The 144,179-nt window shown below is 42.5% G+C and overlaps 2 protein-coding genes across 10 annotated transcripts; both read right to left on the bottom strand.

The window, feature by feature from the left end:
• Positions 1-23,622: 23,622 nt before the first annotated feature.
• SDC1 (syndecan 1) lies at positions 23,623-49,842 on the bottom strand. The gene is made up of 5 exons (XM_072858506.1): positions 49,552-49,842; positions 28,358-28,439; positions 26,796-27,289; positions 26,446-26,575; positions 23,623-25,893 (listed from the first exon to the last, which is right to left on the bottom strand). Exons 1-5 carry the CDS (start codon positions 49,609-49,611, stop codon positions 25,727-25,729), a joined length of 933 nt encoding a protein of 310 aa, XP_072714607.1. The 5' UTR covers positions 49,612-49,842; the 3' UTR covers positions 23,623-25,726.
• Positions 49,843-61,929: 12,087 nt separating this feature from the next.
• Positions 61,930-139,427, bottom strand: PUM2 (pumilio RNA binding family member 2). Of its 9 annotated transcripts, none has more exons than XM_072858499.1 (21): positions 133,186-133,510; positions 110,060-110,128; positions 104,085-104,190; positions 103,593-103,780; positions 102,774-102,946; positions 99,177-99,447; positions 98,793-98,886; positions 97,007-97,129; positions 95,677-95,816; positions 93,865-94,003; positions 86,459-86,602; positions 85,115-85,396; positions 80,020-80,256; positions 73,156-73,423; positions 72,464-72,593; positions 70,400-70,534; positions 70,005-70,142; positions 68,205-68,330; positions 67,115-67,236; positions 65,634-65,826; positions 61,930-64,863 (listed from the first exon to the last, which is right to left on the bottom strand). In XM_072858499.1, the coding sequence occupies exons 2-21, from the start codon at positions 110,108-110,110 to the stop codon at positions 64,732-64,734; spliced, it is 3,192 nt and encodes a 1,063-aa protein (XP_072714600.1). In that variant the 5' UTR covers positions 110,111-110,128; positions 133,186-133,510; the 3' UTR covers positions 61,930-64,731. The 9 variants fall into 9 exon arrangements, with proteins under 9 accessions (XP_072714600.1, XP_072714604.1, XP_072714598.1 ...); XM_072858497.1 differs by lacking the exon at positions 133,186-133,510 and adding an exon at positions 139,281-139,427 and having other exon boundaries at positions 61,931-64,863; positions 97,007-97,132; XM_072858496.1 differs by having other exon boundaries at positions 61,931-64,863; positions 97,007-97,132; positions 133,186-133,509.
• Between the last annotated feature and the right edge of the window lie 4,752 nt (positions 139,428-144,179).

Here is a 144,179-nt window from a genome sequence, read left to right as displayed (position 1 = left end):
CACTGCGCTGCCCTACCGCTCCCCCTTCCAGCAGTGGGACAGGCGCGTTCGGACCAGGAAATCACCAGGACAGCCCCCTGGCCCGCAGGAAGAGTCTGCAGACCCTCTGGACACATGCCCACGAGGGACACGGGCTCCAGTGCACTCTGGGCCAGCAGCGTTCCTGGGAGCGGCACAAGAGATGCCTCAGGAGGATGAGGTGACACCCCCATACGAAAGGGAGCGTGGGGAAACATCCTGCAGCAGCAGCTCCAGCATGGAGACCCTGCCGGGCACCGACGGGAAGGAGCAGGGCCCTGGGACTCAAGGGGATGTGCACAGCTCTTCTCCTTCTGACCAGGAAGAGCGGGCACTGCCAGAGAGCGAGGGAGCTCCCCGGGAGCAATCAGGGCAGGGGTCTGAGAGCCCCAGCACCTCCTACGGGGACATGGGGCCTCCAGAGCTGCTATTGGAGCAGAGTGTCCCCGTGGGAGTAGCAGACCACTCCCTGGAAGGCCAGAGCAGCTCCAGTGAGGACCTGGGGACACCTGAGCTGCCATCAGCCTTGGCAGCTCCTCCAAGAAGCAGCTCCCCACAGACACAAGCCCCCTCCCATGAGGAGAGACCCTCAGCTCTGCCACTGTCTCCAGACTCTGCGGGGACCGCCCTTCACATCCCTTATCTGGAAGAGTTCATCACAGCCCTCACTGACTGCTCCAGGGCCAGACAAGCCAACCAAGACCTGCAGAACCAGCTGCTGGCTCTGTGGCTGGAGCACGCCACAGACAACGCGGGGCGACCAAAGACAGAGCTGGCAGCGGAGCTCCCCGGTGCCTTGCAGAGCCGCGGCCATAGAGGAGCTGAGAAGGGCAAGGGGAGCGCCCAGCACAGAGCTGGCTCCAGGACGCTCTGCCCCAAGGACAGCAAAGACCCACGCCACAGCCTGCCTGGCAGCGAGGGCTCCCAGGCTTGGGCTCCATCTGATGCTGCAGCCCCATGCGCAGGATGGGAAGAGACAGTGGGAGAAAGGTGTCCGCCCGAGGAGAGGGCCAAGAGGCAGCAGGACCAGAAGAGGGCTGCTGCTGCCCAGCAATCACAGCGGGTCCATGTCTGTGGGTCCACCATACGGATCCCTGTGTTTCGGCATGGGTGGCTTCTGCCGCAGTGTGCTCCCACCACGCTCGTGCCCCCATGAGAGCAGCCAGACACAGGAGTCCTGGGGCAGAGACACCACCTCCGCCAGGCAGCAGCTGCTGTGTGCTCACCCTCATCCTTGTTTGCTGTTAGAGTGCCTGCGCCAAGCTCCTAGGCACAGGCAAGGCCCAATTTGACAGCAGCAGAAAGGAGAGGACAGGAGAGGAGAGGAGAGGAGCCCCAAGGGAAGAGGACAAAGGGGATGGCAAGCAGAGCCCCAGTGCCCACCAGGCACCAGGCTGAGGCCACCACGCTCTCTGGGTGCCTGAGCATGCTCTTCCCCTTTCAGGTGGCCGGGGCAGAGGGCCCAGCGGGGCATGGACCCCGTGAGCAGCACATCTCTGACAGGCCTTACGAGGCAACAGGAGCTCTCCCAATAAATGTGTTTCTCTTGAAGTGAACTCATGGGAGTCTCTTCTTTCCTGGTGTATTGGGTTGACGTGGCAAGGTTTTGGTAGCTGGGGGGCTGCAGGAGCTGGCCCCCATCTTGGGCAAAGCCAGTTGCAGCCAACTCCAAACTGGACCCACCCCTGCCCAAAGCTGAGCCCATCGGCGACAGTGGTGGTGCCTCTGTGATAAGAAGGGGCAAGAAATGCTGCACAGCAGCTGTGAGAGTGAGGAGTGAGAATAATGTGAGAGAAACAGTCCTGCAGACACCAAGGTCAATGAAGAAGCAGAGGGAGGAGGTGCTCCAGGTGCCAGAGCAGAGATTCCCCTGCAGCCCTTGGAGATCATGGTGGAGCAGGTTGTCCCCCTGCAGCCCATGGAGGACCATGCCTGAGCAGATATCCACACCAGCCCGTGGAGGACCCCACGCTGCAGCAGGTGGGTATGCCCTGAAGGAAGCTGCAGCCAGTGGAGAGACCATGCTGGAGCAGGCTCCTGGCAGGAACCGTGGCCCATGGAGCAGTCTGCTCCTGACGGACTGTACCCCGGTGGAGCAGGTCTTGAAGAACTGCAGCCCATGGGAAGGACCCATGTTAGAGCAGCTCATGAAGGACTGCACCCCGTGGGAGGGACCCCACGGTGGAGCACGGGGAGAGTGTGAGGAAGAAGGAGCGGCAAAGATGAAGTGTTATGGACAGACCACAACCCCATTCCCCATCCCCCGTGCTGCCTGGGGGAAAGACATGGAAGAGGCAGGAGTGCAGCTGAGCCTGGGAAGAAGGGGAAGTGGGGGGAAGGTGGTTTGAGTTTTGTTTTTATTTCTCACTATCCCACTCTCTTATTAATGGGCAAAAAATTAAATTAATCTTCCCCAAGTCAAGTCTGTTTTGCCCTTGACAGCAGTTGCTGAGCGATCTCAGCGGCTTTATTTCGACGCAGGTACTTTTTAATTTAACTCCTCCCCCTATCCTGTAGAGGAGGGGGAGTGAGAGAGCAGCTTGGTGGGCACCCGGCAGCCAGCCAAGGTGAACCCACCACGCCTGGGCAGGAGCAGTGGCTCCTGCTCACTTCTTGTCTCTCCTTGTATGGGCAAGTTGGGCAGCAGCTCTGTTGGCAGTTTCTGTGGAGAGGAGCATGATGGCCTTCCAGGTTCCTTACGAGGGGGACGTGGGACTGGTCTTCTGCTTCAGGCTTCCAGAGACAGCACGGGCTGCCCAACTTCCCAGAGGTCCCCTGCACATCACAGCTGCGTTTCTGGGCTGGGAGCGGTGCAGGTCTGCAGAGGAGGAAGAGGAGGTGAGCAGGATCTCCAAGCAGGCAGAAGACAGCAGTGAGGGCTGGCAGAGCCAGGAGGGCAGGAAGGCAGGGCCTGGCACCCAGGGCCTGTCCCAAAGCCACAGCAAGGGATCAGGGCAAGCATGGGACTGGTGGGGGCAGCCACAGCCACAGCCACTGGACACCACCCTGGGGATGGGGACAGGCTGAGGCCGGGTGAGACTCAAGAGGGCCAGCAGGCAGTTCATGGGGTCTCGGAGGGGTAACACAGGCCAGGACCTGGGATTTGGCCCTTCCTAGTGAGAGGGCAGAGGCTTTGTACGGCCCTGCACAGGGCCAGGTCTCGGGACGGGGTGGGTTGGCCATGCTCCCACTGTGCTGAGCTTGGTCCAGCTGTGCTGAGCTTGGTCCAGCGGTGCTGGCCGTTGTCCAATGCTCGGGGACTGTCGCCTCCCTCAGTTCAGCTCAGCTTGGGGAGAGCCACCTCCCCCCATTGTCCCTGCATCACAAACGTTGCCATAGCTGAGTGCCGGTGACACCAAAGATGGTGACGGGGTGGCAGCCCGTGTCAGGCCTGCATCACAAACACGGGCGGGATTTGTACACGGGGCTGAGCGAGGCCGGGCGGCACTTTGCCCTGTGACCTGACGGGTGAAGAGAGAGGCCCTTGAGCTGGCAAGGAGGAGGAGCAAGAGGACTGCGAGCTGTGTGCAGCTGCTCCTCCTCAAGCTCTCCTTGTCTCTCTCTGGCACGATCCAGGCATGTCTGTCATGGCCTGGGAGATGAGCTGGTTCCTCAGCGTAGCGGCCTTCATCGCCTCCTCTGCTTTCCTGTGGCTGCTGCTGATGGTGGTTGTCTACCACCTCGCCATGATCATGGCCGAGCCCCAGGTAGGAGTCAGTGCTGGTGCTGAGCCGAGCCCTGGCCGGCAGGGTGGGGGTCAGCAGGGGCCCAGGAGCAGCCCCAGGGCAGGCTGGAGGGGCCCTGCCTGGCAAGGGAGGCCGTTTCCCAGCTGGGCCGTGGCCAGCCTGGGCCAGGAGGCTCGGGGCAGGCGTAGGTCTGGCCCTGGTGGGCTCGGGTCTTTTGCTGGTGTCTTCGAGGCTGCTGGGGACGTTCATCTCTCACCCGCTGCTTTCCTTGCCCGTGTAGGAAGGGAGACGGAAGAAGCGCCGGCACAGAGGCAACAAGTGGCATGCCAGAGGTAAGCAGGCCCTGGGCAAGGGCAGGTGCCCTGCAAAGCCACCCGCTGGCCCCACGTGCCCATCGCCCCATCAGGGGATGCACTGTCCGCTCACCCTGTCTCCTCTATCTGCAGCCTTTGTCCTCCTGGAGTCTTCACAGCCCTCGAGGACACAGTAAGTGGAGCCATCCCCCCTGAAACACGACAGCCCCCTCTCGTATCCCCCCACCGAGCGAGGTCCCACTAACGCTGCCCTCTGTCCCTCTGCAGCTGCCCATTACACCCGGAGATGGATGGCATGTATGAAATAGTCCATCAGTTCAACAGGACCTTCGAGAACCTAACAAGATACCTGGACACGTAAGGCCACTGCAGAGGGAATGGGGACAGGGACGGGATGCATGGCTGGGGGCAACCGCTTGGGGAGGGCATGGGGAAATCCATGGGCCTAAAGGGAATGTGAGGGGCGATGCCTTTCTGGAGGCATGAGCTCTGTGGCACAGTGCTGACAGCGCCCCCCTCTTTTTCCTGGGGCAGAGGGAGCTGCTGTGGGCAGCAGGCAGGGAGGGGCCCTCGGGCACACACTGGGTGGGACCCCATGGCAATGACACAGCCTGCCGCCTCCTCTGGGGCAGGAGGGAGAGCCCCAAGGCGCTCGGGAGTGCTGGGCTCAGGCTTTCACTCCCCCTCCTCACACAGGCTCAACTGGGAGGCGACTGAGGACAGCGACAGCTCCTGGACTTCCATCACGCCCAGTGACGTCGGATCCTCTTCAAGTGTCTCTCTGTCCCCTTCGAGAGAAGACCCCGACGCTTGCATCACGGCGAGCGAAGCCAGCTCCTCCACAGAGGTGTTTCTGTCCCCTTTGAGTGATGACTCCTGGACTTCCATCACGGCGAGCCACATTAGCTGCTCTTTACAGGCGTCTCTCCCCACTCTTGTGGATGGAGGAGACCTGGATCAGGCCTCCAGCATCCAGCCTGGCCAGGGGCATCTCAATCTCGACCTGGAGGAGCAGCCTGACCAGGCAACGCACGCACCCTGCGCGGAGGAAATGGCCAGCTACCTTGAGGCCGGCAGCGTGCAGCAGCACCAGCAAGATCTCGAGATCCAGCTGGGTGCTCCCAGTCCACCTCCCGAGGTGCCCGACGTCCCCTCCAGGGAAACAGAGATGCCTGTCACACACCACAAAGGCCAGGACACCTTGGAGGGCCTCATCCCAGCAGCGAAACTGGAGCGGGAACTGGGCCAGCCAGCTGATGTGGACGAGACTCCCCAGGATGTCCCAGCCTCAGCTCCTCCATCACCTCGGCGACCAGAAGAGCGTGATGTGATGGTGGTTCCCATTGTGCAGGACCTGCCCTTCCTGGCTGAGGCTGTGAAAAGGCAGCTGGAGTGTCACATTGTACAAATGAAAGTACAACGGCGCTATGGGCTGCCAACCAAGGTCCTGGAATATGAGAAGAGCTTTGAAGACCTCGTCCTGGGGCACAAAGCCTCCCAGCCTCCCCCTCCGCAGAGGCACACTGGACTGCCCTACCGCTCCCCCTTCCAGCAGTGGGACAGGCGCGTTCGGACCAGGAAATCACCAGGACAGCCCCCTGGCCCGCAGGAAGAGTCTGCAGACCCTCTGGACACATGCCCACGAGGGACACGGGCTCCAGTGCACTTTGGGCCAGCAGCGTTCCTGGGAGCGGCACAAGAGATGCCTCAGGAGGATGAGGAGACACCCCCATACGAAAGGGAACGTGGGGAAACAGCCTGCAGCAGCGGCGCCAGCGTGGAGACCCTGCCGGGCACCGACGGGAAGGAGCAGGGCCCTGGGACTCAAGGGGATGTGCACAGCTCTTCTCCTTCTGACCAGGAAGAGTGGGCACCGCCAGAGAGCGAGGGAGCTCCCCGGGAGCAATCAGGGCAGGGGTCTGAGAGCCCCAGCACCTCCTACGGGGACATGGGGCCTCCAGAGTTGCTATTGGAGCAGAGTGTCCCCGTGGGAGAAGCAGACCACTCCCTGGAAGGCCAGAGCAGCTCCAGTGAGGACCTGGGGACACCTGAGCTGCCATCAGCCTTGGCAGCTCCTCCAAGAAGCAGCTCCCCACAGACACAAGCCCCCTCCCATGAGGAGAGACCCTCAGCTCTGCCACCGTCTCCAGACACTGCGGGGACCACCCTTCACATCCCTTGTCTGGAAGAGCTCCTCACAGAGGTGACTCTGTCCCCTTTGAGTGACGTCTCCTGGACTTCCAACATGGCGAGCCACGTTAGCTGCTCTTCACAGGCGTCTATTCCCACTCTTGTGGATGGAGAAGACATGGATCAGGCCTCCAGCATCCAGCCTGGCCTGGGGCATCCCCATCTCGACCTGGAGGAGCAGCCTGGGCCGGCAATGCACCCCCCCTGCGGGGAGGAAGCGGCCAGCTACCTTGAGGCCGGCAGCGTGCAGCAGCACCAGCAAGATCTCGAGATCCAGCTGGGTGCTCCCAGTCCACCTCCCGAGGTGCCCGACGTCCACTCCAGGGAAACGGAGATGCCTGTCACACACCACAAAGGCCAGGACACCTTGGAGGGCCTCATCCCAGCAGCGAAACTGGAGCGGGAACTGGGCCTGCCAGCCGATGTGGATGAGACTCCCCAGGATGTCCCAGCCTCAGCTCCTCCATCAACTCGGCGACCAGAAGAGCGTGATGTGATGGTGGTTCCCATTGTGCAGGACCTGCCCTTCCTGGCTGAGGCTGTGAAAAGGCAGCTGGAGTGTCACATTGTAAAAATGAAGGTACAACGGCGCTATGGGCTGCCAACCAAGGTCCTGGAATATGAGAAGAGCTTTGAAGACCTCGTCCTGGGGCACAAAGCCTCCCAGCCTCCCCCTCCGCAGAGGCACACTGGACTGCCCTACCGCTCCCCCTTCCAGCAGTGGGACAGGCGCGTTCGGACCAGGAAATCACCAGGACAGCCCCCTGGCCCGCAGGAAGAGTCTGCAGACCCTCTGGACACATGCCCACGAGGGACACGGGCTCCAGTGCACTCTGGGCCAGCAGCGTTCCTGGGAGTGGCACAAGAGATGCCTCAGGAGGATGAGGAGACACCCCCATACGAAAGGGAACGTGGGGAAACAGCCTGCAGCAGCAGCGCCAGCGTGGAGACCCTGCCGGGCACCGACGGGAAGGAGCAGGGCCCTGGGACTCAAGGGGATGTGCACAGCTCTTCTCCTTCTGACCAGGAAGAGCGGGCACCGCCAGAGAGCGAGGGAGCTCCCGGGAGCAATCAGGGCAGGGGTCTGAGAGCCCCAGCACCTCCTACGGGGACATGGGGCCTCCAGAGCTGCTATTGGAGCAGAGTGTCCCCGTGGGAGAAGCAGACCACTCCCTGGAAGGCCGGAGCAGCTCCAGTGAGGACCTGGGGACACCTGAGCTGCCATCAGCCTTGGCAGCTCCTCCAAGAAGCAGCTCCCCACAGACACAAGCCCCCTCCCATGAGGAGAGACCCTCAGCTCTGCCACCGTCTCCAGACACTGCGGGGACCGCCCTTCACATCCCTTGTCTGGAAGAGCTCCTCACAGAGGTGACTCTGTCCCCTTTGAGTGACGTCTCCTGGACTTCCAACACGGCGAGCCACGTTAGCTGCTCTTCACAAGCATTTATTCCCACTCTTGTGGATGGAGAAGACATGGATCAGACCTGGAGCATCCAGCCTGGCCAGGGGCATCCCCATCTCGACCTGGAGGAGCAGCCTGGCCAGGCAACGCACCCCCCCTGCGGGGAGGAAGCGGCCAGCTACCTTGAGGCCGGCAGCGTGCAGCAGCACCAGCAAGATCTCGAGATCCAGCTGGGTGCTCCCAGTCCACCTCCCGAGGTGCCCGACGTCCCCTCCAGGGAAACGGAGATGCCTGTCACACACCACAAAGGCCAGGACACCTTGGAGGGCCTCATCCCAGCAGCGAAACTGGAGCGGGAACTGGGCCTGCAAACCGATGTGGACGAGACGCCACAGGATGTCCCAGCCTCAGCTCCTCCATCAACTCGGCGACCAGAAGAGCGTGATGTGATGGTGGTTCCCATTGTGCAGGACCTGCCCTTCCTGGCTGAGGCTGTGAAAAGGCAGCTGGAGCGTCACATTGTAAAAATGAAGATACAACGGCGCTATGGGCTGCCAACCAAGGTCCTGGAATATGAGAAGAGCTTTGAAGACCTCGTCCTGGGGCACAAAGCCTCCCAGCCTCCCCCTCCACAGAGGCACACTGCGCTGCCTTACCGCTCCCCCTTCCAGCAGTGGGACAGGCGCGTTCGGACCAGGAAATCACCAGGACAGCCCCCTGGCCCGCAGGAAGAGTCTGCAGACCCTCTGGACACATGCCCACGAGGGACACGGGCTCCAGTGCACTCTGGGCCAGCAGCGTTCCTGGGAGTGGCACAAGAGATGCCTCAGGAGGATGAGGTGACACCCCCATACGAAAGGGAGCGTGGGGAAACATCCTGCAGCAGCAGCTCCAGCATGGAGACCCTGATGGGCACCGACGGGAAGGAGCAGGGCCCTGGGACTCAAGGGGATGTGCACAGCTCTTCTCCTTCTGACCAGGAAGAGCGGGCACTGCCAGAGAGCGAGGGAGCTCCCCGGGAGCAATCAGGGCAGGGGTCTGAGAGCCCCAGCACCTCCTACGGGGACATGGGGCCTCCAGAGTTGCTATTGGAGCAGAGTGTCCCCGTGGGAGAAGCAGACCACTCCCTGGAAGGCCGGAGCAGCTCCAGTGAGGACCTGGGGACACCTGAGCTGCCATCAGCCTTGGCAGCTCCTCCAAGAAGCAGCTCCCCACAGACACAAGCCCCCTCCCATGAGGAGAGACCCTCAGCTCTGCCACTGTCTCCAGACTCTGCGGGGACCGCCCTTCACATCCCTTATCTGGAAGAGTTCATCACAGCCCTCACTGACTGCTCCAGGGCCAGACAAGCCAACCAAGACCTGCAGAACCAGCTGCTGGCTCTGTGGCTGGAGCACGCCACAGACAACGCGGGGCGACCAAAGACAGAGCTGGCAGCGGAGCTCCCCGGTGCCTTGCAGAGCCGCGGCCATAGAGGAGCTGAGAAGGGCAAGGGGAGCGCCCAGCACAGAGCTGGCTCCAGGACGCTCTGCCCCAAGGACAGCAAAGACCCACGCCACAGCCTGCCTGGCAGCGAGGGCTCCCAGGCTTGGGCTCCATCTGATGCTGCAGCCCCATGCGCAGGATGGGAAGGGACAGTGGGAGAAAGGTGTCCGCCCGAGGAGAGGGCCAAGAGGCAGCAGGACCAGAAGAGGGCTGCTGCTGCCCAGCAATCACAGCGGGTCCATGTCTGTGGGTCCACCATACGGATCCCTGTGTTTCGGCATGGGTGGCTTCTGCCGCAGTGTGCTCCCACCACGCTCGTGCCCCCATGAGAGCAGCCAGACACAGGAGTCCTGGGGCAGAGACACCACCTCCGCCAGGCAGCAGCTGCTGTGTGCTCACCCTCATCCTTGTTTGCTGTTAGAGTGCCTGCGCCAAGCTCCTAGGCACAGGCAAGGCCCAATTTGACAGCAGCAGAAAGGAGAGGACAGGAGAGGAGAGGAGAGGAGCCCCAAGGGAAGAGGACAAAGGGGATGGCAAGCAGAGCCCCAGTGCCCACCAGGCACCAGGCTGAGGCCACCACGCTCTCTGGGTGCCTGAGCATGCTCTTCCCCTTTCAGGTGGCCGGGGCAGAGGGCCCAGCGGGGCATGGACCCCGTGAGCAGCACATCTCTGACAGGCCTTACGAGGCAACAGGAGCTCTCCCAATAAATGTGTTTCTCTTGAAGTGAACTCATGGGAGTCTCTTCTTTCCTGGTGTATTGGGTTGACGTGGCAAGGTTTTGGTAGCTGGGGGGCTGCAGGAGCTGGCCCCCATCTTGGGCAAAGCCAGTTGCAGCCAACTCCAAACTGGACCCACCCCTGCCCAAAGCTGAGCCCATCGGCGACAGTGGTGGTGCCTCTGTGATAAGAAGGGGCAAGAAATGCTGCACAGCAGCTGTGAGAGTGAGGAGTGAGAATAATGTGAGAGAAACAGTCCTGCAGACACCAAGGTCAATGAAGAAGCAGAGGGAGGAGGTGCTCCAGGTGCCGGAGCAGAGATTCCCCTGCAGCCCTTGGAGATCATGGTGGAGCAGGTTGTCCCCTGCAGCCCATGGAGGACCATACCCGAGCAGATATCCACACCAGCCCGTGGAGGACCCCACGCTGCAGCAGGTGGGTATGCCCTGAAGGAAGCTGCAGCCAGTGGAGAGACCATGCTGGAGCAGGCTCCTGGCAGGAACCGTGGCCCGTGGAGCAGTCTGCTCCTGACGGACTGTACCCCGGTGGAGCAGGTCTTGAAGAACTGCAGCCCATGGGAAGGACCCATGTTAGAGCAGCTCATGAAGGACTGCACCCCGTGGGAGGGACCCCACGGTGGAGCACGGGGAGAGTGTGAGGAAGAAGGAGCGGCAAAGATGAAGTGTTATGGACAGACCACAACCCCCATTCCCCATCCCCCCGTGCTGCCTGGGGGGAAAGACATGGAAGAGGCAGGAGTGCAGCTGAGCCTGGGAAGAAGGGGGAGTGGGGGGAAGGTGGTTTGAGTTTTGTTTTTATTTCTCACTATCCCACTCTCTTATTAATGGGCAAAAAATTAAATTAATCTTCCCCAAGTCAAGTCTGTTTTGCCCTTGACAGCAGTTGCTGAGTGATCTCAGCAGCTTTATTTCAACCCAGGTACTTTTTAATTTAACTCCTCCCTCTGACCTTTAGAGGAGGGGGAGTGAGAGAGCAGCTTGGTGGGCACGCGGCAGCCAGCCAAGGTGAACCCACCACGCCTGGGCAGGAACAGTGGCTCCTGCTCACTTCTCATCCCTCCTTGTATGGGCAAGTCGGGCAGTTGGGATTCAGGAGTTGGGGGCTGGGAGTAGTGAGTTGGGAGTCGCAAGTCAGGAGTCGGGAGCTGGGAGACGCGAGTTGGGAGTCACGAGTCAGGAGCTGTGAGTCAGGATTTGCGAGTAGGGCGTCGCGAGTTGCGAGTCTGGGAGTCAGGAGTCGGGATATGCGAGTTCAGAGTTGGGAACTGCAAGGTGAGAGTTGGGAGTTTGGAGTTGGGAGCTGAATGTTGGGAGTTGGGAGTCAGGTTTCGGGAGCTGGGAACTGGGAGCTGGGAGTTGGGAGTTGAGAGTTGGGAGTCAGCAGTTGGGTTTCAGGAGTTGCAAGGTACGAGTTGGGAGTCACGAGCTGGGATTCGGGAGTTGGGAGTTGAGAGTCGGGAGCTGCAAGTTGGGAGTCGGGACTTGCGAGTTACAAGTTATGAATTACAGACACAAGTTATGAATTACAGAGTTGTGAGTCAGAAACCTCATGAATTAAGTGATGAATCGGTGAATTCACTTTAGATTAGCCTGTGTAAAGGGGATTGAGCCCTTTTTTGCCATCTTTGCCTGTTTTCTTTCCTAATGAGCTCATAAAATAAAGTTTTATTGACAGAGCACATTGTCCTGTAAAATTGAGAGATCCAAACAGACCATGACAGGACATGGGGACACCAGAGATGACATTGGATAATGGGTGCCGCAGGGATGACCTGTGCCAGTGAAACTCCAGCTTTTTCTTTTACTGGCTTGTTACAGTTATGAAGGGAGTTTTCTATTGTGAATGAGGAAAGCATTTAGATACATCTTAACTGCAAGGAACTTCATAGTCAGTCTGTATTTACTAATGAAATACAGCTCTGGTGCACTGTCACTGAACCTAGAAAGGAGCTAGAACAGTTGTCAGGCTTGCCCAAGTTAAAAGGAAAGATCTTTCAAAATTCAGCAAACAGATACAACTCAACTTCCTCCAAATCTCAATGTTTTTTCCACAAATCTTCAAGGACGTGTCCCCCAAGCAATCCACCGTCAAGGACTTGACCAACTAGTTGGCTATTCAAAGCAATACCTTGTTGCCAAGATTCCCAGTTGTTTGCACAATATGCTTGATCTTTTAACAGTCCAAGTGTTTTGTGCTAAGGGCTGAATACTCATCCTCAAATAAAATGTAGTAAGAATGATCTGTGAAGGATAGGACAAGCGGATGTGCAAAACAGTAGATTTGTGCAAAATAGTAGATTTGAGGACAGAAAACAGCATTTTTACTTAACTTAAGTAGCTTTTAACCTATATTTTTATACATGTGTATGATCTTTCTCCCAATCAGGTGAAGACTTACAAGTTGCTTCACAGAGTTGTATCAAATATGGTACAACTCTGAAGAATGATTATACAAAAATGGCACTCTCTTGCTTGACAGACATATGTCCAACACATATTCAGAGCTAGGGACATTTTTTTGGTTATTTAAAACTATTTAGTCTTACTGAACCAATACAGCAAATGCAGAATAGAGCCAATTCTGTTCCTTTTTTTGATACTGTCAGGCCCATTTGTAGCCCATGCAAAACCTGAGTACAGCTGCACAAATGTATCAATAAGGCATCTATGGGTTCCTCAATAATTGCACTACCTCTGAGCACCCAGCTAACCAAAGAGCCTGCACAGCTGGGGAAGACAGGCAATGCCAGAGCAGAATTCAGATCAGGTGACTGTGGGATCAATCCCTCATTCAGGGAGTCCAAGATCCTAAATTAGGGAGTAGCTTGATGAGATTAACAATAAGGAGAGTATTAGAAGAGATATATAAAATAACAAAGCAGTCAGGTTTGAAGTGCCAGTAAAAGTCTTACAAATGATGCTCAACCCTACCTGGATGCTGTATCACAGAATCACATAACGGTTGAGATTGAAAGGGACCTCTGGAGGTCATGCGGTCCAAGACCCCTGCTCAACCAGGGCCACCTAGAGTCAGTTGCCCAGGTCTATGACCAGGCAGCTTTTGAATATCTCCAAGGATGGAGACTCCACAACCTCCCTGGGCAAACTCTTCCAGTGCTCAGTCACCCTCACAGTGAAAAAGTGTTTCCTCATGTTCAGACAGAACCTCCCGTGTTTCAGTTTGTGCCCATTGCCTCTCGTCCTGTCACTGGCCACCACTGAAAAGAGCCTGGCTCCATCCTCTTTGCATCCTCTCTTCAGGTATTTGATAAGATTCACCCCCTGAGCCTTCTCTTCTCCAGGCTGAACAGTCCCAGCTCTCTCAGCCTCTCCTCGTATGTGAGATGCTCCAGTCCCTTCATCATCTTAGCAGCCCTTTGTTAGGCTCTCTCCAGTATGTCCATGTCTCTCTTGCACTGGGGAGTCCAGAACTGGACACAGCACTCCAGGTGTGGCCTCACCAGTGCTGAATAAAAGGGAAGAATCACCTCCCTCGACCTGCTGGCCATAAGGCAGCTCAGGATACCATTAGTCGTCTTTGTTGCAAGGGCACATTGCTGGCTCACGTTCAACTTGGTGTCCACCAGGACCCCCAGGTCCTTTTCTGCCAAGCTGCTTTCCATCTGGGTGGCCCCCAGCATATACTGGTGCATCTCCCGCAGATGCAGGAATTTGTACTTCTCCTTGTTGAACTTCATGAGGTTCCCGTCAACCCAAATATTTATCATCTTTGTTTCCCAATACCCATACAGGTAATTATATGTTTAAAATTAGGTTAAATTCCCCAAGATAAGTGTCCTTTGCTTGTGACAGTAGTCAGAGAGTAGTCAGATTGTTCTGCCTTTATTTCAACACATGAGTTTTCTCACTGCTGTTCTTTGTATTCTCTCCCCTGTCCCCACAGGTGCACCTCATTTCTGTGTGCACGGGGTTTTGCCCAACAATGTTTTGTAGCAGGGACGCTGCAGGGATGTCCTGTGTGGGAGGGGCTGAGGGGGCTGCCCTGTGCTGGTGAAAATGCAGCCTTTTCTTTTACTGCTTTGAATTAACACCTTCCAGTTCTCTTGAAAATGGCTTTGTTCCTGTGCTGTGAGCCATGGAACTGCACCCAAAGTGCCCTTCTCTGCCATGCAAGGGGGAGCAGAGCCCCTCGGGACTGCCCGCAGCCATTGCCCCAGGGAGCTGCCCTCGCAGCGCCTGTGGTGGTGCTGGGAACCCGGAGCCGCTGGGGTGCAACCAATGGCTGCAAAGAGCCTTGCTGTGGGAACCTGGGGGCTTCTACCACATGTCAGTGCTGCCCCGTGGGAGGGAGCGAGGCTTGGGCATCGGCTAAGAGAGGGGTGTGCGGAGCCATGCACCGATCCTGCAGTTTCTGCCAAGAAGCTGCCCCCTGGGAGGGACGAAGCGTGAAACCTGTGATATTGGACCACTCAAACGGCTGGAGGTGTTCTTGGACGTGCGTTTCGTGGCGGGAAGAGGTGGAGTTTGTAAGGAACAGATGCCCCACCTGCTGCAACCCTCTGCCTTTCGGTGCCTTGCAGGGGCGGGGGGTAAGGTTTGCCGGGAGCAGGGAGGCCTTGTCCCTGTGGCCACCCCTGTTCCCCACAAGATGGAGGTGGTGATGGTGCTGAGGGCAGAGCCTGTCCCGAACAACCGCTCCAGTGGCAGGTCTGCGATCTCTGTTCTGCAGGGGCGAGGGGCGGCCTGTGCCGGGCATTAACAACAAGGTTTTGGTGGGGGGGGGCTGCAGGGGAGGCCTCTGTGAGGAGAGGCCTCTGTGAGGGGAGGGTGGGGCTGTCCGCTGCCCGTCACGCCTGGTTCCGGCCTGTTCCAGAAAGCTCTGCAACGGACACAGAGCTCAGCCAATCAGGGGAGCTCGTGGTGGCTCTGAGCCAATGAGAACCCTAGAGAACAGCCCTGAGGCAGGGTGGTGAGCAGCAGGAGGGAGGAGCAGCAGGGGGTGCCTGGCGGCAGGATGGCGTGCAGCGCACTGCACTGCCTGGGAGGGTGGTGAGGGGGAAGCAGGGCTGAAAGGTGTCTGTAGAGAAGTGGAGGCTGTGCCTGGGGTGGGGGGCATTTTTCCTCAGCCTTTAAATGTTTGTCCTCTTTGTTTCCCAATACCTGAACCAGTTTTCTGCAAGCATACTTTTGCAGGCCCACCTTCATCCCTTGCTCACTTCTCAGCCCTCCTTGCATGGGAAAGGCAGGCACATATGTTGGCAGTCTCAGTGGAGAGGACCTAAGGGACTGTGGCTGTGGATGATCTGTGCTGGGTGGGAACACTGAGGATAGCAGCATAAAACCATCTCTGCTGTGTTCTGGGGCTTCCCCCATGCCTGGAATGGGGCTGGGTAGCAACACTAGTTCCAGGAGGGTGGCCTGGGTTGTCCCGAGCCTTTACCTGTCATGGCCTCCATGGTGGCAGCTGAGCACTGTCCACCCCAACAGCACCTAGTTGGATACCCCCCCCCCCGCAACTTGGGCCTAAAGTGGGACTGGCCCAGTACCTGCCCCTGTCCCAAGCCAAAGCTGTCCCAGAGCAGTGTCTCTGGGCAGAGCCAGGGTCAGGCCTGCCCTGGAGTGGGACCATGGCACTCCCTGCTTGAGCTAGGCCAGTGACCCCATGTCCATATAGTACAAGGACTTCTGAAAACATACAGTTGCTTTGTGGAATAAACAGGGAATATTTGGCTCCAAGAATGTCATTAATGCTATTTGTGGGGGAAAAAGGTTTAAACACTCATTCCTGAAACTTCAGTATTCTTTCTGGCTCCCTAGCTGTGATACAGTCTTTGCGTGCCTGAAGAAGCAGCAGCAAGGGGTGGGCATTAACCACAGCACAGCAGGCTGTGTAACTGGCCTTTGGAGGAGAAGAGGTAGCAGTGCCCTGTGAAGATTATACCGTGGTGTTTCCCATTGGTCTTACCTCATTTCACATGGATGATTGCAATGGAAAGGTGCTGGAGGACTGATGGGAACACAAGCAAACTTCGCAATTGTAAAATAACATGCAAAGTGTCCTAACTGGCCAGAGGAATTGTGTTGTGCAGGCTTTATTTTCCCATTTACAAAACTGGGGATCAGTGTAGGAACCCACTCCATGGGATAATTTCAGACCTCCTTTTTCTCTAAGGGGTTTTCTAGATAAATAGTAACGGCTCCTTGCTCAAGGCAAAGTTGCAGTTTTATGTTGCCCCATGCAAAGAAAACGTGAGGAGCCTGAGGCAACCTTCTATTACTCACTGCAGGTAGGGAAGGGGAAGGATGGTCTGAAATGTGTGCCGCTGGGGGTAACTCCAGGAAAACAAGCTGGAGCAGGTATTAGAAGCAGCAGTGCTTGGTAAGAAGGGAAATGAGCTTAATGCACAGACAACACACTTTCTCAGAGCAATTCAGCTTCTCACATTAGGGTAATATATAAGTTTCTATGCCAGTCTAAATTGCCTTTTCCAGGCAGAAGCCAGGGTGAGGACATGGCTTCACAAAGCAGAGTGGAACCACAGAAGCTGGCTGAGGATTCCCACCTTCAGTCCCCAAATACAGGGACATCACTTCCAGCAATACCAGAGAGCTGCACTGCCTTGTTCCCAATGTTCAGTTCTCCTTGATATACTCAACAAGCAGCTTGAGTCTAAAGGAGCCTTATTTATATGAAAGAGACTTTGTTGGTTGCTGACTTGCCATGTGACACAGGCCTGGAGCAAATCAGTAAATTCAGAAGCCAGACTCATATATAAAGAGAGAACTTTCTCTTGAGAAGGCAAGGGTGGGGCAGAGGACATGGTAATTACATGTTCTTCATGAGTGCTGCTTTTCTTCTGCCGAAAGCAGCTTTGGAGAAAGCATTCCTATTTGTGTATCTCTCATTTGCACTGCCTTTCCCCCCTACAAGAAATATTCACATTAAGAAGGTTTGTCACTCTTTCAAGGGAATCCAACAGCAGTTGGGGAATAACAGAATCCATGGTTGGTTGATGATGATCTGGGACCCTCTCCTGGAAGCCCTGAAGTGCGGACTGCAGCAGCAACAGTTGTCAGAGGCCAAAGCTCAATGCAGAGTGGCCCTACAGAGTCACATGTTCCTAGGGGAGATGCTGTCCTCTTTCTCCTTCCCTTCTAAGCTCTTCAGCTTTACTACCTCTGAGAAGATCTGGAGAGGAGGACTTGAAAATTGAGTGCAGGATCCATGCTTTGCTGAAGGCCTATGCAGAAAGAGGTGTAGGGACATGTAGAGAGAAGGGCAACAGTAATGGATGGTGGTTTTCTATTGAGTAAAAAGCAAGAGAACTTGCTACAGCCTTTAGCTGTCATCTTGGCAACGAGCAAGGGTGTCCTTGCTCCTCACAGGCCTGAAGTTGTTATAATCACAGAGCCCTAAGTCATCATTTGGCAATACCTGCTTTGCCTCAGGTAGCAATGAAATGGTGTGGCTAAACACTGTAACAGTGTGAGTGCCCCCCGCCAAGACCTGCTGCTTTAGAAACATCGTCTGACTCAGCTCTACCTGTAAGACCTCAGTAGACCATGGTCCATGGAAGTGGGGGACATAGAAGACTGCCAGAGGAAAAGCTATGATGCATCATGAGAGCAAAGTAAACAGGCCAGATGTATGTTGCACAATGTTGAAGAAAAATGGAACAGAAACCCACCTCCTCAGTAATAAGCAGCAGAGTCAAAGGCCCTCAGTGTTTGGATGTGATTTTCCCATAGACATGTTTTTACAGCTGTGGTTAATGTGTGACTAATCCTTACTGTGGAGTAACCACACAACCACTCCTTAGAGCTGTGCAAGCACACATAGCTGCACTTCAGCAGTAGGGGTTTTGTTTGAAAGTAGAAATGGTAACATCCGAAAAGAATACTTAAAACCAACACTTTTAACCAGGGCTGTAATAATTTATGCCGTGCCCAAGAAACTTGCAGCTAGGCTCCAGTTTACATATATAACAAAAAAGACAAACCACCTCCCAAGAACAATAAACAGTTCAAAGGCTTCTGTTTTCAGGCGGCTGCTATCAAACATTAACAGCAGTATTTGAGCAGAAAGAGCAGACTCAACCAACATTTTCAAGAGCATATGCAAACTGTCTTTTCCTCCAGTAGTACATTAATAGCAATAATAATAAAGCCACATTTTCAGTCTGCATAAAAGGCAGGTAATGTAGCTCCAAAAAAACCGTATTTTCCCCTGTGCCACCCTGAGAACACTAAAACTCCAAGAAGACCTTGACCCATTGCTCTGGGTCGTGAAGATTGAACACCCAACTGCTATTTTAAGTAATTCATAAAGTCAACTTCAGGCCTGGATGTACTGAATGAGAAAGGACTGATTCCTCCATCAGCAGGGCTGCATGCTGCATGTAGCTGTACGGACAGTCCTACTCACTTCATGTGACAGTCCCTGAAGGGCTGGCCAAACCCTGGTGTCCACTCAGACCTGGGCTGTGAAGGCTTCTGACCATAGAGGATGGATGATGAAGATGATTTCTGATTGCCAGCAAAGGTAGCTTTTCAGATATCCTGCAGGTATGGATGGATAAGTAATTAGATGGGCCACCTGCATACTCGATTGCGATACATGCAAACTTTCTCTTTTTATGCAATCTCTGCTTTATTTTGAGGGCTTCTAATTTGTGGGGGTTTTTTTTTAAAAGACAATAATGTTCTTTTATGGCCTTTTGAAATTATTTCAGCCTTAATTCCAGTTGGTTTGATTTTGTTCTGCACAGAGAATATCCCAAGTTTTAACACTTTCAAGCTTTCCTCAGCTAAGGCTTTGCATGAGGAAGCCTGGGTGTATCTGTTAGAATAATAAAAAAACTATGTGATTCCTTTAGGTCACACATTGGCTGGTCTCGTGCAGCGGGGAATGGCATCCAGCACATCGCCTAAGCAGGGCAGCAGCAGGTTTATGAACAGCATGTGCTCATGCTTAGGGAGCCGCAGCAGCCTGGAGCATCTACCAGAGGAGCAGCCCCTTGCTCTCAGCACCTACTAATTCCAAATCTGATGGGAGTCAGGAGCCACTGCCTTTCAGAAAAGAAATGTATCTTGTTCAGAAGCTGCATTTCTCAGCTACTGCTGAGTTTCTGCTGGCACTCAAACCCTCTCCTTTCAGAAAGAAATGCAACCTGTTTTACCACCCTAGGAAAACAGCTAGCCAGGCACCTAAGACATGAGTTCTCAGGCTTTGTTTAGAGGGAGAAATGCACTGGTGGCATCAGCAGAAGTTTCTTCCATGCTGCCCCAGTCCTTTCCTCAATGTCCCCCCCCCCGTACCTGCAGCAGCTGCTAGCTCTGTGTACAGAAGGAGGGATCTAGCTGGCTCCTGCCTATCACTTCCAGAGATAAGGCAGGTGTGACAGGTTTTGATGGTGGATTTTTGGAGGTTTGGGGGTTTTTTTCTGCATACTATTCGGAAATACATTGCATATGACAGGGGTACATGTACCACGGTTTGGGACCCCTGGACTGGTGGTGCATTTTAAGCATACAGCTCTCCCCCACACAGGTTTTTGGGGGTCAGGAATGCTTTGATGGTTGGCTCAGCCAAGTAGGGGTTCGTGCTGAGGAGCTTTCTGTACAACAAAGTCACATGGCTTTAGTTAGACTGGAACAGCTGTGTTCTGAGATCCACTATCTATGCAAATGCTAATCTTTCGTTTTAAATTGTGCCTATTTATTCTTCGCTTTATGCCATTTTGAAGTAGGATTTTCTACTTCTAAAAGCACTTCATATTTTCTGACTTTTAAATTTAGTGATTGCCCTTGCCTAGTTCCTGTTTTGATTCTAGTTAGCACATACTTGTGTGTGCATGTGCATGCATACACATAAGCACACATACATATATACATGTGTGTTTGCACACACAAAGCAGAGTATATTTGTCCCAATTATGTTTTGTTATCACCTCAAAGAATGGTCCAGAAGGCTGCCCATCTGTTTTTCCCATACTAAAGCACACTAGGGAAGCAGAGTAGTAAACTAGAGTAAATAAAATATGTGATAAATAAGAGCAGACCATTAGCACTAGGGTAAGATGAGACTGTCTATGTGTGGAATAACAGAGCAAACTAAAGGGCAATTCATAAACCCAGCAGTGTTGATACCTGAAGAAGCATATTGCTCCAGATGGCTACATATTGCATCATCCTCCTTCTGTCCCCACACTTTCCTCTTGCATTTGCTGCTTTTATGCTAGTGGGGCTGAATCTTGTTAGAATCCCAGCCTGGCTTATCTGCACTATGCTATAAGCAATGGTAAGCGTAGAAACATGATGGTTTAAAGTTTGAATTAGGAATGTTTCGGGCAGTGTTTGCAGAGAGGTGTAATTTGGAAAGTTTAATGATAGACAGTTTGAGGAAACAGGTTGAGGAAGAGCTATGTCACATTTTGTCCTAACAGAAGTGACACTGACTTGCCTAATTAGTCTAGTCTCTTAAAACAGGTGGCCTTCCAGAAACCTCCAGCTAGAAATGTGGCTCAGCTGATCTTGTCTGTATTAGACAAAGAACTTTATTCTCAGCTCACAGTGAAGTGGCCTGAAAAACTCCAGTCTTGATCTAGAGATTGCTAGGAAAAAAAACAGGATAAGAGAGGAAGGGGTTTTTAACTGGTCTCTGTATTCTTTGCATAAGATTATTGGCTGAAAGACATCCTACTGGCTCAGGAACATTTCATACCATACTCTTCCTGAACATCAAACTTTGTATTCAATCCATTTTGATCTTTTGCCCCCACCATTAATGGAAGGATTCTCAAGGTATTTAATTATTTCAATGTTTATACTTGCCACTTTCTTCTTTTTTTTTTCCTTGCTCCCATATTATTCTTTAGCCTAAATTGCTCATCTCCATCTTTTGTATTGTCCTGTACCACAACAGCCATGCAGACATCAACCGTAGGACCTGTCAGTCTGTGTTTTCCCAAGCTGAACAAACCAAACACCGTTAGTTTACTGTGGGAAGAGGCTCTCTACTCCCACATCATTTTAATGTTTTTCCTTTGTTCCTTCCCAGCATGAATTAATCCTAGAGCATGTAAGTGATAGTAAACGAAGGGCTCGCTACTTCTTTGTATAACGATACCCACAATGCCGAAAATTCCCTCTATTTGCTGGAAATGCCTTGGCTACTACATCCTGTATTTATTTATTTATTCCTTTCTTACAGCTGCATCACACAGATAATTATTCTAAAATCGACTACTTCACCTAACCCTTTCTTTCCCTCTCTTGTTCCCAGGTCAGAGCAGAAATTCTGTTGCTACCCCTTCCAACACCTGACCTTGTCCTATTGAAATTGATCCTAACTGTTACTTGTCAGACATTAAAATATTCTACTGTTGATATTCCACACTGTTGAGGCTACCCAAATTCCCAACAGCAAATGTAATTGCCTGTATTCCCTTCCATTTCAGCTTAATGACAATATTTAGAAAAATGTCCCCAAAATGAGGTCTTTTCTTCCTACTAACTCCCTGTCTTGCAGAGCCTGCTGCAGGCTCCTCCTTAGCCCATTCCTCACCACTTTACAATTCTTCCACTAATCCCCAGCTTCCTCCTTTTGATTATTCATTTTCTGTGTGGCACTGATAAATTGCTTTACTGAAGTTCAATTAGATTAGATTGCCTTTGACTGAGAAAACTGCTATCAAAAAGCAAGAGATCTGATTAGTCTGGCACAATCTACTTTTGGTGAATGTATTTTATATTTTATCCCATGTATCAGCATCCTATCTTTTAATTTGTCTATCCGTCAGATCCTTTTGTAAGATCCTGCATGCTGCTAAGGCCATACCTTTTCTCCCCTTTCCTTAGCGCAGACACTGCACTTCATTTTCTGCAGTAAAATTACTGTCCGCAAATTTGACAAGCTTATTAAAAGTGCTGTCTGTCAGGCTTCCAGTTCCATGAGCTAAACACCACCCCAGAATGCCAAGTAACTATTTGGTTTTGAGCCTCTAGCTCATCTCCTGCATATTTAAAGTTTTTTTGAGTTTTGCTGCTACCTCAAACGGAGGAAATTTCACCCTGTACCTTTATTCCACCCCTCATTTTCATCAATATACATACTAGTCCTGATGAAGACTCAGGTAAGGCATTTATGAAATGTCTGAAATAGCTTTTCTTCTCAGTACCCCCATAGAGTGGCCTTTTTTTTTTTCCCCCTGTTCTCTGTTTCAATTACAAGATTATACAACCTTTTAGATTTGCTTTAGCTTCCTTCATAGGGTCTAATGCAACCTGACAAAGTGAAAATTGTGAAGAGTCCTCGTCCTCCTCCTCTCATAGTTTGCCTTCCTTGACATTCAGTGCATTTACACTCTCAAGCTCATTTTTCCAGAACAAAGAAGGGGTCAGATTTTCTGCCAGCTACATTCTTTGCATCTCACTTGTGAACAAGAACAAATGTAATAATTGCTCCAGCATGGATGAAGAAGAGGAGTCAGGAAGCACAGTGAACAGAAATGTGACTCAGGAAAACCCAGGCTACCCTGTGCCAGAATAGAGGCAGACTATCCCTTCTATAGATTATTCTCTCTTAGTACAACAAAGTTTCTCTCAAGTGCACACTGAGGATCAGACATTGTTTCACTTGTAAGGGTTTTCACATAGAAATTTACCACTTTCCTCAACAGTTAATTTTTCCCCTCCCTGCCACCTTAACTTCTCACATTATCACTTACTAGAAAAGTGGAAACAAAAGTCTCGGGAACCCCCAAGGAAAAGAATTCATAGCAGGTAAGACACCAATCAGTGTCTGACCTGATCGGTGACTGTCTTACCTTATCAGTGACACACACAGTCAACTCTGATCTCACACGTCTTTTACGCAGTTTAAGGGACCGGCAAAGTTGGCATGCAGTTAGAAAGCACTTTCCAGCTTTGTTTAGCTATGGAAGCAAAGTCTTCTAAACTCAGTCCTTCAATCCTTTTGCCTGATCTCAAAATGTTCCGAATACCAAGATTCCTTCAAACATTTTCTGATGGGAAACACATAGCCCACACGGTTCCAGTGTAAGCAAGAGGAGATTATAAACTAAAAATACAGTGGCTAGTTTACAGAACAAAAAAAAGTAAGTTTCTTACAGCTCAAAGCCTTGTAAAAGACAATAATTGTATAAGCTGCAATAAGACCCACCCGGACAGGCATCAGATTTTGACTTCCTATTTTGTGAAGGACATTTTCCTCTACTTCTGTTTTGCCCCATCTCCTCCCACGCAAGCTGTAGCACCCCAGAGTAATTGACGCTGTACAGCAGAATACTTAAGACAGGCCTGCTCTATTCTCCCTCCTTGGAGGTACAATCTCCAATTTGTCTTGGGAAGCACATTTTAATAGAAAGACTTGGAGCTGCCCCTCCTGCAGCCCTCCCTGCTCTCAAACTCCTGGAGGCAGAAGACAGGTAGCAAGAGGGAGCCCTGTGGAAGATTTACAACTTTTTTCACCTTTTTGCGGATGGTGACATACTGCACAAGCAAGGAGAGCTCCCAAAATCAGAATGCAGGGCTCTGTCAAAGAGATTTCATTCAAGTCTCCACTACAGCCCATTCATATCCCACACCACTGCCTCAGGGTAGAGCAGCTCACCGCAACCTGGACATCCAGGGCAGGGTAAGAAGGCCACACTCACACCCTTCAAATTCTGAGCTGAACCTCCGTTTGTTTAACACCAAAATTCACATTTCATACTTGGAACCCAACTTCCTTAAAGACCTGGGCAGTCTTAAAAAACACATCTACTTTGTGAAGTATTACATACAGCCATGTTCACAGATCAGACACATTCTTGCCAAAATGCCATTTATTGCAGTATACCTTTACATGGCATACAGATAACCCAATGTTGCATCTTCTGTTAGAACTCCTTTTTCATTTGTACCACTTAAATAACACAGACTGTGGTGTTTGTTTCACAAACTGCCAGTTTAGACTACCAAAATATACAGTTTTTTTTTTCCTTTCCCCCTACCAAGGCTGTGAGGTACAACTGAAGTTTTACCACTTTATCTTCCTGTGCTTTACAAGAACCTTTTCATAGATAAACCTATCAAACAACATTTCTACATTCCTATACAAAGCAAAGAATTACAGCTGAAATTAACACCATCTGGTCATTGCATTAACCTATAAAAATTCGTTCAGAAAAAAAAAAAATATGTAATGGACTTTGCAGCTTTACTTAAAAACAGCCAGCTACACGTATGCACAAGTTTTCCTTGTGCATACAGAAGAGTTTGGAATCAAGAAGTGGTGGGTTTTTTTCTTGGGTTTGCAGAGAAGGCACCAATTTTAGCTGCATAGCAGCTCAGGAGTGTTTTATACTTCATTTAAATTACACAGGTTTTTAAGTTTTACTGTTAATGTGCAACATTTATACCAACTGTTGCAATATTCTCCAATCATTCCCTCTGGCTCAACAGTCCAAATATTTACATCAGTTGTAAACACTCCTCCACCCACCCCATACCTTCTGCACTGCGTGATGAGGAACTGAACTTGCAAGAAGCTAACCAAAGGCAGAGCAGAAGTAAGGCTCGTGCAGAACGCCACAGTTTTCTTCTCACTCGGTTTGAGATACTCTGCGGAACTCCAAACCCTCAATAAGGCCTCAGTGCCACGCATCTGACAGCACATTGACCACCAACAGCTTCAGGCATCCGGACTTTCCTCAGGAGGTGCTTTTCAGCCCTTACTAGTCTGACATCCCTGGAGTTGCTTCTCTCCAAAGTGCAGGAACAGCTTGTGAAGAGCCGTTCTGAAGTCATGAGAGTCAAGGACACCCACTATTGTATATATTTAAGGCCATCTACACTTAGCCTTCATCAGGCTTGTTTCAGATGCTATGCTTCTCTACTCCTTAGCTGCGAAGTCATGATATGCTGCTTTCTACCTTCCACCCCTGTGTGCCAAGGTATTCTGTGGCATAGACAGCAGACCACGTTCCGAGACAACCACCGTAAACAGTGCACAGAGAGGTAGGTGCTACAACACGCCATGAGTCACCTGGCAACTACACAGTAGCGCAGGATAAGAGTATCTGCAGCATGACAGCCCAGCCTAGATTCGGCACCTAAGAAGAGGGAACATCTGAGATGAGACTGCTTAGAAAAATCTATTTCTTACCTAATCCTAGAAGGAGCAAGAGGGTAGTGGGACAGTCCAACGCTATTGGTAAAATGAACTCTCCACTTAGTTTTGGGGTCTTTGGAGTTTGTTTTGTATTAGTGTATGTACCAACTGCTTAGGAGCTGGTTCTGAGTATGGGATGATGTTTTCCAAAATATAAGTTATTTTAAACCATGTGACAGTCATTTGCTTATTACCCTGGCCCTCACACCTTATTTCACTAGAAATCATGTTCAGCTTGATGTTTCATAGGCATTAAGTGCTCCAAATACAGCAGTTAGAAAGAGCTAGAGGATTGCAGTGTACCAAACGTCTGCCCAGCGCAGCCATTTGTTACGCTTAAAACACATCTATGAGTTAAATAGGAAAGATCCCTGCTATACAGAATTCGAGCACTGGTAATTGTTTATTCTTGCTAGCCCTTTCCCTAAATATCAAGAGGTTTATACATACAGTGCTCCCTTATCTTCTCCCCACTGCCTGCCCCAGCAGTCTTTAGATAAACCAAAGTGAGTTTAGGAACTTGCAGTCCCACTTCTGTTTAAAAAAAATAAAATAAAATAAGTTGTGCAAGAAAGCTGGGAATGTTCAATGAATCCAGATCTACTTTGTAGTTATAAAATTTCCAATGGCAAAGTGGTAACGGCAAATAACCCAATGATCATATGGCTTAATTTAATGCAAAGCACACTAGGAGGTCCACGTGCAGGGAGAGAAGGGTCCAAGAAAGATGAAATAAGAAGTGTCCTGAAGATCAGTGTTTATGCATAGAATTCCTCTTGTTTGTGTGGTTTTTGGTATCCTCCGTTAGACTGTTTTGGTTCATCCAGTGAATAGCTGCCTTCGTCTTTTTTCTTCATTCTGTACAGCATAAATGCAACTAGAAACACTGCAAACACCAAGCCTACTAGTCCTCCAGCAATAACACCTAGAAGGGGGAAAAAGCCACAAATTACTCTAGATGCTGCACCAGATAATGCAAGTATGATTGTAAGTTCCAGATTGTTCCTTACTGCATGGTCACTGACTTCATGACTTCCAGAAATTAATTTGTCCTTTTACCCCCTCCCAAACCAGTGATCCTGCCATTACCAAGAGCCTGCTCATCTACTGAGTAAACCTAGAGAAACTGATCTCCCACCGGGCCATGCTGCAAAGCACACAAGGCTATGTTGTTCAACTCTTGACCCAGGCAGCATTACAGCAGTTTTACTGTAATTTTTGAGAGGAGCGAAGGAATAGGTTTAAACATAAAATTCCAGATAACTAGCCGTAGCTACTTGGCTATTAGCAGACTAATATTTGCCCCTGTTAGCATTTTGACAACAGACTCATGAATCACCACCCTCATTTCAGAGGTCTAACATAAAAGGTTGGCTTTCATGCTCAGAGGTGTACTTGCAGAACTGCAGCTTCTGCTGCCTGGAACACTCCTACGAGAGCCTGCTTTTACCAACTAGAAATCCAGAATATCAGGTACCTCCAAGAACTTCTTTTCTGTCCATAATTCCCGAGGCTCCTGCTGCTTTGGCATTCCTCCCAGAGTCAGCCAGTACTTCTGAGTTCCGGGTGGGGACCAAATCCTCATCTTTAGTCAAAATGAAGTCTCCCTGTTGGGACATACAAGTCAGGTTATTCATGTTTCTCATCATGTCTGTTACTGGAGACTTTCCACAGCTTTGTTTTTTCTCATCTAAAACCCTCCACCAATATAACCTATTAAATCAATCATCTTTTCTGACAAATTACCACCCTTTCTTGCAAAACCAACTTACTACATACTACTAAAGCCATCTCCCCAGAAAAGGTGTCAAAGCTATTAGTCCTCACCGGGTCTCCAGAGCCATCTTCAAAAACCTCCTCACGTGTAGGAACAACATCCTTTGGAGCTGTCGTCATGGGGGTGGCAGTGATGTCTCCCTCATGAGGGATGGCAGAGTGGGGCTTAGGCATGTCTCTAGTGTCTGGCACATCAGAGCTAGGGATTTTAGGTTCGAGCTCATGGACCGTGCCTGAGGCTTCTGAAGGAGTTACATGAACCACTGAAGGAAAGTGAGTAGTGAGGCTTCTGACTGTTGTTGTAACCACATCAGTTGTTGGTTTCTCATCAGGTGAGCCCAGGATGGGTACTTCGTCCTTCACAGCTACAACTGGCTCCTCTGTCACTACATTACTAGTTGCAGAAGGAGATACTAATTCCTTTTCAGTTCGGCTCTCAATCCCGGGAAATGGCTGTTCGTTGAAATCCATTGGTGTTGCCAGTAATGAGGAATTAGTTGGTTCTCCTGGGATTCTCCAGGTGCGAGACTGGTCAGTCAGGGGACCTGCAAAACAAAAAAAAAATTATTATCCTTGGCCAGTTTAGAGACCTATTAACAGTATCTTCAGGATGCTGGTCGAAGGAGGATGCCTAACTTGCATAGCCAATTTTCATAACAACAGCAGTTCAGTTTGTAATTGCTTATAATTTTCATTGGAATAAGGAAGGGACAGAGCAATGCACTATTCAGCAATACTTTTAGTCATCTGCTTCTCCCCAAGGCACAAGTGCTAGTCTGTTTGCAGACAGGTCGTTTGCAGGGGGGACGTCTGCTTTCAGTTCACTGGTTGCTCAGGATGGTTATCCAACTCTTTTCCCAGAAATACCTTTTATGTGATTCAGAGCAGTCACCCATATACTCAACACCTTTAGTCGCTGGCACATTTGGCACTGATTTCAGGGTCTCATTCCTGCAGAATTTAATCTAAAATACAAGCATGTGGCTGGAAGGAAGTAGAAGGAAACCATGCTTTAGCTTTCAATAGCTTGCTCTTTCTTCAGTAGCATCTCCTCAACTTCAGCACCGAAACCAAAGGTCTCTATCATGCAGTTTAGTAATCATTCTGATAGACTTCTTCCCCACCCTAAAACCCTTTTATTCCACTTTTTAAAAATTATGGCCCATGGGAACTTGCACATCTGATGACGGATAAAATTTGCACTTGATGTATGTTGGCAGGTTGGGGTTTACACACCCTCAAATGGTATCTCCTACCAGCTCATAAGAGAGGAAAAAGGCCCTTCTTACAGTCTCTCTTCCCATGAGTAAAGAATCACACCAGTTTCATAACATTCTTCACGCAATATTTCATATTAGCAGTGACATGGAGTATACCTGCTTCTGCTCCCTTTCAAGTCTTCTACAACTCATTTTCTGCTAATTGTTAGTATCTGAAGCAATACAAGATGAATAGATTAGGCTCTTTCTCTGTTCCCAACTCTCATATTCTGGGGCAGGGGTGTGTGTGTGTGATTCCTCCCTTCCCCCCTTTTAGCTTGGATGCTCATCAAGATCTCGATTGCCACATTCTGGAAGGATCAAGCACTAACAATACAAGTGTGAATAACTCACCTGCACCTGAACCTGAGAACGCATCGTCATCATCACCAGATGAATCAAGATCTTCAGGAGGAAGGTTCAGATTTGTAGTTTGCTTTGAAGAGAAAGGGAAAAGGTGTGTTAGTGATGAGATTAAAGTTATCACGTTGCTTGCACAGAGTCCTCTAAGGGCTCCTGAAGGTTACACAAACTTCCTTTGTTCAGACTGCATTTTCTCTCTTTCTTCATTCTATCTCCCCTTCCCAAAAGAGTAGTTCTGGTTAGTCTATTTGGTGTTGGAAAGGTCAGTCTTGCTGTCTCCCTTCTCTGCGCTGCTTCCAGGCTGCACTTGCTTTGGAGAAGAAGAAAGCAAGGAATCTGTTCAGAGCTGCATCCTGGTAGCAGCTGATGCTCAGTCCTTACACAACATAACCATTCTGCTTCAGGTTCTGACTGCTCATGTCTTTGCTATCTACCACTACTTCAGCTGTGAATTACTGCATGACTTCTAAGGAGCAGAAAGGAAGAGGAGACAAAGTAGTTTGGCTTCTCTGCCTTTTTGAGCCCTTCCAGCGCTGTTCATATATCTGAAACTATAGCATCTAACTGGAAGCAGAATGAGATTCCCTTTTTATAAGTGTGGGCACTCAGGCCAAGTCCTGACACAAAAGCCAGCTTTCCATGTAGGAGAATACAGCCCTGAGCTTTCTCCATTTATGCTTCAAGGAGTACACTAACCAGCACAGAAGTTCAGTTGCTGAAACAAGAGGCCAGCCCCCTGTTCTACTGCACCTGTTTGTCATAACACACAGCATTCAAAGCTGTTCAGGATATCCAAAGAAAACAACACTAAATAAAGCAGAGTAATTACTTCATGCATCTTGTTGGCCTCTGCTGCATATACTTACTGTTCCTACCAGTACAACATGCTTGACTCTCAGCTCATGACTAGCCCCAGGTTTATTTCTGCAGGGCTACCATTAGCTAACTAGTCATTCTCCCTTCTCAGATTTCAAACCAAAGCCCTATAAGTCACTTCTTCTAATTTTCATCTTTCCCCATCCAACTACATTCCCCGTTTTCCAGAATTTTTACTTCTATGCCATTCTCAAGATGCTCTCGTCATCCCTTTCCAGCACTGTCCCATATGCAAGTTTAGGAGATAGTGTGTTGCATCATCCAAGTTGATCATGGTTTTATCGGGAACGTGAAATCTCATTTTTTACTGTAATAAGAACATACATTCTTTCCAGCTTTGCACCCAGGCCCACTGTATTTCTCTAGCTTGCATTAACACAGTATCCCTTAAAAATGGCTATAACTCATTTTCATCCTAGGAAAAAGTTAGCCAGCACTAGTATGATCTGTTAAACAAAGCAGTTGAGCTTTCTCATTGTCACTTTATTACCTACATGGCTGTATTTATTGGCCCTATCTCCTTTTCATTCTTTTAAGATATCAGGTTTATCCAGTTTTCTCTTCCTTAATACCTTATCCATTCCCCACATTTCCATAGAACAACTAGTTTCCATTAGATTTGACCTCTCTGAAGACAAAGAAGTATGCAAGCTGCCACCAACGTAATCAGGCCCAACATCTTACCCCTTCTAGGCAATCATTATAGTTAAATGATTATTTTTTTTTAAAAATAACAAAAAAGTAAGAACAAAAAACCTCATATAGACATTAAACTTCTAAGTACTTTTCTTCTCTACGGGAAAAAAAACCAAAATAAAACAAACCACTTTTCCTGAAGCTTCTGCAAGCATATTTCTAGAGTAATTTCTAAAATGCAACTGTCCTTCAATCTTTTGTTTAGCTGCATGTCATGAGGCAATCTGGATTTTTAGATTTGTCCCTGCTTGTTTGCGCTGTGCTTTTGCCCTCATCCATGGAAAGTCGGTCAGATAAGTACTTCCTGTATGTTCTTCTTCTTGTGTCAAAGGTCAGTGACTCACGCAAGCTGATCTCACTACACTTCAAGTATTAGAGAGTACGAACTGTTGGTGCAGAAAGAATATGGAAAGAACTGCCAGGCTTCCCAAACTCTGCTCCCCTGAACGTCCTTTCCACTATGTTCAGACGTGAAGTCAGACTTCAGAGACCGCACCATTTTGGTTGACGGGGGGGTTGGAGACCATTTTTCTCCCTACTTTCTTGCACTAGTAGTGGCAAGCACAATCCTTTGATCTCCCACTCAGCTTGGTTTTGAGTGCAAAAGGGGGGGCTGCATTCTCCTCCAGTGGGAAGACTACCTTGAAGCAGTTCAAAAGCAATCTCTCCATCTTTTTATTGAAGAAAGGGACTGCCAATACAGTTTAAGACATGTCACCATACACCTTTATCTAGGATCGAGACTAACTTCCCCCCAGATCTGAATCTTCAGGGGTAGCTCATATAGGATTCCCAAGAACACCTGGACAGATTTGATGGTCTGCAGACCTTAGCAACACTCCTGAAAGGATCACAGACTGTCAGGAAATGAAATAGCGCTCTTGATCTTGACTACTGACCCAGCACCCCTTCCCGTTGTGGCGTTAACGGATGAGGCTTGTTCAGTCATGCCACGCTTCCTTGTTATCCAGCCTGTTCAGCCAGCCTACCCTTACGTTTCCCCTCACACCTGAGCTTTTAGCCTCTTCCCAGGCTGCTGCATGTTCTGGTTCTCCATAGTCTCTGTCATGTACTTGTTTGAATCCTAGTTTGATTTCTGTATCTTAGAAGGGATAGCTAGGTTCTCCTCTGAGGAGGAAAGTCCAGTGTAGCCCAGTCTAAACCAATGGAGACCCATGCTGTTCCAGTGTAGAGTTGCCCAGCTGCTGCTCAGCAGCCACCCTGCAAACATGAAGGCAGACTCAGACTGGTTCCTGTTCCCTGAGGTTGGCTACTGTACTTCAAGAGAATAATAGAAAACATGATTCAGGATTAATAAAGTCTGCTTCCCGCAGCTTTATATGAGAACTTAGTTAAGTTGCACTAAATGTGTCCTACCAGTTGTCCCAAAGGGTCTTGTCCCAAGCTGCTCCTCTGACCAGGTAGTTTGAGGCCTGGGATCTGAGAGGGACTTTCTTTTCCCCAAATACTCAAGGGACAGTATAGGATTATACACATGTGGATACCAGTCAGAATATCCACAAAGTGATGTAACTTCATGACATCACCCAATTTCACGACACATGAGCATTAAGGAACATTTGCCTAATTTATGTAACTGTACAGTTATATAAAGACTACACTTCTCGCTCCACAGCTTTAGTAGGCATGAAAGGCAGTAACCTTTCCTTATGGCACCACAAAATACAAGTACTGCAGAAAGGTCATGCTTCTATAATGATCTGCTGCTGAAGGATTTCAGACACAGCAAGGTTAACATAAAACACCAACTCAGGACAGCATCGGAAGGGATTGAACTAACTTGGGTTTCCATCAGGAAGACGGACCGTGCTGTTCAGACAACAAACACCTCATGGTCAAGGCTTTTCCATGACCTTTTATTGCAGCCGAGTTACACCAATGAGAAAGGTTTTGATTAGTCAAGAGGATTAGGGGCGCAGAACACAGATTGAATCACCATGTTGTGCCATCATATGAAAGAGCTGAAAATAACTTCCAGCTTAAAGCAAGATTGCTCTACCAACAACTTTGCATTACTTTAGCTCAAAATTTTATTATCAGACTGGTAAATATAATCAGCTAATGTGGTCATGCTTTTAGAAATTACTTCCATCATCAACCAGTTCATTTGACAGTCCACTGAGACCATTTGTGGACCATTCACATTGTAATTGATGCCAGAGACGCTGGATGAACGCATTTAAGTTCAGGTAGTGGATCCTTTGAAGGATTTCTGATGGTATCTCATGTGTTCTAATCAAAAAAACTTTCAATTCTTATACTGCAGCTACAACATGTTGCTTTTTTACCATTTAACAAGCTCTTTTTTTTAGGTTTTTTTTTCAAGCAGCTCAGACAACTGATTAGAAATACTTGCGTAGCCCTTTTGATTTGGGGTCACTGAATTTGGTTGCATGTGAGGGGTAAAATTTTTAACAGCATTTTTGATATGCATTAACCAGTTCCTATTAACCAGTGGGAAACCCTCTTCCCCAAGTATCAAAGCAGACTGTTTAGGGGAAACCCTGGGGAGACTGTTAGCCTCTGCTCTTGCCGAGTGCTGTATTGTTGCAGAACAATAGTTACTCAGTTCTGCTGGGACAACCAGAAAGCTGCTTAGTGGCATCTTCAATTTAATCAAGAATGGGCCAAGCTTTCACAACTCATTAGCAATATTACTGGCTCCAGAAGTCTGACATACTCGACTTTTTTTTTCTTAAAAAAAAAAAGAAAAGCATCATTTCTAACTATTCTTCAGTCTTCATCTTGGTCGCAGTCTCAATACATGAATCTTTCTGTGCTCATCCCATCAGCTGCACAGAGTTCCCTCCTGCTAGAGCACAGATCTGAAGTACTCTTTCATGATGAAGGGGAGGTTTGTAGTTTATTAGTTGATCTCACCCCGCCCAAACTGGGAACCACATTTCTTTAATGGGGAGCCATGGTATATGTAAAAGGAAGCAGCTTTTTTCAAATTGCTCTTTGAGGTAAGCAAAACCCCTGGCTTTGCCACAAGCTGCTACAAGCCCTAAACTAGATTAAGGATGATTTGTATCCCACTCTTAATAATCCTAGTTAGTGATCAGCCTATTACAGCAGCGTCAAAAACACTTGAAATCCTCCATTATCTGAATAATGCTGTTAAATTTGCACATTTGTTTCTCCTAATAAATCCTTCTTATTCAGCTGAAAAGGAATGAGCTGTAATGAGCTCTCCCACCTCAAACCCCTCCCTAAGCATCCTGCAGGATTCTTCCAACTTTATGGGAAGCAAAACCAATGGTTTGCTCTTGTTTGAGAGAGACATATAAATACAAGAGAAGCATTTACTCTCTAGTTTGGCTACCAACTATGACACTGGAGCACCTAGAAAAAGACTTTCACAAGGATTTGAACAGCTCTAAAAGAAACTCAGACAGAAAGATTTGTCTTTCACCTTTTTCTCTATATTGAAGAGCAGAGCTAGTCCCGCTAACAGAAATGCTCTCTGAGGCAGAGCAGCCTGAAGAGCTTCTAACCTCAAAATATTGATATTAATGTGTGGGAAGACAAAATCACCTGCTGAAAGAAATTTTAGCTTTGTTAAACCTTGATATTCTGCAGTTAATAGCCCACGCATGATTAACTCCAATCCCAGATGTCCATGGTCTGCAGACAGCTTCAATGGTTAAGGGGGGGAAAAAAAAACCAAACAAACCACACCAACCACCAGCATCCTCACCTATCCCCCCTTCTTCTGCAGGCATACAGACTGCTAGCATTAAGTTGACCATGCACACCTTCAGTTTTAAGTCAGACATAAATTCTGGAGTTTCTGAAACAGAACTGATGCATTTATATTGCAAGTCAGTAGTGAAGCTTGTGTGCAAGTCTGCTACATCAGAAGTCAGTAGCAGTGTGGCACCATCTCCCGTGAGGAAATGCTGAGAGAGTTAGGGTTGTTCAGCCTGGAGAAGAGAAGGCTCCAGGGAGATCTGTTGCAGCCTTTCAATACTTAAAGGGGGCTTATAAGAAAGATGGGGAGAGACTTTTTAGGAGGGCCTGTTGGGATAGGACAAGGGATAATGGTTTTAAACTAAAAGAGGGTAGATTTAGACTAGATATAAGGAAGACATTTTTTACAATGAGGGTGGTGAAACACTGGAACGGGTTGCCCAGGGAGGTGGTAGATGCCCCATCCCTGGAAACATTCAAGGTCAGGTTGGACGGGGCTCTGAGCAACCTGCTCTAGTTGAAGATGTCCCTGCTTATTGCAGGGGGGTTGGACTAGATGACCTTTAAAGGTCCCTTCCAACCAAAACTATTCTACAATTCTATGATGTCAACCAAATGCTCTTCCAGTTGTTTCTCCTGTTACTCCACTGCTCAAGATAAGCACCAGTGCTGCCTGGTGACCCTGCAGGTTAATTAAGTAGTTATCTTCCTAGAAGAGCCAAAGATGCAGACTAACGGCACAGGCCAAAGAGCAGAAAGACAGCTACAAACCCTCCCATGAAAAGCCCATAGACTGGACAGCCTAGATTTAAGCAGTACTTTTATCCCTGACTAGTGTTCCAATCAAGGCTGTTCAAAGTATTACAACTATCTGCCCTCCCTATTTCAGATGGTGTTGTTTCTCTCCTCCCCCAATAAGCTTTTGCTGCATACCAACAGGCTTCAGCATCCCCACCCTTCCATCCATCAGTTTATGTCAAGTGGAGTAAGGCTGGTTAGTGGCTCACAGGGTGCTCCTTCCAAAGGGAAGCAGTCAGGCAGCTCTCAAGTGGAAACTAAAGGATGTTCTTCTGCTCAGCAAGGCAAGCACCATTTTAGCAGCAAGAAGTAAATATGGCAGTTAATCTGGCAGCTTCTCTATCAGATCATTATTAGTATAAAGAAATCTGGAAAATCTTGGTTAATTGAGTTCTTACTGGCCTCCTCTTCTATTTTTGGATGGTGAGTTGAGAAGAGGACTATCTTTGAGGGAGAGGTCCTAGCTGCAACAGCAGTTGCTTTTGTTTGAAGCATGAACTACCTGATCATCACACAGTAGCTACCTCCTGGCACTTGAGCTCTTGAGGTAGTGAAACACCTTCCAACACCTACTCAAAATAGGATGAGAGCTTTTAGGATCTATTCCACTATGGGCAGAACATACCAGACTGTAAACTCTGCCCACTGTCCACTAGGCTTTGATCCTCCTTTTCTGTCAAATTTTGTAGCCACAGCTCTAGAAGCATATTCTGATCCTTTGAACAAGATGTAGTGGCCAAGGAAGAGGAGCATCCAGCTACTCCATACGCACAGCAGCTACAGTCCCAATACTTCTAGAGGCTCACCTGGTAAGTACCACGCTATTAGCCCAATCAGCATTACATTTTCTCCTTACTGTGAATTAGCCCAATCAGCATTACATTTTCTCCTTACTGTGACAGGGCAACTTTTTTAATTAAGTAGGGCTGAAACACAGCAGTCAACATGCCAAGAGCAAAAATGAACCAGCCTGTCACCATCAGGTTGGGTTTCACATTCTGCAGCAGGGCCCTTTAAACTACCACCTCCCACGAGAGCATGTCACTTCACGCTTCCTGGACCATCCCCTGTATAGCTCTTCATACAGTCTCACGGTGAACCAGATCAAGGAACTGGTCTGGTAAAAAAAAAAAGAAAAGGAGAAAACATCATGCAAAGAATTTTCCAGCAGGACCAGTTTCCCAATCCTGCTCGGTGCATGAATGCACAAGTGTTTGTACTGGCACAGGGCAGAGCGTGGCAGCCAGGGCTGCTTAAGCAATTCAGAGAATCACAGCCTGGGTTCCCGGGATGCTGACACACATTCACCTACCCTGCAGCAGAGGGACAGTAAAATACCCTGCCACTGCCATGCATTATGGAAACACACATCGCAAATGCACCCTCAGACTGCAGGCAACATGCAAATCAGAGGCTGACTCAAAGGGCCACGCAGGTTTATACAAAAAGGAGCAAGAAGAGGGGTTGTAGGGAGAGTTCTCTTCTGCAGAGAGTTTGTTTGTTCACAATGGATAAGGTCTGTTCCTAAGTCTGACAACAGTGCTTTTAAGTCCTCCCTGATCTCCTAAACACAGTAGCAAAGGCTAGATAGATGCCTTATTCAGAAAAGCGGTAGTACTGCTTTTGTCTTGAGACACCTGAACTTTACAGGAGGTCCGGTGCGATTGCAATTCAGCACTGGACAAGGAGCATACTGCATGTCCTTCAGCAGAGAGGGCTGAGCAAAGCCAGGGGTAGGAGTCCAACGGGTTTATGGACACCACAGCTGGGGAAGCATGTGGCCCTGCAACATACATAGCATCAGTGACAACACGTTACTTGTGCACACTGCTAGGAGCGTACAGAGCGCCATGGCAGTTCTGATACAGAAGAGCTGAGCTGCCTCCCAGTTCTCTCTCAGCCAGCTCCACTAGAAGTCTGGTCAGTCCTTCAGCAATACAGAGAAGCGACTTAGAGTCTGTGCTCCTGCTTTTTCACCTGAAGGATATATCAAACAAGTAAGTTACCACATACTGCTTTCACTCATGCCAACCTGCTCCTTCCAGCGAAGCAATACAGCCCAGGCTAATGACTGGATCTCACTGAGAGGTCAACACATCCACAGACGTGGCACTCAACTCTGTATCAGTGGCAGGTGCAGGTTGTCACAATACGGCCAAAAATGGGGTACCTTTTGTCTCCCACGTTCAAGGCAGCCTGTGTTTGAAGATGCAGTCTAATGAGAAAGCTCTTTTCCCTGCAGCTAATCTCATGAGAAGCAGCCAGTTCAGTTTTATGCTATAACTGCTTTTCTTTAAAGAGCCTTCCCTGCAGCTCTTTAACATAGTTTATAGTTCAGGCATTCGTTTCTTCAGATAGCACAAGAAAGCCACAGTCAATGTATAACCTCAAAGAGCTGTGCAAAGTAGGTGCAGCTCAGTGAGGCCATACAGCTAACAGCTCCAGTTCATCCTGGGGAATTAATTTCAAGCTATTTCACCTGGCTTGAGAGATGAGCAGTGAGCTGTGTAAGCTGAGACCAGACAAACCTAATTTGTCTTAAAACCCTCTGACTTAAAGTCACCAGTAATTCTTACTTTCTAGTGTAGCAAAACCAGCAGAGAAGATTCAGTCTTACAGTAACAGCCAGTTCAGCTGCTTCTTTAGAAAAGCACAGACAGGGGATTGCTTAGTTTCAGCCAAAGCCAGTGGTGGGCTGCCTGTCCCAGGAACCCTGACAAAGTAAGGTTAAAAGAGGGTATGCAGCAGGTCAGAAAATCTTTATGAAATGGAAACCCATCCAGCAAAGGACTCTAGTAGCCCAAAACCCACTACCCATGCATACTAGAAACTGCAACACAGATAAACATGACCCTCCTGACGGAATAAGAAATTAAAAGTGACAGGATCTAAGGTCCCTGCTGCCTCTTCCTCCCCCTGCAGTAGCACAGTCACATGCCCCCTGGCTACCACGTATTCCGACATGGCTAGTTTACAACATGTAGGATGACCACGGCATACACGCAGCCCCTGCTGTGGAGTTCAGGCAGGTGAGGTTGAGCAACTCACCTCAGACAAGTCATCAGCAGTTATAGCCACTCAAATGGAGACTGGACTTTGTAGCGTTGCCCTCCAACACATATAAACACATTGACCTTATGTCTTCAACAGCAGTTCCAGCAAAACCAGTCCCTATCCTTAGCTAATTATTCCCATCCATGCATTGACCTCCATTGCCATGCACAGTCTCACTTGCATCTGGATGCAAATTCCTTTCTTTGCCCCATCTCTTGCCACCCACTCACCCTGTCTTATGGGATCAGCACTGAGGACTGTCACTGGAGTGAAACTCGCTGCAGAACCACCGAGACTTCCTGGCAAGTGCGATAGTGGGCTTCAGATTGCCTGATTGCTCCTTGACAGCATGCATGGGTTGGAGAAGCCAGTCTCCTCTCCCCATAAAGCTAAGAGACTACCCAGCTCCCAGTGAAGCAGACCAGTTAGCATTACAGCCCTGAGACTGATGAATGTAGTCCAAGACTGGGTTTGAGGGAAGAGCTGCAAAGCAGCTACTGTCTCCATTTGTCCCATTTGAGACTGTCTTCTTCCAGTAGGCCTGTTAGCTCAAACTGGTCAGCGTGCAGCTGTAGGCCACGTGCCAGGATGCTGAGAGGCTCAAGCCTCCATGCTCCCCCTGACAGAGCGCAAGCCTGCAGCACACCAACATCAGGACACAAGAGGCAGTTCAAGGACTTTGGTCCCACAGGAGCACAACTTGCTCTTTTCATCTTCAGCCATTCAGCTCAGAAAGTCCCAGCTCAGAAATCAGAGACGTGTCTATAGGAAAATGTGACGTGGTCTATGGCATCTCAAGTCTTCAAATTAGGCTGATGGCACACTATGAATCACAGATACCTTTCAGCAGCACCAGGAAAACATGTGTGTGCCTCTGGTCCTAGGGAAGCCTGTTTCCTGGAGACAAATGCCATACAGCTTGGCTGGTGGAACTACTACCTGTTTCAAATGAGCTCCACGCCAGCTTTTGTGTGATCAGCAACACTACAGCTGCACAAGTGCTCTGACCTGAGCTGGTCTGTTCCCAGAAGTCAGAAGCGACCTCATCACCATGCTACACAGTATTCTGGGGGGGAAGAAGCTGTTCTGCTTCACCTGAGGAAGGGAAGCCAACATGCAGCCAGGAATACTTCCTGCCTCCAGGAATTATTATCAGGCAAGAGTAAGTACAACAGCCTTCGGTATCCAGGCATATGGCTAGGAGAAAACCCAGGTTGTTATCTCAATCCTGGGAGTTTCCCTCTTCTCCTCCTTGAACTCTAGCAATTACCTAGTGCGAGATATGCCAAGGAGCCAGGAGACAAAGCTGTGAGATCTTCTTGAAGGACCACAGAAGCATTTTCACTCTATTAGTGATACATACATGTTTCTAATTAGAGCAAACTGCTTGCAGTGCTACGCTAGGTCAGTGAAATCCAAGTTTCAGATAAAAATCCCTAGTGTATCATGAAACTAAGGGTTTACTGGCAGTATTTCTGGTTCCTAGCAGCTAGGAAGTTATTTAAACCTCAGCAGAAAGATGAACTCACAACCCTGGAGTACTAAAGGTCCCGGCTAAAGCAGGTTAGTTGGTAAACTTAATGAGACTACTTAAACCTACAAATAGCTAGCCTTACAACAACAGAAAAGCTGACAAGGTATTCTCATTAGTTACATGAAGTTACAGTGGAACCACCCAGACTTAAGGTTTTATAGGAGGATATATCCTATAGCAACCAGATATATCCTATAGAAACTGCCTATGCACAAGACAACAAAAATTACTTTCTATTTGCTGACACTTCAGTGGCAGAAACACCTGCCAGCTGTAAGGCCTGCTGCTATCAAACTCTGCTTTGGCTTCCCAGCTGATCGGCTTGTAGTTTACCCTACAGGACATACATCAAGTCCTTCATGTCATGACAACCAGCCTGAGATTCAACAATCCAAGACAAGGCCTTCTTAATCACTTTTGTAAACTCCACATTTTCTCAAGAAGGAGGCACGATGAAGTCTCCAATGCTTATGAAATGGTTTTTTTGCTAACAATCTGTATTTTCCATACACACATCCCAGACATCTGTTACCTCTGAATGCTCTATTTCATTTTAAGTCTCATACCCACCTTCTTAGTTACAGCACCAACAACAACCCTTTTCAGGCACACCCCCCACTGAAGAGCTGATTGATCAGGGAACTGGAAGCATCCAGAAAGAGCTGCCTGGCTTGAACAGACACTGTCTCAGCCTCCATCTCACATGTGCACACCAGATGGCAGGACCGGTCACACCCCACAACCTGATCCCCTGGTGCTGTTATTTGTCAGTCTGCTACAGAAGACCTTGACTATTTGCAAGGGAGCTGCAGAAGCAAGTTAGACTTGGGCAGCAAAATGAGCCAACAGTTGGCATTCAGCAGCTCCCTTCTGATTTGGTCACACTCCCTATAGCTAAGCTCTAACCACTTCTAAGAAACTCTGCTCTTGCACAGCAGGACTCACACCAGTCAGCCGCTGGTGTGTTAAGAAGGAACTTGCGAGTCTCAATCAGCAGCCAGTTGCTGGGCTCACACAGACCATGCAAGCAGCTTTAGATTTTGTTTTTGATCCAATGCAGGGCAGTTCCTGCACCTCGGCAGGTCTTACACTAACACACACGGTCAAGTGTACTTTTTGCATTTGCTTCTATGCCTCACCATTTCCAGTTTCAAGTAAACCAGCATGGACGTGAAGAAATCAAGTTTCTCCCTACATCATGAGGCATGCTATCAGGCCTGTTTTATCCACAGGATCTTACAGTGTTGACTAAGCCTAGATTGTTTGTAATGCAGAAGTCATCCCTGCCAAACAGATGCAGTTACACCAGCATGACTAAGCCATGCACCAAAGGACTGAAACATCTCCACCTAATGCAGGAGCCACATCTGAGATCAGGAATACCCCGTTCCCCCTTCCCAAGAGTCTTCTCAAAGGGACATTTTCAGCATCACCCCTTCCTTCCACATAGTCTTAGCAGCTCCTGAGTGCAGGTGCCGAAGAAAAGCAGCATGTAAGTGTTTCAGGTAGTACTAGTCTCCTTGGAATAAACAGCAGTAGGCCGGATGGTCTTTGGGCACAGGCTGGACCGCATTTCACTGAATTACTCTAACGTAGAACACAGTTCAGACTGCATGAACTCCCTTTGAGAAATATGCATGCTCATAACCACTGGACCATACAGCAAGTGATCTACCCATATAAAATGGTGGGGAGATCAAGCTCTCTGTGCCTCTTTCTAGGACACTAATGGTCTCTGTGTTTAGGTTTACAAAAGTGTTGGTAATCCTGCATGTAAGACAAACTTCTGACAGCAGTTGCTTACTACTGCCCCGTTTACAGTTAAATTATGCAACACCTCAATGAGATTATGGAAGCTGGCTGGTGTACTTCCAAGCTGAGTCATGAGGGTGTTGAAGTATCATTTCAAAGCTGAAGCATCAAATGAAATCCTCTCATCAGAAACAGCCTTAAAAAAAATGCCTGCTGCAATTGTGCTCTAGTCACCTATAGTTCTGCTCATTTCAGAAATGAACATTAGGCATTTCTTGACCAAACACCTAATGGATTAAACTAATTGACTAGGACCTAGCGTCACTCAGTTGCACTGGTTAGTACCACATCTGTACAGCGGAGCCCTGAACAAGGGACTGTAACAAAGGCAGAATAAATCAGAGAGCTTCCCTTTGATCCAAGCTATTATCCAAGTCTCACTGTAACAGATACTAGCTTCAGCTACCTCATGCTTTCATTTTTGGGTATACAGCTTGTTCACCTGTCTTCCCCATGGCCTTGTTTCAGAGCAGTCACCAAATCAATTGAGGAGGTTAGAATTTAGGGGGAGATGCTACCATATTTGTGGAGTCTAGATGCTCTCCTGCCTCATATGGGCAACTGTAAGACTTAAGTTGTGATTTGGACATCCCTGTATTTTAAACATCTATACTGTGAAGAGACAAGAGACATCACTAATGCCACCTCTGATGGACTGTCAGGCATTAGGACATGTCAATAAAACACTACTAAAAACTGCAAGGCAAGGTGAAGTGATTTAGTACCAAGTTACTCCTAGCACAACATGTCCCTTAGTTCAGACAAGTTTCTGGCAAGGAGTACCATCGGAATAGCTAGATGCTACATAACAATAGACCAAACTTGTCAGACACTGTTCAAACATCACTAAGTTGAAGATATTTCATATACGAATAAAATTCTGGGTCTACTCACTGACCACCAACTCTAGTCATCACAATATATATCTAAAGAAAGTAGAGCATAAAATGCTGAAGGACCACCTTATGGGCCAATTCTAAAAGCACAGGCTGAATCACTGGCACGTACCAGCGCCATTACTACTACACTAAATGTTTTGCTGTTCCAGGTTTGTAGTATTCGCCTCACAAACCTCAGCTGATTGATTACACAGGATTTCTCATGCAACTGTACTTGCTCATCCTTCTGAAGCATCCAAAAAGGTTCAGTTTTCAAAGAGAGAGTTGTGATCTCCTATGACGAACTTTCACTTTCTTTTACTGGATACTGCAGTTTTCAAAATTTCATAATATTCTGGGCCTGCTGCCAGAGACCCACTGCCTACATCCACACTAGTAAATTAAACATCATCAGGGAACATCCCCAGGCACTGGAACACAATCTATACCATCAAATTATTAGAATGATCTCTGGCACAGTTTCGAGCCTTGCCAACTGGTATGCCCCCAAATAATGCATGGGAAGGTTCCCCAGCAGGCAATCGGGGCGGTGGGGGGGAGAGTGTGGTGTGTTAAAGGATAGGTCAGAAAATAAGATTTGCTATATGATTGGGACTCTAGCATTTAAGCTGGTCACAGGATAACTAGTGTCCAGCCTGTTTTACTTACTAGAAACAGTGTAAGGAGGTTTGGTGGATCTTTCTAACCCCTTTTGGCTGCATGCTGCGGAGGTGGGGACATACCAAGCATTTGGCACTTTTCAGCTACTACAGTAATAACGTCTAATTATTCATAAGTGCATCTTCCAGCTTCTGTAAGCAAGAAGGTCACCACCATTTCACAGCTCAGTGCAACTGCAGATGCAGACTGAGGAACTTTTTGCAAGTTAAATCTGCAAGTGCTTCAGAGCAGAGCCGATGCTGCTGGAGGATTAAGCCAGCAGCTTTCCTCTTCGAGGCCATGAGTCAGTTGATGTAAGCACACGATAGCAGAGCACTCCTTTGCCACTGCCCAGACATGCCAGAGTCAGCCTCTTTTGTTAGGTGCTTTGTTCACTGATGGGAAAGTAGTCATGATCTAGATGATTCCTCTGTTAGGACAGAAAGAGATTTAGAAGTCAAAGCTGTCTAGCTGCAGGCTATTAGGCAAGTTTCGAGGCAAGTCTCACTGCCACTTTTCCACTGCGCGTAGGTGCCACTTACACCCTGTTAGAGCCAGTGAGGGGGACAAATCTCATTTGGCATTAAATATGCTGGTGTGAGAGTCTCTATTACAGTTCTATAAGCACAGAGCACAGCAGGGGAGTGAAAAATATCACAACATAAGTGCTTGTGTTGGATATCAATTCAAGCAAGCTTTGTGGTTCCTCTAGCTTGAGCTTTTACTCCTCTTACCCCTCAACTTCTTGACCAAAGAAAGCCTGGGCTCTGTCCCTAAAGAAGATGCCTATTAGCTGGTCAATGGAATAACAGGTTCTCTCTTCTGCAGAGATGTTCTTACCCGAGACTGATGTTTTGGTAGATAGACAGGCTGCTCTGAGCTCCTGTAGTTGTGCAGAGCACGGGCATCAAACCTCCCAGACCACCATCCTGGGGTCAGGGCATACAGCCTCCAAATCCTGCTGTGAGCTGGTCAACAAATAGCACATAACATGGATAGGTATCTCTCTGTATAAATATATACATACCTATATTTCTCCACTCTACTGGTCTCAAAGCATACAATAAGCCAGCAATAGGGTCCTGTTTTGGGACAGGAAAGAGCCAGGTAGTCTCTTTCTACAGCGCTGTAGCTGCCAGTTCTGATCCCCAGGGATCATACAAAGGGTCCCTACCAACACAGCCACAGCAGCACCACTGCTACAACATGGAGCTTCACAAGAGCTCTCATCTGGAAATCATTACATTAATCACTGCTTGCTCTCCAGATGGTAGACTGGTTCCACTCTCCCCTGCCCACCTCTGGCTTCAATATACAGTCTGCTCATCTATTAATCCCTAGATGCAAGGCTGGACTGGAGCTCTGACCAGGATGTGTACTGCCACTAGCATTAGAAACTAATTAGAAGAGCTTTCCTGTGTACAGCGCAAGACAGTCATGGTCTGCAGTGCTGCCCAGAAAGCATTCGGCACGCTCCCCTTACAACTGGAATGGGGTTCAAGTTTCCTTCCATTTTAGAGGCAATAAGCTCCTCATCACGTGGCACAGGCAGACAAAGAGCAACCCCCATTCTCTAGCTATGGCTTCTGCACGCTCAGGTCATGGAGCCAGGGCACTCAGAGAAGTTGTCGCATGAACTGGCTGTACTTTGCAGAAGGCTGGTTGACAGGACTGCGTGCCTGGGACTGCCTACAGCCAAAAATCAAGACTGTCAGCCTTTGTTTCCATGACTGGCATACAAGACATTGTCATTACTGCACAGGCAGTGCAGAGAAGTTACAAGGTGGAGTATGACAAGAACACAGAGCCTCCATGAAAGGCAAGATACGCATGAGTATTATAAGCTGGTTGGCAGGCAGTTCCCTATCTTTTATCAGTGCCTTCAATTTAGCCAGGAGTCATTCTGCAATAGCAATCCTGAAGACCTTTCAGTTATTAGAAAAGCCCTGAACACTAAGAGGCAAAATGAGTGGACGTTAAAGAGAAACATACCGCAAAAACAAGGGCTACGGAAAAGATAGGTGTCTTGCTGCTGTACTCTCTGGCAGAACTAAGTGAAGCAGCAAGAGCTCTTCAACTGATCAACACCCGAAGGAGTTTCAAACTAGAATCCTAGCAGGGAAAGCCATGACTTACAACACCTCCATGACTCAGTTGTACTGCAGCTCCAGTGACTCAACAGGAAGTTCTATTACCAACTCCATCCAAATCCCACTAACACACTGGTTCCCATCCAGCAAAGCAAGCCTCACTGGTAAGACTGGTCTCAGCAGTGAGATACAAACATTACAGTCAAGCATGGCAAGGAGCCCAAGCTAACAGACTCCGTTGGACACATGCCGGTTCCACAAGACCCAGAACGTCAACTGCAGCCAAGCACTGCTTGAGAAACTGAGAGGTTGGGAAACCACCACATTAGCAGATGTTGCTCCACAAGAGTTGCTTGTAGAAGGTCCAAATGTTATCTCACCTTGAGGTAAGGCTTCACAGTGCAGTAACTTTTCCACTAGCATCTCCACAGGAGAAAGTGCACTATCCCAGGTTTCTAGCCAGGCCAGATAAAGCTCATTTCTGCGGTACACCAGGAGCTTAGCAGAGCAGTAGTTCAAATGAAGTACGCTAGTCAACTTTAACTTGGAGACCTGTTAACAAAATTGACACTCAGCACTCCTAAGGAGACACCACATGCTCTCTGCATTTTAGAGTATCTTCTGAGCTCAGAAGACAAGTGAACCTATAAGAAACACCAGAAGTCCTTGTACTGTTGGTCAAAACAGCTTCCACTTTGCAAGTTCACTGCTTGTATCAAAGTCTAGGGAGTAACAAAGGTTCCTCACTTCTAATCCACAAATAAACAGTGCCTTTAAATACTAAAATGCTCTGATACCTCCTCAACAGCTCACAATCCGCCCCCCCCCCCAATACATCCACTTATGTTTCTGCTCATATTCCTCACTTCAGAACGCTGATACAGGACCCAACTATACCCCCTAGTTTCTTCCACAGCCTTTAGCAGAGCAAGACTACGGTATTGTTTGGAGGCACCGATCCTGTTGCACTAGAACAGGAGAGAGCTGTCATTCTAGCTGAAAGCTGATGTTTCCCACTGCTTTGCTAGTTCTCTTGGCACAGAAACAGCAGCTGTCCAGTCTGTTCATGGAGAGAGTTACCATAAAAGTAAAAAGACTGTCACTTTGACTAAATTGCTCTTAGATAAAGACACTAAAGTAAAGGTGTCTATGCTCCCCTTATAGGCAAAATGAGATATAGTCAACAGAGCCCTGACAAAGCAACTCACCTTGAAGCAGACTTGCAGGGGCTGGTCAGATAATCGCTCTCTTTGGCCCCACTGATTACATCCCCATGACTCTAATGAGAGCTTAGGCACCTAGCACACACATAGACACCTACATTTAGGTGCCTTAACATCAAATGAACATTGTCCTGAGGGACTACTGCCATTTGAAGTACCCTATGTCTCAGCGAGTGCATCCATCTCCAGCTGTCCTGGAGTGCTGTATTAATAGCTCTGAGTTAATGAAGAGTAGGAGACATCCAAGACAAAAATACTAACGCTGCAATGCTGAAGCACTGCAATTTTATCATTGACAGCACCTCCTCAGAAAAGGGGTCCTCTATCTTCTCTCTTCCAAGAAGCTCCCTTCTCCCTGTAGCAGGCCCTACTAAAATCCCACCTCCCTAGATGCCAGATGACAAACAAGTGTGGAATGCCCCCCTCAGAGGCATTAGTATAGTTCTTGGACACAAGAGCCACTTCAAACAAGGTTAGGATGAAGTGCTACTATATAGGCCACCTGGAGACATCTAAGCACTAGCAATGCAAAACACATACTTAAAATGGACCAATTTTGCTGCTAAAACAGCAGCCTACATTTCAGGTTAGTGCACTAGCTTAATTTTAGAAGGCTTACAGGTTTCTTGCACTTGCTGTAACTTGTCTCGGGTTGTTAGAGAGGATTGATTGGTTTCCAGAAGTTTCAGAGTGCTCCCATTAAAAATGTTAGCTCTTCTAGCCACTTGAAACCAAGAGAAACCTGGAACAAAAGACTACAAACTTGCGCCAGAGCCCCCTTACACGATACAAACCACAGCTTATTTGTCTCTGCTCTAATCAGAGTTGACCAGATACAATAGAGTCACCATTTTACTGGGAGGTAGCCACCAGCAAATGAGTGTTCAGATGGAGAAGCGCTGTTTGTAGTGCTTGATAAATAATGTGACGCTGCTCTGCATGTACTATAGAAGAAAGTGTTTCCTCCTTATCCACTGCCTACATGTTTAATAAGCAAGCTGGACTACCTAATTTCTTCTAATTAGTTTACATTCAGATAGGAATGACATCACCCTTGGAAAAAGGTTTTGCCTGCTCTGCTAAGCTTGCGTTAACCGCCAGCATGCACCGACACCAGATGAAACAATCAAAACCCTGTTCTCCCTCATGATACGGGCTGGATTGTCCACTGCTGTCCTGCAGCAGGCTATGCATCTTGGCTCAGTTGGCTTCATGGCAGGGTTATACCATGTAAAAGTTTCCATTTGAGAGAATAACTAGGTTAATGGATTAAGATGCATCAGCCTTCTTATTTCAAGGAAATCAATGCCCCCATCATAACAAAGAGGGCAATTACTCTCATACAAGGTGTTTTGAGCAATAAAGTGTCACCTTGAAGAAGAAGAATAGGAACCTCCCCAACCATTCCTGCAGGTAAGAGTACTCAGAAAGAAAACTGCTATCGTTTGGCCACTTTCTTGTTCCTGCTTATTACTTCTACGACAATATGCATGGACGAGTCAAGTCATGCCACAATAGCCATAGGTCAAGTGATGTGCCAGCAGCAGTGGCATGCTTTCCAATAATCAGACTACCAAGAACCCAACACAACCATGCCAGTGCCCATAGCACTGATCTAGCATATGCAAAGGACTGTGTAAGGCGACTCTGCTTTCTGTGCCCAACACAAGAGGTTTTCTGCCACTTGATGCAAAAGCATAATTATTCCAGACGGGTGGGAAAGGCAGCTTAGTCCATGTCACTGACATTTCAACATGGGAAAAAGGCCATGTGATCACGAGAAGGGAACAGCCTCAGCGCTGAGTCACCACAGACAGCCCCAAGAACTTCTGTTCCTCCATGTGTTCACCCAGGAAACCCCTCGATCTGAAGCATCATCCAGGCCTGCGTGTCCCTTACGCAGAGGAAAACTGCAGACAAGCATTTACGTCATGTCCTTATCATTTCTAGTAAGGAATATTTATCATAGGGGAATTTTATCCCAATGCACTACAGAGGCTGCAAATTAACTGCAGTTTTACCACTTTAATCAGAAGAAAGCTTATTCAGAAGCTATGAGCAGAGCCTTCTTCCCATGAAACAGGGTTGATTACGCTGACATGCTTGTCATTTTTAGCCATCTCATAACTACTTGCTACCACGTGGGCTAGAAGGGTGCGTGTCCAGATCTACAGGTAGAGTTCACCGACAGAATGGTACAGCAAAATTGGAGGTATTCTGAGCAGCTCGGATCCTGCTGTGCACTTTGTTCTGCCACTCCTTATCCAACTGCTGCTGTAGTCCATCTCCAGACAAGTTTCAAATCATTTACTCCCTTTCAGAGAGAAAAAAAAACCCAGTTTTGACTTTGATGATCCTGCCTGCTCACACAAAGCCTCATGCTCCGCTTTTTCCTTCTAACTCATCCAAAGGAGAAGACTCCACGAGCGACGCGCACACAGCTCCGGCACACGCACACAGGAAGCGGGGAGCGAGCGTCCCTCACCACCGGAGAAAGGGATGGCGACTCGGGCTTTGTGCCCCTCCCGAGGCGGCCGCAGGGACTCCTATCCCACACTCGCGAACCCCACGCAGAGGCTGGGGGACGACGCAGAGCCCAGGCCGCCAGCAAAGCACTTTCGCAAGGCTGCGGTGCCAGATTTCTGCGGAGAGGCCCTCCGCAGGCGGAGCAGCGGCAGGGAGCGGCGGGAGAGCCATCCTCTATCCGTGGATGACATCTGGCGGCGGCCGCTGCGCGGAAGCGGAGCTTCCCGAGGCCGACAGGCTGCCCGCGGCCCTCGGGAGCCGCTCGGCGCCTCCCCGGGAGAGCTGCTCCCGAAACGCCCGAGTTCGGCGAAGGTGCAAGCCTCGCTATCGCAGTGTTACTACGCCAGGAGGGGTGCATGAAATCAACGAGCGCAGAGCTGAGGAAGGCGCTGAGGGGGGAGAAAGCGGATGGCCCCGCAGCCCGGCCCAGGCGGCTCCGGGGGGCTGGAGGCAGCGGCGGGGCGCCGGGGTGGCCGCACGCCGCCGCCCGGGAAGGGAAACGGGCTGGTTTCCCGGGGCTGGTTTCCCGGGGCTGGTGCCGAGCACGGGCGTCGGGGGAGCGGGAGGATTCGTGCGCCGAGGGGACCACCAGGATTTTTGTGTTAGTGGGCAGAAATACAAGGCATCCGGGCGTACCCTCTGCTGGCCAAAGGCTCTCCGGGCACAAAGGCGGTCGGGGAGCAGCCGACCCCGAGCTCCCTTCGGAGCCGGGTCGTGCCAGGGGCACGGCAGGAGCACCCCTGTTTCAGAAGTCACCCGTGAGCGCGGAGCGGGGGGGTGGGAGGGCTCCCCGGCCACAGCCGAGCCACAAAGGGCCACATGCCAGCGCTCGCCCTCATTCACCGCTCGCCCCCTCGGGGCGCACCACGCCGGAGGGAGGACGCGGGCATCTCCCCCCCCCCCCCCCGCCCCGGCCTTTCCCGGGCGCTCTGAGGGGCTCCCGCGCCCCGGCGGGGGGTGACCGGGCAGCGCCGCCCGCCCCGCAGCGCACCGGGGCGGAGCCGCCGGCAGGTCGGGAGCAGCAGCAGCGGGTCTGGTTTGAATTAAGGCTGCCGGGGCAGCCCGGGCTGGAGCCCGCCGCCAGCACAAAAGGCCACCGAAGCCCCCCTGGCAGGGCAGGGCAGGGCAGGGCAGCACTCCACTCCCCCGCGGTAACCTGTCGGAAGGCGGGAGCCAGGCGGCTCACGGGGCGCGGCGGCCCCCAGCCCAGCCCAGCCCAGCCCGCCCTACCCCGCCGCCCCGCTCCCGCTCCCGGCCCCGCGCGGCCGCCCGGGCCCCGCCGCCCCACGTGCGCCGCGCCCCGCTCGGCTCGCAGCGGGCTCACCGGGACAGCAGCCTGGAAGCAAAGGGCCACCAGCCACACGGCCACCACGTTTATCATCATTCCTCCTCGCCGGGCCTCGGGAGCGCACAGCCTGCCCCTTCTCCCGCCGTCCCCTCCGCCGCTCTTGCCCCGCTCCTTTTGGTGTTCTTTTAAGCAGCTGCGGGTTTTCTCCCTCTTCTATTGTCTTTTTTTTTCCTTTCCTTTTTCTTTTTCTCTTCCCCCCCTTCGCAAGCCGCCGAACCAGCCTCCCAGCAGCGCTCTGCGGCGGCGAGGAGTTGAACTCTGTCTTTTAATGAACCCACTGCAACAACCTTCACCTTACGGCCACCCCCCGGCCGGCTCCGCCTCCGCTCCCCTCCCCTCGGCTCGGCTCGGCTCCCCGCGCCGGCCCCGGCCCGGCCCGGCCCGGCCGGCACGCCCTGCCGCCCGCCCCCGCTTCCTGCCGCCGCTCTACCTGCGCCGCCCGGGCCCGGCCCCCCCTCCCCGGCCGGCGGCAGCCGCCGCTTCCCTCCCATTGCATTCCCAGATTTCCTCTGCGGCAGCGGCATTCCTCCCGCCGAGCTTCCTTCCTTCTCGCTAAAAATAAGAATTGATAATAATAATAATGTTAAAAGCCCTCCCTTCCCTTTCCAGTGTGGGAAAATCACGGGGGTGCTCTGCCTTCTCCCCTTCCCCCGGCGCCGCTCCCCGGGAGCGCTCCCGCCGGGCCGGGCCGGGCCGGCACCGCTCCCCGGGCGGCCCCGCTCCCGGGACGGCTCCCGCCCACCGCCAGCGGGGGTTTCTCCCCGAAAAAAGAAAGGTTTGGGGCGGGGTGCCCTCCCTCCTGCCCGCGGATCCCCGGGGCTGGCCCCGCACCCTCTGCCCGTGCCTTCATTGTATCCGATGTTCTGCTGCTCGGGACAGGTTTTCGGGCAGCGTAAAATGCTGCGAGAGTTTTGCAGCAAAAAAAGTGCTGCTTCAAAAGAAGCGCCCTCCTGCAAATGACCCCTTCTTCTTGAGTTAAGAGCAACTTCAGCACTCCTCAGCGCTGCTGCGGGTTGGTCTTTGCACGTCTCACCATAGACCGCAAAAATGGGGCAGGCAACCATCCTGCAAAAAATACACCACGAGCTGAATTGTATTATCCTGCTTACAGGGTCAGGGCTGGAGTTCCTGTTCACTTCCAGTCAATTCAGTTGTCTTGTTTTTTTTCCTCGTGTGTGTGTGCCAGCACATGTTGAAGTGTTGGCTATAAACAATGCAACCAAATGTGTGTGCAAACATTATTAAAAAAAAAAAAAGGCAGTTTTTAAGAATTAATACTGCTGCTGAGAGCTGCAGGAGCGCACATTGACTGCGTGGCCGATGGGCACCCTGTGCCCATGGAGCAGCTGGATGGATGAGGGATGTGGCCAAGCCTGCAGGCATGGGGCCGTGCTGCCCCAGGCCCGCTCATGGGGGGAGTACCCAAAAAAGGCCCGTAACTGGTGCTTCCTGGTCGCTCAGGAGGCTGTCGGTGGGTGTTGGCCCATCTTGCCAGACCCAGGATTCCTTCCCGCAGCTGTGGCCCAGAGGCTTAATAGACCTAATTGGATATTCAGTGTGGCTAAAACTGTTGTGATTTTATCACGTGTCTTTAATTAGCTTGCTTTCTTTCCCTCTCTCTTAAATTACTCATACAGCCTTCCTAGGAATGAATCCTACCACACCACCTTTCCCTCAGATGAGCCATGGCCACCATGTTCTTCTCTCCACGGTGGGGCTGATGGGGAGAAGGTGGCACCCATTGGGGCCCCACAGCCAAGACAGCCACTGGTGTGTGAGGTGGCCAGGCGGAATGGTGAGGCGGGGAGGCGAAAGGATGCAAAATAAAAGTAATGGGGGCACGTGGGTGTCTGGTGGGTGGGTGTGCCAGAGCAGCAGCTCCCGGGTGGGAGAGCCAGCTGCTGCTGAGGGATGGGGGGAGAGTGACCTTTCCGAGCCACGTCTTGAACCTGATGCAACCAGGACATTGGAGATGAGACTTTTGGGATGGGGCTTGGGACAGAGATGCTTGGTGCTGGGGCCTGCAGAGTGTGAGGCTGAAAATGTCACCTGGGCTTGGTGGGTAGCTTCTGACATCCAGCTGTGATGGCATCACTGGGAATTGGGAAATGCACGCCGGGCATGGTCACTCGTCTTGGCTGATTTCCATGTAGCAGGGGCCGGTTTGGCCAGGGCTGCGCCTGATGCTGGACCCTTGCAGCCACAGAGGAGGGAGGAAGCACTTCCACATGGGCTGCTCCTGGGAGCAGTGGCGAGGCACTGGTGGGGTCGTGCGACGTATGGGTTTCATGCAAGTGTGGGTGTGTGTGTGTTCGGGGAGATGGTAGATCGAATAGTGCTGTGGTACTTCTCTCTGGATTTGCTAAAAAATATTTAGAGCTTGATCGGGATGTTCTGGTCAGGATCTGTGAATGGGGTAAGGGAAGAACAATACTGCATTTGGAAGCCAAGTGTTTTCAGTGACATTCCCGTGCCCTCTGCTTGATCATTGAAGCATGCTAAGTATTGTGGTTTCAGTCAAAAGAGCTCCATGCTGAAAAGCCAGATGAGACTTGTATGGAAAGGAGTTTTTTGGCAGCCCTGAGCTCACGGGATGATAGGAGTTGGTTGCCTCTGCCCAGTACAGTGGAGCTGTGGGGATTTCCCAGAACTGGATCAAGGGCTTCCAGCAGTGTAGCCCAATTGAACTCAGCCTCCCGGGGGATAAGGGGCTGGTTTGAACTGTGTCCTGCCATGGGAAGAGGGGAAACACAGCCGGGGGAGGAATCCCGCCCGCTGCTTCCGCCACCACCAGAGGCAAGGGGGGAGAGGGATGGCAACTGTTGCTTTTGGGCAACCGCCACCATTCTTCACTGCGTTCTGCAGCAGAAGCCATCGTTCCTTATCCCCTAATGAACGTGAGCAGCACGCAGCAGCAGGAGCTGCCTGCCTGGCTTTCCAGGTGTCAGGCCTGCCCACAGCAGTGTGTGAGGATGAGGCCACTTCACCATGTGTCCTCACCTCACGTTTGCCCACCAGCAGTGGTGGAGCCTGCAGAGCAGATGCTGCCTCTTCTCCTGAAGCCTGGTGCCGTGTGTCCTTAGATGATTTATTAATGGACTGTGACCAGATGGGGTAGGGTTAGAAAAAGCTGATTCAGTTTCAAGTTCTTTAACAAGGGCTGGATCGTATCTGTGGCATCAAGCTGGATAGGTTGACACATCACATCTCAGTGGCTTCACCTGTTGACCAACTTGGTTGAGGATGTTACAGTCTGACACCTTGGGATGGAGAAGGGGAGTATATTCCCTAATACACAGTGGAAGGTTAGAGTATATGCAGATACTGAGATTGCTTTAAGTGTTCAGGCAGTTGCCTGCCCACTGGGGTCGTGGAGTCGACAGCTCACTGCTAACGGGTGCTGTCTCCGGTGGGCTTCAGATAGTTGGCTTCCCTGCTGATGATTGCCTGTTTCTCAGTTGTTGCTTTTGTGCCAGAGAGAAAAAACTTTTTTTTCTATTTGGTAGCTCAGTTAGCTAAAGGGGGATTATAAGAATGGGAAACCCACAGCTCCTCATGAGTTCCACTTCTTTCAGCTGTAACGTGTAGATGAGGCTTTGAGTGAAAGCGCTGAATCTGTGTGGTGATCGCTGAACAGGACAGAGAGAAAAGAAGGTGCCTTCAGACGCATGGGCCAGTTACAGGATGCTAAACACATTCCATTAAATGCATTCAGATTGAGTCTGCCCCAGAAACTGGTTGAAGTGAGGTATGACATGCACCCAAAACAAGTGATGGTGCCTGGTAAGGGCTTGAAGTACTTGACGTTCCCTTCGGCGTCAGGGTTTTTCCAGCACATGGTGCCTCAGAACAGTGAGCTGGCAATGAGAGGTCTTGAACAGTGGCCTAAAACCTGGGGATGGAAGAGGAAGGATTGTTTGTCCTGAGAGGGCCGGGAGGAGGCTGAGGCAGTGTGGCTGGTGGTCTGTTTGGAGACTGCAGAGACCAGGAAGGTTTGCAAAGTTTCATTCCCTGCTGGCCTGGAGCTTCTCTGCTCCTTCCCCTTTAAAATCCCTCTGGCCAGTGTTTCTATTACCCATGGCTCACACCACATCCTTCTCTTTCTAACTCCATGCAGTAACAAAAGAACAATCCACCCATTCCTTAAATCAATACCGAGTGTAAGAACAAGTCTGCAGAGGAAGCAGCCTGGACCTTCAACCTTGCGTTACCAAAACATGTCTGCCAGTGTGCAACATTTGGCATCCAGTCGCTGTGCTGGCTCATCTTCTGGGAGCCCAGACACTGTGGTCCCCAATTCCCAAGATGGTCACTCTTTGTTCAGGCTGGTGGCACCCAATACACTTAACTCTCTTCCCGCCTCCTCCCATGCCTTGGTGAATCCTGTGCAGTTTGTTTTGGATGTCCTTTTCCACTGATGTAGAAATAATTGATTCTGACCCTTTCAAATGCTGACTGTGATTTATATCAGGATCACCTGAACCCACCCAGTATGCTTGCACAGTGATATCTGATTTTGCTTGTTCTGTCCGGCCGCCTTTGCAGTGAGTCAGACATCTCTGAGCAACTCCATCTGCCTCCTGGCTTTCACTCCCAGGAAGTGAGAGGCCAAAGGAGGCTCCCCCCTGGCCCACCCCAAGGCGTGGAGTGTGAAGTTAGCCTGAGGGGATGTCTGCTCTGATCTCCTTTCTTCTCCCCCATGTAATGCTCTGATGGAAGGGATGACCTTGCTTATTTGGACAAGAATAAGCCTTCTTGCAAAAACTCTGAGGGTTTTTTTTAGCTTAAACAATGCAATGTTTAATGGTCCAAGTGTCAGTGTAGCTGCAGTGTTGGCTTTATAGATACTAACTGAATCAACTTGGCTGCCTCTCCCAAGAATTTGGTGGCTTTTTTTCTCCTCCATCCCCTTTCCCTATGTCCTGCTAATGAGAACTTCTGGGTGGACACTGAAAAATATATATAAATGTGTCTGTGCCACTAACCAAATATTTCTCGACCTAATTTAGCAGAGATTCCTTTGGCAAAAGCCTAGCTGGCAGTGGCATGCCACTTTTATGATAGTTTTCATAAACAGCTGTAATAAAACCAGCTGCATTTCTTTGATGCTGCATGTGAGGGCCTTGTAGGATCCTGCACGCTCATTACAGAGAGCCTCAGAACTGGATTTCGGGGGTGCGTGCATCAAAATCTACGGAGGGGTTTCCCATTAGCCTCCGTGGGGTTTGGCTGAAGTTTACATGGATGTTGCCCACAAGAAAAGACTGACTCGCTCTCTCTTAATGAGGTCTTTTGCTGTAATACTGGCTGGTGCTTTCACTGTTCAACAATTTTGGCCCACCAGTCTCAGGGCTGGTGGACTAGGCAGGTATTTCTCAAAGCACTCACCTGAATAACCACCTTTTTTGTTGTTTTTTTCCTTGCCCAGAGACAGACTCTCTTGCATTTCTGTGATTCACTTACCCATGTGATTAACTCAGGACAACTCACTTGCAGTGACTAGCACTGGTTTGCAGTGCGTGATCCCTCAACCTCTGTGACCCTAAATAATTTGAGCACAGAATGGGGTTTTCCCTGATGTGAAAATGAGTGCGGAGAGAAGGGTATCACGATTCCCAGGAGCATACAGACGGGTGGCTGCTGCTGCTGGGAGCTTTGGAGAAGAGGCAAGAGGCACAGGGAGGACAGAGCCCACCTATTTCCATGGCATCCTCTGCTTGGTACCTGCTGACTTTCTCTCTGGCAGCCAGCCTGGCTCTTCCAGGGGGGTTTCCATTGATCCTGTGGTCCCATGAGGGACAGGAGCTTTCTTCAGACCAAGACTCGCAGGTTGGATGCCTGAGCTGCAAACCTTCTGACCATGGATGAGAAGTTGCACCCTTCATAGCTGCCTGCCATCCTGCAAAATAGGGGCTGCGATACTTAGTGCCTTTTTAGTGCCTCAGTGACTGCTGTGAGAATAAAAAGATGTATAGTTTTAATCCTACACCTGGCTCTGGCAGTGCCACAGAGACCCATTATTTGCCTGGGAGAGGTGGGGACTCCAGGTCAAATGAGGTATAATCTCTTATCAAAGGACTCCTGTATTTTCTCTCTGTATTCCTTTACTGTCCTTGTTTGTGACAGAGGCTCCTGGATGCTCGAATAACTCGCATAAAGCTTTATTAAAAGTTCTCCTTGTGGGATGTAGTGCCTATTTCTCTCTGACCGTACCAAATATACAATGTCGTCTTGAAGTTAGCTATCAGTTTCTGTATAAACCAGTGCTGTACTGCTAGATAAAAAGTTCCAAATGAAGGAGAAAAGTAAAGAGTTTTAACCAAAACCTAGAAGTATTTCGTCCACATGAAACATGTTAAGTGTATGCTTCAACACTGTCACTTTTAAACAGCCAAGTGACTTGGGTTAGGTGTTTCTGCTACATGGAGAATTTGAGTAAGCACGTATAGCTCCAGGAATTCTGCCAAAGCAGGTTTAATACTCCTACGTATGCAAAAAGCTGTGGTCTTGGAAGAAGCAGATGCTGTAGCAGAGCAGTCATGAGAGCAGGGTTAGGCTGCATCAGAGGTTTTAGTTCAATTTTAGTAACTGTTAGAAAAGACAACATTTGCAGGATTGGGAAAAATGCTGTTGGGTTTTGGTTTTTTTTTCCATCAAGCTGATGCGATCTGGACCCCAGGATTGCTGGGAGTCTCGGAGGAATGCTGCTCTTGGGCTAACTTCAGGTTTTATCATTTACTCTTGCTATCAGTCGTGACTATGCCGTGAATTTGATATGATATAACGTACAGGTTTTCTTCCTGATTAACCAAAAGGATGCATCTTGCTGTAATTATCATCCTTCATTTAGCATTTTGAGGCCACTTACCCATTTCCGCAGATACTGGCTGTCTCAGGGCTGTGTGCAGTCACTCCACTGCCGTATCCCTCCAGGCGGTACAAGTGTCTCTCAGCCCTTGCTGCCATAGTGTTGATTCACCCATTGATTCCCCACCCATCCTGTCTCATCCTTTGTCCTGGACCTTCTCACGCATTCATTAGGAGAACCTTTGCCCAGCTTCTGTTGTCACCCCACCTGGGAGTGGGGTTGGTGTAACCCCTACCCCAGGTATGCTTGTGCTCCTGTGCCAGAGGGATGGAGCTGGTGCAAGGCTGGAGCGGAGACCAAGGTGTGCTAGAACTGTCTGCCCACCAGCACGTATTACTGGTGACTAACCACCATCATGGGAACACCTGCCCAGGTGGGAGGCAGGGTGCATGGCCAGAGGGAGGAGAGCAGGGGGGCACGGGAGGGGACGTACATGGGTGAGGAACTGGAAGAAAGGAGGGGAGCGAGGGCTGTAACCCCACTGGGCTGTGGGGTGGGTTTCTGCAGTGCTGACCTCCATGTCTATGGGGGAGAGAGGACCTACATGTCTATGGGGGAGAGCAAGCTGGGGTTCTACCTTGGGTTTAAGCTTTGTTTGGCATGTGTGCATGCCTGCCCCACTCTGAGCAGCACTAATTCTGGCATGGTGAACACAGATATTTTAGTTGCTTATTTTTTTCCTCTTTTTTGTTTCCTTTTTGAAGATAGATTTCTTTTTAGGTGATTGTGAAGTTAGCTATACTTCACAGGGAGGCCTGGAATGGAGGTTTTGCTGTGCATAATGGTGTCTTTTTATTATTACTATCTTTTAGAGATACCACCGGATTCCCAAGGTGCTCCTTCTCCCTTTCCCCTCCCCTCCTCCCAGTATTTATAATCAAAAAAGTCATTATGGTTGTATATTACCTGGTGGTCACAGTAGCTTTGAGTGTGTGTGTGGGGATGTGCATGCTTTGTTTCTCCATCTCTCATCCCATCCTATTCTGCAATATAAAGCTGTTCTCATGCCCACCCCCAACAAACCCTTTGGGCCTATTCCTGCCTTCTATTCCCTCCCTCCCCCTTTTAACCACTGATCTATAAAAAGTTGCTTATCGGTTTCTGGTACCTTCAAGGTGAAGAGACCCATTGTCTATATGGAGGTATCCAGTGCCATCTTAGATGTCCTTCTGGAGTGGAACCTAGAGGCTAGGCTGAGGCAAGGGTCTCTCAAATGGCACCAGATACCTAGGCAGGCAACAGGATCTGTTCCCAGTGTATGTGTCTGCATGGAAGTGTCTACACCTAAACAGAGGTGGTTTTAAACTGGGATGGTGCCTCCCCCATAGCCCTGCTGATGGAGTATAGCTGTGTGACCCTTGTGGGAGTATCCTTTCTCGAAGTGGATGCAGGAGCCTTGCAGCACTTCACAGAAGTGTAGAGTGGGTGACCTTCAATGCCCTGATGAGATCTCTGGGCTTTTGGTTCCCAACGTGTGGAGGGGATGGCACATGGGGTAGGGCTGGATGTGAGCCCCTTTCCCAGCAGGATACGAGCTCGTATGACTCCCAAACTGGGATGAATAATCAAACCCTTGGTTCTCATGAGACACATGACATTTCAAGGAAATAGGAGACATCATGTGAATTTTGGAGTACTTAAGATAGTCAGTTTTCAAACAAAAAGGCTTTTTAAGAGCCAAATGACACAGTTGAATGAGATCAGTGTATAGCCTGGAGCTCTGACAGGGGTGAACTCTGCTCCATTCAAACCATCCCTCCATGCAGGGGGTTGGAATTGACTCTGTGGCTTGCATTGAGTTTATCCATCCTCAGCTCTTCAGCCCAGCTTCAGCCCGCTGTAATCCTTGCTTAACAAGAGATCGCTCCGATTGTTTTACCAGCCTCGGGAAGCCAGTTCATGTACGAAGATGCGGAGCACAGAACATCACTGAGCCAGACCCACCAGACCTGAGCCCAATGGAGAAGCAACTGGGCTGACTCCTTCCCCAAGATCCTAGCTTGTACGAGCAGATGGTCTCCTGAAGCCTCTCCTCCTGGATCGATCCTGTGGGGGGGACAGAATTGCAAATACTTTCTGATGCTGTATTTCAGCTCTCTTAGAGAAAGGGAGATGAGGATTATATAGGGGAGGAGAGAGAGGTCTTCATTCCCACGAGGGAACTTCTAACTTCTGGTTCTCCTGAGGCAGACAAGGAATAGGGTGCCTACATTTGCACTCATGGGAGAAGAGAATATAGCTGTGAATATGCTTTCTGTCATCATCTCCCTCTCTGGCCAGGCCAGCTGGTGCTTTCTGCCACCACCTTCCTGTGTGTTGCCCTTGCCGTAACACTTCATGCAGTTCCCATTGGCCCTCAGTAAGCAGCTGTGTATCTTCGGGGATCTTACTTTATTTTGGGACCTACTTTAAGTGACACGTGAAACAGCTCTGCTTCCAAAACACTGTGAAAAGCCCTTTGACAGGAGCAGACTGTGGTCTTGTAGCCTGAGAGGGCACAGCAAACCTGACCTGCAAGGAGAGGGGCCTCAGCAGGCTTGGCCAGTTCCTCACCAGTCCCCACCAGTGACATTCCCCTGCAGTGGTCGAGTACCACGGCAGCTCCGCACTGCTGTGGATACGATCTGTAGCCGGCAACCAAAGAGAGCATTTGTGAAACCGTAGCATGTGAACCTGCCTTGTGATCAGCAGCCGAGCAGGCTGCGTTCCCTAAACAGCCTCCACCACCTGAGCACTGTTGTGCCGGGGAAGGGTTGTCTCCCTCCCTGCTCCCCCTTAGGCTTGGCTGGGAAAAGATCCGGCAGCTGAGCTGGGGAAGGGCTGCGGTGCTGTGTGGCTGGCAGGAAATCTGAACCCTCCAGGCAGGTCTTAAGCTCAAACAAAGCTCATTACGGCTGCTCAGCTCAGCTTAGTAAGAGGTTTCTCCCTGTCCTGTGGTCCAGTACATGAGCTGTGTCACCTGCAACCTGCCCCTTGTTTGCAGGTCTAGATACTTTAGGGCTGGGTAGGTCCTGTGCAAGCAGAGGAGGAAGAGGCAGAAGGCCTCTTGTGCCCAGAGTACTAACGCTGGTGAAAAGGTGAACATTTTATTCCTGTTTGTTCTTACTAATGAAACTAAGACTGTCCTTAGAATAGGTCTTCCTACATTTCAGCTGCTATATAAAAAGCCTCTGGAGCGTTTCCAATTTGTTAATGATGGGGGAATGCTGCTCCCAAGATATATTTTGCATGAAGTGAGTCTGAGAGAATCGAGCTGGAGACAAGGATCTGGAGAGCAGAACCTACCCACTCCCACCTGCGTGCTTTAGGAGTCATGCTCCATCTTGTGCTGTTTGTGATGCAACGAATGGTTCAAGCTGTGCTAAAAGCCCAGCCCAAATTCAGGAGCAGAAAGTGAACGCGCCCAGCTCCTTGTGGTTAGGACATACTCCTGTGAAGTGAGGGAGGTGGGCTCAAAACCCTGAGGCTGATAAAGGAAACTAATTCAAGCATCTCATTTGCTGGGCAAGTTCCCTAACCACAGAGCTAGCGTGCAAAAAGAGCAGGCCCTGTCCAAAGGGCTGATGGAGGAAACATTCCTGCACCACCTCGCTGAGGAACGCCAGCAGTTTGGTTAAATCCTTACGCTTGGTCTTCCCTACTGGCGCTCTGCCCCTGATGCAGGGTAGTAGCTTCGTGATAGCCTCTGTGTTCTGAATCTTAATATGTTAACCTTGAGTTTTGATTCACTCTCTTGGATAAAAGCAGTTGCCTCCTTTCCTTAACATGGGCACTGCACTGGCAGGGAAAAGCCCATGTACTGTATTGGCTCTGGAGCGCTGCCACCACTTGGTGGACATCCTTCCATCCCTTCTGCTGGGAGGAGGTGACCTATGACTGGTCTTTCCATGATAACAGTGCTGGTTTCTAACCCCTTCTGATGATGGAACGGGGGAGGCCTGGGCTGTTCTGCCACACAGGAGTGCTGACACCCCAGGCTCATCTGCAGCATCACTCAAATTGTCTCTTCCTGGGTGGTGGGATCTACATTGCTAAGTTCTCCCAAACTTCTCTAGCCCCATTCTGCACACCAGCCCTTGGGGAACCAAGCAGAGCCCTGAGAGGGCTATACTACCCCTGACAGGAACCAAGTTTCCCCATCCCCAAGCCAAGAGGTGCTTGAATCGGCAGTCTTTGGGCACAGACAGCTCCTCTGAGTGTTTCTGACATTGTTTCCAATCACACACAATACTTCAAATTGAAACTCTTCAGGCAGAGTAAAGCATTGCCTATAGCACACACTCATTGAAACATCAGTGTTGCCCATAGACTAATGTACCCTGCTGTGGGCTGGGGACCAGGGCTGGGACAGCTGAGATCAGATCAGCATGTGGTTTTTCCCTTTCCTTCCTTAAGCAGCAACACAGAACTACATCATCACTGAACAAAGCTACAAAATGATCTGCCGCTCTCAGGATACACGATGACCAGCCACCACTCTCCGTATAAAATTCAGCACTAGAGCACTGCGGCTGACCGGACTGCAACCGTTCAGTAGCAAACTGCTTTTCCATAGAGTTAGCGGTGGGTTTATCTCCCCCTGCAACCTGCAATTTTAATGACCAGTCACTAGATTGTAAAACTGCTTTTGCAACTGTTCTCTCTGCTTTATGTCCCTGAATGGCATGGTGGGAGTTGTCGTCACCTCAGTTTACCCATTTTGCTAGTTACTAGAATGTTGAACATCAAGCATTCTCATGGAATAAAACTGATTGACAGATCAGCCCAATTACCATGCTATTACGCAGTGAGTCATGAGCATCTCTTCAAATGCCTTAGAGCAGAGGGAAGAAGAGTGACTACATCGGTTTCTGAATCTCCATCAGCACTCTAAAACATCTAGACATTACGTCCCCAGAAACCTCAATCTTCCCCATACTCTGGTGAAAAAGTATCAGTGGATCTAGCAGTCAGCGATGGAGGTAATAGTATTATGGTTGTTCTGTCCGTAAGGGGCCACTTAGGTGAGTTATTTTAACACTAAAAGCAGACCCACACCCCTGCAGTTAGACAGACCACTTCGCTCCACACCTTAAGCTAAAAATGGTCCTTTGAAAAAATCCTGGGCAGTAACAGAAACGAGTGTGGATCCAATGCTGCCATAGACAGCTAACAATCCTCGCCCTCTCAAATGCTCAAGAACTCATCCTGGATCCAGTAGTGTATGAAGAGACTGTTGTCAGGCCTTAACTATACACCAGTAAAGATTTTTTGTAAGACAGTAAAAAGCTTTAGCTGCTCAGAACTGGCCTCTGGGAACTTAATGATCTAATAGAGGGTTCTTCAATAATTGACTGATTCCCACCAGATCACTAGAAATGAGTACCTTTTCAAAGCTGAACTCCACAGATAGCAGACAAGTCACATACCTGAGAATATAAAGAATGGCTGGTTTCCTACAGGAAAAACACAAGACCAGATGTATTTCACACAGTGTTATTCACACATTTTCATTTTGATTTTTACAGTATATACATGTGAACATTACATTATTCAATACGAGCCACCTGGAGTCAAACCTAATCAAACTGGTCCATAAACAATCTATAGCGATACTTGAGCAAAAAGTCTAGTGGTTCTACCCAAAGCCTAAAATAGTTGAAAGGAAAACCAGTGATTTTCATGTTCCTGGATAAAATTTGTGCAAAATGATTTTAGGAGAGCAAGTGGAAGATTATGTTCAAGATACCGAAAGCACTAAGGATGATAAGTTATAGGACTGTTTAAATTCAACCATGGCACGAGTGCTACAGGGACAAAGTACTGGGATATTATCAGTTTCTGCCTGGACACCCCTGAAAGCCCAACTTACTGCCTTACATGTTGAAGAGAATGTTGGCTCTGTGGATTATAACACACAGCATTTGTACACAGGGTAAAAATAGTCACTGAGGAGAATTAATGTGTCCGAGGAAGTGTCTCAAAAGTCATCCTTTGTGTGACTACGGGAAAGCTCTGGCTCCAGTGACAGGGCTTGTACCTCTTGAGAGGAATTTTGTGAACTGCCATGCAAAAACTACTTGGCAATTAGAATTGTGCTTACTAAAAATAATTAGGCCTATTACATTACTTAATAGAGGCACTAAATGACAGATTCAGAAACTGGAAGTAGGCCAGAACAAACTTTCCCATTTGCCTATGAATGAGTTAACGCTACCGTTAAAAAAAGTAGCGCCTCAAATGTATGCTTTAATAAGATTTATGTAAACTTGATATAAACAGTAATATGACAGAATTCCTTATACAAGTTTATACCACTGCTATTTTCCTTCCTCATGATCAGACCCCTACCATAACAGCCTTTTATTTGATCAATGCTCAAAACATTGCTTTCAAACTATCTTGTTGATCAAAACTTTACGTTAAGCCATCCAAACAAATGTTTTACACAAAATACTTACTTCAACAACATACAAAGCACTTTCTTTATCTTTCAGAAACTGAATATACAAAGTAAGCTTTTTCCAAAATATTTCCATAGGCAAAGGATTAAAAAGGATTTTAATTATACACATATGGTCACAATTCTGCCTTAAAAAGATCATTGGGAAATGTACATAAGGCCGCTTGTAAATGTACATCATCTTTATGTTACTGTTACAATGTCATATGTCCAGAGAAAAAAATTGACAGTATCATACATAGTTGCTTTACGCTGGGAGAAGGCTATTCAAAAATACAGTACTCTTCTGTACAAAAAAATCATGCCACATTTATTAAGATGGAAGAAGCATTGGTTTCTGTGATAACCAAATATTTCAGTCCATTTCTTACTATGCTTATTATCCCGACTTAAAATTTGAACAGATTGATTTCCCAAAGTGTCTGTATTAACAGAATCAACAGCTATGTTATAAACAAAACATAACGTTTCTCACAATAGATAAAAAGAAAGCCGGTTCATATTTCTGAAACCATATAAAGATAGAATTTAAAAAAATCACTCTTGATTTGCTGAAATAAATTTACATTATACAACACTATATGCCAGGGGGAGAAAAGGGAATGGGGATATGAATATACACTAAAATGCAAATTTTTGTCCCAAAAAGGGGTAAAACAAATTACATTTACAGCATGAAGGTTTACAAATGTACATCTGTACAACCAAGGTAAGCATCACTACTAAATTAGCAAGGCTTGTAATAAACATTGAAACGAGAGATTTGTTTTCAAACTGTAAACTTACACCTATTAACTACACGTATACAATGCATATATTTATAGGAAGCAAAAAAGCTATCTGAATATTTAATCAGTCATGCTTAAATGTTGAGCTATCAAGTTTACTTTTCAGTGGCCCCTTTTCTCTTCATCAATACCTATTTTTTGCATCTACAGTGAGAAAGCAAAATAAATGCTCAACACTTTCAAATCCTTACAATTCTATATGCAAAATAAAAAAATACAAATCTCTACTCTTCCTGCGTTGTAAAACCGACTGTAAAGTTAATACAGGGTTCACTCCTTTTCCAATAGTGTACTTTACTGAGTGGAAGTACCACCATCATTTTAATCCCTCTACCTTGTACAACAATTAAATATATAAGTATATACAGCACTTTTATTTTTAATACATCGCTAGAGAAAACCTTAGGGCACCATTTAAAAAAAACCTGTATCCACAGCAAGTGATGAAAGCTAGTCTTTTAAACTTTCCATTGTTTTGTTATTCCCTACTTTAATTTGTTGTGCCCTGTTTATTATTTGGATAGTATGTTGTGAACCACCAAAATACAACTTAACTTTTCAACATGTTAAATAATGTTTATGCAGCTGATCAATTTTAATCTGGTATAAAAGACTTCACACAAAAGGGAAAAATAAGGATTAATTCTATATACAACTCTATAAACCTGTTGTGCTATGATGCTGGGTAGACCTACCAGATTGCAAGCCAGTGTATTAAAAGAATACTGTACTTTTTCCCTTTAAAAACTATTTCAGTGACTTTACAAGGTAAAAATTTACAAAATATGTGACAGCTATTTTGATACAATTACATCATATACAGGCATTCTGTGCTTTGCCAGCCATCCAATCTGATAGGTCTCCGGATCAGGGCTGGAGATATTTTTTTCTTTTTTTTTTTTTAATAATTCACTCCCCAAAAATATACACAAGAATAAAAATTTTACAAATGGATGAACAAAGTCAATAAATAGATTTAAAAAAATCAGAACATTTATAGTTAAGTTGTATGTTTTGATCATTCACAATTCAATTTTTCTTCCACTTCTTTTTGTCTTTCACAGCATCCCATTTGGTGGTCCACCAATTGGCCCCAGATCAGCACTGTTCTTCAGGTAATACTTTTCCAACTTGGCCAGAATGTGTTTGCCATAGGTATATTTACGCAGAGTTGTGATGTGGGGTCGAATCTGTAAGAAGAAACCCGTTATTTTTTTCCCCCCCCCTCAAAAATTGTAAGTAGAGGTTACTACACTTTAAAAGTATTATGTAAAAAAAAAGTCAGAAGCCTGTATTTCAAAATTTTGGAAGTTTCTGGAAAGACATAAAATTGGTGATTCTGAGTCGCCTAACAACTGACATACCTCTCACAGGAAAAGGGAGGTAGCCCTTTTGTGGGAGTGCCCTGTTGGTGACTGGGGGAAGCTGAATATACTGGAATATTCAGTATATTCCCGCAGGAATATACTGGGCCCTGCGTTAAATAGCCTAGGGCAATTATGGAAATAGCACTGTTGTCCATGTCTGGATATTCTTAAGTAGAAAATGTGCCCGAACGTTAGGAAGTGTGGGAATCTTTTGGGGGAACTGCAGAATGGATTTATACCAGCAACCAGCAAATAAAAAAAGAGAAACCTGTATTTATTCTGTTATATTAACAAAGATGACAGATACTACATTTTTATATTAAAAGTATTTTCACAGAAAAGCTGGCACAAAGAGAGGATATGAAATCCAACTTTTGAAACTTTTCAAATGTAAATGTAGATTTACATTTTTAGCTCAGTGCTCAGAGATCTGAACATATTCTGCTTTATCAAGCTCCACTGAATTTAATGTTTATACACCAAGTTCTAGATTACAGAACTAGTGGGTTTTACATCTAGACGGAAAGGTATTCTAGTAGAAAAACTGGTATAGATAATATTTTCTGAACCAATAAAACTATATACAAATATACCTTGTGCATTATTATCTTCCGCTGAGCGGGTTCAGCCATATCAATCATCTTCTGAACAACATAGTTGGCATACTGGTCCTTCATCATGGTGTATAAGGCACTGTGAGGACCATCATTCTGGCAACAGACCTCATCAATAAGTAAAGCTCTTTCAGCACGAGAAGCATGAGTTACACATTTTTCTACCACATTGCTGAAAAATAAGACAAATGCATTCTGTGACTTAAGATGTAACATCCTTTTAAGTAGCAATTTTAAATTTATCTGAACAGTTCAAGTGTCTTAATGCCACAAAAGAGCGCACTGTAAACACATCAAGTCTTGACTTCCAAATCTTTAGTCTGTAATGACTGAAGAAGTTAAAAGATTATACGCTCCTACTCATGCAAAAAAAGTAACTTTCTGATACTTATTATTTTGTAAGAGATTTTCCACTGGACCTACAGTAGATATACTGGGCCTCAGGATGCAGATGTATTCTAGTACATCTATTTTGGTTGTGGGCCCTTTTAAGACACAACAGAGAAAGCCAGATATGAGGCTTCCTGCTTTTTGAATAAAGGTGCTTTTCAGGAGCATGCCTAGATCAGAGATACTGTCAAATATTTCTTTTTATAGAGGAAGTCTCTGACCTTCCAGATACCACAGAAGCTGGAAAGGCCATCAATGCTTATAAGACAGCAAAGTGATTCTGGTCCTAAGTTTGTGCTCTAGAAATTAAGCAAGTTCCAAGGAGAGGATTATGAACAGTTCTATTTAGGCAAAGAAAAATAAAATCCAGATAAACTTGCTAGTTTGCATACAATCAATTTTTAAAACTAATGCCCCCATAGTATCACACTGCATTTCTACCTAATGTTAATGACAAGGTTAATCTCACTAAATCATCCAGGATGAATTCTGAGGTATGTTTTCCTTAGCAAAAGGCACATAATCTATGTTTCAGCAAAAAGCACTGAAGGATGAGTTTTATGTTCTAATTTTAGAGTAGTTCAGGACTCCTACAATAGGCTGAGACTTCTAATGCATAAAACCCTTGTCAGGCTGAACCACCACTTTTTAAGGCTAGCCTCTTTATACTTGTAAATTGCTTGGCTGGACTGACAGACAGTCAGGAAGTCCCAGCTTATCATCATCAGTGTATCAAGCAAATTCTAGGGGAGCTTTTTACCTGGCTCTGGGGATCCTCACATGGAGGCTTGGAACCCATTCCCTGCACTTGTACAAGGTGAACAAAAACCATCCCATAAACCTGTGGAATCTTCTTTGTTTTGCTACAGAACAGCATTTCTCCTTTCCTTTCCCCAAGTCTAGTATAAAAATACCACTATTGTTCATCTCTATAAAAATATGAAATTTGAGGAGGCAAGTTACACAACAGAAAAAACCTATCCTATCCTTTTTGTAACACAATAAATAAATCCGATACTACAACTTTAAAAGGTTAAGTGAATCTTTAACATATGAAGGCTGTGCAATACCTGGCAAATTTGTGCTGACTCAGAGCTAGAACTTTTCCTCTTATTTCTGAAACTATTTTACTCTTGTCTTCAGGACGACCATGCTCCAGTACATGTTGAATAACGTAATTTCCATATTGATCCTGAAAATAAGATGACTTCAGTTTTCTTTTGTGTTCATACTAAATAATCCATACAGCATTTGTTTATTTGTATAAACTATCAAATTAGTATTTGCACAGATATAAGGAAAAATACAATATCAACAGTATAGAAACAAAGTGATGCAAGAAATATTGCATCAAGAATTACTTAATGGACCACAAAATCTACATGCAAAGTGTAAATAATCTGTAAAAACAGCATTTTGCTAGAGTACCTTTTATCCTCTTAAAGAAAGAAGTCCTCAAAATTAAGATCATCATTCTTTAACAGCCATAATATCTCCCTGAACTTTGGTTCCCCAAGACAGTTATGTTTTAACTAGAGACTTCTATATACAAGAAACCACTGAGAAATAAACTAGACTGTGAATATGTAGCAAAAGGCAATTCTTGCCTTTTTATGGGTGGAAATTCCTGCTGAACACCGAGTCCCTTCCAGTATTTTAAACTGATTCAATTTCAAAGCCATTTGTAGCACTCATTTTGTTTGTCTGAGACCAAGACGGGAAATCACGTTGTATAAGGTCTTTTGCCTTCTTTTAGAAAAGATGCCCTTTTTGTGTAAGAATATGCAACATGTATATTTTTTACAATTTATTTGTGTTTAGACATTATTAGAAGTTATCTGAAGGACACCTGAGCGAATCAAGGTAAACTACAAAAAGGCAATCTTTGCAATTAAAAAAAATTACTAATTCTGTGCATTTACAATGTATATTTGAAGCTACAGTCAAAAGTGTAAGAAAAAGGCTTTTTATATCTTCTTTGCCTCCCAACTTCCAAATTCATTTTCATTAAAACTATGGAAGGAAAGAAAAACAAAAAATCAATGTCTATAAAACCAAAAAGAGGCAAATACATTTAAACTATTTCTTAAACTAAGAAATAGGAATAAATTATGACAAAAAAGCTCTAAAATGCATTAAAAAATGAATATATGCACTAACCTGCACTAGCTGTTCTGTGTGTTGATGCAGTTCTTCTAAGATTGGCAAAGTCTGCTCAGCAGTACAGTGTTCCAGAATACGCTGAATTACTCTACAACCATATGGATGAGTTGAAAGTACAAATACCTTAAAATAGGATTGCAAACTGAAGTTAAACCAACCGAAGTTTACAGATATAGTAATATTACCATGTTCGAAATGGAATTGAACATGCCAACTACTTCTATTAAAAAAAAAGTTTTTCCTGCCAATATCAGAATTCCATCTCCAGTAGAAGTCAGGAAAAGATGAAAATGCAGTTTTTTGTGTGTCAAGGACTCCTGTAATTATACAACTAAGAACCCAAATTTTCATTACAATGTTTCTAGCCTACTTAGCTGCAAAGGAAAGCCTGGAAGTATGACCCTTAGTTAAGCACTGTTTATCTTTAAAGGTTTCCTTTTATCTTTGTACTTCATTTTCAAATTTTAAGATTTTGACATTTATAAAAAGAAGTTCAATTATTGTGGCTGATTTTCACAAATTTCGCATTCCAGCATATACAACAGGCTCCCTGTTACAGATATAAAGTTTGTAAATAAGTATTCAAAACATACAGTCAAAATCTTGCTTATTCCTTTTGCTTGCTTCTCCAGAAGCCAGGTTTGTGTTTCAGGGATTAATTCAGAAGATTTAAGAGTCAGTGTTGTTTGAACTGAACACAGAATCTTGTGTAATTAGACATAGATCCAAACGATGCAGGCAGGTGAAAAAGATACATATTGTTACATGACACAACTAGAGTGTGGTTTTTTTTATTTGCCACTTCAGATTAGCTAATATTTTTAATATATATAATTACTTGGAGCTGAGCATGGATGTCCAGTAAATAAACAGTCACATTTTAGTCAAGGGGCTCTATTTACAGTTTAGAAACTGCATCTCATTTATCGCATACAACACTTTTTGATGTAAAAAGACCCGACCCTAGAAACCTTGGTATGCCATCTAGTACTATGTACAACAATAATTCAGGTTTTGCTGTTGTGTAAAACGTGAGAGAAGAATATTGTACATTTTGTTAATAAATACATTTGGCCATCCATTAAAGTAAAATTTAGTAACACAGCCAAGTTAGTAAGATTTTTACCATTCTTCTCAAGACTATAAAAGTACACATTTGTCTCAGAGTATTAAAATCTTATTCAGCTGCAGCATATTCTCTAGCCTGCAGCACAATACCAATCTTATATTAATAACTTTTTTGGAAACAAAACAAAAACTCCAACCTTAGATAAACAAATACCACCCCCCTTCACTTAACACTAGCCCATATGTAGGGAACAGATTAGTATATTTCTTCAAAGTATTTCCTTAATGATGGACATTAATTGGGAAGCACTGAAAGACAGACTTGCAACATAAGCAACAGAAGAAAAAAATGGAAATTTTAATTAAAAATATATGCTAGAAAGCAGATACTTTATTATTACATCAAAAATGGCAATAGTAAAAGTTATAAACAAAATTTGAAATGGCATATCACACAACTCAGAAAGCCTGGCCCTAGGCCAAATACCTCTATTGGTATTTATAATACAACCAAACAGGTCTTTCTAGAGCCTCATCTCCAACAGATCATCTTTTCACAGCATGTTAACTGTCTCTTCAACAGCTTTTCCATTTTATCATCCCTTTTTTATCCTACTGAAAACCATCTGACTGCAAAGTGTCAAACACTATCTTGCACACGCAAATGATGGAAAAAGATCTGCAAATCAAAGCAACCCTACAGAAGAGGAAATGAACTGTTGACACTACCTGTCCTTTGAATGCGTCAATGATGAACTGCAGCGACTGGGGTTGAACACACTCAATACATTTTTGTACAACATGGTTTCCATTTTGATCTTTCACACATTTCAGAACGTGACCATCCAACTCTTTCACCATTTCATTCTGGAAAAAAAGATTATCCTTGTCTTTACAATGATTTGTTCCCCCTCCTCTCCAAAGGAATATTCAATTTCGTCCTAACTGTCCAATCTTCATATTCACTGGTGGTTTACTTGTGTACCTCAGCAATTTAATTTAAACAACTATTTTAGTCCCTAGGGCATTTCATAATGAAAGGAACAATCAACAATTTAAGCAAGTAAAAAGATGGATGCAATAAAAAGAAATAAAATTTAAAAAAAAGTATTGCTCTAACTTACAATTACCTGCTGGTCAGGTGAGATTGACTCAAGTGCTTTCTGAATAACACGACAACCATACATCTGTAGGGCTAACGGCAGAACATGACCACGTATGCGTGTTGCTAGGGCTAACTTTTGATCCAGGCTTCCAAACTAAAACAAAATAAACATGCTGTTAACAAATGAAGACATATTGCAGCATGCTGGAATTTACATGTCAGAGTAAGTACTTTCATGATGTATTACAGGTTTACAGTGCGCTTTGAATGATTTTTCCCTTTGTATTTGTGGTGAGTATATTTCCCAGAAGCTTTTATATTCTAAACGCAACATTTTGTCGTATTCCACATTCCAGTCACATACCTGCAAATGCATGACCTTGAAAGACAACAGAGACTGAATTAGTTCATACTTGACTGTCTGTAGGAATATTTAAGTGCAATAACCCACTTACTTAGACAAATTATACCAGGCAAATTAATTACAGATTACTGTAACGTATTTATTCAAATCAGATTTTCTCTGCTGTCTCAAATTTGTACAGGTCAATGTATCTTACATCTTGTATACAGTAAGCAAGCTGTAACAGGAGGGGGCTGGGGGGAAAGATTTCAACCCTTGAAGTAGCTTCTTGGTAACTTCATGTGGCTTGAAGGACCATTCTTACCATGGGCACTTGGGAAATCTAGAAATACTTGGGCTTTGCAGAGCAAAATCAAAATAGTTTTGTACACTGGCTGTATTAGAGTATAATTCAACCAACGTTTTTCAGCAGTAGCTAATTCCTGCCCATAGTATTCCCTCCACAGTGCTACTACAACCTTCTGTGCTGCTCCATCTTGAGCGAAGTAGAAGCCAGTCAAGCTTCATAATAACACACATAACCCTGTTCCCAGATTCCCACACAAGGCTCCTGAGTTGGCACAGTACAAGAGACCACACAAAAGTGATCACTTGGACAATCAGTTGGGTGGCACCAGCAATATTCATGCAGCACTGCTTAGAACTGTCAAACCCCACACCTGTAGTCACCTAAGGCTCTGAAGAAAGCTCAAACACTTCACCCTCCTACTTAAATAATGAACTAAGTCCCTTACTAACACCTAAGGCCTAGTGCACTTTTTTCTTGAGAACTCCTCCGCAGCATTAAGATGAAAACACTCAATTGACAATGATTATCTATGTATCCATCCAACCTAACATTACAGAAAAAAACAGAAATTGATGACCCTTGAACAAGATCAAGATCTTACATACCATACATTAGCCATGCTTTTCAGAAGATACTTTGATTTGTAAAAAAGAATATAAATTAAAAAAAAGTGAGCACATTGTTTCATAGATTACTCATCAAAAACTACATTCCTGTTCACAGCAACCATCTTATTTCTTATTGGACATTTTCCAGCTTCCCCTTCTATTCACCCAGATACTTTGATATGGTCCTTGATTTTAAGTACACTATGCTAGATACCTTTCCTACCTATAACTTTTTCCAGAACACAAGTATTGCTGTTTCTTCTAAGTCAAATCTTGTAACTCTTTAAGGCTTTTTTTTTTTTTACCCCATAGTTTTTAACAAAAGCTAAAGCTGTTTTAAATACTAGTTTTAGGAATATTGGATGTATCTTATGACATCCCTTCCTCAAAATTCTTCTGCCTCAATACATTTTATGTGAGTTTCTTCATATACAGCACTGGATGGAGTTCACATAGCTATTTATTTGGGTACAAGAGCATTTTCCAGACCCACTCTTTACCACAATGCAGTAACCAATAAAAAGTATCCTTCAAATCCCCATCATCTGCTGAAAGTGTCCGTAATTTATGCTAAAAGGCCTGCAAAGCCTGAGTGTGCAGCCTGTACGTTCACCAACATATGCACCACCAGTGCAAAGAGACACTGTGCCTGTTACAAAACAAAGCAGGGGATACAGGACAGAACACACATGTGCAGTGTTATACGCTTGGGCTCTGTGATCGAAGTCCAGTAGAATTCTGCTATGATGTTATGAAAACAGTTAATCAGATTTTACAGCATTTAATTCGCATTTCTGTTCATACACTTAGTGTTATGCTTACCTCAAAGAACTTCTGTATTACATAGTTTCCAAACACATCAGTCATCAATTGATATGCTGCTTGCAGGATCTCATTAAATACCATCTGGCGCTCAGCTGGAGTAGCTCGCTCCAGCTTTTGCTGTATAAATCTAAGTGCAAAAAAGGTACATTATGCTTTACATAAACAACAGGAAAACCTCTCAAACACTGTTTCAATGAGACACCTCAAAATTCTAAAGCAAGTATTCAACATTTATAAAACTTATTAAAATGAAAGTAGTGCCTTTGCATATAAAAGGATACATTTTAGTAAAATGATACTTAAAAACTTTCATTTGAAAAGGATTAAAGATGAAAAGAATAACAATAACTAAGTACCTCATGATGTATTGCTGAAAAATGGTTTTACGTTCCAGATGCCAGATACTTTGTTTTCTTAATCAACACCGTTTTGATACCTAAATACTAGAGTTTACAAGTCTAGTTATGAGGCTATTTCCACACTGAGAACTTCTACAAGCAGCTAAATTTATACTACTTTTATAATGAACTTTCCTAGAGAAGAAAAAGGTCAGTGTAAGAGCATGTGCTCCAATTAATGGCATGCTTTGTATTAAGATGACTAGCAGCTCATTCAAATGTTTGATGTTAATATAACAATATCAAAGCAGTAAAATATTATTAAGTTATTAACTTTACTATAATAATTACCTAGAACCATGCTGGTCTTGGGAAAATTCAACAATATGTCCAACAAGGTCTCTTAGTTGAAGATTAGGGAAGCGATTGTTTCTGAAATCTTCCAGCAACCGACTACGTCCAGAAGGCATAATATCAGACCTACTGTAACGAAGGCGTGAAGGAGGGAAGAGCTGACTGGTGGAGCTAAAAAGACTGGAGGTACTTGCCGCACTGCGATACTTTGCTTCGGCTCCAGGTGCTGCAGAAATATAGCGACCACTACCATTTGTCAGTCCTCCTACAAGGAAGCAGTTCTGTCAGTAAAAGCCATAAGGAAAATAAGAAACAGTAAAACAGTAAGTGTACTAGAACTATGGATACACCCTGGAGCCAAAGAGAACAACAGTGTTGTCTTGTTATTTATATTTACCTCATTATGGTTGGAGGAGTTAGATAGCTTTATCTTCCAATAAATAAAACCATTCTCCTCCTCATTTTTACTTTATGTGAAGGGCACCAGGAAAAGAAATGTCATTAGAAGAATATAACGAAGCAAGTAAAGTGAGCACCCACTCAGACTTACAGAAACTTTAGAATTGGGTGGGCCTTAGCTTAGTGGGCAGATTTCCACTTCACAAGTAATACTGACTTATACTTTTGTTAGTAGTCTCGAAGTTAGCCAATTGTTTCAAAATAGACCATGAAATCTGAACTACCCTTCAGTCCCTATGGAGGTACCTTTCCAACTTACAGTGTGAAAGGGCATTTTTGGGGAGGCATACATGGTGCCTCCTGTCATGCTGTACCTGTTCTACAGGATACTTCATGACTTCAGCATCCCAGGCTTTCCATCTGGTACCTCTTGTAAGCACTAAATATGTCAAATTTCAAACCAAAAGTAAGAAAGAATGCTCTACTTAAGTCTAAAATGACCAAAGATATAACAAACTGAAGTTCCTTTTAGAAACATGAAGTCCCTTCCTTGCTGTGACGACATTCATCACTCTCACTACACTTTGTCTTTCCTTACTTTCTAAGAACTGAATTACCTTTCTATGTTTAGGTCCTACTCCTTTTTGCTAGTGATTCCACCTACAGCTATCATCATCTCACAGTCCTGTGAATTTCTCCTCACATATTGCTCTCTAATCAGTTTATGTCACTCTGAACTCCTCCAGTAGGCCTCTCTCCCCTCCACTTTACAACAGGCAGCAATTATAATAAGCATGCAAACAAAGAATCTTTCCCAGCTACAGTATGATTTTAAAAGGGATACTGCTCCTATACTATAAGCAGAAATATTCAAAGACAATTCCCATCTAGAAGCCTCAACTCTACTACTTGGAGAAAAAAAACCCAAACAACCTAAAATTATAGAGTATGAATTGGAAAAGGAAAGCATTTTCAGTTTCCCTACAAATTATCTAGAGAGTGACATAGTAACTGAAAGCCCTTTCAAAGTCAACAGAATAAATATCTACATTTGAATTTAAAACAAATTGCAGTATGTGCTGTTTGAATGGTGCTCTATTACAAAATTAATTAAAAAAAAAAAAAATCAGCTGACAGTGCCCCAGCCAAGCCTTCTTTTGGTTCCAAATATTTATAAGGCCAGGCAACAACAGTGTTACAGTGGGCTGGTAATGTATTAATGATAAAGTATCTTTTTCGAAAGGTCAAATTGCAATACCAGAATCTGAGATGTTAGTGCTCCGCAAGACATATCAAGCATCACATTTATTGCACTGTATAGGATTATGCCCTAACATAGAAATAATTAGTACTTATTTTACTATTAGTTTTCAAAATTCAGTGGTAAGAATCAGTAAAGAATCAGTAAATACTTTATGCCCCACAATACCTTTTAAAAAAAACCACTAGGTTTTCTTTTAAATTAAAGCCTCTTAGTTCTCTACATCCAGAAAAAAAATCAAGTTTTAACTATCACTTTTAGTTTCCATTGACAATCACTATTTCCAGAAAAGAGCGGACAGCGACATGATACTAACAGACAAAACCAAAAAAGAAACCCAACATTCTGCAGGTGAAGCAGTATGCAGAGTGATGCTCTACAGTAATTTATCTTCCAGGAACAGCCTTCTAAAGAACAAAAAAGTTATGCATCTGAAATCATGGTAGTTCTCATCTATATTGTTGAATATATGAATGAAATCCTAGCTTCCCTGTAAATGCTGTGTGGTTACACTACTTAATGCCACGAGAGGGCAGCAAAGCCCGTTTAAAAGGAAGTCTTACTGGCTACTTCCCTGTTGTAGCATCTCTATTGCTCCTCTGATCACATATGCTCAATTCTGTGCCAAAAACTAATAGGGACGTTTTGATTATATGCTCACAAACTGCATGGCTCTAATTTTCATACACAGTCATGGAATTGCACATGAGAGTCAGAAATTGTTTCAGCCTTTTTTTTTTTTTAACTGAGCCTTCAGGTAAGTATAAATTAAATGTGACAATTTATCAGCAATTCAAACAGAAATTAAGAAACTTGGTAGCTTTTAACAAATATGCTACAAAATTTTTGTAGCAAATATACTACAAATATACTACAAAATATTTGTTAATATTTTAACAAATATGGGTAGTAGAACTGCACGTATACAATACATTTCACACTCAGGATTATCAAGCCTTTCTTCAGTCTAATTTGGGAACCATCCCTTTTTAAGGCTTGTAAGATGACTATGCTGCAGCTGGGAGACTCCTGTCTAGCCTGTGAAACTACTTAAGACTATCACGTTAAGCAGGATCATAATATAGGAAGGCTGAAAACATATCCATTGTGCCTAGAAGAACCTGTCATACTTCAAAAGCACACAGAAAGCTTAACCTTTTAAAACCCTGGATGCTATTATAAAAAACAGTAATTTCATAGGTAATTAGCTTTCCTTCTCATGTAACCTTTTATTACAGCAGCAGTGTCATAGCTCACTGGCAACTTTGCAGATTTGAAAAATAGTAAAACCCCCAAAATAAAAGCATATTGTCATGCGTACTTATTATATGCAGATATACTCCTGTATATAATGGACTATTTTCTTAAATATTGTACTCATTACTTTCTCAGTCCAAAACCACCAAAGCATTAGTGTGGACATTAAGGACACCTGGTCTCCTTCCTGAAAACTCTTGAGTGTGAACAGCTTAGAAATGGAAAACTGAAATCTGAATTCTAGTTACCCAAATCCTCCTGCAAAGCCTATGGCATCCCCATGCTCTTCAAGAACTCAGGACACTTGTTTTGCAGATTCTGATCCCAAACCAGAAAGGTAACAGACTAGGTCTTATAAATTATTTGAGGAACATACCCTACTGAATAAAGCACCTAGTCTAAACATTTCTGCAAACACTGAGATTTTAAGACTGTCATCAGGCATCAGTATAGCCACACAATTATGAACTGTTGAGGAATAAAGTGTGCAGTTCAGTCTTCAGATAATCACTTAGCTATCACTTCTGATCTTGTAAAACAAATAATATTAAGTTGTTTTACAGTTTAATTGAACCTAAATCCCTGAGGCTAGTCCATAGGGAAGAAGAGGCACAGAGGTATAAAGGGGATATAGACCATCTAAAACAGAGCCTTACTAAGCTTCAAGGACACAAAGCATGTTAAATTACTAACTCCTTAACACGGATAGCATTATTTAATGTAAAGGAGAACATGAAAAAAGTATTAGAAACTAGATCTAGGCACATTTATTTTGATAGTATTAGTCTGTTAGTACTTATTACCAAAATATTTCTTCAATTGTTTCTAACCAAGACATAAAACAGATATACTGCACAGTAACTGTTGTTTATCAGTCAGCATATTATTTTCTAGTAAAATACATACAAGTATATAAACACTTTAAACTTGATCTCTACAATGTATTTGTTCATCTGTAAAACAGTAGCTTAATCTCATCCTCAGCTAAAAATTTCACCTTCATATGGAAAATTACACATATATGTGCACATATATGTATATGTGTGTATATTTTATGAGTCAATGCAAGTGCTTATTATGCCGAAGCCCTACAGAGTACATACACAGCAGAGGCAATGCAAAGCTCCCCATACTGTCTTGCCAAGGGGCCTTCACTCTTACCCAGAATGACCACTTCTGAAGGTAAAACAACATCAGTCTCAACTACTAACAAGCTTGGCTTGCAACGCACAGCAAATAATTACCTCCAAAAGCCCAGATTTTAAAAATCCAACTCTACACCAAACCCTTAAAATGCTGCAATGTACCATCAAACAGAGTAAGCACTACCAATCTAAAAGGATTTTTTAATAACATAGGAAAAATACTTCCTCTTGCACTTTTTTTTGTCCCTGGGAGTGAAAGGGTAGTTCAAATTCATGACCTTACTGCTCCAACTGATTACAGTAAAGAAGCAGCTACAGACAACTGACAAATCCCTTCAAATACAGGAAAACTGACACTAGAACAAAGTAATTAGCACACTCCTATTTTAGAATGTTGGATAAGAGTTGGTGAGAAGAGATAGAAACAGTAAAACATCACTAATTTCTTGTAAAAGGGAAATTGGTCTTTCAAGCTACAAATTGCAGCAGTGTCTGACAAAGGGGTTATAAAACCATGCACCCTTTCCCAGTATTGTGCTCTAGTATTCTGGTAGCTGAAACAGGAGCAACCGAGTTTGATGCCCATTTTAAAATAGCAGTTAAACTTAGCTGAACCTGTTGATATAAGCAGGCAGGACAACAAGTTTTGAAGGTGGAGGGAGAGCTGCATTTGACAGGCATTATCAGAACACCAATGGAAACTGCATGCAGACATGAACTTACAATGTTGTTCTACTCTGAAAAGTGACTACATGATAATCACACCCTTCTTAAAATATAATCCCTGTTTGATTTAAGGTATAACTTCTCATATGGTGAGAAAGCTTTGCCTTTTTTTTTGTTTAAATATGTGAGAACAAAACAAATGCTTCCAACAGCAGCTGATGAACACACCAGAATAAATTTAACAGGACAGACAATTAAGTGCAGAAATAGGCTTCAACTTTTCGCGACAGTGCACTTTGGATGTAACTGTGCAAAGATGAGACACAGAGCAGAGTGCAGAAAACGCTAAAAAGAATTACTGCACTTTTGTGAATGCAAAAATCCAGAAGATCTAAATTTCCACATTTCAGATTGATTTGGTAAGGTAGCAAAAAGTTTACCCGTAATCAAGGTCCACTTCATTTGGCAGATGAAGAGGCAGTACACATGGAAGCCAACAAGGCTGTGTCAATTTTCAGAGTACAACTGTATATTCTGGCCTTTACACACTGATCTAGTACATTATTTTAACAAACTATTATGCTTAGTTCACACTGCCAAACAGTCCGAAATGGATTAAAATCAGTATTTAACAATTTCTGCTGACAGAGGTAATCCTCCATACTGATCACAGCTTATCTTCTCAGAACTGAAAATATCTTTTAACATTTCCCAAATGTGAAACACCACAAAACTTTAAATGTTTTGGATTTTAGATAATGCCTTCCAAAATTTGGTTTAAGTATAGTTTTCAGTAATATGAAAACTATTGTGAGAGTACTTTGAAAAGAAAGAAAGAAAAAGATTTCCATGATAACCCCATTGTCAGATGTTCAGAACTTTCTCAAAAGCCTCCATTTGGGCTGAAACTTTCCATGCTTGGTCTCAGCCCAAAGGTGCACTTTGTAGACCTGAAAAAGGAAAAAAGGTAAGTAAAAAAAATAAAATGTGCTGAAACATCCCCTTGCCCTGTTTTAATTCGGGTATTCAGCACTTAACCGTGAAGGGAATACTGAACTGTAAATGTAATATATTTAAATTACTTTTAACCTTGTTATACAAACCACTCACACATTTATCACTTAAAGTGTATTTCGGTAGGCACTTTTAAATTTTTTCCTGTTTTATTTGCACTAACAGACGTATAGGGGATCAGGTTGCCTATTACATGCGTAAAACTGTGCACTGAATAGTTACTGGAGCAACAGGCAACTCAATCTTGAAATTACATCCAGTTTCATTATATTATTTTAGCATCCAAATTAAATGACCACAAATATTTGTAGCGAAAAAAGGGCAAGTTTATCAAATAACCTCAGGTTAGAGGCTTTCTCTTCTAAGTATACTGTAGGCTGTGGTGGGGTTTCTTTAGATTTTTTTAATTTTTTTTAAAAAAGGTTGAGCTCCCATGTCATCTAACTAGCTCAAAAAATTTCTAAAAGATTACTACCATAATTCCTTAAAAAATACCTTCAATAACAGAGAGCCACCACTGGCAAAGCCGTTGCTATTTCTTTCACAAATGTATTTTCTTTTTTTCCACCAGCTTGGTGATAAACTATTGTCTTCCTGGCAAAGCATCTGGGTCACGAGGTAGTAGGCTCACTGATTCAAAAATCACCTTTCAATACATTTCACATTGAGAGTTTTGCTCACTTTCCTACTTTATCATGGTTAAGGGGCAGTATTGAAAGTCACTTCACTGTTAAATACAGTATCATCTTAAAATGTCCTTGAAGTGGTAATACACTGAAGTAGAAACAAAAATAATGCACCTTTGCTTGTCATACTGTAGAAACATGATACAAAAAGGATGAGTAAGTCTTACTGGGCTCTCTATCGGGCTTCTGCAAGGGAAGAAAAATCTGTTGTTGGCCCGATACTGCAAAAAGCTGAGTGCCCTCCACTGTCAAATCAATGAGCATTTGAGCGTGCTCTTCACCTTTCAGGAATGGCCCCTCTTCATTACAAAACTGTTTAACAGCAAAGGTAACGTGACATCTCTTATGCAACATATATTTTACACATAGAAATACATACACACATACAAACAAAAAGTGGTTTTTTTTGGTTTTTTGTTTTTGTTTTTTTTACCTAAATGCAAACTGGATGAGGATCCATGTGATGAAAGTGATGGCGGTGGCGTAAGTGAATGTCCTGGCGTTTGGCTTGGCAGAGGCATGCCTATTGGACTTGGAGAGGAGGAAAATCCCAGACTATTGTAAAATGGCTGCCCTATGGGTGCTAGGCTGCTACTAGATCTTTTGTACAAGTCAGAGCTAGTAGATAGAGAATCTCTCCTTGTGGCACTACTACTTGCAGAACTGCCAACTGAAGAAGAAATAAAAAGACCCTAATTACACAGTGTCAACTGAATAAAACCTATCCCCAACTACAGCTGGGCAATAACAGATGCGATCACAATAATTACAGCAATCGTTATGACAAAGACAATTACTGTGATAACCACACATGCTTTTATGTAAATCTACGTGGGTATAAACATACCACTGATAAGTAATTTCACCAATGCCCATGACTTTCAACATTTCATTCTAGACTTCTCACAGTAATATTGCAGTACTCTGTTTTAACCGCCTGGCTTCAGGCTTTGGGACAAATATAGAATTTATGAGATTAGATTACACTGTCACTTTACAGAATAAAGGATTCTAAAAATATTTCCACTAAACTCTTTGATAAATTTTTTTCCACCATAAATTATTAGTCAGACAGTGATACTTGATTTCAGGAAAAAGGCTAGAGACAATAGGTTGTTGTTGTTTAAGGGTGCAGAAAATAACCTATGTTGCTGTTCAGCTGTTTCTGAACTTCCTCTTGTTTGTGAACCCCTCACCTGTAGGAAAAAAATGACTACTTAAAATTCCCTACGAGACTTATGGTTCTCAAAGAAGTATTTTGAAAAGATATTATAAAGGAGAAATAGGCTAAGAAGATGATGAGAAGCAGAGCAGAGACAGGAAAATTAAGGTGAGAAACTAAAAATGCAGTTTTACTGCTACCAGTATTTCTGAAAGTCAGATTAGTCTAGAAGCTTTGGATAACAGTGTATTAGTGAAGGACTGGTTATCCTGCACAGCATCATTCAGCAGGGCGATGAACAGTCTAGGATAAATTAGGAGAACAATAAAAAGTTTTTAGAAATGTTAAAATTCTAGTATCTGTTGCATACTAGTGAAATATTAAACTAGAGTGCCTATTTTAAACACTGGAACATTATTATACTCATTAACAAAACCAAGATTATGGATATTTTGGTAACAAAGATGCTTCTTAAGCTGAATTTGGAAAACTGATTTCTACTTCAACTTAAAAAGGAAAAGGTCAGAATTTATACTTCCATAATCTTTACCCTTGTCAGGTACCTTCGTACTAAAGCTGGCAGCATGGCCCACTATAAAGGTCACCTGATACCTCCCTTTTTAAGACACTAATTTGTTTCCTCATAACATTAGCAACTTGGCTAATAGTTTTCATGGCAGGTACCTGCTTGGACCAAATTTTTCAAAGAAGTTCTGCCCAAACAACACTGCCATTTCAGAAAAACAGGCAAGGAAAGATGCTTTATCCTTAGCAAAATAATCCAGCTACCTATTATTTGAGAAGTTAATGCTTTCACATACTCAGACCAATATGCTAGCAACAGGAGACCTTTATTTTCATGCTCTCTTTGATTGAGCTAAAAATCTTAGAAAAATCACAGTTCATACAAGTTCAGCACAGATCTGTTACAGACTCATAGCTGAAAACTTAAAACTCCTGCCCATACACAGCATATCTCAGGTGGCTGATAAAGTTTTTTCCTGCAATTGATCTTCTAGGGTTCTGTGTGCCATGCCAAAAATGGACCCTGAAACTACTGTCCAAGATCCCATCTTGTGTTCAGAAGGCCCATCAGGCAGTGTGGAAAGGAAGTTTTCTACTTCAAATGCAGAGGAGACAAAAGCCAAACACAAGAAATAGACCAGGGAAAAAGAAAAAAAAAAAGGAAAAAAAAAAAAAGAAAAAAGGAAACCAGAACCAGGAGGAGAGAAAGGTCAGACAAAGGAGACAATAAGGAGACTGCAAGAAAACTGGCAAGCACTTTCAAAACCAGTGGGACTGAGAATGAAAAGAAAGCTGATGTGAATAAAAGTCAGGCTGTAGAAGGTATATGTGACTATGGGTCAAAAAGACTAGAACAGTAAGCTGATGATGGGAACATCACACGTACAAGCAGAAACAGAAACGTATTTGGAAGGGGGAGGGGAAGCGGGAGATAAATGTTGCCTAGAAACCAGGAAGGAAGACATACTAGAGGAGAAGCCAGAAGGAAAGATACAGGACTAACTAGGCAAGGAGATTGAGAATAAGAAATCAGAAGAGCAAATTAAGGCAACAGTTGAAAGAAATCTCAAGATTTGAGACTAGCTCTACAGGTTCTGGCTCAGCTGGTGAACCATGTGAATGTTAATACAATGCTACATGAATGATTGTTATTTTTCCAACTATGAAAAAAGCTAAGCAAACTTAAGTTTCCTTCCAGGGTTTCTTACTCAGCTAAATTACTGCAGCTTAACAAGTTACCGTGAACCAGCTGAGCTGCATTTTCACACACACACAAGCAAAGCTCACAAAAACCAGAAGGTAATTTGAATTAGCTTACCCCTCTTCACCACTGTCTAAGCTAATGCAATTACTTTACACTTGTTACAAGCCACAAGCAGGCATCTGGAAAGCTGCCGTAGTTGATCTAATTCTTAGTTACCTGTTAAGCTGCAGTAACTTATCATGTACCCAAACCTTTAAAAATGGAGTATGAATATAATAAAAGAGCAGCGACTGTAAAGTACATACAGCCATTTACATGGTATGCTTGCCTCTTCCTGTTTTTTTTACTTTATTGTTCAGTCATTCAGCTAGAACATGCTCATCTTTGCATTTTTTTGCAGAGCTATTTTTTTTCCCTGCAACAACTGAAAACATAAGGGCAAGATCTGTATTGCCATCTGTCAGTCTTTATGGCTATATTTTAACTGAAATTCAACCTTTACAACACACTGAGGGGAGTTACAAAGATGCCGAAACTTTGGCAAATAAAAAAATTAAACTTGTTTCTAACTTGCCTCAACATGCATTAACACCATTTGTTTAAGTACTCATCTGTGTAATTCAATTCATATATACATACAGCTCAGGAACTCTTAAAAAAAATAATGACCAGGAAGCATTTTTTAAGTGGCTATTATGGCAAGTACAACTTATTACTTGGCAGACGGGCACTTTCAATATACTTTTATTCCAATAATACTACTAAAAATATTTCAGGTTTAGATAGCACCTTTCATCAGCACTTCTCAAACTGCAAAAGCAGAGGCTTCCTGCTTCCCTGTGGAAACTACCATGCTAACTAAATCACCTAGGATACTGCTGCAAAATTGCAGCATATGCTGTCTATGCTGAAGGCTTTGGACAAAGCTCTGGAACTGACCTTTGCTACAAAAAAAAGGCTTAATCTCCTGTGTCAGAAAGAACTATGCTGATTCTTCTTAAGTAGATACACAGCTAAAATTTGTACTCTATGGAGGTCCTTGTGATAATGCTGGATAAAGACTTTTATGATGTAAAACTATTCTACCTAGAGACTTAAAATGGGTGCACTGCATTAAATATGATAGATATACCTATGATCACTATCTATCAATGAAATGAAACTGTTCCTAGAGCAAAACACAGCTGCTAAGAATTCACTGAAATCCTACAAGTAGCTCAGGACAAGTTATATTACAAAATACAGCATTTGGACAGCACAATTACTTTGTAAATAAGATTCACCTGCTGTGGTATTGTAGAAAATTAAGAAACTCTACATGACTGAGTAGCCTCTACTTTTTTATTTTCAAAAAAAAATTTTTTTTTAAAGATGTTTAGAGTCTCCTACTCCACTCTTTAAAATCAGATATTAGAGAGCATCAGTGTAAAACTTGATTCTGGATTTCCTAGCATTAGTTTTGTTAAAGTAAATAACTTTTCATATTATTTTCGTGAAAAACAACACTGAGAAAATATCTGTGTTGGTACGCAGTATATTTGATGTCACTATTCACCTCCACTTAGTTACCAAATAACAGGTATCACGTTTTAATACTGAAGGGCATGTTTTTCCTTTTGTTTTCCCATATATTAAGCTATCTTGTAATGATCTTTCTTTCAACATTTTATTTTTTTATTATTATTTCCCTTGGGGCATTTAACTTTGAAAAGAAAACTGTTAAGAGTACATAAATTTCCCCCAATTTCTACCCATCTGCAAGATACATAAGATTACAAACATGCTCCACTAATTAAAATAATAATCATACTAAGCAATTCAGTGCTGTAACTTAGAAATTAATAGCCAAAGGAAATATTCTTTAGAAAAGGTATTTTGCTTGCCTTACTAATACTGAATCTAAAATATAAAAAAAACCCCTGCCTTACATGTTTAAAAAATGTGAGAATAAGAAATTTCTGCTACAGAGCAGAAATGTGATGGCAAATTTGATTTTTTTTTAAAATACAAACAGGTTGATAATATTCAGGAGCATCTGTTGCAATAATTTAAGGCCCCAAACTTGCACCGAACTATTTATGCCTAACTGTATCTAAGATTAAACCTACTGAAGTTAACAAGGACTATTCTTGGGTATTAAGTCTTTCTGCTTTATAAATCCTATTAAAAATGTTACGGAAACAAAGACTTCAATATTAGATCAAATTTAGAAGGTCACATACTATTTAATTTTTTCAAAAATTAGGAATTTTCCTGACATGAAAACTACAACAAAAGAATGTGTATCTCAAAAGCCATCAATTGTTATTTTAAACACAAAATGAAGAGTTCCTTTAAAATAAAAAAAGCTTACTAAAAACAGTAACAAACTTTTGGGGCAGAGTACAGTGCTCAATATCAAAAAGTATTTTGGAGATATCTATGACTACAGGATATTCTTCAAAAATGCATCTGGTATAGAGAATCCAAGTGAATTTAAAAACCCCTTTTTCTTCCCCTATAATTTATTTTAAACTAGAATAACCTATTTTTGCATTATTTTAGAAATGTACGTGTATATAATATGTCTGGGTAGAGATACATTTTTTTTGCTTAACACAAGTCTCACAGAATTTCCTCACTATATTAATAACCTACCTGATGAGCCAAATCCACCAAGTGCAGAGCCGATAGCTGCTCCTAAAGAGCTGCTACTTCCAAAGCCAAGAGATGTGCTTCCTGGTTGGCCAGGACCATGTGAAAAAAGGGAACTGCTCTGGGAGTTATTGGTCAAAGAGTTACTGCCATAAAATGAATTGGATTGTAGGCTACTATTTGTTTGCTGTTGCTGTTGTTGTGGCTGGGCACCAAGTGGCCGAAATAGACCGTTCGTGGCTCCCGCGAGATTGTTTGCTGTTCCTCCAGCTGAAGCAGCTGCAGCTGTAAAACACATGTTTTCAATCATAATTACTCTCTCAAACATTTCTGACTGAAAATGGACTATTCAGATCTAAATTGTTTTTTTCTTGAAGCCCTCAAACAAGCAGAAATTCACATATTAAAGGACTAAAAGAGACTTTATAGTATTACACAGTCTTAATTACCCAAGGAAAAAGATGAAGACAGCATATGTTGTAGGTTAATCAAGGCTGTAGAACCGTTAATGTAATTGAGGGAATTTTCAGTGTAAACATGTAAGACATTAGGGTTTACTGAACTGTACTTTTATATCCAAAGTCACAATAGCAGAGTTGCAGCTAAGAGTCAAAGACATCTTCAGCTACTAATGTCAAAAGTGAGTTCTGCATAGAGAAAGAAGCTTATAGATTAACTTAAAATCTAATTTTCTGACCAGATTAATTCAATTAATCTGGTGTTAGTACTTTGGATTTTAATTTAACAAATGCAATAAATACAATGGTTCAGTAAAGTAGTACCAAACCCTACCACTGATAAAAAGAGAAAAAGAAAACTAGAGACTTTTGATAGAACTAATTCTCCTCTTCTGCTGTCCATTCCATTTTTTTTTTTCCTTGCCACACTTTTCAGGAGAAAATACTTTCAGGAGAAAAGCACAGCAAGGCCCCAGAGCACTCCATCATCTTCTGCCAGGCCGAAGCAATGAAATGATGCTTCCTAAAGGACACTATTTAGGGGACTGATGAGAAGTGCATGTTATATGCATGGGGAGAGGAAAGGGGAAAATGTTCATATCTGACAAGCAACAACATTTGCAGAAACACGCCTGTATATGTATGGGGAGAAGACTGTAAATTTGAATTAAAAAGAGGAAAACTACATCTCTGAGAAACAGCAGCGTCTCTCAGAGAAAGGGAGGCAACAGAATAAGAAAGCAAGCATGTATGGTATATTCTTCACAACTAGGTAACTTGACAGATGCATACAAAACACATCAACAACATCAAATACTAATCAACCAACATTACTGTTAAGATTCAATACCAAAGTGGAAGAAACCTCCATGCAGTATCAAATACTTACCTGCTTGTGCTGCTGCAGAACTGATTATAACAGGAGTTGAGGCCACCAATCTCACTGGTGCTCCAAGGCCAGTTCTTGCTCCGGGGCCTACTACTAAGGCACCAGTCTGATCATAATAGGCAGTGGGAGCTAGTACTTGATAGCCTACACAACATAGAACACAAGAATTAGTAGTACAGCTAGTCCCATATAGTCAGCATTTCTTCTCTCCTTGAAATGTTCTGACAACGAACTACAAGGGGAAAACCAGCATTTCTGCCAAATTGCCTTAGAACATCAACTGGACATCAAAACTAAAAACAGTGAACATCGTAAAAGAGTGTGACAAAATCTTATTTAGGAATGCTCTACATACTTTTAAAAACTAGAATAACAGCTAAATTTAGTAGCTTAAAGTTGAATTTTATTTTCAGAGTTAACAAAGTAAGTTTCTAACACCATAGCTGAAAAGGTACAAGAACAACACAACTGGCCATATTTGGATCATTATCGAATCAACTTCTTTTAGCAATTTAAAATATTCTACATTTCTCTTGTACTCCTTTGTACATGGAAAAGGTATTGAAATCTGTACAATTAAAGGGCTGAACTAAATGTAAGTTTGGCGATTCCATACATTACCTAGCCACACTTAAAAGTCCATCTACAAAACCACATTAGGAAAGGAATGCTTTACATATGCAGGAATACCTTCGACCAGAACAAAAATTATCTAGTCCCAGTTGGTTTCACAGAAAACAGACTGTAATCGAAGTATAATTTCATTCGGCTGACAGTTAAGAGTTGGAACTGGGGGAGAAAAAGGAGGAGGAATTGAAAAAAGGAGAAAAGCAAGCAGTAGGAAGGAAAACAGGATACAAGATATGAATGAAGGAAAGACAAAGACAAAAAAGAGCAAAACAAAAAACCTTTATTTAGGACAAGAGCAAGAGAATTAATTTTAAAGCTCTGACACTTTATAATGAAGTAGAAGAATTGGAATAAGAATCCCTAAAAAATGGAAGACAAGAGCTAGGATAATCTAAGAAAGGGTGCTGACAAGGAAAAGATAACACCATCTAATTTTTAGGTTGACTATTCTTATAAAGCAATAAAACAAAACCCAAGAGAATTTCAATATTCCTCCCATGTTCAAATATGTACTAATGCTATTAAGAAAAAAGTCAAGATTGCAAAAATCACACATCTATTTTTGTATGTGTAAAAACCAAGATTTTGCATACTATTTTAAGTCAGTTTCCATGTATGTTCACAACTAGGTCTAGTAGAGTTCTCTCTGAAATACATATGGACCTGAACATAAAGACCTGGGCCTCTAATTCCAGGTGAGTACCTCAATTGCCAGGCTTCCAAGTCATATTTTCTCCTCCTCAATTTCTAGAACATCTGTGTAATCTCTTTTGCCTAGATGCCTTGCTCCAAAACCAGAACTGGAAACACCATCTGCCTACTGGCCCGGTGGTTACAGTACTCTGTAGGGAAGCTGGAGACACAGGTCTAAATTCTCTCCCACCAAGAAAATCTGAAGATGTGAAGGTAACTCAGATAGTAACTGAACAGGAGAGAGTGATGAAAATCCAGATCTTTAGGTTCAATTTACGGTTCTGGAGACAAATGCACTATACTGGTTATGAAAACTTATCATTACTATCATTCCAAACCTGTTTGTTCCCACTGCTCACTACTTGTTTTGCATTCCAGGTGCATCTACCTTCTCTTTCCCACCAACAGCACAGGAAGATAGTTGTCCTCCACAGAGTTTTTCTGAAAGTCTGGCTAGTTAAAAACAACCAAAACAGATTCTTACAATTGAATTGGTTAGGCAACTTTCATTATAGGTGCCACTGCCTCTTCCACCTACAAAACACAAAACTGTGCTGTGCTGCTCTACCACCTTCACCACTAAGAAAGACTGCTACATTCCCAAGGTAGGGAAAGGTGAGAGTGACTGCTGTCTGTTTTACTGTAGTTCTGTAGAGAACACAGCATAGAATATTAGAAGACTAGTGACACAGTAGGAAAGCTCTTTATAATACCACATATGTTCCTGCATACATGAGCAATGTTTAATTACCAGTATCTACATCTTTTCTACTTTTACTCATGGCATGTTCAGTTGATAATACCATGTTGGTCCTGCCATTTGTTACTGCTGTATCATATAAAACCACTTTTTCAGAACACAGAACTGGCTAATACCAGTATTTACTCTGTCCACCTACCCTCTTCAGATGTTCAAATCCACAGATAATGCTATAGCTGTATAAAAAAAGGACTGATCATATATTTACACCCTTGTGCTCATCTGAAACTAATACACATCATTTTATATTACTTCAGGCCCACAATGTAAACAAGCCTATTTTCCAATGCAAAATACTGGGGAAGGGACGACGGGACCAAAAAGATAAGTTATGGAATACTGTGTAAGTTAAGTTTACTGGGATTAATACCAAGGCAGTTTAATATATTAATTTTAGATTTTCTAAAATAATTGACTAGTATGACTGCTGAATTAAAAAGTGGGAGCAACCTGCACTTGCTCTTTGCATTACAAAATGCCCGATTTCTCTTGATACTTCCTTGCCACTATCTTAACTGTGATGCCACCCACAGACAGGTCATTTCAAATTAGTAATAATAAGCTAGGTCATTAGCATCAAGATACCGTCCATCATAGAAGGTTCAAGCTATGCATGAGAACTGATGCTTGCTGCTATGTTCCTAATCTACGAAATGAATACATTCTGACCTGGAATAGGAGTCACCTCAGCTTTCTACTCAAATCTACTAAAACAAAGCAATGTAGGACTATTTGTGAAATTGCTGAGACCTTGGTAAATGCATCTGCAGCCTCAGAAGTATAAAATTATTTGCTCTGACCTCAAAAATACAATTTCAGAGAGACCATCTCAGATCAAATAATTGAAGAACAGCTCTCATAGCAAAACTTAAGTCTTCTGCTTTCCCTTCCTTCACAGTATTCTACAAACTTTGCACCCCACCCCAGAAAGGTGACCACAAAGATAAAAACTATTTTCCAGATTTCTCTCTTATTAAAGATATGGTGACTTGCCAGATCTTCTCCTCTCTAATTCCCTCTCTCCTCCTGTTTCAGTTATTACCTCTCCATCACATCATCATCTCTCTGTGACTGTGCAATTTCCCCTCCAAATTAGCAACTACCAAAGCTCATTTCAGTGCCTTCACATTCAGCTTACTGTGGTCTTCCACTGCAACCAAAAAACATACTCTGTTTCCTAATCAGTTCCTAATCACACCTTTTATTTTAGAATTCAACTGCTCTATCTACTCTTACTGTCTCCAGAACAGCGGGGAATATGAAAGTAAACAATCTGGTAAGTGAGTACTGTGCTTTGCTGAAATAATTTCTAAATGTCTCCAAAACCACAGACTCTGAAAACTTTCTGGATTCTTTTCACACAAACCTTAAATTTTCTTAAAGAATGAGAGGAAATCTGTTCTCTTGGCTCGTGCAGCCCATTCTTAGTGTTGCTCTTATCCATCCAGTAATTTCTTCAGTGTCTTTCACTGGATACTTCACACTCTCTTCTCACATCTTTGTATGTAATACCACAAAGCTCTGCCCAGATCTCCTACTCCCTTCCCTCTATGCAACTTCCCTTGTTGATGACACCCAAACGTATGTCAGAGTTTGTCACTTGTCTCTACTCAATTTAAGTTAACAGATGTGACACTTCTTATTGCCAACTCAATTACCTGCCCCTTTTAACACTACCATCCTGACACCTCTCTCTCTCCCCACTCAGGAGCATAACCTGCAAGTCACTGTAGAGTCCTCTCTCCCTATGTAGAAAACTTACAGCTTCTCCCTTCTCAACATTCCCGAGACCCAATTACTCTCTTCTGCATACAGATTTGAAAATTTATTCAACTCTTCATCTTCAATCTTTCCTTAAATGCTGCAGTCTTTACTTCAGTCTCCCAAGCTCACCAAAACCTGAACCACTATAACCTTTTGTTTGTTCTGACAAAAGATATGCACAGCTTGATCTCTGCGCTTGTCCTCTCACAAACTGAATTCAGAACTTACTGTCCTACTAGTAAATGATTTATACTTTCTATAGCCATTGTAACTTTCTCAATACTGTAACTCCCTGTATGTCTGGCACAATTAGATTTGACTTCTATTTCGTACTACCTGGAGGCACAGAATGCACAACCCACTGCAATGTCACACTTCAAATTCCTCTAGGTAATAACAAATGCAATGCCAATAGAAAGAAATTGTTGATTTTAATGTTTTATGCATATTTTTCAGACAACTCAATTTACACGCCCATCTGCATACTAGATGCCCCACTATAGTCAGTGCTAACAGCTTCACTTGCGTGAACTCAATAAAACTAAGTTGCATCTGATCTAGCCAATGCAGTCAATGAAGCCTCCGGAGGGATTCAGCTGACCCGCCGCTAGACATCTATTTTAGGGTAAGCTGAGCAGCTCTGCAGCCTCTGTACAGCAACTGCACTAGGGAGATCTCCACTGAGCACAATGGCTCCTTAGACAACTGAGGTCACATGCAGATTCCTGAATCTGGATGACTAAGCCAAGTCCAGCCGTTGTTTTTTCGTAGAAAAGAATGTATACTGATCATATTATGATGAAATTGGGAGTACCCTCTGACTTTGTCTTGCACATTTATTCAATCAGAAACTCGATTTTTAAAGAATTCTTGTTACTGAAAGACTTGCTAAATTAGGACTGGAAGAATTTAAAATGTAATTGCACAACTCCAACGCAAAAGGTATTTCACTTCTGATGGTTTTAAAAAAGAAACTTAATTTTTTCAGAAAAGAGACTTAACAAAAACATTATGTGAAAAATAACCTGGATTTCAGACACTTTCTCTTTGCACTTAAAATGAGATACGTGCCTTAAGTGCTACACAAATACACCTCCCTAAATAATTAATACAGAAATACTTGAAATATCAAATTTGAAAAATAAAACAATCCCATAGTTGGAATAGCTCATTAATTTCATCCAACATGAAGGCTGTGGCAAGGAGAAAGCAGCTGGAATGATTTAAAGACAGCAGTACGGACAAGCTGAATAATATACTCTCATTTATTAGCTCGCAGTGAAGCAAACTACAAACATTCTCTCGGTAAAGAATATTCAAAAGCTTAAAACTCAATTTAGACCTACACTTTCTTGTAAAACACTCAGGTCCATTGAAACAAGAATTCCACACATTTTCTGCTTGTTTATTACATTATATGTGTTGTTTGGTGGTTACTATGTGGGATTCACTTAATCACATTTTGGTATCTAGATGTAATTTAGTGATCTTGATGCAATTTTATAATAAGTGAATAGGAAAAGGCACCTCTGGAGCAAAACCCACTTTATCCTAAATCAGGTAACTAAAAGAGGCAGATGAATCAAGACTAAAAGTTCCTATTTCTCTTCACTAGCAATAAAAGGAGCCTTAAGTATCTAGCTCAAATACAGACATCTAAAACAGTATTATGATTCCCATCTAAAATGGCTTGTGTTCATGTCATCATCCTATATCCTTCTCCTTCACCTGAAGAGAGGAATCACTAGTGCTCCCTATGAGTCACTACAAAACCACTTTATGATGACTGAGAAAAATAAATGTCCTTTTTGTTCGTATTTTGAGCCCCATTGCCTGTAAGATTGTGGTCAGTAAGGCTGAAAGCCAGTTGCACACAATTCCTATTATAGAACAGTCTGAAATACGTTCACATGAATAAAGTTTTTCTCTGGCCGTCCAGGCATGCAGCAGATAGGACAAAGCAGCAACCTACAATGGAAACGGAATAAAAAAGTTTCTGCCCTCACAGAAAACCTCTTGGGGCTTGTGGAGGAGGAAAAAAGTCTTCCAGTCCAATCTTCACAGGACAGGCTCTTGCGTTACCAAGTTTATGTATCTGACCACTGAGAATGACTTTCAATCATCTGTTTGGAGAGGGGGCCTTTTTGTGGGTTTTAAGAACTACCCTTGAATTATTTAAGATAGATAACTTTTCTTTTTGAAAGTAATGCTCTTTTTAAGTCTTCCTATAACAAAGCAAAAAATTTGGGCTGGGTCAAGGTCTCACATGTTGATTTGACTCAAACTAAATGTCACAGGCTTTTTACAAGGTATGGGCCAGTCCAGTCTTAGAGGTCCATGTCCAAAGCAAGAACTAATAAGTAACTAAAAACACCACCCCACCCCCCCCAACCACACATAAAAAAGGTATAGCTAAGCCTTTGAGGCTTTTGCAAAGATGCTTATAGCATCTCTGATACACCTCACTGTTTGCAGGCCTTCTCCATGGTTTGGTGAGGCGCAGAGATACCACTTGACAGGTGCTGTGACAGCACACTTTGCTGATTTCTCATTTTAGGTGAAAGAGAAAGATGCTAAAAGCTGAAGATACTACTGCATGAGAAGAAATAAAAATGGCAGTTAAAAAACAAAACAGACAAGAAAAACACAAGAACCAGTCTGTTCTGCAGCTAGAGGTGTAAAATCTGATTGTGTGAGGCAAAGCGCACAGTGCAGTCCCAGAGCATCCAGCAACGAACTAACTCTGACTTCTATAGGTCGTGAGGCATTTCAAAGTAGTGCTGACAGAAGAGAGAACCTGTACAAGTCAAATGCATTTGCAGCTACCACCAACATTATCTAACTTAACTATGTAAAATCTTAACTTTCATACTGAAGAACGGCCAAGTACACTTAAATTGTTCTTGCTCAGGTAATTGTACCAAACACTTAAAAGTGATGCTGAACTTCAAGCTAACACATTGTGCATTTATGACATGTGTACTGAGCCTCAGAATAAATCACTCCCCGGGTAAGTCAGAAGCCATGCACGCTAAAAGGATCTGAGGCTCCAAAGCTTTGGAGCGCTTCTACTTCAAGCATGTTGTGATCTTCAGAGATAATTAAACAGTAGTTTTCTTTTAAATTTCCTAATTTTGGATTCTGAATTTTAGATTTTATTATTATATGCCACAAGTAAAAAATTATTTCAGACAGACAAATTAAAACTTCCTGTTGGATCAAAGTAAACCATTCAGACAACTCATGACCTTTTAAGACAGCATATAGTTGCTTCACTACATGAAATTATCGTGCAAAAACCTATGATACACCTTGTGCATACATTTGTAACAACAAATACAGAGAAAATGCTCCAAATAAAAAATCTAGAGGAATTTCTTGTGCTCTAAGAATCCCGTGCCAGTATTTTAATCCTACCGAACAACATAAAACTATATAAAACTCAATTCTAAGCAGCTTATCATAAACATAGCAGGACTTTGAATAGTTAATCTGCTATCTAATAACACCAATATTTTAACTTGCAGTGATTCTGTTAATCCACTGATAACATACATACCTGGCATGCCTGTAGCAAGACCCTGACCAAAAGCCAAAGCTGGATTTGCTGCTGCAGCTGCTGCAAGTGACTCTGCCTGCTGCCCTTGCTGACCCTGATTGGGAGTAAGTGGGCGCTGAGTTGCTCCAGCACGCAGAACCTGGAAAAGACCAATATGACACCCTTTCCTTAAAAGGTAAGAAAGCACGCCCATTATATTATGCTTAGAAAGCTCTAAAAAAGATCTAGAACAGTTGCTTTGCATATTTGGTGCCACTTAGCTCTGAATTTCATTTTGGGAATACTCCACCTTATTGGTTTCAAGGATATATACATGGAAAGAACAAAACGCATAAACTATTTTGCTGACAAATATGACAATAAAATATCTGCCCTGCTCTGGACAGCAGAAGTCATGTATGTTCCATCAATGGTAATGAGTATAAAGTAAGGAAGAAAATCTGCAAGAGTGATACATTTATGAGCTGCATTATTATTAAATGAACACTTGTCCTTCCCTGATAAATGCATTTGTTTACATTATTTTCAGGCCATTGAATGATTTAAGTCTGAATACTTCAGACCTTGTCGTAACTCATGTAAATAATTAACGCTACACTGCCAATAGTGATGTAAAAAATGCACCCACTAAGTTTTAAGAATTCACATAACACTCCATCACCATGCAACACAGGCTTATTTTATTATGTTCTGACAGCATATCTCCGGGAATCTGACTGAAAAGCAATCCAAGTTCTTGCAACTACTCTATTCCACTTGGTTAAAATAATCTTTTCCAAGTCCAAAATAAGAGGGAAATACAATTTATAATATACCCCCCCAAAATATCTTACATGCGATTTGCATAAATTGGATATTAATTTTATAGAGAAAGCAAAAAAAAACCACTGGAGAGATTATCAATTAACATTCAGTTATCAATGCAGTTCACTGATAACAACAATCAGTAGGAGGAAAGATCCACCTGAATATGACAACAGTAATGAAGCTACTCTGGAACGTCATGGTAACTCAAAGTCACTTCTCATATTAAATTTATAAGAATGGCATTGAAATTAACCATATTGCTAGTAAAAACAAAAAAAAGTGACATTCATTCAAGCATAAGATCATTATAAGATTTGTGTTTTTCCTTTGTAGAAAAAGGCCATTTGTTTATACTGAAAGATCATATAATGGTTTTAAAAATACATCCAGAGTAACAATAAAAAATTAGCATTTTTTTTTAAGTCACTTAAAGAAATGGAAATTTCAGCAAGTTCTTGTAGCAACTGCTTACTCTTGATTTACCAAGGCAAAAATAATATATGGCACATGGTGATGTTGTAATACAATTATTCTGTATTACAGGGCAATTAAACATGCAGGGCAATCCTTCTTCCCCATGAAGCAACAAAGCTACTGATTAACACCTTTATTTCCCTACTTTTTAAAGAGACAAAGAAAAATGTGTAACATTCCATTTTTCAGCTAATTAATAAAAACAGATCAATTTTTTTCCCAAGCTTAAAAGAAAAAATATCCTCCTAAAATTACTAAAACATCTATTTTCATCCCCTTATGTTAGCTGTCTAGATTAGTTTTTAACTTTACATTAATTTTTGAATAACTGTACAGGCAGCATTATCTAGACATCAACATAACAGCACGGTAACCTGGATTAAAGCAACTATTTTTAATATTTTTTTATTTTAAAAATTGGGACTGCAAAATAAGACGAATATTTAGTATGCAGTAAAAGAATTCTTAAAGACAATGATAATCAGTAATGTAAGGAAATTGAAGGACATCTCCTTTTTATGAAGAACATACCGGTTGCTGTCCCTGTTGTGCCTGTGAAGCCGCTTGCTGATTTGCTGTGGTATTTGCTGCTGCAGCTTGCTGCTGAAATAAATTGGCTGGATACACACCCCATGGTACACCATAATACTGAGGTGGAACCACAGCAGGACCTAAAAACAGAAAACATGATTATTCCAGCTAATGCAGCTAGCTAAAATAATTACTTATATTGTTTGTAGCATCCCTCATTGATCTATCTTCTAAATGTCAAAACAGAAATCAGTATTAAAAAGAAATGAATTCCCATATTAGCCAAAATGATACATGAACACAAATGGGTTAAAGGATTCACATCAAACCATACCTTCTCTATGAAAAAAAATATACCCTTGTGAGACTCAGGTAACAAAGAAAAAAACAAAACAAAAACAAAAACTTAAAGTAATCAAAGCTTGTATACCAAAGAACACTCAAAATCAGTTTCCATGGTTGGAAGAAAGATCATTTCAGAACATCATAGAATGAACCAAAATTCATCCTCCTGACAGTGATATACTGAAACTATGATCATCTATTATTCCTCCTTTCTGTATGCTTCCTCTGCTTATAAACACAACTATTGCCTCTGCCTCCCCTGCCTACTACGTCACACTGTTCAGAATGGGCACACTTACCTCTACCAGTTTATTAATAAAGAACCCGTAGAAGAGTGAGCTCTCTATATCATTGTATTGTACACATAATGCATTATGTATACATATATATTTTTTCTACTGCCTTTCCTGCGAAACCACCAACTGGAGATACAGGGGTTTTTTTCAAAATGTTATGCTCAGGTCTGAGCACGAGCTGGGACTTGAATACTCAGTAGTGTTGTTTCACAACGGTATCTATTAACTTTTTAAGAGATTTTCCTGGGCTTGGGGTTTATCTGTTTGGGCCTTTTAGCATGCTGGAGACCATCTTTATTCTCATGCCCACTGGGAATGAGAAAACCTCTAATTAGAAAATTAATGGACTGAGTAAAAACATACAAGGAAAGGCTAGCTGTCTCGTCTTTTGAAAATAATACATACTAATGTTAGACGAAACTTTATTAAGGATAAACATTTTTAGAACAGAAGAAACTTAACTGTTGCATATAAAAGTCCAGGGGAAAGAAATACTCAGTATCCATATATAACAGAAACTGAATCCCTTTACTTTTTTGTGAAAATTTTCAAAACTGCAATACTAATTTTCCTAAAAGTCCCTCCTTCCTAGAAATATATTTACAGAGAATAAACAGAATGGATTTCAGCTTTTTTCTGATTTCATTCAGTAAAATTACCAAGATAGACACTAGAAAGTGTTCAGTTACCTGCTAGGGTAGCTGCTGCAGCTAATCCAGCTGCAGTGTATGGGTCAGTACCTGGAGGAGCAGCACTGATAATGTATGGGTTTGGCACAAAAGCAGCTGGAGCCAAGCCTGCTGAGAATACGCCTGCTACAGTAATAAACAGAGTTTAATTATAGCTAACATACTTAGCAAGCATCATCATATTCAAACCAATCAAACCACAAAGCATATCTGTTAAAATCAGAACTGCTTGTACTTTGGAAGTTTCTCAGAGCAGGTACACCATTACAGAAATCAACACTTCTCTCTCTTCTCACCAGTTCTTTCTTACTAACCCCGAGGCCTAACAGCTTTGTTTTGCTGGGTCTACAGACTCCAAGGAAATTTATCTCATATGTATCTACCTGCCCTTATACAGAAAGGATTATTCAAAGTGGAATTTACCTTTAAGTGGAATACAACTTCAACTATCTAGAAGTTACACTAGTCTTACAACTAAACCTGTATCAGACAAATAATCTAGTGTCTTAAGTGAATCAGGCAGATAGAATGAGTCACCTGCTAGAGATACAAATCTCTTTTCACTGACAATAGGGAAAAAATCTAACCATATAGTTTAAATCAGATATCTGGCTTTTAAACAGCAGGTTATGAGATGGTAATCTTGCTTTCAAGAATCTAAATTTGATATAAGGATTGTAATGCAAGGAGACAAGAAGGAGACAGAAGACACGACTTGTGGACTCACACAAACGTCTCAATCTGCCATGCTTCCAGCTCTAAGACTGTCTTAGCTACATAACACTAAAGAGCTGCCACTTTTAAACACCAGCTCTAGACTGCTGATCCCTGTCTGAATAGACCTCACAATCCAGCTAAACAAGCCGGTGGGAAAACTTAACTGTCACTGCATTGCAGGAGAACATGGACACATCCCTTTGGAGATGCTGCTTCCTATTTCTGTCTGCCCTTCTGATCCTAAGAACTCTTTTTCCCTCACAGAGGAAGGAGATCAATGCACACACTTCAACAGCCTAGTGGTGGAGAGTGGGAAGAGCAGGAATCTTTAAATCTGGCCTACAGTGTCAGAATTTGAGGAGCTCCCTTCCTTAAATAAGGAATTGCTTCCATGTGCGTTCCAACCTCCCTCACCCCAAACAGACAGCTTCTACAGTGGCAGATAAAACTGTTGTCACTGAAATATAGCCTCCTTATTGAGTTGCCAGCACACTAAGAACTTTATTCATTTAATTCACTGAATTACTTTAAAGGGACAGAAAAAAATGCTTGCTAAAGAATAATTCCATCACAAAGAAAGGTGCCCACGAGAATAAAGAGCTATCTGTTTAAAAGGTGCCATTAACAAGGAAGAATGAATTAACACAACAACTGTACAATGGTTTTTAACTGGATTATCAAAAATACTAAACTGCAATAGAATAACAGAATTGCATATTTTTGTTATTTTAGTAAATAAAGCTAGTGTTTCTATCCCTACTTATAGCAGAAAAGCTTTTTTACTTTTTCTCCCATCAAAATTCAACTATTGTGCTACACAAGCAAAAATAATCTCTCTTTGTATGCAACAGTTCAAAGTAGGCAAAAATTTACACAACAGAAAACCTTCTCTAAGGACAGGACAGTCTTACGCAGTCATTCTGAGCACTTTTCAGGAGAACCGCTAAAATGGGCCAATTGATCCGTATCTATTTGAATTAGAATACTGTGGGTAAAACTGAAAGGATTATACCAAAGCAACACACCCACTTTTGCCAGGGATGCCTGCTGCACTTTACAAAAACCTCACCTATGTGTGGCTGCTGAGCTGCAGCCAGTGCATATTGCTGCTGCTGGGCTGCTGTTAACTGTTGAACAGTCAGAGCATTAGTCCTCTGGAAAAGCTATTGGAAAAGAAAAAAAGATGCATTTCAGTTTTCAAAAGTCAGGGCTATAATATGCTGGGATTTACTTACAAAAAAAGATTTTAACCCAAGTTTCTATCCTAATAAGTTACTAAACTAGAAAATTATGCACCATTATTCTTCTAGATTAAATATACATTTATTTGCCTTTGACTAAGTCACAGACCAAACAAAATTAAATGCATTATATGCTTAAATTACTGGTTATCAAAGAGGATAATGCACAACTTAAAGGACCAATTTGGCATGTTTTCAAGTCCAGTACTAACCTGCTGCTGCGAATTGTAGTCAAAAAGTCCTACAGTAGCTCCTGAAGAGTCCATTTGTACCTGATTGCCAGGATAGTCAAACTGTAGAGAATCAAGACCAACTTGTTCCATGGCATCTAGATTCTGATTTTCTGGATTTGAAAATTCTTCTACCAGAGGCTTGTGGGCTGTAGGATTGGGAAGTGGACCTAATCCTTCTGTGGTGCTGGGATTGGGGCCCAAGCGTTCAGCTACTTCTGTTGGGGAGGCTTGTCGACTTCCAGGGGTACGACTGTTTAGAAGAAATTCAAGATAGACTCTTCAGTCTTAAATAAAGCTGTCCATGGACAGAGTAGAGCATTTCTATTTTAAAAGGATCTCTGAACTCAGAGACTTTACAAAGGGAAGTGACAGACTGATTTTAACCAGCATGTATTGATGGCTCAAGATAAAGGACACATTTCATTTCAAAGCATATATTTTATTTATTTTTTTAAACTTTAAGACTATACAGCTCTTCAAATCACCATGAGAAAAACAGACTATAATCTTTGAGGCTGTTTTGAGTGAAATGGAGTGAACTGTGGTCACCTGTAACTTTTGGGATGGCTCTTTATTACCTTTTGGAAGTGACAGGAATTATTAGAAAACGTATTGAAGAAAGTTCAAAAGGAAAAACAGAACAAAAAAGGAAATGGCTACATACATCTCATGTCAAAGAAGAAAAAGAGACAATAAAACTTCAGCTGGAAGAGGCAAACATACAATATAGCAAGTATCTTTCACATCTCAAAAGCAAACAATATATTTTTTACCTTAAGTAAAATGGACTAATAACTGCCTCATTTAGCATTTGACTAAAACATTTCATTTCCTACACAACTCATTTAACAGACTACACTACACCTGATGATTGCTTAGGGGAAAAAATTGTTCCTAATATAATCCCACTGATTCCATCTCAGTTTCCCTAAGAATAAATATAGCCTGTTGTTGTAGAAGAAGATCTTTAGGATGGAGCAAAACGTAGGTGTTTGATTTCTGTTGACAGTAAGATAGAGATATGGAGCTGGAAATCGTTTACTATGCCAAACCCCTGAAAGTTCAGTTTCCAAATATGAACGGCTGGTGGTGACCGATATGCAGATAGCTACACTTACCCATCTGTAAGTGCACTAGTGTTTAAATTCCCATCAGAGGGAATGAAAATCTAGTCAATACCATTGACAGAGCCTAGACAGCAACTCAACTGACCAGTCACTAGGTGTTTACTTCAGGGTAAAAGCTAAATTGTTCTCTTGTCTCCACCGGCTGTATTGACTACATCCCCACTGACTACAGGGGAATCTCTGTGCACCCATAAACACTTACAGGCAAACACCTGAAGTGAGATATCAACAGATTCCCAACCTTATGTTTGGTTAGATTTAGGGTGCCTTAATTTGGAGTGGTATCCCACCTCCTGTGTCAGGCCATATTGTTTAGACTACCAATTTTTACTGGCAAAAATCTATGTCAACTACTAGGAAGGAGTCATGTGAGAGAATCTATGATCCCTTAACAGCATTACTGTATTGGCAGAACTCGATAATTATATATTGTTTCTCAGGAAACATACAACTTCCAGTTAAGTTTGCTTTATTTGTGAAAACTGGGCTCTAATACAAAATGCCATCTTGCAGGATGAAACTACATTTATTCCAGCAGTACACTGCCAGAGCAGTACGGTATACTGCTAACTCTAGGACAGAGACACTACCTGTTCTCCTCCCTCTTCAGGGCTCCAAAGTTGAAGTATCTGTTCCTCACTGGAGCACAGATTAATGCAAAGAAATCTGCTAGTATTTATGTATTTGCTGATACCAACTCTAAAGACTGTATAGCTAGAAAGCAGTCTTTTAGTGAGTTTATTCAACAGTACTGTATGATTACTACTTTGGACAAAATACTTCAAAGATAAAGCAGCTACGCTAGGTATTTTTTAATGTAACAACCAACCTCATGATGATAGTCTGTAACATATTGTCTGCCATCTAAGTATCCTAGCTAGCAACCATGTCTTGCTCAACGTACAAAACTTGAGTTTGAAGCTGTGTAAGATTCCTTATTCTACCCAAGTGACATACAGTATCAACAAAGTGAAGAACAAAAGTAAAACAGGCAGTTATTTCAGTACATACTTTAGTTTAAAAAAGCTGTAAGTACAATAAAAATACAACGAGGAGGACAGGACAAAGTTTCTTTGTTAATACTTATGTTTAGCTAACATAGGTTGTTCCTTATATTGGTGCTGTTCTGTTGCTATAGTTAAAGTTGTGTCAATACTTCAATTATAAACCTCTGTCTGGAGGGCTTTATACCACCACTTTATACAGCCCATTTAAATTAGATGACTTTTTTTTTTTTTTGAGAGAGGTTTACTGGCTTTGGATGCTTTTTTGCACTTGTATATTTTTTAATAATTTCTCTCTTTAAATAATACAAAAGGTACTTCGCAAGCAACTATTTCAAAATTGAAATAGATACTGGTAAAGAAAAGCAGGACAAAATTTATTCTGCATTTTCTACATATAATATCGAAGGCAACTTTGTTTTTTGTGCATATTGCAGCATGCATCCGAAAGGAGCTAATTTGAGGTCTCTAATATGCTTGGTATTACATTCTTTTCAGTAACACGTCTTGAAAAACAGACGAAGAATCCCTCCTTAGCCTCAGGTAAATACGTTGTTTTTTTTTTTTTTTAAGGGTAGGAAATACTTACGTATGGGATTCAAACATGCATTTTAATATACTTGTTCAATTATGAACTAATGAAACCACAACTATTTGGTCACATTCATCACATTAATACAAATTTATGAGCAGCACTCTAGTTTTCTGATCTTGTTAATTCTTCTGTATGACAGTTACAAATGCATCACAGTCATTTAAAAACAAAGATTAGTCCTTTAAAAATACCCAATTTAAAAAGCAGTTTAGCATTAGGAAAAAACAGGCTGGCTGTGCTGTCATATAGGAGTTCACAGTTCAAAAGCTTGAGCTTGGTCCAATTTTTTTTCCCCTAAGAAAACAACCAAACCACAACATCATTCTATACTGTGAATAGTGACATTTAACTATGTGAATAGGGAAATACATTGTTTCTCCTTAGTCAAATAAATGCTTTCTGTAAAGACTTTTGTGGGGAAATAATTGTGTTAGGCTGTGGTATCCACTAGCAAAATTAGAAGGAAATCAAAATTCTGTAGGACTTACTCTCTACAACAACAATCAGATGCAAAAGTATCTGTACTGAGTATTAAAGGAAGCAGCAAGAGAAAGGAATTTAGTTTGAAATTAAAAGGGTTAAAGTTTTTATCCCTCTTTAATTTACCACATTTTGAAGGTACCCCATTTACTTTGAATAATTACTATATTAAGATGAATTTGTCTCATGAGAAGTGACACACACATTAATGACATCTTAAGAAACATGTTGCACAGTGGGAAAGGGAGGACGTGAGGTAGGAAGAATCAGTCTGCAGCTGGATAATGTTTAAAGCTGACACACAAACCAGAACTGTAATAATGCCCTTAAGAGACATGCTCGTCTTCTTGAGAAACAGTTAAAAGCTTACTTAAAATCTTTGCAATCGGCATCCATTCCATTTGGCAAACCTCTGCCATTTATTTTAGTAACATCCTCATCATCTCCTTGTTTAAGATCTCTGTTTTTGTCCTCCTCAAACGGAGAAGCCTTGCCTTTCTGATCTCCTTTCTCAGGTCCATCTGTTTCAGCATCTCTAGTGCCCTGAGGAAAAAGAATCTGTTTGATTCTGAATATTGAACAGAACACAATAGGAGCACCACAAGGTGACCTAATTCTACACTACAGTGCACGTAAACAATACAAACAGTTTGTTTTCAATGAAATTGCATTTCGTGGGTAACTTGGTCATCAAGTTTCAACCACATGCAATTAGTAACTGCCAAAATGTGAAAAGGAATGCCAAGATTTATAATGGAAGAGCTAACTCAACCTTAACTATAGCGGTGCTGTTAAAGCAGTAACACTTCAAATTAGATAAAGTTTATTTTATATAGTTAAAACATCTAGTACAAAACAAACCCGTATGGAAACACACAATAGGAAGATCTAGAATAAAGCCCATCACACACTTTAAATTAAGCTATTTGCAATCTTTTTCCTACCTTTATTTAAAGGTGTTAGGAAAGTACGTTTTTTTTAAGACAGCTATTTAGTCAAGATTCCCAAACCACTTCCCTCTTCTGCCCCCTCCAAACAAGGAAGACAGACAGATAGCAACTACACACCTCCTTCTAAAGAGAAGAATTAAAAAAGGAAAATGGACAAATAGAGTAGAAAATATAACCATGTGAGACAGTAAGACCACAGTAGGTAACTAGGCAAGCTTAACACACGCTGCATTACTTACAAAAGCTCCTTTCCTAAACCGGGAATCCAATTTATCAGCTGGAGAGGAACTTAACACATATTCTACCATGCTCACTCCAAGGCCGCCACTTTCTGATCGTGGAGACAATACAGCATTTACTTCACTGTTGCCATGAAAACCCTGTCCAGGCTTTCTCTGTACCATAATAGGTTGGGACATAGAATGGTCTGTTAAAAACAAATAAATAAATAAAACTATTGTCTTTTTTTAAATACAACTTGTAATGTGCTTGCATTTCATTACAAGAGGCAATATTAAACAAGACCAAAATTAAATTAAATAAAAAATGTCAAATCCCAGTTTCAAGAAGTGTTACTGGCACACAACTACCAGCGCAGTATACATTTTCACAATTAAAATGAAAGGAAAATAAAATTTAATACACAATTAAAATTTATAATACTAGTTTACTTTGAAATAATATTTAGTAAACATGACTGATTTTTCAATACATATACATCAATCACTTACGAGGAGTTCCCCATGCAGTCTCTCTCCACTCATCACCAAGGAATATCCCTTTTTGTCCATCTTTTGCCGAATCATCAGGTTCCCAAAACTTTTTGGCAGGTAAAAGCTGTTCCAAAAGAGAAAACGGCTTTATTTAAAATATGTTTATAAATGGGCAAAAAAACCCAATACTATTAAGAGGATATGCAAGTAATTCATTTTAGATACCAAAGTCAGCTTTACATAAGGAAGAGTGCATTGCCAAGGAATAATCATAAACACTTAAAACTTATGTTCCGTTACTGAAGGGGATGCTGTGTAAAGAAATTGCTCAAGTGACCCCAACAAGACTGAGATTCTGAAGTTATGAGAGCGAGAGATACAGAATATAGAAGCAGCTGTCAAAAAAGCTAATCAAATTAATCCCTGGTGTTAAACCGAGCAAATCCTCTCAGAAACTTTAACTAACACTGCCTTCTATTCCGTGTTGGCTCAAAAGCTTAGCCTTTAACTAATACTATAATGAAAATCAGAAACAGCAGCAGTTCATTGTAAAGTTCTGTTCACTTAGAAATGCATCATGTTCCAAATTTTAGAAAGCGACTAACACATGGTGGCAAGTCAGCTCCTTTAGACCATAGGGATCTGCTGGTTACAAATCTGTGACATTCAAATTTGAAGTTCCACATAGCAACAATTTCATTTAGCTATATGATTTTTTTTCTTTACTACTTCTAAAGCGGAAAAAGTTTCAAGTTAGATCAGTATCACTTCCTGTACTGTCTTTGAGGACAGAAAACTCAGTGCGACATGACAGAAGCACCACACAAACAAAAATACCTCAAATGTCAGCATTCTTTTTACTTTTATTTTACTACTTTTACTTTATTCCTCTAACTTTTCCCATCAGTAGCAGTACAACTGCCAAACTCCACCTATCACATTTTCTCTTGAATATGTAATTAAAAAACTATTCTCAGACTATATATTACATACTTCACAAGGTCCATCAACTGAAACTATAATGAAAACAACTTGCAAAAAAAATAGGGAAGAGCTCTGAAGACAGCATCGTAATCCATCAAATTCTGCAAAATGTAATGTTCAGTTTAAAATGTTAAATTTTGTGAATTTAGGAAAAAAAATTAATCTGATAAAGCTTTGTTTGCAATAAATTAGTACATTCTGGAGCTCTGATTCTCCTGTTACTTAAGTGACTAAAAAATCCTTCTGAATTTCACAGCTGCTTAGTATAAGCCTTGATGAAACTACTAACAAAAATATTTTTTAGGTATTTCTTAATATAGCACTGAAAGAGCTCATGAAAACAGCTTAAAGAAGAGGATAAGACTGTCATTAACAGGCCACAATATTAACACTGAAACAGAGGTGACAAGAGCTCCTCTGGAGTAACTTAAGGATTGCCGATTGCTGTTTTTCTGTGCTGCCCAGACCTCTTACCAGAAACAAAGCATTTTGACTAGCTAACCTACTGAAATCCCTGGGTTCCTTACATAAATTCATTAACGCAGAAGGACTTGGGGTGGAGGATGATAAACAGGCAAAGCTCAACAAAACTATAGGAGAGTATTATGCTTGCAAGAGTGTTATACTGTCATTACCTGCCCTGAGATAGATGCCCACTTTCTCAATGCATGTCAACCAAACATACTTTGGGAGCACCAAGATATTAAGTTTACCCCGAATTTAAGGGATGAAGTTAGCCATCAGAGAACAGAGAAATAAATTAATGGAATCTTACAAATGCAGTTCAACTAAAAGCAAAAGATTATATATTTCAGATCAGCCTATGCAATCTACTAATCTTTTTTAGCTTTATATTGTAACAAGTTTGCAATACTACTCATTTTTCATTTTGGAGGACAGTGGTAGAACAGAAAGCAAGCATTTCATGATTATCTATGAAAACTTAGTTTTCAGAAAGATAATAATGTTTTATGTTAAATGCAGTCTAAGACAAGTTCAAATATGTATCCAGCTGAGATGAGAGTGATGAGAAATACAGAAGTGAAGGTGTCACAACCTAACAACCTTGTCAGAATAAAACAGATCACGTAATATCTTGGGTGTCATAAAATGAGCATCACCTTAAAGTATGCTTACCCTGAAATTAGTAAATTCCACTATCAGACAGGTGTTCAGAGAACACAGTGTTAAGAACATAGGCAAATTTAGAGCAGAACACACTGCAATACTGGTTTTTATTTCAAAACTCATTCGCAGGATTTCTATCGGAGGAAAAAACAACTGACCACTGGTAGGAAGCAGCAGTAATCCTCACTGCAAAAGTACAGGTTGTTTTGGGGAGGGGGGTGTTGGTTTTTTGTTGTTGTTGTTTGGGGGTTTTTTTAGGTTTGCTTTGGTTTGTTGTTTTTTGTGGGGTTTTTGTTTGTTTTTTAACTACACACTCTCAAATTCCAAACAGATACATTCAACTGCTTGCAGTCTTCATGTGCTCTGGTACACAAAGAATACAGAATATCTGTAACACAAAACATAATGCATCATCTGTACCTCAAGAGGCTAAGTTTAAAATGTATCCTATTGAAGATCAAACAGTTTTACAGAAAAAGTTTTCATTAAAATTTCTACACAACAAAATCATCCCTCAAATACTTAAATAAATGGAATTTTTTTAAATTAACAATTTTGCACCTCCCTGAGGGTCAGCAATTTAGATTTATTATTTATTTTTGACAGATGATGGATATGACATACACTATGCTCTTTTTAAAGGTATGCTTCAGCTACTGGATTGCCATATAAGTGAGCACCCCTCACAGCTGTCAACTATTTCATTGAGGAACTCAAAAAAGAGTACTTTTCAGAAAAACAAAACAAGTGTGTTCCTCTAACAGACAACAAAAAACCCCCACTTGATTAGTTCTACTGAAAAAGACTTAATCAAGAAGTCATCACAAATTAATACAAGTAGCTAAAATCATCGTGCTTTACCCTTTGATAACATGTGTTTTGCTTAATACTTCCTGCATTTAATCCAATAAAAAGGAAACCTTACAAAGATACATCCAATCCTAATTCAAAACAGTGGAAAAGATTGCCATAGTTCTTACTAAGCTCTTCCAACAGTATGCTAAGAAGTGTCTCTTTCAGTATCAGCGCTGATCATGTCTCTGCCAGATGAACAAAGCCCTTTTCTCGCATAGATAATAACCAATTATGCTAAAGCTGCCTCTTAACCAGCTCTCTGATAAGTAACTGCACAGTCTTCACTACTGGCTCTTGAATTAAGGGCTTTTTTAAAATTTAAGATCAGATGTTATTCCTACAGAGCCTTCTACAATTTCTCTGATTTAAGTTTTGACACCAGAAACTGATACATTGTCCCTAACCTGAAATTTGCGTGTGCTTTGACCCTGTAAGTTTCTGTAAGAACAGACATTATCAAAAAAAGACTTAGTTTTATATCCAGTTTGGCAATTAATTCTATGTATGCCTGTATTAGGTCACACTAAAGGTCCTGAAGCCCACTACGCTGGCCCTGAAATAGCAAACAACAGATGCCTAGAGAAGAGAAATAGCACCATGTGTCAGTATTTCTTCAGAATATTATCACGACCTTAAGGGTCATGATAGCTTTTGGGAGCTGGAGCCAGAAGAATCATAGCTGATCTAACAGCTAAAATTTTAGGAGACATTTAGAGAAAGACACCTGCAATACAGCAGATCTCTTGCTAATAAAACTTTAGTCTGTTTCTTTACAGAATAAATTAACAAAGAATTGCAAGACAGAAACAGATCAAGGAAACCATATCTCTGGCTCATGTTATGCTGTCCTATTCCCCATACTGATTGATACCAGGCTCCATCTGAATGCAGCTCAGATGGATAGCTTAACAGAAGGATTTCCAGTACATATTATTTCCAAAATGTGTTATGGTACAATGAAAACAGATTTCATACTATATCCCTTTACATTAGCACATGGAAGAGATACTTGCTTGAGGACTCAAGACAGTCTTGATTTTAGTAATTATATGAAAAGCATCAGCCTCCTAATGTAAAGTATTGATTCTCAATTGGGGGAAAAAAAGACCAAGAAGGATTAGAATTATGAACAAGAAATTAATTTCAGTTCAGAGAAAAATCTATCGAGACAGAGAAAATGAGGAAGAGAACAACTTCCCAATAGCTAGAAGCAGATCACTTAACCTCCCTTTCACACCTTTCAAAGTAGACAGAGGGCAGCACGTAAGAACATACAACTACCAATTCTAGCTTACAAGGGTATTTATGAGGACATTTCCTTTAATATTTTGGAAGGTTATAATCAAAAAGAAGGTTAAAACAGCCATGGAATCTATTCCAGAACTACTTCATTGTTGTGCAATACATTAAGAAAATTACTGCGTAAGTTAACCTAGCTATGTGAACCTGTTACCTCAAGATACCTGGAAGACACTGTTGGAATGAAAGACACAATAACCTAGGAAGTGCAAGATCACAATATAGTATCAATTTCTGATGCTATATTAATGTATTAGAACACTGGCTTTTTGTATGTGGATTTTTTGTTTGGATGGTTGGTTTTTTAAGCATCTTCACAGATCCACAGAATACCGTGAAAACAAACAAAGTCATAATCATGCATAAGTATCTCCCTCAATCTGAGATAACCTAAAATGAAGATCTGTATGAGCAGTCATATATACCTCAATTTAATTCCCAGGCATTTATGCCATCGTTCACTTCCACTGCTTTCAGCCTTTCAGACTACTTCGTGGGTGGCAAAAGAACAAACACCAATATGAATTTTACCCATCCACTCTATCACGCCATTGCTACTATCACAGATACCTTACTAACACCTCTACCTTTCAAAAGGAGTTTTAAGTGCTGGGGGGACAGGGGGAAGCAAGCATATCCAATGTGGCTACTCAGCTTTCTAAAGAACAGGGCTTCATCTATTATTGCTTTCTCAAATGGGAGATGGTTCAAGAAAGTCAACATGGAACCCTGGATGAAGCAAAAATTGATTAAAAGCCAACTGATTGGTTAAATGCTTCATTCAAGTAAAAAAAAAAATCAAGTAAGACTAGCCTTGTGTCAGCCCAGAAACGTTCAGCAACTAGAACATGGCATTTGTTTTTCATCAATAAGTTACTGTTTCCGTAGAGATCACAGTCTTATCATCATTTTAAGAGAGTTAAGCTGAAATACTGTCACTGGTTCAATTATCAACTGCATTAGGTAAATATCCAGCAAGACAAAAGGATCAGTATTTGAAGTCTTAGTTCAACATTAATTTATTTCACTACCATGTCCTGTCAGGGCAAGTAACCCTAATGCATGTTGATTACTTTCTATACAGTTCAGGGAACTGCTTTTGAAGGAGATAAGTCATCCTCCATGATCTTAAATTCCACACCCTCCCCCCCCCCCCCCCCAAAGTACACTGACTTAAAAAAAAACCAAACCAATCAAAAAATTCTTCCCTCTAGCTAAATTATACAATAGCACTATTCACCTTGGTTAAAATCTTCTTTTAAAGAGTAATTAGCAGTAAAAAAAATAGTAAACTACCACACATTTCTGCTAGGGTATGCCAGTTTCACTTTTTCTGGAGCCAAACCTTTTTCAGATCCCAGTTTCCTTGGCTTCTCAGAGGTAGTAAGCAATTTTTTCACTAGCTTAGATACAGTGACACTGAAAACATGCCTCATATTTCATAGAATTGCACAAACTTTCGAACAAACTACCCTGTCACTTCCCCAAGAGTATCAGTCATCTAGTAAGACTGACATAGTAAACACAGTAAATCCAGTCAACAACCATCCCAGTGTTCTTGTAAACTACTTAGTTTATCTTCACCTTACAACCAAAATCTTCAGTTGCCTGAAAAATCAATTTGGTCTTAAGAGAAGCTGTTTGCTTCATATCGTATTATTTCAGACTTCTTAAATTGTATCAACATTTCCAAACCACCAACTGGATTTTCAGCCCTCAATAATTACCTCTCCCATTCCCCGAGATTCTAGGGCAAGAGCTTGAAACTCATGATTCATCTCATCCACAGATCGAACCTGTAGAAAGAAAAACAAAAGAGTGCTCCATTAGTAAAATATATTTTCAAAAATTGAGTTTGTAATACTCCACAAGATTTTAGACAACTGAAAGCACACGCAAAATCTCAATCTAGGCTGAATATGAGTTTAGATTTCGTGAACAGATACAGTTAGTGACCAATTTAATGCACCATGCTACTAACATGCAAGAAATTGAGAGACTCAAAAATTTTCATCTTCATATATCTAGATGGGTATCACTCACTATGGAAACAATGACCAATATTACATTTGCAACAAATGCAAAAAAAAGTTAAATTAAAGATTTAGACATACAATATCCTTTGGAAAGGAGATGACCCATCACACACAATGTTACTGAGTACACTTAGCAGCAAAGAAAAGCTCAAGACACGTCACAAAAGCTACTAGCAATGTGTTGCTTTTAAAATCTAGTAACTGACTGCATTATCACAATTTCTTGTGCTTTATTCCAGGAAATAGCACTCCTCCTCTGTGTGTTTTCTTTTTTTGTTTGTTGTAAATATGGAAGGTGTATTACTAAAGCAAGAGTTGCTGCTGCAACAAACCACCTCCTTTTCAATGGCATGCAGACACAATGTACTGGGTGCATTCATTCCTGAGAAAATGGTTTCCACAAGGAATTTTCAAAGCCATGACAAGCTTAGAAAAACAAATAAAAAAGGGAAATTCAGAGTTGTTTATCCCCTTCCCTTCTTTCTCAACAGTGAGATGCAGCAGGGTGAAACGGTGAAGTTATTCAAGTTCAAAATAAAATCTAAGTTTCCCTCCCAATACCAGTCTCTCCTGAGGAGTTAATTCCACCTAGTAAACCCATCTGTTCATATTAACAAATAAAACAAAATGAAGTTACTCCATACAGCTGATAACACATTAAGATCACTCTTCAAAAAATACTCAAATACTAGGCAAAGAAACTATCTTGTGCATTTAATATTCTGGTGCAAACAACTTTTCCAATTCTTTCTTAGTGTTGTAAAAGTGTTAATTAGCTGTCAATAGATGCTCTAGTCTCAATATTCTACTCTCAACACATTGTTATTGCCCTATAATCTATAAGCCATTAACTTCTGAGGTTGAGTGCCTCTCTATTTTTGAGGATGAAATTTCACAGCTCAAAGAAACATTCCCTCAGAAAGAACAATATTTCAGTTAAGATGGATTCTGAAACCAGTTCCCAACAATTTCAGTGATCTACCGAAGAGCAAATTTAGTTTCACAGTGAATTACCCGGGGGGGGGGAGAATCAGCACCTTAACCTTTTTCCAGTGCTGCTGACATTTAAATAAATTAGGTTGATTTTATTCTTTTAAAACCTGAAAGCAGATTTTCATGTATCCTTAAGAAAGCTAAAGATATTTTTAAAAATGAATTTTAAAATAGATTAGTTATAATTTACGTGAAAAAAGCTCTTTTTTTATTAGCTTCAAGGGATAATCAAATCTTTGTGCATGCATATAGAAAAATTAACTGTAGAAGAGGAATTATTTAGAAAGAAAAAATTAGAAATTCAAATTTTGAAGACTTCTTAATTTGGATACTACAGTTTCTGAAAACAGAATTTCTTCTATAGATGGTTGAGAAAGTTGTTTATCTTACCATAGGCCACTCCCCATGCTAAAGTTATGCACTTTAGTTTCAATTATCAATCAAATAGTAAATTAGATACGTCTGTCTCAAAACGTGGTTTTGTTCTAACAGTACCTCTAAACAAAATTTGTAGCTAATGCTTGCCAAACTGTACTTACCATAAACACTACCCAAAATCACTGTTAGATAAAAAACCAACCAAGCTTGAAAGATGTTCATGTTTTTTGGTTGTGGGTTTGTTTTGGGTTTTTTTTTTGTGCTGCAAGACCTAATACCAAATATTTTTCACAATTCAGCAAAGTTAAAAAATATGGCCACACACACTTCCAAGTCTCTAAGAAAGGACAATCCAAGAATCAGGGTAATAGCATACTGAATTCCTTTTTTTTCCTGAGCAGTTCAGAGTCATCTCTAAAACGGAAATCTTCCAAAACTGTAAATAAACTTTAGTACACTGACCATTGATTTTGCTCACTGCCCCCCTTCTTACAAACATGAAATTTAAATTAGTGTTATCTATTGCTATCAGCAGCAAGAGAAATACTACAGTATTTTTACTGCAGCAAAGAGGGTCTCCATTTCTGTTTCCATCAAAAAGAGCAGCCCACAAAATCCTCTCCCATATCCGGGATATATGCTTCACAAATCAGTTTACAGACTGGAGAATATACAGGCAGCACTAACATCTTCTGAAAATCTGCTTTCTTCAATGCTAGCCCTATCACTACAAAAACATGCAGAATAATGACAACCAAGCTAGATCTACTACATATAAAGACATGCCCTCTCCCTGAAGGAGAAACTTTGGTTAGGACCATCTATATTACTAGGAAGTTTTATTTTCTCTAATTCAATGCCAACATTCACCTAATTCATATGCTCCAGAAATAAACATTTTTAATATACAGGGTTTTTTACATCAAATTCATAATATTAAAAAAAAATTTCTATTTTTATTCATTCTCTGTCATCTGGAATAATTCGTAAATCAAAAGAGGCCTATGAAACATACTGTTCAACATTTACAAATTTTTCCAGGTTTTGATCCATTACATCTTTTTTCTTGATTTTTCTCCCCCACAATCACTCTGAAGACTATTCTTTCTCCATTTACCACCTACCTGCTTTTGGGATTAGTTGCTAGATCTAATCTTAGTTTTCAGAGTCGAATGCTAATAAGCCTTTCCAACTAAGAGAAGCTGGCAACGGTCCACACTTCTGATACACATCAGATCACTCCTCAGGGCCCCCAAATTATGTGCAAATGGATACTACACACCAAAGCAGTCTAGGCATAACAATTCCTCGCACACGGCTGTTAAATAGATAGAACAGCTTACGCGTACCCACGAACTTTTCCCCTTTGACATACCAATAGAAAATTCTGATCTTTTTCTCCTTCCATAGAAACTGGGTACAACATACCAGCATGTATTAGTCCATTTTTCATCACAGCATTAGGAACAAGATTTTAACACAGAGTAAAAACAAAATTATATTTTTAGTAGACTCTTTATCCCTAAAGTTTACACTCTCTCTCCCCGACATTTACAAAATAATTTCTTTTAAATCTAGAGGCCTACGCAAAAACCTTCCTTTACTCTGTCAAAACTCCTAGTAAGAGTAATTATCTCATTTCTACTGTATTTCACTACTACCTCACGCTATGTCCACAAGAAAATCCTCAGTCCTGAATGCTGCAACATTCAGCCAATAAACCGAGTTCATGACAGAGCTAAGCGCATCTAGGCAGCTACTGATGAACAGGACAGTCCTTCCATCCTTCCCCCAAAAGTTTTTACCACTTTCCTTCCAATGAACTTGGTAATCATCAAGTAAAAGGTTTGATTCAGAAGGTTTTTTTCCTTCTTTTTCCATGCATGAGAATTTGACCAGATCAGCCAGCTGAACTGGCTAAAACACCACAGCAGCGAGATCACTAGATTTGACACGGGGAAAGCAACAAGGAGAAACTGGTCTGGAGAAAGGTGGAGTAGGAGTACCTGCTTAGTGGCAGCTGGATGATACACTAGTAACATAAAACCATGTCCTGACATAACTCAGGACAGAGTTCAGGAGGCAGACTGTTGGCTGGATACTCATCTAGGATTACCACAAGAAACACTGCTTTAAAAAATAGCCATTTGTGGAATCCAGGCACCCAGATCCAGATCTAGGGACAAGTACTCTAATAACCCTGAATCCGGCCAGAAATAAGCTTCTAACCATTTTCTTGAAAAAGCAAAGATCAGCCCCTTCTTTGAAAAAAAAAGAAAGAAAAAAAAAGAGTTGGAGAAAAATAACAACAACAAAAAATATAAAAGAGAAAGATATGACTTCATTTTACACATCAAAAGTGGTTAAACCAGCTGACCAGAAAGTAGGAAAAACACTTTTTCTGCATTAAAAAATTCCAAATCTCATCCCTCCCTTCCCAGGTGAATACCCCAACCACTGTGACCCTAACCACCTGACAAAGAAAAGGACACATTTTGCAGTTGAAGCTGTGGTACTAGGCCAGAAATTTAACACAAAACACCTGGTAATTACAGTAGTGTGACTGGAAAGAAAGGGAAGCTGCTGTTCACATTGCAAATACTTCAGCCTTTTTGTTTTGCTGAATGACTTTAACGCAAAATACCTTTCTAATAGTTTTCTACAGGGGTGGCTCTTCTGCAGCATTTATCTTACGTATGATATATGCTTACGGCAGAGACTTAGCATTACTATAAAGTTAAACTAATCTAAGGACACAAAAATTGCTATATTTTAAAACACAATACATAGCAATTCTGCCAGCCCTCCATTAAGTTGAACACTGTCTTGTAAAGTCATGTCAGACACTTGACTGGGTATTAAAAAAAAAAAAACAAAAAAAACCACCCCACAAACCACCAAAAACATTTCAGATGGGTAGCCAGCTTGAAACTACTAAATAAGTATATTTTAATATGAATTGAAACATTAGACACAAATCTAGCAGAGATTTATAACAAAGGACAGCAAGGGAAAAATATACAACAAGCCTAAACTGCAAATCCCCAAACCTCTATTATGAAATATTGCGGTTTAGGGCTGTATATAGGGATTTCTACCCTAGAATATTTTGCCAGATTACCTAAAATGTCCTTATTTTAGTTTAGAGGCCAGCCAATAGTGCATCCAGATAACAAAAGCTGTTGAGCACCTGAACAGGCAACTACTGGAATCACAACTGAACTGTTTTGTACACAAGTTAGTTACAAAATACTAAATATTTTGTGTTACTTTTTGAGAAAACAAAGCATTTGTTTGATTAAAGCTGCCTTTGGCTAGATGCATCTTCTCATACCTCTATGAAGCATCACAGAACCAAAGGTTCGCTTACTACCAAACTGGTTAATAAAAGTTGCTGCTCCCGAGCAATTCAAAGTCTACAGGTATGCTGTGTTTTAAAAAGAGGTAACATTTGCTGAGGACCATATGGAACAGTAATACAACTGCAGACTTAACTAAATGCTCCAAAATGTGCAAACTCCTTAAGCAGTCCGAATAAACAAGATGTTAGGCATTTCTGACAAAACACTTAGGTGACCAATTTTACATTCTAACACATATTTCCATGGTTATAATCTCAAAAGCATAACATCTTCCCCCAGTAAGTATTTAAAAATTTTCATTGCATTAAAATATAGTGTTCTAAAACCAACTCAAACTTTTTGCAGGCAAGTGAATAATTTTTCAATCCCTGTATTTTAGGCTTCTTAACTCATATTCTCAGATCAAGCTATACTGACCCTTAATACGTTCAAATACTCTTAACAAAAACAAATTTAGTTTATCAATTCAGTTGGCCTGGCTCAGCAATCACTCTGGATCTTAATGTTCTTGTCTTTTATTTCCTTGTGAACTTTGTATTGCAAGTCTGAGAAGCAATCCTACCAGTGCTGAGGACACTAACAATGAAAAAAATGAAACTAGGAGATTTCAAGGTAGGGTTTCTGCAGCATGTAGCAAAGGGGAAAAAAAAATACATACACTCAGGAAAAGCACTGTCCAGTCTGCTGAAAAAGCTAAGTCACAAAGGGGGAAGGTGATCATAAGAGCTGACACTTGTATACACAACACTGACTAAATGTTTTGCTTGCTTTCTTCTCAATAGGAATAGCAGTAATCTGGAAACATGCACACAGGAGAAAGGAATTTCCTAGGTTTTTATCAACAGCACATATATATATAAAAATATATATAAAATTATGCTGGATAGCATCTCTCAAGTCACTGCCAAGTTTGGAAATTACATATCTACTTGAAACAGACCATACAGAGCAAGCACAACAGGACACAAACTCCCATGAAGAAAAGCAGAGGAAAATGAAGCACATCTTGCCACCTGTTTCAGAGCTACATGATGGTTCATCGGCCTAAGACAACTCAGGAACCTTGGGTTCCGTTCCCAGCTATGGAATGAAACATGCCAAGAAATAGTTAATTGCACTCGTTCCCCCTGAACATGAACTATTCCCTCGTGCAAGAAACTTATCTTTTTCTTGCACAGGCTTTCATGCCTGTCTTCCCACCCAACAAGTTCAAGCTTTGCTCTAAGAGTGGCAGAACTGTTTAGCACAAGTTTTTCTAAACTACTGTCAGGTGCTCTCAAGCTCAGGATTTTAATCCCTATGGTCAAATACTGGTAAGACTACCAGCCTCACATAAATTAATAATAATGTGTCTGTACTGAAACCAGATTTTATAACTATTTATAACAGTTACACTGTTTGTTCCATTTGAAGAGCTAAAGTGATATATTCCAACGTAAGTAGGGCATGTAGTTTATACTAAATAACTTAGCAGGTTTCTCAAAGTCTTTTAATCGTGTACGAAATTATCCACTCAAAAGAGTTTCTAAGAAATGGACAGAACAGGAAGTCAGGGGGACAGATGTTGCAGAAGTTTGTAAAATAAAAGTCTAGACAAGAGACAGTAGATAAAAAGTTTATATATAATTTTATAAAATAGAAAAATCCCATAAAAACTTGTCCAATTAGAGTTTTTGTAAACAGGAAATTATTTTTAAATATTTAATTAAAACAATTTATTAAAATGAAATAATATTTATCCATTCATATTTAGTTTATTGTTTAAATGAGCTACAAGAAAAGGTAATTCTTAAAAAAAGCAAAAGGGCTGACTGGTCCTTTACTGCTTGTAAATCAAACTGAAGAGCTGTCTTTCACACAAGAAAATGTACAGGTTTAATCTTCAATGTGAAATAGTTCAGGTGTAATCCCATCTCGTTTGGTGTGACTCTTTACCTTCCCCCTACCACACTTAGACATGCGTATATTATTCTGCATCTCTCACTCCAATGTTCCTGCATAAATATAGCACAAACAAAAAAGACAGACAGTAAATATATTCCGAAGTTTGAAAACAATGCTGTGAAATGAAATTTGAATTGCAGTTCTTGTCTAAACACGCTTATTATTTAATTGGTGCCGATTACTTAGTATATGTACATGACAAACCTCTTTGTTCTAATTTTAAAAACCTACACTTTTCTTGTTAAGCTAGTCAGTTAGCATCGCCTTCCTATAACAGAGTAATAAGTGCTACCGGTGATGTAACAGAAGTTTAGGGGAATTCATGAGACAAATTTCTAACCATTATTGTTCCATTCTACACTGAAAGGCTTTGTGAGTAATAATGCTACACAGCTACTTCTACAAGGAAATGTGACATTAACTTGCTGCGTTGCTGTTTTGAGACATCAGCCTTCGCTACTTCGTCATTATCTCTTATTAAAAAACTTTATTTAGTAAGTTAAAAAAACAAAAAACTTGAGTGCTCTCTAAGCAATATGCTACCAAAAAAAGACTTAAAACTTTGCCTTTTCTGAAGATGAAAACTCTGTATAATCCCAAAATTTATCTACACACAAGCAGGAACTAGGGACAATTTATCTCAATATGTATTGTAGTGATTAATGAAACATGTAACTCATTCTAATAGAGAGACAACAAGCTTTTCTTAAATGTGTTAACAAGAATTGGAACAATTAAAATGTACAGGCCTACAATCAAGTAAAAGTTTCCATAAATTAACTGTCTGCATTGCAATAAAGGTTTTTTTGCTGATGTGTTTTCTTTAGATATCTAAATTATTTTCACTTTTCTATTTGCTTCCCGAGAATCTGAAACAGAACATTCCCCCCCAAAGAGAAAATGAACTTTAAATTTTTGTTTCAAAAAATTATGTATTTTTTTAATATCACCTCAAAAAGAATGATTTTAAGGAATCCCATGGAACATAACTGATTTATAAACAATATAATTTATACCAAGAAAAAGATTTTGTACATATGTATATACACACCCCCCACCCCCCCCCTTAAAAGTGGAGCTGAGGAAATGACAAAAGTCACTCTGACAGAGTTTCCAGGAAAAAGTTTTATTTTGTGTTATTGTAGCACTGGTATCAGAAAAGTTCCTCCCACCCCCAGCAATTCTGGACATACAGCATTCCCCTCCCTCAGAGCATTTACTTTCATTTTCTTTACTTCTGACTATGGCAGATGTGTTTACAGTAACATTCATTTTTCAAGGACATAGTTTTCAAGAATACTAGATGCAAAAAGTGAAGTTCCGCCAGTAATTCTCCTGCCCAGAAGTTTCTAGCATCATGACTTCTTCCCACTCGCAGTCCAATACCCTTTGAACAAGCTCTGTTGGTCTTTTTTTTTTCCTCCAGCAGGCAAGAGGAAACCAGGAAACACCAACACAGTCTGATCTTCTCAAAGTGGGTGCTAAAACCAGAGATGAAGAAACAGAACTACCTAGTCTTTAGGCAATGAATTGAATGATGGGTAATACAAAGAAAAAATTCAGAACTTTTAGACTTCTCACTCCACTATGAATACCTAGTTGTTTGAAAGAAAGCTGCTGATAAAGCACACAACTTCTCTGTATCACCAGCATAAACTGGCAGTGAAAAAACCCAAAAGTTTCAAATATATGCCAGCCTGCTTCAAAATCTACCTTGATTCTTCTAGCCTTTAAACTTTGCATAACCTCAAGGACAGCGAGAGAACACTAAAGCATGTTTAACATTTTAAAAGAATTACTACAGGGAAGCATATGTGTTTTCTACTTTATCTGTCTATAGCAGGGAAAAGGACACTTAAAGAAATTGCTGTTATCAGTTCTTTCAGCTGTTTTCTAAGGATGTTCTCTTTGGACAATATGTGTATTTAAACTAACCACAGATTGCCTAAAAGCTGAAAAAACCAGCCAACTAAAAAAAACCTACAGAGACTACTTCTAATTCAATAAGCCTTATTTTCAATTCAGTAAGAGCAGCCGCTTAGCCTTAGACATTAATATCTCATTAAATGTTGGCCAGCATAGTCTTTCGAAGGAAGTAAAAAAAAAAATCTAGAATAACACCGAAGACTTTATGCTGATGACAATTAAGCTACTGGAAATAAAGTAGGCTATTTACAATTCAAATTAAAGTAATAAAAGCTTTGTAACAAAATTAGTTCAAAGACTGGCATTAATACATCTGTGTTACAATGGATTTAAAACCAAATTCTTCAACCTTTTAACTTAAGCCAAAAATTTAAGAGCACTTATATGTAAAGGCAGCTATCAGCACATCAACAGCAGAACTTAGGGTAGGCAGAAGCAGTAACTGTGGACACACAGACACAGAGACACACATTTTTGAACTACCATGTTCTAACAAAATAAAGGAAGTGATCTTACAAGCAAAACTTCTGATTACATGTCTAAATTCCAGGTTATTCATTCTCATCCAAAGTAAAATATTCCCTCAAACCATTTACCCAAGTACTTGCTGCCCCCCTGCTTCCTTTCACATACTTACCCACCACTTTGCTTTGCTCCCTGTGAATTCCAACCTCCACTGCCTTCCTTAAAGAGAAAAAGCTTTCACATAACTCTTCCGTTACCTTCACAAAGATACCCAAGGGCCCTTATCACCCTGACTTTAATGTAAACTGTACCAAACCAAGGTAGTGCAGAAAACTAAACGTAGCTCCTTCATGCAATAAAGCAGTCACACATTTCCATAAGCCCCAAGTTTAATCACATGAAAAAAAGAAACTACATTCTAAACCTGCAGATAAGAACTTAGATTAAGCAAAATAACACTGACTCAAATTTAAAATATTTTTATTTACTGGACACCTTGAATAAGAGAAGAAAGTGCATAAGAAAATATGAAGAAATATACTGCAAATGCAAAATGCCTGAATGACTACATGCAGCCTTTTTTTTCCCCAAACTTACTGGCTCCCACCACCTTATCCTTGACATCGATGCAAAACTCTCCTAGAATGCCTAAAGCAAGTTTTAGCTTTGGGACAAAACTCCATAACCACATAATAATCATGTCTGGAATGAGGCCTCACTCATAATCCCACCTAGAACCTGAAGTACATGGGAATAAAATGCAAAGAAGCTTCAACTGGCTCCATAAGCAGCCAGCTCGGGTCTCTGGTTCCCATTATGTCAGGCTCCAAGGTGCACGAATATGTGTAGGTTGCTTCCAGCCCATGTTACCTCCAGAAGCAGTACTACCATTCAGATTTATGCTGTCAATAATTCCTCACAGTCCTGAACCAATTCCGCACAGAGCTATTGCTGCACAAGTATACAGGATAATTTATCTACCTGTAAATCAAAGACAATGCGCAGTTGACCACATGCTATTTGTTTTGCTGTAGTATCAAACCAAAGCCTCCCTATGCTAATTACTGAATAAGCACTAAAGTACAAAGGACTGTGCTTCAAAGAGCTCTCGGTCTAAACATAAGACAATTTACAAAGATGGATACAGTGAGAAACTGAATTGGTAAAGTAAGAATAAAGTAGTCATACACATTAAGACACCCAACAATGCGTGAATGCCAGGTATTTGGAGACATCAAGGCAGGTGAAAATGTAAAGACTAACTCAAGAAGTATCTCAGAAAGCATAAAAAAGCTGAAGAAACCACAAGCACACTTGTGAATATACTTAATAAAGAGACAACTAATACTACAATCCACAAAGAGGGGGTAGCAGTTCACAGCTTGATAGCATATGAGGCAATATGCAGTGGGTGGGAATTGGTCAAGTATCTCACAAGCTGAAACTATCAGCTGCAGTTCGAAATGTTGGTGAAAAGGTCAGAAGCTATGCAGATGCATCAAAGACAAATGTGATTGGAAGGGGTGATTAAGGAAAAGAGCCCCTAGAGAACAGAAGTTACATGGAGTAAATTTGTTTGCACAAGCCAGGTGACTGCAATTACTCTCCTTGTCCTGACAACACTTAACATTACAATGTCTATTCCACACACTACGTGCTTGAAACTACTAAAAATACAAATCAAGTATCTGCAAAATTCAACACTGCAATTTTCTTCTCTCTAGCTAGGGAAGTGATTTAAAGTATATCACAGAAAAGTTCTCAATGCTTTTCTTTCAGTCGAATTACATTAAAACACCTTGCAGTATGTCACCAAATATCCCTTTTTAGCTATTTCAAATCAAAGAGAGGGGGAAAGACATACAAGTTGCCTCTTTCCAGCTGTCTGCTGCCAGAACTATGAGAGTCACAAACAGGTAATAAGGTGATGTCTCAATCACAGAGGTTGCAAGACATTTATATATTTTTTTTTTAAGACACAAAAAGCCACAACCTTAAAATTCATCTGAAAAACTTTTGATAATTGCTCCAAATTATACAGCACTAGTATGATGGAAAAATCTCACCAAGAACTTAAACAAGGTTGTTTTAACAGGGCATACAACATTTTCCAAAAGCAGAATCAAATGCCCTCCCCCCAGCTCTCCCCTAACCACAATGGAAAATCCTTCCAGTCTAAGATTTCCTAGTTTGTGGGGCTTGAAAAGTTTTACTAATTTGCAAGTTTGAGAAGCTGCTTAAATCATACATTAGACATTCATATCTGGGTTTGTAGTTAAGTGGAGCTAAATGCTACTGCAATTCATTGAAGAAAATAGCAAAATAAAAAATTAAAACCACTGCAAACTTAAACACAGAAAGACAACACATAACAAAGTTGTTACAGAACCTGTTGATTGCAGAAACAGAAATAAGTAAGTGATCTTCAGAACAGCTTCAGATGGATGTTACATTTACAGGGAGGAGCAGCCATCAATCAGCTAAGATAAAACTTGAACTTTTATTACGGTAGACTAGCAATAAAAGGAAAGTATTTATGTGCTGCATAGTTGCTTAGCACTTGAAAAAGTCTTAAAGTATCTGTTTATGGAAGTTATTTTGAAAACACTTTAAAATAGTTATATTTCACAATTATAGTTTATTTTTAAACTTAAGTAAAAGTTGCAGACAAAGTTAGGAAATAAAAAAAATATGGACTGCAAGCTCACTTAGATTTCTAGGGACGGTTTTATAAAAGGAAGAACTAATGATTCAGGAAATGCAACTCCCACTGTAAGGTCAGGAAACAGATGATGTTGTTCCCAATTTGAATGATGAGATTATGTTCATTGTTCCAAGGGATGGCTACATGACTGAGGTCTCATATGGGAAAATTATTTCCCAATTTCCATTGCACAAACATATTACCGTATCTTATTTGAACACCAAACAAAACAATCTTATTGTTTAAAATCAAGGCAAAATTTTCACTAGAAATTACCCATTTTATCCTGGAGACAACAATATTAAACATTTGCACATTTTACTAGTTTAACAACATCCACACATTTTCTCATGGCTGTATTAATTGTAATAGATCCCCATGGAAGTCATATTGAATACTTGCAAAAACCGGTATGTAGAGCTTCTCCTCCATACCACAGAAGTGCTAAAAAGCTCTTGAACTCAGTAAGACTCTTTCCTTCCTCTCCATCCCCCCCCAAAAAAGATTTTTCTTTGTTTCAGCAGCTATTCACAAAACTTCTCCAGAAGTCTGTAAATTCTAACAAAAATGAGTTACAGCAACTGCAGCTCAACGGAAGCTTTGTGCAAAGACACAGTTTGTATTCTTTCGTTTATAGCACCACTATCCTTCCGATGCTTTGGAAAGGCTGCTACAATCGGAGCACTTCTCTGCCATTCTTTTGCTTATCAATTCTCATTTCTTCAGGATCTGACGAAGGCTCTGGTAGACCTAGCTGCAGGACTCTATAGTTTCCACCACCAGTTCCTACCCTCTTCCCTCTACTGGAAGCAGAGAGAGCAGAAGCAGTAAAGAACATGTTAAAATTAATATCCTGATATATTTAGCTTGAACTGCTGAAGTTCTTAAGTACCTTTGCCATGAGGGAGGGAAGTAGATAGGGCAGATAGGGTAAAAGGCAGGACAAATAGCTTGGGCAACATCACACTGCTGTAGTTCTTTCCTTCAGCACATGGGAAGAACATTTGGAAGTACTCTGACATCCAAGAACATACATCCTAAGCTTCCCAAAAACCTCATCTCCGTAACTCCAAGTATTACAGACTGCCTGCTGATCACTAAGCCTTTGTATCCTAGACAATTCTTCATTACAGAAGTGATGTGAATTAATGACAAACAGATCACTAACCTATCTGCAGCCTCATGGGGATGTTAACAAAAGGATGATGCCACAGTGGACAGTGGTCTTCCTTAGATGCTGTGGTGAGGAAACAGCCTCAAGTGCTTTTTTGGTCTCGAGGGGAGGAAAAAAGTCAAAAACCCAAGTGAGATAATTTTTATACTTAGTTCATTATCCTTTGTAACTCTTTCCAACGTTAAATATTTTGAAGGAAGACGAATGAGACCAGGGATGGTTATTTCTGTATTAAGAAGTTTATACTTAATCCTGTCAAGTCAGTGACTAGATGCTCACTGCTGTTTTAATATGAAGGGTGACAATGGCAGTCTCCTGAATCAGACTGCACTTTTGGCTTTGACATCTTGTGTTGAAGAACTGCGCATGCATTACCTTTCAGATGAGTGTCCAAAGATTTTTGGTTATCTCTCATGCAAATGAGTGCTCCTCTAGCCTCTGCCCTCCCTTATGCTGCCAATTATTCTGTATAGCCTCCCCCTCTGCCAGCAAACTAGTTCAACTTTCCAAAGTTTCTGCCATATGAGTAACTGCTGTCCATCACTAATTTCTGTTGCTACAGCTGAAGCAACCTTAAGAAGTACACAGACAGAATGCAAATGTTAACAATATCACACATTTCTGTGCCTCTTATTCTGAAGTGTTCTATGAGCCAGTGATACTAGTTTTGAGTCAGAGTGGCTAGTTAAATTTAGACACCAATGTGTCAAGCGTACACTTATCAAAAAGATTTTTCCATCTCAACTAAGTGTTGAATTCCATTCAAGTGTGGTGTGTTTGAACTTCCTGCTCTTCTCTTAAATGTGTGTGGCACCTGAAATTTTTCCATTGCATTCTTGATAATTTCCAAATCAGCATACATTAAGCCTCAGTACTACCACGGAACTCCAGGACAACCCACTTGATCTTTCCCTGTGCTATCAATGGCCTCTAATGCTACTGTGTATTAACACAGAATAGAACATTTCAGTTAGAAGGGACCTTCTAGTCCAACTGCCTGACCACTTCAGGGCTGACCAAAAGTTAAAGGATGTTACTAACAGCATGAACTGCCTTCCAAATATTGCCACATCACTGATAATTCCCATAGTTAATTTCTCAATAATCCCTTATGAGCGACACTGAAAAGCCATTCTTCAGTCTTTTATGCAGAGTAAAAATTAAACATCCTACTAGACAAATAATTATCTTTACTAAAGACATTGTCTTGCCTTATGCTTAATAAGATGTTCACTTCTTTTGAAGACATTTCAGATGCCTTTCAGAAGACCAAGATAATGTTGCCCTCGTCTTCCCAGGAATTCATTTCTTGGAATCAATCAAGTATATTCATTAACTTCTTTTTCTGACTGTTACTCAACTTCTTTAGCACTTCAACTAATTTGAAGATTCTTCAAACTCCATCAGTGATTACAGCCAACTTTATCTGTTCCTCTTAAAAACAAATTGCTCACAACAACTCCTCTTTCAACTCCCTTCTATGTACCAGTCAAAAGTATCAGGTATCTTCTGGTACAGAAGAGAATACAAGGTTCTTCCATGTTCTGTATTTACATGAATCCACCTGTTAAGGCTTCAGGCTCATGCAAGTTTCCTGTCAGAAGACTAGTAGGGTTTCACAAGATGATTTAAGCAATCCTTATTTTCAATATATGGAAAGTTGTTACTTTTTGTGATTATTTTCACTCGAAAAATCCCTGCTGAATTTACAATTTTCCATTTTTGTATTTCACTTTCTATACATTTTAAGTTCCTATTGAATCATTGGGGCTAGAGCTCCACTGTCTTCACAAAAATATGGTTCAGTCTTGCTCTATTTATCTAAAATGCTTTTTTATTACTTTGGCATTGTCTTACATTCTTTGACTGCACTATGACATGCTAAAATTTATGTAAAATCCACAGTTTTAAGATATGCTTAGATAACATGTGTTGAATCAAAGATTTCAGTATCCTCATTTCTACTTCTTTTATATATCTATATAACAACCTGGGCAACTGGCTCTACATGGTCCTGCTTGAGCAGTGGGGTTGGACCAGATGACCTCCAGAGAATCCTTCCAACCTCAACCATTCTGTGATATTTATCTACTATACTTGCTTCTATTAATTTTCTTTCCTTTTTTTCTCTAAATGCATAAAAAATTCTATCTTTCATATATTCATCTACACAGATGATTCTGTCTACCAAATACTCACAGAACACAATTGCAACTGAACTCCTTCCACAGTTTGCATAAATTTAGATTTTAGAAAATCCATTTCTTTAGTACTTCTAACCCGAGTCATCTGTTCTTAAAAAAAAAAAAACCAACACAAAACAGTAACTTGTCTTAACAAAATCCCCAAAAACACTGGTACACAGAGAACACTCAAATCAAAGAAACCAAAATGGAGAAGTCTCCTGACCTGTACTTGATTTCTCTTAGTTCATATTACTAAGCAAGAATGGGAAGAGTGAAAAATAGCAGAACATAAAGGCAGTACTGATTACAGTAAGTTGGAAAACACTGTTTTCACATGGGTAACAATACATAGCACAGTAAGAGTAGTTGCCCCTTCACTAAATCTTCATAATGCGTAAAACCATGGTAGCACTTTAAAAAATAAAGAGTATTTCTCCTGCATCCCCCATTCAAGTTACCAGAAAACTGTCATAGGGTTCATGACATTTACCTGCTGGAGGAATGCAGAAATATTCTGATGGACCTAACTGATGATTAAACAAAGCTGCTGATTAAGACATAGCCCTGATTCCCACTGGGGATGGAAAGCAGGTGGCAGAAGAGAGATGCAACTGTTACTCAGCATTTACTTATCAGTGAATAATTTTATCTATACAACATATCAGCCTTGTGAAATTCTAGTGAAAATTGGCACAGTTGCCTGTATAACAGACTGAACACTGGCAAGGAAAAACCCAACATTTTCATACTCAGGAAGTGTGTTCAAGTGGACAAGTAGAATATTGTAGAATTTTGTATTTACAGAACTGCTTTACAGTTTCTGTACAAGAGTAATACAGAATGTGATACAGCATGAAGCAGGATGTCAGGGGAAAAGATTTTTTATTTTGCTATGTAGACCAGAGTAAGAGGAAGAAAAAAAGTAAAAGTGAAATGAGAAAAAAATGCCAAAAGAAATTAAAGAATGAGAAAAAACATATGAAGAAAAAAACCAGATGCAATAGATATTCCTGCTTTTAAGGTCAGCAAATTTTGTTTATACACATTTGCCTATTAGGAATATTCACATATTCCTATATGTACTACATTTTTTGAAAATACTCCATAAGTCCTCGCACTTAGGAAGGTGCAAAAAGTTCCTCATGGACTTAAGTGTGGCACACTACAAGACTCATGGGGGGGGAACATTCCTATCTGAAACTCAGAATGATGTTTCTGAAGAAAAATTAGGAAGCTGTATCAATTAAACATTTGGGGGTAAAAGCTTAAAACTGGATTTTTTTTCTTCTTGGTTACTATCTGCAAAAGGAGAAGGTTAAGTTTTGATCTACACTTAATTCTACTACTTCTATTTTGCCAGAAGAAATTTTTTTTTACTTGCAAGTGTAACATGTAAGATTGCATGCAAAATCCATATTACTTCTCATAAAGCCTATCAGAAGCTAGTCTCTTTTCAAATTAAACCAATTGTTTTGCATAAATGCAAACCTAATGATTTGATGGTACTCTGATAAAAAAATAGGTACTCACAGAAATATGAAGTGCAGTTAAATTAATGGTTCAAACTGAACATTTAAAAATTATTTTATGCAGTTTTATGTATAACTGCTTTAACAAAGTCAACTGGAAGTTTTAGAGTTTGGGTTACTACAGGCTTTGAAAAACTAGCTTAACTCACACATATCTTTCTTAAAGATGTGGATTCAACACAAAACACAAGAACTGTTTCAATGAAAAACAATCAACCAACCTACCCAACAATCTATATGAATGCTATCTCCTGTGGGCCAGTGGTGTTTGCTGGAGTAGCCACTCAACTGCTCACCAGCCTGCCTCTGGAAGAAATACCCAACTGTGGCATCATCCTGAGAACATCCACTGAGGGGTACCTGGACACTGGAAACACCTGATACTGCAGCTTCAGGGATGGTGTGAGTGAGGAGTGTTTCCACCTGAACTGGGCCCTGATGTTGCTCCAACTACTGTTCCAGCTGGGGCAACCCCTACTCCAACCCTACTGGCTTTCTGACCCATGTCTGCATACATCATTTCTCTGGTCTCCTGCCAGGCCACTTCATTCATGCCTAGGAGAACACATGGAATGCTCATTACATGTAGAAACCTAAAAAGAAAAAGTCTTGATACCATAAAAGGCTTTTCCACATATCTTTAAATATGTAGTTCTTATAATTAGGATTTTAAAAGTCCAAGCTATACAAGAACAGTATTCATTGCCAAAATGTTTATTGATTTAAACTTTAAATTTTAAATACCATTACCAAACTAGGCCTCTAAGATAAACAAATAAGGTAGCACAGATATTTTTTTACAAGACAATATATTAATATAGTAGCGTTCCATATATTATAAATGCTTGCCCCCATACTTCCCTGCTAAAAACAATCAAAATACAATTTTCAGTCATAATGGCAGCAGTTTTTTACATTATTACTCAGCATGACGCGTAAAACCACTAATTCTGTCATACTGCTATGTCTGATTTTATACATTTGTAGACTATGTAATGAAGTAGCACAGAAAACTAACTTCTCTACCTGAACTACATCTCATTCTTACACACCAGCCTCAGTTTTTCTTTAAAATTTGTTTAGCTATGCAAGATTCTAACACAGTAATTGACATTAAACTTCTCTGACCCACACGATAGTACATTTTGGGTTTTTCACAAAATAAAGATTTCAGGCTCAGATTAAAATGAAGTTTGCCAACTCATTTTTGAAGCATTTAAGTCTTGGCTTGAAACAAGTATAAATGACAACAGCAAAAATCTCTCTCCGATATTGACAAAATCTTCTGCAGGAAAAAATACGTGCCCCTGAACACATACACTTAATGATCTCCACACATATTCTTAATCTACCGTAACTGATGTATTATCAATCTTTTAGTATGTAAATAGACTGTTTAAGGCAAGAGTACTACATATATAAAACCCAAAATATCCCCTACAATCTTAACTAAGTATTTTTGAGAAAAAAAACCCCTAATTTTCAAGTCCAAGAAACATCTCACTTTTCATGCTAAACAAGAGTGTTAAGTCCAAACAATAAAACCTGACATATATGGAAAGATATTCAGTCAGAATAGAACACTTAGATCTGAAGATGTAGACAAAAGAAACCACAGTCCTCTAATCCCTTTACACAATTCTACATTTTTACTCTAGCCTTATTGACTACTGAATGTCCAGTCTTCAGGGAGATATATTATATATAGATACATGGTAGGAGGATTTTTTTATCATCTTGAACAATCTTGGTTTTGTGAGTAACACAAAATCTAAATCTACATTGTCTTATTATTACTATTACAATAATTTTACTGTTGTATTACAGTATTTTACTGTTTTATTACAGTAATATTACAGTATTTTACTGTTACAGTAATAAAAAAATTAAAATAAAAAAATTAAAAATAATTTGCTTATTGTCAAAATACCCTACTAACATCAGTTCTGCAACTTCTTCAAACTACATGACTAACTCATCATTGTAGTATGCCCAGAACTGAAGTTTAAGCAATACATATCATAATGAGTTTAAGCAATATATATAATAATGGAGATAAACAGCAAGACACTTGAAAAATATGAGTCAAAGCAGACAGACTCTTTATTTTTAGCTCAACTACACAAAGTCATCTCTAGCAAGTCTAGCTTTGTATTTAATCAATATGCACATGTAAAGACTTACGGAACCAAACACGCCAACCCAGCTTTTAAAAATTCACCTTCTCTTTGAAGAGATTTGTGAATAAATTCTATATGAAACTTCAGATCAGCCACACAAATTAAAAATGTATACAACTACTTCAATACATCACTCAAAATTCTTCCTCGAAATAACATGGGCAAAATCTAAGAGCAAAGTTATGAACATAGGTCTGACACAACCCTTATTTTCATTAGGATTTACATGCCAAGAGCTTTATAATGGAAAGACAGACAACCAGACCTATTACTTGTAACAGAGTTTTGCCAATACCTCAATAGCACTCATGAAGCAAGAGGTAACTCACCTTAGAATTGTATGGAAAAATTAAAATTGTAAATAATCAAAATTACAAAAATGTATACCAGATTACTTAGTCCAATGTACACAAATACATGTTGTAAAAATCTGCCTGTTAGAAAGGCTGCAGATGTGATATTTAGCACAGCCAGCAGAGGACAGAGGATCATATCACTACTCTAAAGTGTAGTGGAAATAGATGCATATATAGAACAGCTAGCAAAAAAGTCAAATGTGGATTATTACAGAGATACTTTTGCTACATTTCAGAGTTTTACATTTCCTTCTCAACTCCTAAGATGGTCTTCATAACCTCTTCAGACATATTTCTTCTACATGTCTACAACTGCTCTTACATAGCCATGTTAAAAAAAAAAATCTGTTAACCAATAATGAAATATAATCTTTAAAGATACTGCTAGAGATGACATCTGGTCTTTATTTGTAAGCTAAACATTTCACATACCAGCTTGAAAAGCTCTTGCTTGCTATTCTAAAAGCCACAGCAGGTATTCTGAGTGGGATTCAAACTAAACCTTGCTATAAAGTTTCAGTATGCAAGTCGTTACTATAAAATAAATTTTATACAACTTGTTTGAAATTACACCCAAGCAGCTAGAACTGAATACGTTTACATGTTCTGTCATTTAAAACTCTTTTCCACTACATGACTGTGAAGTGCCTCCAACTTCATTATTAGAAGCACTACAGAACTGGTATTTGTTGTTACAGGAAGAGAAAACAAGATTTTAAACGAAAGACTTCTTGTCCCATTTCTGAGACAAGAGCCTGGGCACTGGCTTTGTGACAACACTGGAATGGTTGCACTGTGTGGAATAATCAAGACAACAGCTATGTTATGGGTGGGGAAAATTCACATTAAATGAAGTAAGCATTTTCAACTAAATTTATTGAAGAGAAGAGAAAGAAGATTGACAATTCTCTCTCACATACCTATACATATAATACACACAATAAGAATTACTTATAAAGCATGTCTACTCTACAGTTTTATGTTGTTTCCTTTGTAGAGTTTCTATTAGAAACTTTTTAAAAAGAAAATACAATGTATTAATGCTTGTTTCATAGGAGATTCCCAACACAGAAATTCAACATTCAAGAGAATTTAGGTTTCTTTTTACTGCAACAGACAGTGAATTTTTATATAATTCCACATTCAAAAAGAAGCATGAAGACATACAAGCAGGAATTCAAACCATCTACTGGGTTACTTGCCTCTGTGTATAAAAACTTGGTGTAATCATTTTGGGGTTTTAGAAACCACTGTACAAAGAAAAAAAAAGATGAAGTTATCATGGAGAATGCTTTCAGAAAATCCTATATATGCTGATTATTCAATGCACACTCACATATCATTAAATCAAGGGGGAAAAAACACCTAAAAGTGAACTACAAAGTGCTGTTGAAAATCAGATCTAGTTCACAGTATTCAACAAGCTGATGTCCTCTTAACATCTGCAATATCTGGCCCAGTGAGAGCACTGCGAAGAAATGCTTCAGAGAGCAAATCTTGAGGAAAACACGTACATTGAAAGCTTTCAATGTGCACTACAATCCTACATTAGATTTAATATATACTCCCATAATAAGAGGTATCTTCTCATCAAAAAACAGATGAGTCCAACTTTTTCAGCCAACTGCTTCTCGCACTATTAGCTCAATTACGATACCAGATACGATTACAATTGCCTCAGCACTTTGACTATATCCCTAACATAGAAAAAAAACCCATCAAGTACTACAGAATGATACTATAGGAAAAAAGCACCATTCCCTATTAATGCAGAAAAAGTGCTATTCAAACAACATTGAATGGACTTTCTGACATGCAATATCCACATAATAAACTGCAGAATCTGCATTATCAAGCAGTTTCTCACATGCATTTGCCTATTAACCATTCTGCTGGGACAAATTCCAAATTTTCAACACTCTGAACACTTCACAAAACGGTCAGGTGATTTAGTGCCATTTCTACACATATAACCCAAACTACACCACCACTAAATTATAATTTCCCTTTTTACTTGAGTTTCCTTCTCCCTCCTACCTAACATATTTATATTCGCATTGACACAAATTGAGTTGTAGAGCAGAAAAAGGTAGACAATAATTCTCTCAGCTTCTCAACAAAACTACGACTGCTGTTAACATTTGGTTTTAAACCTACATGTGACTAAATATAACAAAATACTATGTTTTCTATGTAAAAATGGTAACACGAGGTAGTAATTATATTTCAAATGCATTCATATCCCACATACCTGAAGAGCTATACCATTAACTCATGGTAACTAAAAGGGCCTGATCTCTCAGTTGAGATGCAACAAAGACTTCAGTAAAAGAGAAACTAAAATAAATCTGAAAGTATTTTGTTAACATGTAGCATATAAGCTATGAGCAATTAGGCGATATAAGTTTTACCAATTCTCATTTGCAATGACCTATATAGCTCATACACAGCTACGTTACTCAGAAAAAAGCATCCCCAAATCAGCTGATATAACCTCTTTATCACATCCCATATAAAACATGCTACACATTTTGGTGTTAAGCCATCTTGCTTCAAACAATAAGCCAGAATAATATAAAGCGTCCCGAGTATATTAATTTTCTCTCAAGGAATTAAGGGTCTGAGGTTATGAAATACACGAAAGAGAACAATGCCAAAAAAAAAAAAATCTTTGCACAATAACTGCCAAGGAGATTAAAAACCAAACTGTTAGTTGTGAGCACGATCCACTCAGGGCAGCTGGCATTTTTCTCAACTTTTTGTTATTGTTGTCTGCGCAGCCACGTTTGAAGAAAAATTAAAACCTAACGCTTCATTGTGTGGTATCAACTACCGAAAGCATTTGGCCTTCTCGCTCCACCCTCAGAAAGCAGTCGTTATCCCTAAGAGCACTAAAAAAGAATAATACAAGTTTTCACGCTTTAGGTACGTTTAGACAAAGCCCATTTTATCCAAATTCCGCACGCACGCAACTGCCCGTGGGGTTGCCGGAACGACGCCCCCATGTCCCCCCGCTCCCTCAGCGCCTCACAGCACTTCGCACCAAAGCCTATTGTGACACCCGGCGCTGTGTGTCCGCCGCCACGGGCCTGCCCCAAACTCCAGTCACCCTCACGCGTGTACGCGCCCCGATACCTCTCCCCACCTGAACCCCCGACCGCCTCCGAAGGCCCGGCCCCCGGGCTTCTCTCAGGCAACAGCTTCGCCCCCCAGACCCCGCTGGCATGGAAGCTGCTCCCCAAGTCCCCGTCCCCCTCGGCTCGCCAAGAGCACAATGCCTGTCCCCCCTCCCAGCATCGCCGCCGCCCCCCTCACACCGACGGCGCCGCCGCCGCCTCCCCTCACGGCGCTCCCTCCCCACCTCGGCGCCGCTCCCCGGCGAGCCGGGAGGACACAAAGGCGGCGAGGCGCGGGCGGCCGCCGAGCAGGCCCCGCGCCGCCCGGTGACCTGCCACAACATGGCCCCCTCCCGCCCTCTTTCTTCCCCCCCCCTCCCCTCCCCTCCCTCGGCGCGCAGCCGAGGCCGGAGACAAAAGGGGGCTGGAGGAAGGGGGGCCCGTCCGCCCGCTCCGCCCGCCCGCGGCCTAGCCAGCGCGGCCCCGGCCCCCGAGGATACTCACGGGCTGGCTGACGGCGCTGCTCGCTGCGATGGAGCCGGAACGGGCCCTGGGACACCCCTGCCCGCCCGCCGCCCCCCTCCTCCTCCTCCTCCTCCTCCTCCTCCTCCTCCTGTCGGCACCTCTCCTTCCTGCCTCCCCTCCCCCCCTTCGGCCGCGAGGGGCTCACAACAACATGGCGGGAGGGCGAGCCCGGCGCGCACGGAGGGAGAGGGACAGCGAGAGCGCGGCAAACCTCCCCGCGCCGCCGCCGCCGCCGCCGCCGCCGCTCGCCCCTGCCGCCACCACAGCGCCTGCGCGCCCCAACCCGGGAGGGAGGCAGCGAGGGAGAGGGAGGCGGTGGCCCCCGGCCCCTTCCGCCCTGCACCGCGCATGCGCTGCCGGCCGGCCGGCGCGAGCGCTCCGCTTCCCCCGCCCCTCAGCCTGGCCGCGCCGGGCGGGCACTGAGAGAAGGGGCCGTCCCCTTCCCTCCCGCCAAACAAACCGGTCAAAACACGGCTTTTGTGGGGTTTTTCCTTCTTTTCCATTCTTCGCCTTCGGGGAGGGGTGGTGGCGGGAGGCGGTGCCCGCCCGAAGGCCTGGGGTGGCGAGACAAAGGGGAAGGCGAGGCTCGTTTTTAGGGGTACCCGGTGGCTCTTGAGGGCCTCGCTCCCAGCACCCCCCGCGGGGGAGGGTACCTTGTTTCTACAATAAACAGGAACGCATCACCGTAGTTATTACTTAACTACTGTGCCGATAGTTGCTGCGTGATGACTTTGGGAAAAAGAGTCAATTATTTCCTGTCCTCGAGAGAGTTAAATACAGGATTTCTGATACAGCTGGGTGGTTGCTGTTGGTAAATACGGTAGTGGATGCTAGTAAACACTCCTAGTGATGGTTTTTAGTAGCCTCACTCACTACGAGCATAAATTCGACATATTTAGCAGCCCCTGAAAAAGAGAGGGAGCTCTGCCTGTCGGTGACATTTTAAAATACGGATTTCACAAGAAAATCCACTATTTTGCCTTTTTACCAGTTCTTAAAGGAGTCTGGTTAGAGAGTACTCCATTTCAGGAAACGGCACACAGATGCCGTCCGCAGATCAAGCCTTCGGACGAAACCCGGTTATCAGTCCTGCGGCGGCTGTTCAAAACACTGCTACTGGCCTTTTTTTCTGTAGGCAGAAAGGAGGCAGGCTCTGCCAGTCCCAGTGACTCGTTCTGGGTACGGCAGGGCGAGAGCAGCCGAGTTAGGCTGCAGGAATGCCATGTACACTGGTGCTGCTGCTGGCAGCAGCCGTTGTAGCAATGAGATGTCTGTGACTACCAACAGCATTCTTAAAAACCGAGATGTCTCGAAGGAAAAAACCCTCACTGTTTTCAGTATTTATAGAGGTGGTTAAAAACATGAAAGTTCACAGCTCCTGGTAAAGATAGAAATGTTTTCCCAAGAAATTAAAATTATTTCTTCGGCTTAATACTAGTCAGCTAAGTACCCAGATGCCTGCAGTCTGCTGCTGCTCCTTGTGGCTAATCCCTGTGATCCCCAGTGTCCTGTCCCACTGCCACCTTTGGGCTGTCTCCAGGGAGGCTGCAGGGCTGAAAAGCCAATTCCTTTGCTTACTTGAGGAGAGAAGGCCTCTTAAGTCACAGCCTCCAAGTCAGCCCTTCCCTTCACGCAGACCGGCTGAGACTGAAGAAAACCCTGTTATACCCTTGGCATCCCAAACACGTACAGCAGCTGGTCTACTTACACCAGCTCTCCAGCTCAGACCCTTTTGGGGACCCTATTTGACCTGGATAATTCTGATCAGTGTTTGTATAAAGCATTAAATGTTCAGGAGGAACTCAAAATGCATTTGATAAGCATAAGCTTGAACGACTTCCACATTAGTCTGCTTCTCAGTACTGAAAAACCCAGCCTGATCACGAAACAGAAAAATGTTTAGGTGCAATCAGTTTGGGATTTGATCTGAGAAATGTAATTACTTGGTTATTTTCTAAAGTATTTTTCTAAAAAAAGAAAAACAAAAAAAATCCCACCATGACCCACTCAAAATTTAATAATGGCACTGAAGTTTTTGGCTCACGCTAAAATAGTTCAAGAAAAGTCTTTCTCTCTCACCTTTGTTCTGAGTGGAAACTTTAAAAGTACTTAATGCTTTAGATAGTTTAACTTGGTATCACCCCATTACAAAATGCTTTTCCTAGCTATTCCTATTTTTAAGGAGGTGTTAACAGCTGACTGGGCTCTGCTTACACTCCAAACGTTTCAGATAAATTCCATTAACACAGTTATGCTTTGTTTTTTCTGTGAATAAGCATCCTCAATGAAAAATACTGAACAAATACACAGTTTACAGTTTAGAAAAGTACCTGAGGATATGGAAAACCTGGATGCTGTTGCCTTCCTCCACAGTCTTCCTATGAGACCTTGGGCAAGTAACTTAACTGAAGAGCACTCACAGAAATTGAAAGCTGCAGTCCTACCCACCCGCACTCAGCTAGTGTCTAATCCTGAAGATGTCTACATTTTCTAAAGCCACAAACTTTGGGACCTAAAATTCTCTGCGTGAACAAAATTTGTGCTGCTGTGCCACGACATCCACGTCCCCCAGCAGTTTTGACAGACAGTGCTGTTAGATCTAGCAGGGTTGCAAATAATTAACCCGTAATAATTAAAACCAAGGTATTCCTCCATGGAAATGAAAAAAACCTAGATGTGGTAGACCTTCTCAAAGCATCTCCAGAAAAGACGCAGGTACCTACAAAAGGTTGCACTCTTTTAAAAAAGTGTGCAACACCCTTTACTCCCAGGACTGGGGGCACTCAGATTTGATTCCCTTGCTCAAGATTCACAGGTCTGACTTCCTTAGAGAGAGTCCCGAAAATCAGCAGACTCCTTTGGCTGCCCTCTGCTGCAGCTGGGCTGTTCTGCAGGGAAGAATTCAAGAGTTTCATCTCAGATCTTCTACTTAATGGCCTTGCTGGCCTTGCAGTCATAGAATCATAGAATGGTTTGGGATGGAAGGGACCTTTAATGATCCTCTAGTCCAACTCCCAAGTCTAACTACTCCCAGTCTAAGCCCCAGTCTAACTACCATCTGACTGCTTAAGAGCAGCAGTCATAAATAGGTGAGCCTCGTTCAGTTCTCTGAAAGAACAGCCGCAGTTAATTACCTACCACCTTCACAGAAGCACAGCACTGCAGCTCAAAAGCAATTAGAGCTATCTGTCCACGTTCCAGAGAAGGGCCCTGGAATGGTTGTTTACATCCTTAGCGTGTCCCTTGTTACCTACATCTCTATAAGATACGCTGACGTGGACATGTGTTTCATGCATTTACAGGAACAGATCCCATTCTGAAGTTATTAATTTTCCCACATACTGTGTAGCAAATCTAGGCACCCAATGCAGAATTCTGGATTCCACTTTGTCAACAGACATGCGACTAATTAATTAAAAAATCAATGGGTCTGAAATACTACATTCACAAGACTTGCTGCTAAATGCATTGCTATAGGAATCGGTTGGTATTTCATGTTTTAGGCTGGCAGTGACCGTAATACATAGGAGGATTTACTGAGATAAGAAGGCACAGTGGGCCCAGTGTCCCCTTTGGCTAGCCTCTCCCCAGGGCCTCAGAGAAATGTGCTTATAAGCCACAGACTCCTCGTACAGTGACTTTCCCATCCGCACATCCTTTTGCCCCACCGTTGCTTCCCAGACACAGCCTTTCCCTGCCATAACCATTCACCATGTTAACGCCGGGTTGACTCTTCTGTTCTATTGCTTTTGGCCACATAACCTGTTCATTAACTCAGCTCCTGCTACATCTCATTGTACCAATACTGTTGCCTGAATTCCTACCACCTTCACAGCCTATTCCTGTCTCAACCCTTTCTCTTGTGATACAGAAACATTTGGCCCACTATATGCAACTGCATCCATTGTCCAATTTTAATGTTTAAAACTACACATCTTTAAGCTTTTTCCCCATGTGTGGGAAGAACTCTTCTGAGTTACCTTAGCGTCCTTCAAATTTCCCATTTAACACAAAAACTGGTACAAAAAGGCCTTGTTTCAGTATGATTCCTGTAAACCCATTTGACAACAGCCAGACTCTCAGTGTGCTGAAAAGCCCAGTCTCCTCTATTGCTCAAAACTGTGGTAGTATTTCCATTTGTTTCCCCTACCTGTCTGTGCAACTCTAAGTTTCTTCAAAGAAGACCATCTATTCTGTTGTTGGGTTTTTTTCTTGACTAGCTAGCAACTGGCATAACGTACTGAGCTAGTGCAAATCAGAACACTTCAGTTTAGGACCAACAGAAAATTCACAGCTGAATTATAATAAATTTTGTCACTTATTCCATTTTTGGACTTACTCATTACTATACTATTGTTCTAAGATGCGAGGATGCTGACTTGCCATTCAGTTACACGGTCATTGCTCCTGTAGACGTGATCAGCTTTTCCAAAGAAGCTGTTCTGCAAGAGGTTTAAAGGAAATGCATGAGAGGAGGTGTCAGCGAATGGAGTGCACAGCCCTGCAACACATATCTTCATGAACTTGTCCCCAGGAAGAAGTGTCTCTCATGGAAGTGCTTTCCTGAGTAAGTCTGTGCTAGAACAGCCGAGAAGGTGTCAGCTGAAGACTCATTTCACCGGCAAGACAACTTTTGTCCCTGAGTCATTCACCCCCTCATAATTGGCTGAGGTATAAACAACCTTCATAAACATACCTCAGAGTCACAGCCACCAGAGACAGTCATTGTAACGCAACAAGAGTAGCTAATGGCATCATTTCATGTGCATGAATGTGAATAGCTTTGGAATGGCAAAGCCAGAGATAATGCCAGCTGTTTTTTAGCTTCACATTCACTTTGTTCACAACAGAGTGGCTATCAGTGCTTATCTTAAGAAAAAAGCCTGCAGTGTGTCTCAATAGAAGTATATTTTTCTTTCCAGTGGAGAATTAAGTTCCAGGAACTCTTCACACTGAAAGAAGACTGTGGCTCTTAGAACTGAAGATCACATACCATACTCAGTACAAAAAATGAAACCTTAAAGATGAGCATCAAATTGATTCTCACTCATTTAATACATTAAGCAGCAATGAGTAAACACTCTAATTTCTAAAAAGGGAAAAAAGTTCAAAGATACATCCCAGGCAATGGAAGCGATCACAAGAGCTCTGAATAAGAGGCAGTATTTTTTTTGTACACTTAGAATAAGATAGTTCAACCATAACAGAACAAGGAAAAGTGAGAAGAATGCAGGTGGGTTTTTTTCTGTCCTAAGGAAAAACATTCTAAGAATCCTAAAAGCATATCCGTAAGTTTAATGTTGTTGCAAAAGTCTCACCAACTTAACTTGCATGAACTAGAAATTCTCTGTGTCTTCAAAAATAAGAAGCCATAGTACAGAGGATAAACTAGAAGAAAGATCTGCAACAGTACCTTGGCTTACATAATTTCTGTCGTCTAGGTTCATCAACACCCTTCTACCTCTTGCCGTATCGAATACTGATCCTCCCAACTGCAGTAGGATAGTTCTGATAGGGCTCTGAAGAAGCAGCCCGACACCAAGTGGACTTTGCTTAAGGTAACATTGGGCATCTGTGGTCATGTCTGCTCTTGTGGTGTAATCACTAGACTATATATTTTTCTTCTGTCTATCTTAACCATACCTGAAGCTCCCCAGAATTTCCTGTTCTTACACAGTGTCAAGAGGGCTGACCACAAGCAACAAGATATGTCTACATGACTGGACCCATCATTTGAATACCAAAACGCTGCACAGACATATTAGCTCGGAGCTAGTTAAGACCCCCGTTCTGACTCACCATTATAGCATGAAGACATCACCACTGGCCCCCATTTCCATGCAGAGAAACCAAACCTTATTCTATGCCAAACATGCCTTCAGAGCAACAAGGCATAGCGCAGTGACTATACAATGCCAGAGATATATACAGGAAGGGAAATCCTAGCTTGTTTCCTGAGCATAAACAAAATGGTTGAGCACTGTAATACTGAAAAGTAGGTGTCAATGTTGTGCATGTATTGCATAAAGTATTACATAAATAGTGACAGTGTATTCATACATATGTGGACTTACCTATATCTGCAGGTTTTACAGACTTCTGAAGTACCTCTTCTGTTTCCAATGCATCCCTCTTCCTCGGCAGTTAGTCAAACACAGGACAAAATAAAAAATTAGTTGAGCTTAAATAATGTATTTTTTAATACTGCAAAATTCAAGTTCTGTTTCTGAGTCAGCTCTCCCTCCCTTGCAGTACAGGACCCCTGTCTTCAGCTAATCTCCTATCAGGGCCCAACAGCCGTTCGTGCATCCGCACGCCCCAGTGCTGGGGTGGGGGCCTAAGGGTGAGCCTGCGTCTGTAGCAGAAAATAGAAAAGGCAGGGCAAGAAGGAAGAGCAGCACTTTGTTTTCCTTCAGGAGCTGCTGGGGGAGGAACCCACCACCCACCCAGCTATACCTTTGCCGTTCCTGTAACACAGAGCAAAGAGCATTGCAAGTGGGAAGCAGAGATTAGCTGTTCAAACGGGAATAATCAATTCCCATTTCCCTGGCACTGGAAAAGTAGGCACCAGACCACACCCCGCAGCCTGCAGCGTGCTTTGCCTACTGGCTTGAGCTGGCTCCAGATGGAAATCCAGTTCAGCTGGAAAACTTCTTCCCTCATAATACATCCTGTTAGTGGACTGCAAAACAGGAAGTTTGTATGTGTAAATATGAGTACCTTTCCATTCACTTTGGCTAAGGGCTAAGAATTAGAAGACAGCATCTGTAGATTCATCCAATTTGCATTCAAGAGAACAATACTACTTCAGAGTGATTCTCGGACATCATCATTACACCATGAATTTATCAGCTGACTGCATCACTGACAAGGGCAATTAGGAAGCTATGATCTGGGACCAGAAAGAGTCCTCCAAGCCTTTAAGCACAGTTCTTTTCTTCATACAATCTCAAGTGAAAATTTACCAAATGGAATTAAAACCTGGTCCCCATCTCCCACACATACTTCCCCTGGAAGGCCAAGAAAAGATGTGTAATCCATTTCATCCTTCCTTTTATTCATATCTATTTATAACTTTAACCAAAACATACAGATGGGAGTAATTACAATCTCAACACATCACTATCTTCCCGAGATCATTAGTTTTTTTATTGGTAAAATTGTACAAGACGAAGCATTAGCTGCAAAATACCTTCATAAATACATACATACCTTCATACCTACAACTTCATAAACCGCCAGTCAGAGATATAAAAGAGTGTCATAACCTATGTGACTTTTCCAGGCAAACATTTTTTTTTCCTTGGTATTTGGCAGAGTCAAAGTAAGGTTATAATTAAACGGAGTGTGAAAATTAATCCCTTGTCCTAGCTTTTTGAGAAGCTAGGCAGTAACTGGCATGGAGGCAGGCGGAGCCCCCTTGTCCCTGACTAAGCTTATCGCAGTAGATCAACTCCTGGGTGCGCTAAGTATGGCCCAGAGCCCATCGTACAGCCTATACCTACTCCAGAAATGAAATGTTTTGGGCACGCTGGGGCAAAGCCTGACCTCACGCTGGCCCTGACTGCGTGCTGAAGCACATCCCACCCCAGCGCGGGGGAAGAGCAGTGGAAGAGTGATCTGATCTGCCCCACACGTGTTGACAGCAGTCGGTGCGATGCAGGGATAAGCCTACCCAGCCCCACCCTGCACTTCATGCTGTGGCGGAGAGAAAGCAAACAGGCAGAGGCAGCCCAGAAGACTTTCAGGAGCTGCTGCAAACAATGTTACCCTGTTTTTCTTACTGGCTACAGTTCTCTGAGTGTCTTTCCGAGTCCTCCACACAGGTCCTCTGCTCTACTACGCTACCAAAGCTGGATGCTCCCTCCCTTTTGCTCCAGCGAGTAAGAAGAACAAAAAAGGCAGGAGGGCAAACAGTCCTCTGGTCGTTTGGGTTGTTGGGAGGAAGATGCTGTCGCGGCAGCAGTGGGGTGGGGTGGGGAAGGGAGCTGCCTTCCGTGGGCCTTAAATGTCACTTCTGGTCCAGGGCTTCATTAAAAAATAGGTATCAGTTTTGGTGAAATTTTTAAGGCACTAACTTAAGTACCTTCAGTTACTATGTCTCCTTTTTACCTAAGAAAAACTGGAATTATTTGGGCCAGTATTATTATGATGCTTTTGACAAGAATCATACAGAGGACACTATTTTATTATGGAATGATACCTAACACAGTGAATGTAAAGTTACAGGTTAAGCTCTAAGCATGTGTTGTAAAAGTTTGTTTCAAAAATAATAAAACTATTTAGTGTTAGTGAAAGTATTATTATACATCTACTCATAAATGTAGGAATAGATTTCACTGATTAAACAGAATTTCAAAGTTGAAAATATACCCATGTTTTAATTCTGTTTTTCCCTTGCTTGGTAGAAAGTTTTAATGAAAATGTTTATTTGTATTCTGGTATTTAAAATTGCAGCATTCATTTGATAATGATTCTGCAAAACAGACTTCATAAAGGACAAGATAATCTAATATTGAATTAAACCTAATAAATAAATTAAAAATTAATTCCAAAATTTAGAAGGAGTTCTTAAGAGTACAAACAAATACAAATAAATTGTTGAGGCTAATTTGAAGCACTGCTAGGAAAAGAAAAAGAAAACAGGACAGGTTTGGAATGCTGTGTATGTATACACATTTATACCCTGTGTATATATATAGCCATAAAATCAGGAAATACGGATGTAAACAGGAATGAAGGAAGAAATTTGTATAATACTCCCTCAGTGGGTGAAAGAAAATGTAGCAATGGACTTGATACAGTAACTGCCTGCAGTGCCAAAATGTGGAATCCTGGAGCCAGCATCTAAGACTGTTGATTTTTTTTTTAGTTTTGGTTTTTGTTTTTTATTTTTTATTTTTTTAGTGAAGTCACTGCTCCACCAGCCTGGGGAATAAACACCTACACAGATACTCTTCTGTTGCTCTCAGTTTTAGGATTGAGATCTTCTTTGCTTAGGATCTTCTCTTGTTTTATTGGTTCCTAGTGTTTGCAATGTCTAGTGGTAAAAATGCAATCCTTATGTGCTTGTTTAGCTTCAGAATGCTATTCTAATCGTATCAGAAGCAGCGTTATCTTTTCTAGTTTTATAATAAACCTTTCTAATAATTATTTTATATTTCTAATAAAAATAAAATGTTTGTAAACTGAACTTTAAGTCATAACTCTTGACCTTTCCAAGCAGCAGCTGGGACCAGTACTCATGAAAGTTGTAATTATTTTATTTTCAGCTGTGGTTCTTACTTCGTGTTATTCCATCACTATTTTCTGTAACAGTTCTTTTATTTAAGAGTACACCCATGTAACGTGTAAGAGTGGGACTGTTATTGCCCTATGCCCAGCTCCATAGAGCAGCACAGAGAACATGCAGTACGACACCAGTAGCTTCCTCCTGAATGCAGTAAGATAACTAAACAAAATGTTCAGTATCTGATTAGCAACATGTGGGATACTAAATATGTTTTCATGCAGCATATCTGTAAAACAAAAGCAAATCTTTCAAAGTTTAATAGTTGCAGAACCAGAATATGCTGAGCCCTTACTGAATGAGAGCGGGGAGCCTCCAGCTCACCTTACTGCGGCCCCTGCTGCAGGCTGTCTGCAGACCCAGACAGGAAGCACTAACCCAGCTTACGGTAAATTCTTGTTTTTTAGATTCCCTCTTAATCCCCTGGGCTCAGATCTGCTATTGTAACATGACAGGGAAAGGCCGTTACTGTCCAAACTTAACCAAGCTCCGTTTTAGTGATTATTCTTGTTGTGAAGCCTAGGGATGTCATGCATCCTAAAAAATGCCTTTTTTTCCGTCATCCTACTCCCAGTACCCCAAGCTGGTTTTTTGTTTTGTTAGCTGCAGCTCACGTTGGCATTTGTATAGTCCCAGACAGAGCTTCTTTGCTGCAAGGCATGCCAGGGGCCCTGGTCCCTTGGGGGCAACCGAGCGCTGCTGGCCCCTGGGCACACAGGGGCTGACAGCACCACAAAAGGACATGGGGAGTCCAGGTCATCTCCAGCGGGGTGGAGGCCCAAAGCTGTGCTGTTTGGGGGCTCAGATGTGAGAAGAGCCAGGACGCACTTGGGGAGGTAGAGGCTTAGAGTCAAACACTATAGGACACCCCTTCCCCAGGCAGACACCTCTAAATGCGTCCTCTTTCCTTCTCCTGTTTTCACACAGGGCACTTGGGACATCTTTTCTCCTGCCTCATTTTTTCTTCTGGGCTCAAGACCTATTTCAGACCTCCACTTTCTTAGCCTTTATTTCCTCCCTCTTTTCAAGCAGGCATCTCTGCTTATATCACAAGTGCAGGTACCAAGATCTGCCTGCAGTTGCAGCTCAAAGCCTGCATTTGAGGTGAGGGTATTCAATCTGGATTTGTGGGTTTCCATGTTTTTGAGTAGAGAAGGCCATTGAACCCACATCTTATGTCCTGGATGAATTCTCTAACCCTTAGTTCATCTCATACAACTTGGGTTTTGGTTTTGGTTTTTTTTTTTTTTGTATTTAAAAAAATAAAATCTCGATCCCTGCACAATTTTGTAAGTATAATATTGTTGTCTACCTCTGAAGAAAGTTACCGGCAATGGCTTTGGCCACTCCATACTCAAATTGTGGGTTATTTTTAATCCCCATTCTGAGATTTATAACTCTTTCCAAAGCATGGGACAGGGAAGCCAAGCCCGTAACTGTGTTCCAAATACCACTCCTGGGACCTGAAATTAAATATTGCAAAATATTTGCCCACATGTTTTGTCTAGTTCTTACCACTGACATTGGCCTTTACCTTAAATTAGCTTTCTCTAGTCCTTGTAGCTATTGCTGGGATGAAAATAGCCCTAAACACATTAAGGAGAATTTTCATTCATGACTCAAGTATACTCTCTATTTGTGTTACCTTAATATTGAAGAACTAAGACTTATTGTAGGGTTTCTT

Source organism: Ciconia boyciana, chromosome 3, assembly GCF_034638445.1.
Source record: "Ciconia boyciana chromosome 3, ASM3463844v1, whole genome shotgun sequence".
Taxonomy (NCBI): domain Eukaryota; kingdom Metazoa; phylum Chordata; class Aves; order Ciconiiformes; family Ciconiidae; genus Ciconia; species Ciconia boyciana.
Note: the sequence above shows the minus strand (reverse complement) of the source record. Positions and strands in the feature narration are given on the sequence as shown.

Excerpts from the sequence above, each read along its gene's own strand:
- SDC1 (XM_072858506.1), bottom strand. The coding sequence starts at position 49,611 with ATGATGATAAACGTGGTGGCCGTGTGGCTGGTGGCCCTTTGCTTCCAG. Across the intron at positions 28,440-49,551 it reads GCTTCCAGGCTGCTGTCCCG|CAAACTACAAATCTGAACCT; the intron begins GTGAGCCCGCTG and ends TTCTCTTCAAAG. Across the intron at positions 25,894-26,445 it reads CAGAAAAGAAGTTCTTGGAG|GTGTTATTGCTGGAGGACTA; the intron begins GTACCTGATATT and ends TCCCCCTTCTAG.
- PUM2 (XM_072858497.1), bottom strand. The coding sequence starts at position 110,110 with ATGAATCATGAGTTTCAAGCTCTTGCCCTAGAATCTCGGGGAATGGGA. Across the intron at positions 95,817-97,006 it reads TGCAGCAGCTACCCTAGCAG|GTCCTGCTGTGGTTCCACCT; the intron begins GTAACTGAACAC and ends TTCTGTTTTTAG. Across the intron at positions 72,594-73,155 it reads CAAGACCAGCATGGTTCTAG|ATTTATACAGCAAAAGCTGG; the intron begins GTAATTATTATA and ends TTTTGCACTTAG.